At 43.2% G+C, this 144179-nt stretch overlaps 3 protein-coding genes across 6 annotated transcripts in view; 2 read left to right on the forward strand and 1 right to left on the reverse strand.

Annotated features, from left to right (window-relative positions):
* The window catches only part of EZH1 (enhancer of zeste 1 polycomb repressive complex 2 subunit), a 38785-nt gene extending 13072 nt beyond the window's left edge, over positions 1–25713 (forward strand). For 2 of the 3 annotated variants that reach the window (XM_069953958.1, XM_069953957.1), the window contains exons 6-24: positions 1117–1237; positions 2257–2367; positions 3974–4021; positions 6357–6521; positions 7558–7656; positions 10036–10138; positions 11198–11361; positions 12139–12230; positions 14171–14351; positions 14680–14876; positions 15359–15450; positions 16670–16710; positions 17475–17600; positions 18257–18435; positions 18898–18993; positions 19088–19169; positions 21164–21244; positions 22450–22534; positions 23489–25713. In XM_069953958.1, coding sequence (XP_069810059.1) covers positions 1117–1237; positions 2257–2367; positions 3974–4021; positions 6357–6521; positions 7558–7656; positions 10036–10138; positions 11198–11361; positions 12139–12230; positions 14171–14351; positions 14680–14876; positions 15359–15450; positions 16670–16710; positions 17475–17600; positions 18257–18435; positions 18898–18993; positions 19088–19169; positions 21164–21244; positions 22450–22534; positions 23489–23549 — 2124 coding nt within the window. In that variant the 3' untranslated portion in view covers positions 23550–25713. The remainder of the gene's footprint in view (positions 1–1116; positions 1238–2256; positions 2368–3973; positions 4022–6356; positions 6522–7557; positions 7657–10035; positions 10139–11197; positions 11362–12138; positions 12231–14170; positions 14352–14679; positions 14877–15358; positions 15451–16669; positions 16711–17474; positions 17601–18256; positions 18436–18897; positions 18994–19087; positions 19170–21163; positions 21245–22449; positions 22535–23488) is intronic. The other variant, XM_069953959.1, reaches the window with a different exon arrangement.
* An 11300-nt stretch (positions 25714–37013) lies between these two features.
* On the reverse strand, positions 37014–96338 carry CNTNAP1 (contactin associated protein 1). Of its 2 annotated transcripts, XM_069952468.1 has the most exons (24): positions 96272–96338; positions 77404–77505; positions 76566–76762; positions 70996–71143; positions 68716–68919; positions 68162–68346; positions 67482–67622; positions 63218–63479; positions 56176–56325; positions 53473–53644; positions 52604–52710; positions 51553–51672; positions 50563–50766; positions 49727–49883; positions 49280–49407; positions 47384–47557; positions 45519–45737; positions 45092–45331; positions 44296–44523; positions 43405–43535; positions 42716–42809; positions 41482–41712; positions 38564–38608; positions 37014–37503 (listed from the first exon to the last, which is right to left on the reverse strand). In XM_069952468.1, exons 1-24 carry the CDS (start codon positions 96333–96335, stop codon positions 37316–37318), a joined length of 3891 nt encoding a protein of 1296 aa, XP_069808569.1. In that variant the 5' UTR covers positions 96336–96338; the 3' UTR covers positions 37014–37315. The 2 variants fall into 2 exon arrangements, with proteins under 2 accessions (XP_069808569.1, XP_069808570.1); XM_069952469.1 differs by lacking the exon at positions 44296–44523.
* Positions 96339–113297: 16959 nt separating this feature from the next.
* CCR10 (C-C motif chemokine receptor 10) lies at positions 113298–128984 on the forward strand. Its single transcript, XM_069952470.1, has 2 exons — positions 113298–113379; positions 126698–128984. The coding sequence occupies exons 1-2, from the start codon at positions 113353–113355 to the stop codon at positions 127760–127762; spliced, it is 1092 nt and encodes a 363-aa protein (XP_069808571.1). The 5' UTR covers positions 113298–113352; the 3' UTR covers positions 127763–128984.
* The last annotated feature ends 15195 nt before the right edge of the window (positions 128985–144179 follow it).

The following is a 144179-nucleotide window of genomic DNA, read 5'->3' on the forward strand; positions in this document are numbered from 1 at the left end:
GATTAGAAAAGAGCACATCTACTTTCTTGCAAAAACAGCAGCAGCCCTGTCCTCAGGTTCTATGTGGTATTGCAATTCAGCACCGTTCACTTCAGTGGAACTGAGATGCAAAACCCACACCCAAACTGAGGACAGGGATGGTGCTGTTTCTGGAGGAAAGCGGCAATGTTTTTCAAAGCTTGGGCAATCCCTTCAAAAGAAAAGGAGAGTCTCTGCTCAATAGATGTTCCCTTTGACAGTGTGCCGATCATCAGAGGAAGTGGGTGGCAGGGGATCACTCATTTAGCCCTACTGGATCGCTGAAATATGAAGTGCACACTAAATGGAGCAGCCAGCTAATACATGAAAGAGTACCACCTGTGGACTAGATACTTACTTTAGCTTTGGACTTTTATATTTCCTAATAACTCGGTTTACCCAATGTCCTAAGGTCCCCCTGATATTTAGATCCCAATGTAGTGAGAAGGAATAGAGACAGCTTTGTCACCTATTGTCAATGGTCAGATCTGTATATCTGTATATCAACTGTATATCTTTATACTGTTGACGCCTTTCACTGTAATCCTGGCTATGATGATAAAGAGATTGCTGAAAAGAACGGAAAGTGTCAAAATAATGATGAACCAGCAAAAAAATCTTACCTTTTTACCGATTCCCTTTAAAGGGAGCAACATTTTTTTTTTTTCAAATTAACTGGTGTCAGAAAGTGCCAGAGATAAATTTTTTTTTGCTGGAGTTGCCCTTTAACTTAGCAATAAATGAAACGTTGACGTGAACATCCATCTTTTATCATCCCATTTATTTTAGAAGGATTTATAAATCCTTTAAGGTGAAAGCTTTGTTATTCTCATACAGAGCTACAGATTCTCCGCATATTTATTGAACACACATATATATACTCAAGCTGTATTAACAACATTTAGTGATATACTTTACTTTACATCTACTAGCCTTACACTTTTCCTGTACAGATCACTTTCCAGCAGTCTCCTTGGCACAGAGTATCAAATCTATTTAGATTAAAGCTCATGCCTTGGTAATATTAACGTTAAGTAAATGCATAAAATAGTTTTGTTTTTGTTTTTTTATAATATCACTTGCCTCCATAAATTTTAGGTGGAAGATGAGACTGTCTTGTGTAACATCCCCTACATGGGAGATGCGGTTAAAGAGGAGGATGAAATGTTCATTGAGGAACTGATCAATAACTATGATGGAAAGGTGCATGGAGAGGAAGGTGGGTTTTTGGGTTAGACTGTTCCCCCTTTTTATTCTCCTACCTCTTCTTTAGTGCAGAAATATTAGCCTTTTTGTTGATATAAAATGAGGCTGAGGGGGCTTAGCACAGCAGAAGACCCTCTTTACATAGTGGCTGTCAGCCAAATGGGAAAGGCAGATTCAGGCAGGTACTGAGGGGATGAATAAGGACATGGCCTGGACTAAAAGGAGAAGTCCGTGGCTGCAACTGAAGGGGCAATGGGTGGGAAACATAAGCACTACTACTCTCGCTTCCCCGTGCCTGTCTAGCCCTGGTTTGCCGTTTCGGGATCAGTTTAGCCGATGTCACGACCTGGCTGATTGACAGCCCGCTCAGCCAGTCAGTGACTGAGGTGGGATTTCGCTTCAGTCACTGATTGGCTGAGCAGGCTGTCCATCAGCCCTTGTTGGGCATTCCCCCCAACCCCCCGAGTCGTGACGTCATCAAAACTCGCGGAAAAATGGCTTCCGGTGGAGGCCCGGCAATTCGCTGGCACAGAGAGAGAGCTGTTCCTTTTAATTTTTCCCCCCTCCCCCTGTCGAATTCTAAAATAAAGAAAATCTCCGGACTTCTCCTTTAAGTGGGCTTCTATCATGCTAAGAAATGCCCTCTGGATCTTGAAGCCTTATTTACTTATAAAAAAAAAAAGGCTTAAAAATGACTATGGAGATAATGAAGGTAAGCCCAGAATCTAAATGCGCATGCTTCAGCTCAGCCCGCCCTCTACGTCTCCTGAGCTTAGAAAGAAAACATGATTTTATAACTTTGCAAGCAGCTATCAGCTAAGAAAAAGGTATCATTAGTTTTTTGTCCCTATCGGCTATCGGCCCATGTCTGCAGCTGTGAGCGTCATATAGAACTGACAGATTACTTTTAAATGAATCCAAGGTTTATCACAATTACAGATGCAGCATAATCCCTTATTGAGTAGCTCGCATAGTTAATAAATTGTAATTGTTGATTATTCTTAGTGCATTTTATTTGTCTTTCAACCCTAGAGGTGGATTTTTCATCTGCAGTGACCGCCAGTCCACGCTTACACGAGCGTGAGCGTCTCTTTATGTACGGTCACTCTTTCTCGGCTGGACGCAACAGCACATCAAAAACAGGTATGCCTCCCTATGTCACACATAAGCCGTAAGGATCCTGCCGCTAGTAACATTCTAAGGCTATCTGACTACATTATATTGTGTGGAAAACATACAAGTTGTTCTGTATGGAACGGTATCTCGTTTCTCATTTCATTGGTTGTCACCCTTAAAACTAGTAGTTTTATTCCACCCTGTTCTTGGTGAGTTTCTTATAGCCTTGCATGTATTCATTTGCATTTTACTCTTTCTAAATTATAACTCAGCAGTCAGCTGCTATAGTGCTGTCTGTGCTCACACATTTCACAATGAAAATTTTAAAGGGCCCTTAACAGGGGTCGATTATCGGCCAGGAGTGTTGCTAGAAACTCTTCTGTGGCCAATAATCTGCCCATGTTAAAGTGACACCGATCAGCCAAGGAGAAGGAAAATGCCCGATCCTCGGCTGATCATGTCTTATGAGCAGGTTTTAAAATTTATTATCGGCCGCACATCTTTCTGTGTAAACAGGCTTTTGTGTGGCCGACAACAGTAAAGAAATACTGACAGTACGCATATGTATCTATCTGTGCTATCAGTTTCCAGATCACAAGCAGCAGTGTATACTTACTACCCATGCTTCTTGTGATCCAGCATCCTGGTTTCCCATCCTCAGCCCCTGCTGTACCTTCATTTGGCTGGTCTCCATGAGATCAGCAATCTGTTTCTCTTATGGCTCTACTAGGCATTGCTCCCACCTAGCCAGAATCCTGCTCCACACTGATGAGGGGCAACACCCCGAAACAGTTGTCTGGATTGATACCTGGCCTTGGTTTTTCCCTTGTCATTACATTGACTTATAGGGCCACTTAATATGGTGGTCTTGGTGGTTTCCCTACAGGAGCCACCCCTTTGGCTGTGTCCTTCCCGGAGGCTCCACAGGCTCTTCTTTTGCATATTCATGTTTCCCAGGGGGCACTGCATTGAGCGCTTTTACTAGCAGCCGGCAGTGTTATCGTTTGGCTGGTCTCCCTGAGATCAGCGATCTGTTTCTCTTATGCTGTACCTTCAGGCGGGTCCTGAAGATACATCCGATGGCCGTGGGTGGGTGAACAGAATGCCGGATGGTAAGTATACACTGCTGTTTGGTGATCTGGACAGCACAGATATATACATATCCATAACCCAAGTATATACATATCCGTACTGTCAGTTTCCAGGGCTGCACGAACGATACAGGGATCTGTAGTCTTGCCGTGTAAAGTCACCGCAGACGAGTGCAGATCTTGCTGGTTGGTGCTCTTTGTGACTGACAGATCGCTAAATGTTAAAAAGCCCTAACTAATGGCATCCATTAAAATTAGTAAAATATGAAGTAGTTAGTTGGAGTCACTCGGAGGACCCTGAAAGGGAATGTGTGTAACACAAATAGGAATTTTATCATGCTAAATCCTCTAAGACAGTGGTCCCCAACCAGTGGCTCACAACCTACTACTGTGTGGCTGACCTAAATTCTGACCATATACCGTAGCATTGACCGATCCTAACAGGACAACAGTGCCAATCTTGATGGTATGAATCTAGTGTTAAATTTCACTCACTTTGCCTACAACTGCCTGATTTAATATGTCTCTCCTCCGTTTTTTAGTTGAATGTGTCTCCCGGCCGTCACGCAGAATTAAATGTGGCTCACAAGGTACAGAAGGTTGGGGAACTCCTCTGCTCGGGAGTGAGAGCTGGTCTTGTCAGCAGCTCTCCACACAAGCTAATAGAAGGCTTCCCCCAGTGCCCCCTGTCACTGATGGCCTAATGCCGATGTAGGGTATATACAGGTGCTGCTGCCACAAGCTATACTATAAATTCTGTTGCACATTAGCACATCAGGGTGAGAGGCACGGGGATACTGGAAACTCTCCCTCATCTCCTTTGGCTATTGATTTCTATCAGCCTGTCCTATACTGCAGGAAGAACAATGAGGCCACTTTGCAGGACTAATGTAATTGGTTTTACTCTTCAGTTTATTTGTGAATTATTACATGTGAAAAGTGTCATGGCTTGCATCTCATCTCCTATGTTTAAGGAGCTCCGTCTCCCCAAGCGAGTGCATTGTTACAGAAAGCGATGCATGCCATAGTAGAATACACACCTCTCCTCCTCATTGATTTGTATAGAATTAAAATGTCTAAGCTGAACGGACATATAAACTTTCCTCTAGGCATAGCTTCACCCCGTAGTAGTTTTTTTTTACCATTGGGAAAAGGTGCGATTGATGTTTTAAGTTGCATTGTGTGCAGAGCAATGGCAAGAAAAAAAAAATTGTAAGAAAGGGGGAAAATTATGTTGCTAAATCATAAAGTTTTACAACCTCTGTCTTTGCTTCAAAAGTGCATTTCGTTTTAGTGTTCGGCTAGGGTTATGTGCCAAGGGTCATCCTTAAAGGGGTATTCCACTCCAACATAACTTTTGATATGTTGCTGCCCATGGTGAGACTAGACTATATTATTCAGTCTCCTTCCCCCAGTTCCAAGCTGCTGCTTTCTGCTAAAAAGAAAATCTGTGTAAGCGTTTCTCTCTGTCTCCCCTTCCTCCCATCTCCCTTCTGAGATGGCTTAGGCCTTATCTGCAACACTGTAGCTTCTTTGTAATGCTGGGAGGGTTAATCACAGTGAGTTTATTAGCAACCTGGCCTCAAAATAACCCTCCCATTATTACAAAGAAGTTGCAATGCTGCAGATAAAGCCAGTCAGGGAGTTGTTTACATCAGCCGTCTCAGAAGGGAGGAGGGAGGAGGGGTAGACGGGGAGAAAGGATCACATACAGATTTTTGTGTCTTCAGCAGAAAGCAGCAGCTCAGAATTAGGCAAAGGAGACTGAATAGATAATAAGTATGGAAGGAATTTAGTCTCATCATGAGCAGCAACATATCAAAAATTTTGCTTGAGTGGAATACCTCTTTACAAGGGTCCTCCAGGATTGAAGAAAGCACATCTACCTTTTTTTTTTTTTTTTTTTTTTTAAGCAGAAACAGCACCACCCCTGTGCTCAGGTTATGTGTGGTATTACAATTCAGCTTCAGTAACTTCAGTGGAGCTACAAAACCCCACACCCAAACTGAGAACTGGGAGATAGCAGCCATGTTTTTCTAAGCCTGGATAAACCCTTTAAATGCACCTATCAGCAGCTATGAAGTTGTTAAACTAAGCCCATGGCCAGATGGGGTCAGTGATATATACTATTTTTGGTTGCATAGGTGGTTTTCATTTCTGTAAATTTGCAATTGAGGCTGACATGCCAATGGAGTGTTCCTCACTGTCCCTGGCCCACTTGTATCTGCCCCTCACCCACATTAATGATTGACAGCTGTTGTCTTTCCATTTCCTGATCCTCAGAGAAATCTCCCCAAGAAGTCTCCAGCTGCTGGTGATGCATGTACAATCATCTACTGTTCTCATTCCCGTCATCATTTGGCATTTACCACCCAATGGTCAGACAGCTCTTCCTCAGGGCTTTAATGGTGATAGGGGATAGTGGCTGTCATTCACAGGCCATGGGGGCATCTGGGACCATGAAGAACACCCCATGGGCACTTCAGCCTTCTTTGCAAAGATATGTCTTTGACCATGAGACTAAGCCCTACCTGGCCATAAGCTTAGTCTATCAACTTGATGACTGACTGGTCTTCCTTTACTTGCTTTATGCTGTATACATTACGTAAAATAATACTTCTACTAGAGATGAGCGAACCGGGTTCGGGTTCGAGTCGATCTGAACCCGAACGTTCGGTATTTGATTAGCGGGGGCTGCTGAACTTGGATAAAGCTCTAAGGTTGTCTGGAAAACATGGATACAGCCAATGACTATATCCATGTTTTCCACATAGCCTTAGGGCTTTATCCTAGTTCAGCAGCCACCGCTAATCACATGCTGAAAGTTCAGGTTCAGATGGACTCGAGCATGCTCCAGGTCGCTCATCTCTAACTTCTACCTTATATATGTAAAAGGAAAAAAAGGTCTGACTTGTCTCTGTGCAGCTGCTGGTGTTCTGGATGACACCAGTTTTCTGGAGCTGGTTGAGGCTCTTCTTCAGATCACAGAGGAAGGGGAGAGTGGGCACAGTGACGCTCCAGGACCCAAGAGTGAAGAGGTAAAAGGAGAAGGACCCATGACTCGAAAAAGAAAGAGAATAGCTGAGGAAGGTATGTAAGGAGTTGTGTAGGCTTGTGGTTTTTGGAGCACTACTTGTTACAAGTGTATCTTTGCTTTAGTTTTATTTTAAAGTGTCACTGTCGTTTTAAATAATTTTTTTTGCAGAAATCAATAGTACAGGCGATTTTTTAAGAAACTTTGTAATTGGGTTTATTAGCCGAAAAATGCATTTTTATAATGAAAAAGCAGTTTGAAGCTCTTCCCTGGCCTGTCTTCATGGTTCTCTTATGGAGAGGGGAGGGGTGGAGGGAGATGAAGCACCAAAACAGGACATCAAAGAGTCAATTTACAGCTACATCACCGGGCTATCTCCTCTGAAGTCAGCACTGACCTCTGACCTCTGAATACCGGCTTTCACACAGGTCCCGCTGTGTAATCCCTTGTTCTTTGCTCTTTGCTGGTGACTAATCTCCCTCTTCCCCCCCCCTCCCCTGTTCATAGGTTTCACAGGGCTCGACTGATGTAAAAGAGTTGAGATTTCCTGATAATGAGCAGTGAATGAGAGGGAGGGAGAGGGGGACCTGGGGAAAGTCTTTTTGAATGCAGATAATGGCATATTTGCCTAATAAACCCAATTACAACGTTTCTTAAAATTGCCTGTACTGTTGATTTCTGCAAAAAAATAAATAAAAAATACGACAGTGACACTCTAAAGTGTACCTGTTGTTTCAAAAAACTTTTGACATGTTGTAAAGACAAGTCAAAAGTTTTGATCAATCTGGTGCGAGTGTTCAGTCCCGTACTGATTCGGAGAACTAGCTGGGAGAAGACCATGCTGCACGTGTCTTCTCCCCGCTCTGTGTTAGTCAGGCCAGAAGTAGTGTACAGAATCTGCAGCACGACCAGCTATGGGTAAGAATTGCACAGACTCTACAACAGAATTGTAGGAAATATTTAATGTAGACTATTGGAGATATTGGATATATTGATTCCGATCTCTGAGCTATGTCTAGCACAAAACACAAGGCCACTATAGCTTCAGCTTTTTTCAGCAGATTTACCTTGATATTTCTTTACATTGTACAGGTGAGGTCCAGGTGAACCCAGGAAGTAATTCCGCCACAACAAAAGGCCAGACAGAAAGCAAAGCAGATGGAGAAGATAAAGCCCAGAGCAAAACAAGAGGTGATGAGCGGATTTATTAGGTCACTGGACTTGAATACCACGCACACAATATTGGTCTAGTTGCTTGTCTTCTCATGTCAGTGTAGTCTGCCTTGTGTTTGCCATTTGTATTGAAAGTCATTGATATGCCAATGACATTACATTAGTGATTGAAAGTAAGAGCCCTATTACACAGGAGGATTATCGTGCGCAAAATCGTTATATCGTTCAAATTTAAACGATAATAGTTCTGTGTAATGGCAGGCAATGATTGAAAAATCGTTCATATGTCGTTGATCGTTAATTTAGATCTGAACCTAAAATTATTGTTAATCGTTCGCTGTAATTCCACATTTGGTCACTAATCGTTCAGTGTAATTGCACTTTATCCATTGTTTTGCTGGGATCAGAAGGAGTAAACGATCGCAATAACGATCGTAGTAATGATCGTAACTAACGACCGTTGTTCTCTGTAATATGGTGAACGATTTCAGGTTAATGATAAACAATCTTGTTTGCTATTGTTAATCGTTAAAAATCGCTCCGTGTAAAGAGACGCTAAGAACCCTAATGAGAATGAAAATGCTCTTCTGACCCTTAAAAATAAAATTGCCAGGGGCTGATTGGGCTCCCCGCAGTCGACTTGTTGGGAATATGGCAGATGGGAATATTGCTTTAAGCGTAAAGGGAAAACCCCTTTAAAGAATTCAAAGTGTACAGATGGAAGTTCAGGAAAAGCAACAGTAGATTTAAAGGGGTAAACTGGTGAAAAGAAATAGTTTTCAGATCAACTGGTGTCAGAAAGTTAGACAGATTTGTAAATTCTATTTAAAAATCTCAAGTCTTCCAGTACTTATCAGCTGCTGTATGTCTGGCAGGAAGTGGTGTATTTTTCCAGTCTGACACAGTGCTCTCTGCTGCCACCTCTGTCCATGTCAGGAACTGTCCAGAGCAGGAGAGGTTTTCTATGGGGATTTGCTCTGGATACAGAGGTGGCCGCAGAGAGCACTGTGTCAGACTGGAGATAATACATGACTTCCTGCAGGGCATACAGCAGATATTAATTTACAATTCTGTGTAGCAGTTGACCGGAGTACTCCTTTAAAGACAAAGCCTTAGTAGACAATCACAGACTGCTCAATTATGAACAACAAAGGAGCCTGCTGCTTCCAGGAAAGACTGGCACTGAACAGCGACCAAGAAAAGAACTTCATCTTTAATGATGTGTTTATGAAAACAAGGATGAGACTAGCGTAGGCTACAGGATTTCTGTGACTCTTCATGATTATGGAAACTATGCTGTAAAAAAGAGGGACGACAGAAATTAGAGATGGCTTTGGTGCTGGCGAAGACTTCTGAGAATACTGTGGTTAGTGATGAGACGAGCCCTTTGCTTTTACATAAAGCCCACACAATGAAACTCCAACACTCCAGAACCAAACTCATTGAGAAAGTTATTTATTGCTGCAAGTTGTCAGAGGACGGAGAAGGACAACTGGCAACGAAATGGATGGGGACTATCCCTGAAATCATAAACATACTGAAGGATCCAAGCAAGAGTGAGGACATACTGACGAAAGCCTCTGCATATGGCTGCCAGATGTTGGTTTATTGATGACTAACCACATACTCAAGTTAACATGTTATTAAAACCGCACAATAAACAACATAAAAGAGGCAGAATGGCTTTTTGTTACCATTCCCTCCCCCCCTCCCCACCAATAAGTTTAATATATCCCAAATTGCTTCTATTATAAATATAATTTGCTATGCAAAAAATCCCTGCAAAGTGTACATATAAACCTATGAGAGATTTTATGAGATTGTTATGCTATTATTGCTGCAAAAGGGAAAACCAGCACGGGTCAGTACAGTAATGGTAACGTGGTGCCACAAAGTGAACGGTGTAAATTCAAAAGGTATTATGGTATTCCATTGTATAAAGCATTTCTTCTTTTAAGTGTATAGTAGTACAAAATATATTCACCGCTCTGTGCTTAGAGTTACGACTTGTAGTTCAGCTTCATCCTGCTGGTGGCACATGCTCAGTTGCAGCATTCGGAGTTGTAGGAGGGTGAACTGATTGTCTATTAGTAGTGTTGAGCAGACTTGGTTGAACTTGATGGACATGTGTCTTTTTTTTTCAACCGTATTAACTATGTAACTTGTTGAGCTGTCCAAACCCCGAACACTCTGCATTTAACTTCTGGCGTCTGAAGTTGGATGCGGTCTTAGGGCTGCCTGGAAAATATGGATACAGCATATGGCCTATGGCTGTTTTCATGTTTTCCCGGACTCCATAGGCAGCATCCAACTTCTTCTGCTGTTGTGAGTCAAATGCTATATATAATATATATGTGCTCTGAAAGTTTTTAGAATTCTTTTTTTGTTTACTTTTAGGCAACAAGAGAAACGCTAAAAGCCTGCTGCCAAGTGATCTCATCTTTAGTGCTATCTCTGCTGTCTTCCCAGAGAGAGGCTTTCCAGAAGAAGTCAAGAAAAGGCAAGTGGTCCAAAATGGTATTTATGCAAATTAGGCAGCTTGGTTCACCGGGGGCAGGACTATCCCTCAGTGCACCAATCGGCACCGCTGGCCTGCCCCTCATCACTCTAGAGGTGGCGCTCTACCGTGACATCACTGCCATCTGGATGTATATTTACGAGGGGGGGGGTTTAGGCCGACATGGTAAATTATACGCTATGGGTGGTAGCCCTGCCCCAAGTGCCCCGAAACGCCTAATTTGTGTATTGAATAAAGTGAAGATTTACTGATAACGGCACTGAATACAGAGGCAAAAAAATTGCCTTCGTTCTAAGTGTCCCCAGGTTAGAGTGTTCCAGCATGCTGTTAGTTTCTCTTTAAAAGTGTGAATTAAGCCAGATTCACATGTCCGTGTTCGTTCTGTGGTATATGGTCTGTAAGCTGACTGTACATCACGGCCTGAACTCTTCTACTCTTATGGCACTCTCTATAAAAACAGTTAAAGCTTCACGTTACTGTACTGACACACAGTTTAGTAGCGGAGAGCCTGAGCTTTTACAGAGCTCACTGCATCATAATAAATTATGAAACGCACATGGTCAGAGAAAACACTGAGCCGGCACTACAGCTGTAGCCGCCACATCAAAAAAAAAAAAACTGCTGCAAATCCTATTGTGAGTGTATTGCAGGGGATGCCAGTCTTATGTAAAGATGTGTCGTGATCTCCATGGTGCTCAATAATATACAATGGAGAAACTGGGTGAGCAAGAAAAAGTTATGCCCCCACCCCGATGCTGATCAGTTCTTTATTCCAACAACAATGGTATACATGGAGCAGGGAAGTAAGCAGCGGCTAGGCTGTGGGGGGGTGAGTTTTAATTTTACTTGCTCTCTTCCAGTTTGGAATGTATCATAATGAATTATGATGCAGTGAGTCCCGTAAGAGTTGAAGAGTTCAGTCCTTGATATCGGTCAGCTTACAGACCATATATCACAGACTGAACACCGACATGTGAATCTGCGGTAAGGCTAGAAATTGTGGTGCTACACTTTTCATATACTACTACTATTTTTTTCCAGGTATAAAGAGTTGACTGCAGCCGCAGACCCCAATACTCTTCCACCACAATGCACTCCCAATATAGATGGACCCCTGGCAAGATCGGTCCCACGAGAGCAGTCTTTGCACTCCTTTCATACTCTTTTCTGCCGACGATGTTTTAAATATGACTGTTTCTTGCACCGTAAGTCGTCCGACATTTTATAAAATATATCCTGCTTTTAAAGTGTCACTGTCGTTTAATTTTTTTTTTTGCAGAAATCAATAGTACAGGCGATAAGAAACTTTGTAATTAGGTTTATTAGCCGAAAAATGCATTTTTATCATGAAAAAGCAATTTGAAGCTCTCCCCCCTGTCTTCATGGTTCTCTATGGAGAGGGGAGGGGTGGAGGGAGATGAGGTACCAAAACAGGACAACAAAGAGTTAATTTACAGCTACATCACCGGGCTATCTCCTCTGAGGTCAGCGCTGACCTCTGAATACCGACTTTCACACAGATCCCACTGTGTAATCCTTTGTTCTCTGCTGGTGACTAATCTTCCTCCTCCCCCTCCCCTCTCCATAGAGCAGACAGGGCCCGACTGATGTAAAAGAGTTGAGATTTCCTGATAATGAGCAGTGAATGAGAGAGAGAGGGGGGGGGGGGGGTACCTGGGGAAAGTCTTTCTGAATGCAGATAATGCCTAATAATGCATATTTGCCTAATAAACCCAATTACAAAGTTTCTTAAAATCATCTGGACTATTGATTTCTGCAAAAAACTAAACACAAGACGGTGACACTTTAAAAAAATGCCATCATGTTCTGCTAGGCAAACTGGCCTATACGATTGGCTGAGGTGGCATGCATTAAATTCTGCGTCATCTCTTTGTGTATTTTTTGTATTTTTTGTTTTTTTAATATTATAGTATGTATTATAATACTGATATGTAAAGTCTATTATTTTTGTACTTTTTTAGCATTTCATGCAAGTCCAAATGTGTGTAGGAGAAGGAATCGAGAAATCAAGATTGAGACCGAGCCGTGTGGAAATCAGTGCTTCTTGTGGCTGGTAGGTTCTCATTCATCTCTTCATTCACCTTCTCATTGATGATGCTCATAAGGTGGCAATATTAATATTTACATTGTGTTACATAATGATTACAGATATAAACTCAAGGGGGAAGATTTATCAAACATGGTGTAAAGTAGAATTGTCTTAGCTGCCCCTAGCAACCAATCAGATTCCACCTTTCATTTTCCAAAGAGTATGTGAGGAGTGAAAGGTGGAATCTGATTGGTTGCTAGGGGCAATTGGGCCAGTTTCACTTTACTCCATGTTTGATAAATCTCTCCCTAAGTGTCACACTCATTAGAAAAAAAATCTTTTGATGTCATGGAGACCCCAACAGATCTTTAGAATGAGTGGAAAGAAATACACGTTTCCCCTCCCCCCGCTGCATCAGACAAGCTCCATAGACTTATAATGGTGCTCTCCTTGTGCAGCGGGACAGAAAAGGCAGCAGGCTGGTGAGGGAAGCACTTATCCGTGTGCTTCTCCCCGCTTGTGTGATTTATTTATTTTGTTTAGTTTTACACAACGCCCATTCAAATTAATGAATTACTTTTCAATTCATGGCCATGCTGATTCCTCGCGTAAATTCCGCCTTGTGAACAACAGAGGGGAAATCCCATTGACCACAATGGGACATTGCCCTGGACATATTTTACAGGCGGAATTCTAAGAGGAATACGCGTAAAATTAAGCGCTTAAAATTCCTCACCTATTCCTAATAGGTGAACATATCCTAATAGAATGGGTCCTAACTAGAGATGAGCGAACCTGGAGCATGCTCGAGTCGATCCGAACCCGAACTTTTGGCATTTGATTAGCGGTGGCTGCTGAACTTGGATAAAGCCCTAAGGCTATGTGGAAAACATGGATATAGTCATTGGCTGTATCCATGTTTTCCAGACAACCTTAGAGCTTTATCCAAGTTCAGCAGCCCCCGCTAATCAAATGCCGAACGTTCGGGTTCGGATCAACTAGAACCCGAACCCGGTTCGCTCATCTCTAGTCCTGACACATGAAATTGACAGGGATGGTCCCATGTAGTAATTAGCAATTAATATCACCAGGTATTTATTTTTTCCCCTAATGTTGTTAGGCTGTGTTTCCACACTTGCGGTTGAGAACTGCATTCAGACTGCATGCGTGTTTTTATATTGACACAAGCCAAAAAGACAGAAATGGCTGCACATCGCACCCATAGCTGACACGAAAGCTTATTCAGCTACATTTAAAACCAACATCAGAAGTTAGTATATAATTTGGCCAAACCATATTGCCTCATGTACCACGTGCAGGTCCCTAACCAAAAAATATCACTGTGCCGGTCAGCGACCACAATCCCCGCAAAACGTGCGCAAGCAGAGAAGGGGGCCACGGAATGGCCCTGCAACCCCATTGTCACAGGACCAAACCCTAAAAGCTGCTTATATTGAGCAGCAGCTGGCAAACATTGACTTAGCAGCGCTCTTTCTTTATCATAAACTATTTGACAAGCCTGGTTGGTTATGCTGATCACATTACAGAGCCCAGATAGACTGTTTAGGTTCTGATCATGTAATATATATATATATATATATATATATATATATATATATATATATATATATATATATATTTTTATATATATTTATTATATTATTTTATTATATTTATTATATATTTTTTTTTTATGCAAACGTGAAAACGCAGCCTTGGTGGGGGGCCTTTACATGCTTCGTGCACAATCAGTGATGATGCTGGGAGCTCCGAATTCTGTTCCATGGCACATTGTCCGTATTTACAGGCCGTGCGTGGAACGTGTGAATGGCCCCCTAAGTCTTCAGTTGCTTCCACTTGGTAGAGTTGCCTCCAGTTTGGTATTTCTCTTCTCCCTATAATAGTATTAGGTCATTGGTCACTCATAAGATGCTTCTTTTAGCCTTCAACTCTCAATCCTTCAGGATGGAGCGAAAGAGTACGCTATGATGAACAACCCCAGGTTCAAGTGCTTAGGGAGGCGTAGAAGGAAAACCCCGCCAACTGCTACTTCCAGTGCAAGTGCTTCCACCTCAACGGTGACTGAGGCCAAAGAAGGAGACAGCGATCGGGACACTGGGAATGACGGTGCGTCCAGCTCTTCAGGTACGTGCCTCTTTGGTTGCCTACAGCCTGTGTGGGACACTTACAAAGTTTGTTGCCTCTGAGACATGTGGGGAAGGAAAGAAGGACGATCTAACGATTTTTCGCACTATAATCTTTCCGTGTAAGTCTGTGTGTTGTCAAAAAGTGCTGAGTTTTAGGAGAATACAAAATAACTATAACTATTGTAGGTATTCTTAGCTAGGCATATGATATACCTCTAATATTAGTCATATTCTCTGTACAGTAACAGGATATGAGATTTGCACAGATAAAATGCCAGTGCATACTTAGGAAGGTGGACTATATTACTTGTGTCTTTTCAAAACAGAAGGAAATTCTCGTTGCCAAACCCCCACGCGGCAGAGACGGGGAAGCATGAGTGGAGACTTGCCAGAGGGGTCAGAAACAAGCGAACCAGTGGAATGGTCTGGAGCTGAGGAATCTCTCTTCAGAGTCTTTCATGGAACCTATTTCAACAACTTCTGCTCCATTGCGCGACTCATGGCCACCAAAACTTGCAAGCAGGTACAAAACATGGTGTCAGAACAAGCAAAGCAGGTCTGTGGATGTGAGCATGTGTACCAATGCATGCTCTGATTCCCGAGATCAGGGCTTTGAAGCCAAAGATTTGAAGCCAAAGCCAGGAATGGATTTGAAAAGAGGAGAAATCTCAGTCTTTCCTTTATGACCTGATCTCTGTTTATAGTCCACTCTGGCTTTGGCTTCAAATCTTTTTCAGATGATCTGTCAGATTATCTTTCTGTGTAAATGGACCCTTACCATCATCCTCTGCACCCCGTTCACAATAAGGACATAAGAGCAGGTTAGATTCTCCCTTTAAAATAACTACAAAATGAGTCAATAATGTTGCTAAACCAAAAATTGTTATAGCCAAGGAAAGGAGTGTGCGGCTTATAGTCACTTTTGTGAAATTATTTTGTTCTGTGAAAGGTACATTAGGCCGATGGGCATCATTCGTTGTCTCTTGATTTGTTTTTTTTGTTCAGGTTTTTCAGTTTGCTGTGAAAGATTCCCTTATTCTGAAAGTGCCGGCCAAGGAATTGATGAGTACTGCACAGAAGAAGAAAAGGAAGCACAGGTATAGCCTGTCAGCCTGAATGTGTCCGTTGTTATAGTGTCTTATGTTCTCTCAAACAGTAGTAGAAACCCCTCCAGATGTTGCAAAACTACAATTCCCATCATGCCTGGTCAGCCAAAGCTTTATCTTTGGCTGTCCAGGCATGATGGGAATTGTAGCTTTTCAACAGCATTTAAACAATAGGCCATTTTTTGATAACACATTCCCTTTACATGGGGTACTGGGGAGAAAACAATGTATTTTTAAACTGTACATTTTAAGACTTGTAATTTACTTTGCTATTAAAAAAAGAAGCTTTCTAGTACTTATCAGTAGCTGTCGCTCTTGAGGAAGTCATAAACCTCATCCACACATCAAGATTAGTGATGTCCTGGAGATTCTGCTGCTCTTGACAATTTTTGATTTAGACAGAGGTGGCAGAAGAGAGCACTGAGCCAGACTGGAAAGAATACACCACTTCCTGCAGGACATGCAGCAGCTGATAAGTAATGGAAGACTGAAAGTGTCACTGTTGTTTATTTTTTTTTTTGTTGCATAAATCAATAGTACAGGCGATTTTAAGAAACTTTGAAACTGGGTTTATTAGCCGATAAATGCATTTCTATCATGAAAAAGCAGGGGGGAGGGGAGGGGTGGAGGGACATGAGGCACCAAAACAGGACAACAAAGAGTTAATTTACAGCTACATCACCGGCTATTTCCTCTGACAGTCAGCACTGACCTCTCTGACCTCTAAATACTGGCTTTCACACAGCTCCCACTGCGTAATCCTTTGTTCTCTGATTCTGATGTCTACTAATCTCCCTCCTCCCCCCTCCCCTCTCCATAGGTTACACAGGGCATGTCTGATGTAAGAGTAGAGATTTCCTGATAATGAGCAGTGAATGAGACAGACGAGGGAGGGGGGGACCTGGGGGAAGGCTTTCTGAATGCAAATAATGCCATATTTGCCTAATAAACCCAATTACAAAGTTTCTTAAAATCGCCTGGACTATTGATTTCTGCTAAAAAATAAAACGACAGTGATTTACAAATCTGTATAGTTTTTCTGGCACTAGGTGATATGATTTTGTTTTCTGGAGTTGAAGCTGCTTGACGTTGTACAGTGCAGTATGTGCAGCTGTATTCCTTACTTTCCGCTCTCATAGGTCACGCATCTATGTTGCTGACATAAGTTGAGGTTCGGATAATGTTATTTCCTATTCTGTTTCTCTTGCAGACTGTGGGCTGCACACTGCAGGAAGATACAGCTTAAAAAGGGTGAGCAACATGTCTGTTGTTTGCACACTGTACTGTCAGTTCTCCCTAGCTGTCCCACCCCATCAGACACACTTCTGTATGTTTCTCATGCATTTTGTACCTTCATGCTCCTCCAGTTTCATACAAAGCATTTTAGTCCATATGCAGCAAACAGAAAATAGTAATTATATATCCATACCTTCCCTTTAAATTCCCTTGCATGTCTCTGTGGCCCCACAGTCCCTGGCACTTTCCTGTTTGTTACTGCAGTAATAATCTAATGGCCTCACGTCTTGTACATACATCAGTACTGCCGCAGCCAATGATTGGATTTAGTCATCACAACATTACAGTAAGTGATTGACGCAGCGAGGTAAACCAGCACGGGCAGGGGAACATCGGGCTGTATTTATTACATATACAGATAAAATAGTCATTTTCTGCTTTATTTCTGCTCCACTCCTGTGTGTCGTAGAAATACGTGTAATATTAGATCCTTTTACACAGCAAGCAGTCCCTTGAGGAAGACCTTCATTGCTGGTGGTGCAGTTGGCATACAGGACTATCATTTCATAAGGATCCTAATGTTCAGAATGTGGGTGCAATCTGCAATCTTTAGTATTCTTCAATCCTGGCCCCCACCCCTCCCCAACACACACTCACACACACATTCATTGTCTGTCTGCAAAAATAAACCTGAAGGTCTTAACTTTTAAAATGATGAATTGCAAGTCACCTTTAGTTCATACATTAACAAATTCTGTTGTTTTTTTCCCGGAAAACAGATAATTCTGCAAACCAAGTGTATAACTATCAGCCGTGCGACCACCCAGATCATCCGTGTGACAGCACCTGCCCCTGCATCATGACTCAGAACTTCTGTGAAAAATTCTGCCTTTGCAACCCTGATTGTAAGTAGTTACAACTGCACTTGTAATTGAACTATATGTTAAATTTATTGTCCAATTTCTAAATTCCAGTGTGTGTCGGATCTTCTGACATACTGATTAGGGTTTAGTAGACCATCCCAGCGAATTATGGTGCACATACACCTTTTATAGCTGTCAGCCCGACATTAGATCATCCAAGAGCTGTCTTTCTCCTAATCCTCTGCACATACACGTTCTGTAGCGGTCCGCCAAACACTAATTCATCTGACAGCTGTTCCTCCTGATCATCTCCATACATATGCACATTCTGCTGGATTGAGCATGCTTGTGTTTGCAGTGGAGAAAGAAGCCCCCATACATACATACTAGAGATAGGCACAACTAGAGCATGCTCAAGTCTGAATACCAGTGGCTGAAGAAGTTAGATGCAGCCCAAGGGAGTCTGGGAAACAAAGACATAGGCTGTATCCATATTTTCCAGGATACATTCAACAACTTTAGCCACCAGTACTCAAATACCGATACTCAAATATACATACAAAACTGGCAAGTTTGTCCAGCTTTTCTGTAATGTGTATTCGGGCCTTTATATCGTTATGCTAATTTTTGTGACATAATATTATAATTTATTGGATGCAACAATATGTTTCAGTAATCCTTTTTTCTTTCCCCCACAGGTCAGAACCGCTTCCCCGGTTGCAGGTGCAAGACCCAATGCAACACCAAGCAATGTCCCTGTTATCTGGCTGTCCGGGAATGTGATCCAGATCTCTGTCTCACATGTGGAGCTGCAGAGCACTGGGACTCTAAAGTTGTGTCCTGCAAAAACTGCAGCATCCAACGCGGCTTGAAAAAGGTAAAAGCTCTGCACACGGAGACTAGTGCAGCTGTCTAACCGTCAGATGTCGAACTTAAGATGTAGTACTGTGATTCCATTTCTGAATATTCACAATCATTTTGGCTTTGGTCTCAACTAAACTAAACACGGAGCGATAATCAGTCAAATCGGCCCTATCCGGCCGATTATCGCTCTGTGTAATCAAGACAACGCTCAGCTGATGACCACAATCATCGGCTGATACAGGTTTGGACCTATAATTGTCAGGTGCCGACTGCGCATCGCTACGTGTAATAGATCGGCGCTCGTTTACAGTTATTATGTCCCCCTTTGGCCCGTGTAATAGGACCCTTAAGCTGCTCTGCAGCAATCACTATACATCTGTAGTGTCCGATATCCCATAGGAAACTAAATAGGGGCAGATGTCAGGAAATGATTTCACAGTTAGTGAGTTTTATATATTGCGTTTTGCTTCTGTAGCATTTGCTCTTGGCTCCGTCGGACGTGGCTGGATGGGGAACCTTCATCAAGGAGTCTGTCCAGAAGAATGAGTTCATCTCTGAATATTGTGGAGAGGTGAGTAACCGAACTGTACATTAGGGGATTATACAGACATAAAACTGACTTCTGTGCCTGATTATAATTATAATGTACAATATTTTTTATTTAGCTAATTTCCCAGGATGAAGCTGATAGAAGAGGAAAAGTCTATGATAAATACATGTCAAGCTTCCTGTTCAACCTTAATAATGGTAAGTTATGTGTTTAGACAACAAGTTCAGTAAAAAGCTGAGGGCACTCACCGAGATATTGTGATGCTTCTTTATTTCAACATGTAATAAACCCTTCGGTGACACATCACTGTTCAGCAGACGCCAAACCACTTCACATATACAACATAGACATGACTGCCATCTCGCGCGCATGCGCGCTTCATCAGATGTGTTTAGACAGTTCTCTAATGGACAGTGCTGATCTGTCTGGCTATGTAGTGGCATACATATGTGCCTTCTGTCAGAGGTATATCTCGGAGAACACTCCTGAAATAAACCTCCGATGTAAGGCTCTAATGCAATGTGTAGCCTTTGCCTACATTGATAGCTGTCATACAAACATATCATTGGTGACTTCTGTAATTTTCCTTATAATACAGAGGTCATAAAGATATGCCCCCTCCCTAGCTTACTATACCACAAATGTAAATCCTTGTATCCCCCTTAACAGTCACAGTGTTGCCAGTTTAATTGATTGACACATTTTAGAGAAATTTTTGGCTACCAAAAGTATTTTTTGCATTTTTTTTTTCATAATTCATACGGCTGTTGTTTTAACCCCTTTCTGTAGATGGCTATAACTATACATCTGATCTGAGATTGTTGCAAATAGATGTACTATAGAGTTTATATCTAGTAGATGGTATGGGAACCATATGGCCTGTCCAGGCCATCAGCTGTGGGTGCCAGGTGCATTAAAAAAAAAGTTGATCTAAGAGTGGAAAAAACTCTGATCCTGGCTGCCATGGTCAGGAGCAATGGTGTCTAGGTGGTTACAGAGAGAAAGGGAGTGCTCTGATTTATCCCATTGGGCCCCCCAATGGGTCAATGAAGATAATTGGTTATCATAGAAGGGGGAGACCGAAAAAAGGAACCCTGCCATGACTGGATATCTATTAGGACGTGCCAAAAACATAAGCTGACAGGCGCTCTGAGGTTGTCACTGACAGGCAATAAAATGATTTAGTAGATGAAGTTAAAGGGGTTATCCACTCTTAGAAGAACATGGCTGCTTTCTTCCAGAAACTGCAAGACTCTTGTCTCCAGTTTGGGTGCAGGTTTTGCAACCCTGTTCCATTGGAGTTAATGGAGCTTAATTGCGAACCACATTTGAAGTGGTTTGAAGAGTCGTGTTGTTTCTGGAAGAAAGCGGCCATGTTTTACAAATTCTGGATAAACCCTTCAAATAAGTTATCGGTTGATCACATCGTAATGTTAATAGATTACTTGTACCCAAAGAAAGGGTAGCTTCACACGTAACGGATTCGCAGCGGATTTCATGCTGCGAGTTTGCAGCGAAATCCGTTGCAAATCTTGCTATTGTGATATGCAATGGGGTTGCATACCCGCAGCAGAATTTTTATTCTGTCGTGAGTGTGTAACGCTGGCTCCTTTAACCGCCCGCAGCATACATTACCTGCTCAGCGCCGCAGCTGCATGTGAGGCTCCGGCTCCCGTCGTTCCCGCTCAGCCAATCAGTGCACAGCCCTACCGCAGTCGCTGATTGGCTGAGCAGGACCGACGGGAGTCTGAGCCTCACATGCAGCCGCGGCGCTGAGCAGGTAATGTATGCTGCGGGGGGTTAAAGGGGCCGATGTTATATACTCGCAGCGGAATGAAAATTCTGCTGCAGATATGTAACGGATTTCGCTGCAAACTCCTTGTGAAATCCTCTGCAAATCCGTTACGTGTGAAGTTACTATAAATTGTCATTGAAAAAGGTGATTTGTCTCACAAACAATAAGTCCTCATACTGTTTCATTGATGGATTTAAAAAAAAGAAAACTTTTGGTTTATATGAAAACTTTATTTGTAGTGTAAAGTTCTTATTGCCAAAATGGGACAGCTGAAAGTATTGTGATTTCAGGGTTGTCAGGGTTAGTGTTGTCACAGAGACTTAGTATTTTATACTCTGCGAACCTATGGATAAGGGGAAAAAAGTTTAAAAAAAAAATGTTTGTTTTCCTGGACAGATTTTGTTGTGGACGCCACAAGGAAAGGAAATAAAATCCGATTTGCAAACCACTCAGTGAATCCTAATTGTTATGCTAAAGGTGAGAATTTTCCACTTTATAGTCTAGAAGTTCTTTTACATCTCTCAGCAGAAGAAAAATCAGAATGGACAGTCTGGTTAGAGATTTCCTTTAAGGGAAACTAGACTAATCCAACCTGCTTATATCTCCCTATAGTGCACAGGGCGCTTAGGATAAAAGAGATTTTCTTTGTTTATGTGCAGTTTGTAGTTTCATCCCTTGTCTAGTATGTTGGTTGGGTGCACTGGAGACTACCACCCCCAGTGCACCAATCCAGCCTGACCCCTATAATAAATATCAGCAGAGCAGGCCTTATTGGTGCCCCCAGTTCACCAAACCACATTACTAGCCTAAGAAATTATACTACAAACTGCACAGAAAACAGCCCCGAGGATGAAGATGGAAAAACTCGCCCTCATCCTCAGTGTCCCATGCGCTAAAGGGACATATTAACAGGTTAGATTTGTCTGATCTGCTGATAGTTTCCCTTTAAGGGTGTGTGTGCACTTGGGATTTAGCATTTTATATGCAATTATTGAATACAATTCTAGGAATGGATTAGAAAAGTGGGGAGGTCTCCTTGATTTAAGATACGTTCCTAGCTTTGTATTCAGTAATTGCAATTAAAAATTCAGGGGTTAATCTCTGCACAGTCTGTATATACAGACAATGTGCTACAGATCTAAATCACTGAACTCCCGGCATCGTGATTTATTATCCTGGGAGCTCAGAATAAGTTAAAAATTTCACGCTACTGTACTGACAGCCCCGGAGTTCTGTGATTCCAGTTCATAGCACATTGTATATATATGTGTGTGTATGTATGTATATGTGTGTGTGTGTGTGTGTGTGTGTGTGTGTGTGTGTGTGTGTGTGTATATATATATATATATGTGTATATAATATATATATATATATATATATATATATAAAATATATTATGGACTTTATTCACAGAATGTGTGTATGCCCCCTTATTCTAACATTTCACATACTTGTAACAGTAGTAATGATTCTGACCTAAGGGAGAGGCTGTGTACTAGTGGGACATGTCAGGAACTGTGAAACACTGAATTTCAATAATCGTGGGTAAGGAGTATGTAGTAACAATAATAATATTTATTTGTAGAGTGCCAACAGATTCCGCAGCGCTTTTATGTAGACATATGAAGTGTATATAACACAAAACATGTACTACTCTTGTGTATTGTTCACTTGTCTTGCAGTGGTTATGGTGAATGGAGACCACCGCATTGGAATATTTGCCAAACGAGCCATCCAGGCTGGAGAAGAGTTATTCTTTAACTATCGGTGAGAATTGCAATTTCAACTTTTTAGTATGTCCGTGGGTGCAAGGCCACTAAACAGATTTAGATGTAAGCCCCCTCCTTATTATCCTGAATGTGTATTTTGACCCTATTACACAGGTCCAATCTCTCCCTATTCAGGTAAACATCGCCCATATAACGGGTCCATCAGTCAGCCGATAAAACACCAAACGCTCTCTCGTTGGCCGTTCGGTCATTTTTGACCTGTCAAAAACAAATTTGCTGTCTGCTTCAAATCTGCTTGTGTAATACACGACCGGCAGCTCCTAGCACCTATCTAGGAGATTGTTGCCTGTTTACATGGCAGCTCAGGCTGTCTAATACGGCCTTTAGTGAATCCAGTGATATCCTCAAAGTTTTCGCGTTGGCACTCGATGTAATTTCCCCAAATTTTTCAATTTGTTTGGGAGCCACACAATAAAGGCCATCAAGCACTAAAGCTATGTTTACACTACGTAAGTTTTGTAATAATCATGGCCGTTGTTGCTGATTTGCAACAACGGCCGTGATTACTACAGAACTTACGTAGTGCTGCCGTCTATCGAATCCCAGCTGGAGTGTATACACATAGTATACACTCCATCCGGGATCACTAGCAGCGCCGCAAAAAACTGACATTTCAGTTTTCTGCGGCCGCTATTCACTGAGTAGCATCCGCAGTCTGTGCACACAATGAAGTGTACGGTTCTCCGGCCGCATGCTCCATTGTGTGCAGCGCACAGATGCACCCGCATCCCACTTCATCAGAAGTGAAGATCATCCGGCCGCTACTGCAGTACCGGCCGGGATGATCTTCTCTGACACGGCCATTCCGTGACCCGGACGGGTCACATCAGGACCAGTGTCTTACGCCCTGTGAACATGGCCTTAGTCTCTGAGCTGTATAGACAGTTCATTCCGAGAATACTTTCATGCTTGTCTCCTATCTCTCTTGCAGGTACAGCCTGGCAGATGCTCTGAAATACGTGGGCATAGAAAGAGAGACTGATATCATCTAATGCCATCGCCAGCTTTGTCATTGGAACAAAGAGAATAACCTGAACTCGTCTGCTTGTCCTGGTACTCCATTGTGAAATACGTCCCCTTTGTGAATGTATTGGTAAGATGGAAGGGTCCCACTACATCTGCATACGTGTTTTGCAGGTCTGGGTGATCCCTGTATATGTGACTTTACTTACAGGATAATCTGTATAATCGGTCACATACCTTCGCTGTTCCAGTTCATGGGCATTGCTGCTCGTGTCTGAACCTTTCTTAGATGCTCTTTTACTTACATGTTTAATAGCTTGTTGTAGGTCACTTACTATCTAAAGCACAAACTCCTTCATATGACCTGTGTTCCAGTTTGCTTAGTACATATGAAAGTGGATCTGTGAAAAGCACAAAGTGGAACCATCCAATCTGTACGAACCAGATATGAGTGAGGCTTTTATTATTAATGTTCATACAGTTCCTTGTAATTCCATGTGCTACATGCTTCTAAATAAGCAGATCACAAATTTGCTGATCTTTTGTGTGGAGGTCACAGGCCTGTTTTTAAGGGTAAACCCAATATTGAATGTAATGGCATTGCAGGTGGATGTTAAAGGGGCTTTACCACGGTGACATCTTTATCATCTATCTACAGATGATCAGTGGGCATGCCAGAGGCCGGACCCCCATCAACCACCAATGCACCCACTGTGTATAGGTGTAGCTGAGCTCTATACTTTTATCTGCAGCAGTCCCTTAAGGGCATTTTAACACTATCCTATTATCGGTAAGAATTATCAGCTGAAGGAAAAATGGCAGCATTAAGCTGAGGAGCGGGAAAACGCTGAGCAGGCAGAGCAGGCTTCAAAATGTATTATCGGCCGCACATCTTCCTGTGTAAAGAAGAGATGTGCGGCCGAAAGCAAAAGGGAAACAGCCATCTGGAAACTGTCAGCACAAATAATTACATATCTACATGTGCTGTCTAGCACACATGTAGTACATACTTACCATCAGCACTGCTGTGTGATCTGGCATCTCCACCTTCTTTCCGACAGATGTGCCCTGCTCCCGACATGTTCTCCAGCCTCTACTGTGTCTTCATGCTGCTTTCTGGCTGTCAATCACTCCTCAAGAGTGATTGACAGCCGGAATAGCTGGGGCAGGAGATACAGAGCAGGACACATCTAAGACACAGTCAGAAAGAAGGTGAAGATGCCAGATCACACAGCAGTGCTGATGGTATGTATATACCGCTAGTGTAATGTGATTGGAAGCTGGCAGCATGGATATCATATACATACCCATGCTGTCTGTTTCCCTTCTTTAAATGGCCACACAAACCATACAGGGATTGCTCAAATTAAACGTACTGAAACGGATGCAAAAATTCAGTGTGAACTTAGGCTTAGTAATAATTCATAGTGATAAAGCCCCTTTAACCCCTTATTATTAGACGGTGATGCACATTCTGTGCACTGCAGGCTAAGAACATAGACAGTGCATGGCTTCAGGTCACAGGTTCTAGACTCCTACTACTCTATATAGAACAGCGGTATGTACACTCCTTCATATAACATACAGTTTTAGGTGTATTAATGTCATCTGTACAGATATATTTATAGATGTATTCAGTGCTGTAAAATATTACCAGCCTAGTGCTATATGCTGTGGTATCGTGGTCATTGGCTGGTGATGACATTCTGTATATCACAGTGATTCATTCTAAATATCAATTACATTTTCTGCAGATATTATATACAGGATTTTATGTATCGGTCCTGTAGTATACTTACACTATACGAACACTTGCAGATGCACTTTAAAAATGAAGGGACAAGTATCGTCCGGCTTGTGGTATATTTTACCATTGAAATCCATTTTACAGTTTATAGATATTGAGTAAATACTTTGTTTTAGCGATCTTGTGCTCATCTAGTTCTGATGTTACTAAATGACTAGACACAGCCTGTATTCTGCAAGCTTCAGAGCTGTAATCGCTTGGCCTTCTTTCCTGGCTCATTGTCTGCACTGAGTTGACTCACACAACTTGTGGTTTAGGAGATCCTAATAATTCCAGATTATAGTGCAGCACATAGATGTGCAATATAAATGCTCAGCTTTATGGAGTAGAGATGAGCGACCCAGGTTCGGGTTTGAGTCGATCCGAACCCGAACGTTCAGTATTTGATTAGCTGGGGCTGCTAAACTTGGATAAAGCTCTAAGGTTGTCTGGAAAACATGGATACAGCCAATGACTATATCCATGTTTTCCACATAGCCTTAGGGCTTTATCCAAGTTCAGCAGCCACCGCTAATCAAATGCCGAACATTCGGGTTTGGATCGACTCGAGCATGCTCCAGGTTCGCTCATCTCTACTATGGAGCAATTGAGCCAGCAGGCGAGTCTCCAAGATTTTGAGTGCAGGATAGGTGGAGGCCATAATGGCAGGATCATTGGGGTATATGAAGGATTACTGAGGTATAATGCAGGATAGGTGGAGGCCATAATGCAGGATCATTGGGGTATATGAAGGATTACTGAGGTATAATGCAGGATAGGTGGGGTATGATGTAGAATCAGTCCATTTACGAATGTATTGAACATTTCCCAATATATGTAAACTGTAAAATGACGCTTGCGCTTTGACGTTATAAACTCCTCCAGTCGAGGCTAGTGCTGCAGCAAGTGGCGGCGTGAGTATTATAACCCTAGAGATCTAAGCTTTATTCTTTGCTATTCCTGTGACTGTACAGACAAGTGGGTTACATCCCTTTAATACAGATTTTACAGCAGCATAACCACTTTGGTACATATACTGTGTTACTATATAATTATAATGTTGTTGTGGTTTTGACAGGACAGGACTATCTATTTGTTGTCACTGCCACTATGTGCAACTAGTTTCCTATGGATTGTAATCTCTTTTCTGTTGAGAGAAGTGCCAGGGTCCAGTAGCTGTGCCATGTGTATCACCAGATGTGCCCAGTGTTGGGGCATATGGCAAACGCTACACAAGAATCCCACACTCGGCAAGGCAATGCATCAGTATGCCGGTGCTAAGGAATATGGCCTTGTATGCTTTACATAATGCAAGAGGATTCTTAGAAAGTGAAGAAACAAAGAAAATGTTGTTCTGTGTAAATTTCTCGGTTTAGTATACATCAGGCTTCTGAACGGTTACAAATGCCATGTGCACTCTTAGGCCTGGGTATGGAGCCTGTATACCATAGGTGTCAACGTAAGTTGTGAACCTAAAATTCCCACCATGCCTGGACAGTATTATTAAGCAAAGTTCCCCAGGACTGCATCCAGCTTTTCCAGCCATCCGGAGTGGAGTTGAAAGGCATCCGTCTGATAAGCTGACGTTCGAGCTTAGCAAAGCGCTTCAGTAATACTGTAAATTCGCTCGTCTCTACAGGACTCTAAAGCTTTGCCATCAGACATGATGGGAATTGTAGTTTAGCAACAGCTGGAGGTCGGTGGGTTTGACACCCCTGCCTTAGACCAACTAAATCTGCATTGTGACAGTATGCAGGGAAATTGGCATCATGCCTAGACAGGTTCTATACCATGCTGTTACTGCTTCTATTGCACTATTATTATGTGCCCTTTAACTCTCTTAATGTGTATTTGTGCCCTCTTATTTCTGCAAACTTTGATCATATTAGCTGTACTTTATTTATGAAACAAGTGTCTACCATGGTGGCGCCAAGACTGTTAACCAAGCAATGCGAATCTGTGTAACCCAGCACAAAAATCCCATGTTGTCTCATCCTGTTTTATGCAGCATCCAAGGACTTCCCTGATGTGTATGTCTGACGCCACTTTGTGGTAGCCATCGGTGGAATCCTATACATCCTGATCGGAGGCCAAAACGACACCCTTTTGTCTTCCGTATGGCCATATGGTTTATAGGCGTCTAGGGATTTGTTTAATGGGCAGGGACTTGCCACTTATGTTAAAGCGAATGTACCATTAGGGATGGCAATTTTACCTGGTCAGCGTCAGCACGGAGATGCCGGTGGCATGGACCTTTTTTCAAAACACCACCCAGTTCCCATGCTCATTGCTGTTTTGTTCTTGCACTGGGAGTGGGCCCGGTGCCCCCCAGTGTGACTATATCTCCTCTCCTCGGTGACGCTGCTTTGTTGATACGTCGCTGAGGGGATATAATCACACTTGGGGGCACCCGGACCCACCCCCAGTGCATACACCTGGGCCGGAGCATGGGAACTGGCGGTGTTTTGAAAAAAAGTCCGTGCCACCAGGATCACAGCGCCAACCAGGTAATGAAAGAAAAAAAATAATAAATTGCCATCCCTAATGGTACATTGGCTTTAAGCTAGGCCTTCCGTACACTGCTTTAGAACAGCGCGAAAAGAGCTTTATTGTTTGATGAAGCAATAATGACTGTAAAAGCTTATTTTATGTCGGCCATATGTATGACTATATGGTTCCTAATCTAAATTGATGTAGAATCCTAACACCCAGCATGTGAAGGTAGCACTAGAGCCTTCTGTGGCCACCTACCTCAGTCCATAGTGCACAGCCAATGCTGGAAGGGGTTACTGATGTTACTTCAGAGACATCACAGCCTGTTCACAAAGATGCAGATAGCTTTGACTTTATTTTTTTTATTTTTACGGCTTTTTTAAAATGACTGTTGAGGAGGTCCTCGGATGTGGTCATGGGATCAGACCAAAGGGTTTGCAATAGCTGGGGCAAGAAATGATGGCTTCCATTGTTCATGGGGAAATGCGTTACATTTTATTGTTAATTCATACAGCATCTTCAGATATGACGGGCCTCTTAATGTTGAAGTACTACTTTTTGACTTGTTCATGAATAGTGTTGAGTAAATCTACGGTAAGATTCACCAATCCTAAATATATTGAAACGGGCATCAGTTTAGCTGTATGAAGTTTCCTTCATTAGATTTGGGTTTGGCCAAACTTGCAGTAGATCAGTGATGGGTAACAGTCGGCCCTTCCTCTGTTGCAAAACTACAATTCCCATCATGCCTGGACAGCCAAAGCTAAAGCTTTGGCTGTCCTGGCATGATGGGAGTTGTAGTTTTGCAGCAGCTGAAGGGCCGAGGCTTCCCCATCCCTGGTATGGATACAACTCTGTTCATGTTTCTTGGATTTGTTAAATCTTAATATGTGTTTTGTAGGAAAAGATTCCCTATAAATCCATAATGAATATGCATGATTAGATGTCACGATCATTGTATGCAAAGTTGTATGTTATAGCTAACAATTTTATGAACATTCTAAGAAATTCTATCTACAGTAAAGAAGTATTGTGAAAAGTCTTTTATACTGTCTGTGTTGGGCGGACTGCACTGTTGTGTATATTTGTGGCAGCAATATATATATAAATATATATAAAAAAAATAAACCTAGTGCCTCTTTGCATGTACAGAACAACTTGCGTCCATGCTTTGTGTCTTACGTAGCTGTAAACCCAGGCCTAAGATTGTATTGAAGTTACAAGGTAAACGCTCACAAGGAACCAGTGATGGGTAAGATGCTGATAATTCCTGTTCTTTATAATCAGTCAGCAATGCTTTACAGACAGGAGAGTAAAGATTTCAAATGGTGGGCAAACCTGGCCATAGAAACTTACAATCTATAGGCAGTTGTTTTTTTTTACGTTTTCTTCTGTCAGCCCTTTTACATGAGCCAGTTATTAGTCACAAGCATTCCTACAAATGCCCATTTGGATCTTAGTTGGCTCATGTAAAAAAACAAAAAAATTACACAGGATCAGACTACACAGGGTTTGTTTGTAGTCTGTAACCATAGATACAAAGGCTGGTAAATGTCTGTATACACAGAACAAGGAGGAATTTCAAAGATTACCTGTCGCAAAGAAATTTCTGTGTATCGTTGCTGGTAGATACATCCCACGCAGGCCACGTTCTGTAACAGAGCCCTAATAATTACAATAGGGCTTGTGAACAGGACCTGGCCACCATGGGACACATCCATGGCAAGGCAAAGTTCCAGACCCGTGAATCTACACAGATTTTTTTTCCTGACAGGTAGCTGTAAGGCGGGGGTTGGGGGACTCCACGTCAGGCCTTCCACGGACGATACGTCCATGAAACAAGAACATGTGTATAGGGCCTGAACCAAGAAGGTATGCTTCAGGCCTCATTCACACGTTCAGTAGTTCATCCATAGTGCATCCGTAATCTGTATATTTTTGGGGATCTGGAAAAAGTGGAAAAATGCTAGTTTAAAATGTGAGAGTGGTCAAAATTATGTTGAAACAATAATTTTTGTAACATCTGCAAATTAGACACTCCCATAGACTTCTAGACTGACCCCTAAAACTACAGAAAGTGTGAACAGCGCAATATAAATCCGTGGGTGCTACATGTGTTAGTAATTGCGGATCCACCTTTACGGAGTGTGAATAAGGCCTTAAAAGGGGTATTCCACTCAAACATGACTTGAGATACGTTGCTGCCCATTGTGAGACTGACTAGATAACAAGTATGGAACTGTTGGTCTCCTTCCCCTTGTTTTAAGCTGCTGCTTGCTGCTGAAACCACAAAAATCTGTGTGTGAGCTTTTCTCTCAGTTTACATGGGAACAGAGGAAGGACACTTTGAAATAAGCGCACACACTAGGAGTAGCCATCATACATCTTTTATTCCGTTGGGTCTTGTTGAACAGAATGATGATTTGTAAAAATACATAGCTTTAGTCTTGTAACATACATGTAAATATATATGCATTTGTGTCACCATATGGCGTTCTATGGCGAGGGAATACGATTTTGACATTTAATTGGTTTTCAGGTAAAATAAGCACCAAGCAGAGACCGTTACAGAGCACAGGGGCGCATCTGGTTAACACTATTCCTTCCTTGCTATAATTTTATTTTTACATGGTTTCGTATATTTGCTAAAATTGTGTAATAAGGATATTTTAAAGGGTTATCCAAACTTGGAAAAACACAGCCACTTTCTTCCACAAACAAAACCTCTCCTGTCCTCCGTCTAAGGGTGGGTTTTCAGCTCAGTTTCTTTGAAGTGCATGGAGCTTGTAATACCACCTACAACCAGGACAGGGGTGGCGCTGTTTTAGAAAAAAACAGTGCTACTTTCTTACAAATTCTGGGTAACTGCTTTAAAGTGATGCAATTCAGGTTCCAAAGTGCTATGTACCAGTGTCAGCAGCTAGGTCAAGGAGACATATGGTACCTACATGTCTATTTGTGCTTCCATAACGTAGAAAAATGCTTTTATTCAGTGCAAAGAGTCCAAGAGGTGTACCTGTGCTCCTGAAGTGCAAGTGCTGAGGGCTGTAATGCCTCTCTGTCCCTGCTTGACTGATGATCAGCTGAAAGCTGAGCCATGACTAACAATCAAGCAGGTGTAAGGAAGGGAGGGGGAGCGAGGAGGCATTTTAGCTTTTGTAAATCAGTTGCTTGGGAATATGTCTTTAACTCTTTGCAGGAGAACAAAATCATTTTTCTAAGAGGTGTTCCAAAGCAACTGATTTGCAGCAAGCTTAAATGCCTCCTCGCTCCCCCTCCCATCCTTATACCTACTTGATTGTTAGTTGTGGCTCAGCTTCCAGCTGATTAACAGTCAAGCAGGGACGGGGCAGAGAGGCATTGCAGCCCTCAGCACTTTAGAAGCTCGGGGACACCTCTTTGACAAGTTATGAAAACGCAAGTCGATATGTGAAAGGAACCATGCAGATTATAGTGCTGTGAAAGAAAGGAACATGGCTGGCACAGTAAGACAACTACAGCAAGAGGCCTTTGCCACCTCAACATGTGAGTATTGTGCATAGATCTACAAACACATTGGGGAGATTTATCAAACCTGCTGTAAAGTGAAGCTGGCTCAGTTGCCCCTAGCAACCAATCAGATTCCACCTTTCATTTTCCAAAGAGTCTGTGAGGAATGAAAGGTGGAATCTGATTGGTTGCTAGGGGCAACAGTTGCACTTTACATCATGTTTTGTATATAACGCAATGGGGGAGATTTATCAAACATGGTGTAAAGTGAAACTGGCACAGTTGCCCCTAGCAACCAATCAGATTCCACTTTTCATTCCTCACAGACTCTTTAAAAGATGGAATCTGATTGTTTTTTAGGGGCAACTGAGCCAGTTTCACTTTACACCATGTTTGATAAATCTCCCCCATTGCGTTATATACAAAACACACCTGTATCTTCACTATGTATGTGTAGAGTTTGGGATGTTAAGGAAGTGTTCTTTAAATAACTAATAGAAAGACAATAGGTTTTACTAACAATAGGAGAAGTAAAGGAAAAATCTTACTATGATTATTGTAAGGGAACATGTTGTCTTGCTGTACAAACCAGAGGTCAATCATCAACTAATCCTGGTGGGTCCTGCTCCCGGGATCCCCTGTTATGTCAGGAAACGTCAGCACTCTCTTCAGTCTCTATGGCAGCTGCTGGAGATAGTAGAATACAGCACTCAGTTATTTCTAGCAGCTCCTATGAAGAATGAATGGACTGACTGTCACCTGTGCACCCTGACCTGTCCCGTGTGGATGATCGCAGTAGTCAGACCCCATCAGTTATATAACATCTAAGTGTGAGAATCTTTTTTTTTTTTTTTTGAGTCCAAAAACGGAACCATGTTGTTGCATGTTCACCATCCTAAAAGTACTGTGATAACATTGGATAGTGTCGGCCAGATGCCCCAGTATCGTGGCCTGCTGGTAAGACCTTAGCTCATTCAGCGTCTGCTTGGAGAACCTTATGATTTCAAAGCTGGGCACAATAATAATAAATAGGAAAACAACTAAAAGCATTAATAACTGCAAAAAAGGTGATAATTTACTGATATTTCAGGGCATTATTATCTCTCTTCCGGCAATCCATCATAATCAGGTGACAACTGAACGACATCTTTACATACAGCAGCTGATCGACAGGTCAGAAGCTAATACTCTGTTATACGTCTAAATATAAAGGTTGTTTTTTTTTTGCATACTTGTTTATAGTGTGAGATCTACAATACCACAGCATTTCCATTCTCCTGTACGTATAAAGCTATATTATTGTAATAGATAGGAGTCGACAAGTGTCATACTGACTGTATTGTCCTTGTTCTGGCAGTGTTGTTGTTGTAGGTGGTTTGATATCCGGCGTGGTCAGCAGCCATTGTGAAGTTCAGGGTGGTCCAGAGATGGAACTTTCTACGCCGTCCACTGCTAAATAACCTGCTTCCATTGTACAAACTATTTCCTGGAAAGCTGTGGAAAGACTATTACCAGCACAGTCCCAAAGTGAGAGCTAAATTGCTGTTAAAGGGGTTGTCCTAGATTACAAAAAGAAGTCCGCCTTCCCCCGATACAGCGCCATCTCTAATGCTGGAGCTTGGCTTTTTCTTGCAGGGAGATGAGCTGACGTATCGGACCCCCCTTTTTTTTTTTTCTTCATAATTCCAGACAGCCCTTTGTACAGTTCTCTGTATTTCCTCCCATGTGACTCCAAGGTCTGAAATGGGCAGTCATACAATCCGCAATGAGACCCTGGGCACATCTAGTATATGGCACTTACCAGTGAAATCATACTAGCTTAGGCCCCATGCAGAAGTGTAAAAACCCATTCATTTCTGTGCGCCATCGTTCACACACAACCGTCTTTGCATGGGTCTTTTATCCTAAACTAAGAACTGTAAAGGTTTTCTTTTTCCCTTATTTGGCTACGTCTGTTTATATCCCAAAAAAGATGACTTTATACAAAACTGTACTGTTGAGCGCTAAATATTCAGCTGGTTAAAAGAACTTGGAGTTAGAGTGAAAATGGGACCTAAAATAAAAGAACGGTTATTGCTTCAGGGGGCAATGTGATCTGTGCTGCAGCAATGACATGTCTATAGACAGCGGCATAGCTATAGGTACCTATATACCAGGGAGCCCAGAAGCACCCTTTCACCACAGTAAGTTTGGATGATTATATCCTGATAAAATTCAGCTGCAATGCTCAGTGGTATATGGAGGAGTACAGTATGCCGCAGCACTCACAGGTGCAGAGTAGAGATGAATGTATTTACAGTAATAAAGTAAAGTGCTTTATTATCTCTGCAATCCGCTCATCAGCTGGCCGCCTTTTAACTCAGTGTCTCTCCGTGCCGCTCCTCCCCGGGTGCTGGGAAAAGTTTTGCAGGACTTGATCCCACTTTCCCAAGCACCCAGGGAGGAGCGGCAGTCGGCTGATGAGTGGATTGCAGCGCTTCACTTCCTTATTACTGTAAATTCCCTCATCTCAGAGATGTTGCACATGTTAGGAGTAAAAAAATAAATAAATAAATAATAAAACGAGGCTGCACTGATAGGAGCAAAGAAGATGGCGTTAACTAGGGATGAGTGAATTTACAGTAATAGCGAAGCGTTTTGCTAGCCTAGGCTTGTAATCCTACTACTACTGCCCTAGAACTCCGGGTGCTGGGAAAAGCTTGATCCTATTCTGGAAAACTGGGAGAAGTTTCCCAAAACTGGATCCAGCTTTTCCAGGCACATGGATCAGCATAGCGTTCAAAGGCGGCTGGATTACAAGCTGGCCGCCCAGGCTAGCAAAACGCTTTGCTATTACTGTAAATTTGCTCATCAGTAGTGTTAACCATTTGCTCACAATTATGTGTGTAAAAAAAAAAAAAAAAACTAATACAGAATATATATATATATATATATATATATATATATATATATATATATATATATATGCATTGTAAATGAGGCCCAGTATATCTGTAAGACAGTAGATTTGGGTACTGCTGACAAGCTGAGTTTTTGCACCAGGGCCCAAGAACCTACTGTATCCAGCCATACATGACCAGTGCAGCCAGTGCCAGGCCTCAGCAGGCCTATGCATCTTTGGCCACATCATCACTGCAGCACAATAAACAAAGCCCAGCAGGAGATTTGTTGAATTAGTATTTGGGTCTTTAGTCCTCCCCACACACCTTAAAGTGTCACTGTCGTTGTTTTTTTTTTTGCAGAAACCAATAGTCCAGACGATTTCAAGAAACTTTGTAATTTGGTTTATTAGCCGAAAAATGCATTTTTATCATGAAAAAGCAGTTTGATGCTCTCCCCGCTGTCTTCATTGTTCTCCTATGGAGAGAGCTAAATAAAAGACCAAAACAGGACAACAAAGAGTTAATCTACAAATACCTCACCCTCTATCTCCTCTGACAGTCAGCACTGACCTCTCTGAGCTCAGATTACGACTGGTCACCCAGCTCTGTGCCTGTAATCCTCTGTTATCAGCTCTCTGCTGCCGGCTAACTCCCTCCTCCCACCTCCCCTCTCTATAGAACAGACAGGGTTGTGTCTGATGCAACAAGTCACAATTTCCTGATAATTTGCATTGAATGGAAAAGAGGAGGGAGGGGGGGACCTGGGAAAAGTCTTTTTAAATGCAGATAATGACATATTTGGCTAATAAACCCAATTACAAAGTTTCTTAAAATCGCCTGGACTATTGATTTCTGCGCAAAAAAAAAAAAAAAACGACAGTGACTTTTTAAGCCTTTTTTTTTGTTTTGTTTTGTGAGATTTTATATTGTATGATGATCTATCTCTGTGCGGTCAATGACATACATACAGCAGCATTTACATAAAAATCTACTTGCATCTTGCTGGGCATTCCTCAGAATAGTCATGCATGCCTTACACTCTTAGGTTCTCTAGATTACTTGAGGCACGTTTTATTTTTCCATTTTCAAAGAAACCAGATACTTGTGAATAATTGACAGTTCATTGTAGGTTCAACAATGTGTGATGACTACAAGCCAGGGAACCTGGTACAGGTAGGAGTCTTTATGCCACATTGCTTCACAGAAGTGGATTGATTTCCTAAAATCTCCAAATATTCTAAAGTTCATACTGCTCATTCATATTTCTTCCAGACATTTCTTAAAATTTGCAAAGCCAAGTATCCTCTGCTCATGTTATCACTCAAGCTGCCATCATTATATATGGTGCTGTGACTATGACTTCATGAAGCACATTATGAAGATAGTGATAGAACTGTGACACATAGAAAGCTGGCGTTTACCCCTAGGCTACATCAAATGTGGTACAAAGAGATGAGCACAACTGGAGCATGCTCGGGTCCGATCGTTCAGCATTTGATTACCGGTGGCTGAAGAAGTTGGATGCAGCCCTAGGGAGTCCTGGATACAGACTATGGAAAAGGATCAGAGCGGCACTCTGTGTATACAGGTGGTGCACGAGGAAAAGAACGTTGTCCCTGTGCAGTAATTCAGAAGAAAATCCCGGCACTCACTACTTTCATCATCATCATGCAAGTTGACGAAGGCAAATGGCCCACACGTGTTCTACTGTTCACACTGATGTGGTTTATGGAACGGAATAAAATTGCATGATGATGAAAGTGGTGAGTGCCGAGATTTTCTTCTGTATACAGACTATGACATATACTTTTATCCATGTTTTCCAGGACTCCCTAGGGCTATATCCAACTTCTTCAGCCACTGGTACTAAAATGCCAAACAGTTGGACCCGAGCATGATCCAGTTGTTCTCATCTTTAGTGGAAAATGATTATCTTCGGCCAGTTGGTCCTAGATGGAACATGCCTGTTCCCTATGCACCATCTGTAACAAAAAGTAACTATTATTGTGGCAATGAGCAGTGACAAACAAAACTACTGAGTAGAGATGAGCGAACCTGGAGCATGCTCGAGTCGATCCGAACCCGAACTTTCGGCATTTGATTAGCGGTGGTTGCTGAAGTTGGATAAAGCCCTAAGGCTATGTGGAAATCATGGATATAGTCATTAGCTGTATCCATGTTTTCCAGACAACCTTAGAGCTTTATCCAAGTTCAGCAGCCACCGCTAATCAAATGCCGAACGTTCGGGTTCGGATCGACTCGAACGCGAACTCGGTTCGCTCATCTCTACTACTGAACGAAACCGAGACTGAAGTATTTGTGTTTGATGTGTTCTGTCTAGAAAAACATCGTCACTCAACCGATGTTCTCTTCACACTTTATTGTAGTATAAAGTACATACAAATCCAGCCGAACAGGTGAGGGAGGACAAACAGAGGTGCACAAAGCTACAGCCGTTTTGTGCGCAGGCGCACTTCGTCACGGATAAAGAAGTTCCGCTTTGCCATTGCTTTTTCAAGTCCTCCGATTTCCTAGTTGGAGTGCCATCTTTTTCTTGACAAAAACACATTAGACATCAATACTTTGGTTTTGGATCCGTACTGTAGTACAGTTCAGCCCAGATTTACAACAGAAGGCCAACACTTTTTGTAGGGTTTTTTTTTTTTGTTTGTTTCCATGTGAAAAAACAGACAAAAACACTATGGGCAATTGTACACATAATAAATCTAGTCGGATGAGAGACCTAAACCCTGATGTGTAGTAAAAACCTGACAATCTTCGTAAATCTTAGGTACATTCCCCATTTATACTTAAAGAAAAAAAAACTTCAGTTCTCTAGAAATGGAAACTTTTTATATCTGGATAGATGTGGCATCAGCATTATTCTCAGGAAATACTGTAATCAAGGCAGGTAATGCAGATACTGGAAGATGGACGATATACTCACTCCTCAGAGAGCCTGACGTTCTTTGCTCTACCACATGATAATACTTGTAACATTGTCAGTCCATTGTCGATTTTTGCCGTGGTCCATCCTCACCCCCCAAAATCCCCATCCACAAAAGTAAATGGGACCAATAAGGTATTCCAGACTTCCCGTGAACAGATGGCTGCTGCTTCCTGGAGAATACTACCACAGTCAAGGCTACTCTACTCTAGCCTCCTCTTCCTCAATTTGTGGAAGGGGCTGCTCTTTTCTGGAAGACTTTGGACCGCTTGGAGCGTCTATAGCTTTTGGCTCATTGGTGAGGTAAGATCCTTTGTACCGGTGAAAATAATGATAAACCAAAAACAAACAGGCGACCGCAAGGAGGAAGAGGAAAATCACCACAACTGGTTAAAGAGAAGAAGAAAGAAAAAGTTCAGAATTTTTAATAATTTTGCAGCGTCCTCTCCTGTCTACTCCAGACTCCTGAATGGTAAGTCTGTTTTGTTAAAGGGGTTTGCCACTTTATGGTAAAATAGTTTTGTATGCAGTAGAGTGTATTCACAGCCCTTACTGACAGCAGCTCCATGTGTAACTTATAGAGCTAAAATCAGATTCCCCTTCTCCTGACTGTGCTGTCCTGCTCTGTGGTGAGTCTGTCCATAAGATGGCCGACATGGAGAGGCATGTGACCATGCCCCGCCTCCAGTGTCCTTTATAGGCATATACAGGCTCAGGGCTGGACACTTGGGGGGGGGGGGCATGGTCACATGCTCCTTCATGTCAGCCATCTTATGGACAGACTCACCACAGAGCAGGACAGCCTGGAGGAGGGGAGTCTGATTATAGCTCTATGAGGTACACAGGGAACGGCTGTCAGTAAGCTGTGTGAATACACTTACTAATGCTGTACATTGAACAATTTTACTATAAAGTGGCCAACCCCTTTAAACAGTGATGCATCCTTTGTGAAATGTATGGTCTATCCTTTGGATCAGCCATCAATAATAAATCGGTATTGGGTGCCACTTTTAATGCTAAAGCCTCTTCACTGTTTATCGGCAATGCTGTACTTTAAGTAATGACAGCGTAAGGAACTGCAGTGTTGTCCTGTTCACTTGAATGGGATAACGCTGCAGTACCGACTTCTAATGATCGGTCAGACCTCGACTGTTAAAAATGTTTGCTATGTCTATAGTCAGCTTAACAAATAATATGCTTGATGCACAGGATGTGTGTACGGACTTGTCTTCACCAAAGGGGCCAAACTGTTTAGGTCCTGCAATGTTCTCCAAACCCAAAAGCTCAGGATTTGACTCCCCGTGGCTGCTAAGGTTGGATGCCGCCCTAGGGAGTCCCGGAAAACATGGCTACCTAAATAGTTCAGTCTCTCCGCTCAACACTATTGACTACATTTTTTTTTTTTAATAAGAATATGAAGTCATTAAAGGGAGAAATTGTACTTACATGCGATGATTCCAGCAAGACCATCATTATGTACATGGGGAAATACTACAAGACAATATAAGAAAATTTTTTTTTTTTATAGTCATGGGGTCCAAAAACAGGCTACATTGTTAATGAACAAATTTATCAATTTGCGTACGTTTCTGACCAGTGCTGTAGTCTGACTATTTCAGGAGTGATTCGGAAAGGAATCTGTCACCTCTATAACATGCTCGTAGCTGACCAGTCAAAGAGGCGGTGCTGAGCCGCAGGATGCATGCCTCCTCCCTGCCTTGGAGGGGGGGAGGTGCTAGGAGGCATTTCATGACTTCTGCTCAGTAGCGTAATTTGGTGGGGGCAGAGGGGGCGGCCGCTCCCGGGCCCACACAGGCAGGGGGCCCACTGAAGATTTGGCCAGCTATTGCTTTTGCAGACAGACTTAACAAATGTCTATTGGCTGTAGGTTGCCCCTGGACAGCAACCAGTGCTTCTGGGGGGCCCACATGGCTACCAAATGTTGTGTCTGACAATTTAGCTGTATGCGCTTGTATGTGAGGAGAACATACAGTTGAAGGCTATGTTCACACTACGTATGAGACCGGCCGTTCTGTGACCCCGGCCGGGTCACGGAACGGCCGGTCTCTGGCCAGATCATCTCAGCCGGTACTTAAGTACCGCCTGGATGATCTTTCCGGCAGCAGAGCTCTGATGCGGCGCATCAGCGTGCGCCTGCATCAGAGCTCCCCATAGTACTCAGTGAAGCAAGTGGCCGGAGCCGCTCGCTTCACTGTGTGAACTGACAGGTCTTTCTGCGGCCGGAATTCACTGAATTCCGCCCGCAGAAAACTGACCTGTCAGTTATTTGCGGGGCCGCACAGATTCCGCCCGGAGCGTATACAATGTGTGTACGCTCCGGCCGGGATGCCATTGCTCAATAGGCTGTGTTGCACTGCACAAAAACTACGGCCGTTGTTGCCATCAGCAACAACGGCCGTAGTTTTACTTAGTGTGAACATAGCCGAATACTGCAGAGTGATTGAAAAGGCGAGGAGAGCATTGGCTCTCCACCCTGCCAATCACTGTTGTGGCCACAAGAGGCCGTTCCCTCCCTTAGAGCTGTGGGACATGAGTGATGTCACTCGTGCGCTCACAGAGCAGGAAGAGAGCTGACATGAGAAGACTACAGTACTGCAACCACACTGCAGGTAAGTATGGATATTTTCACTTAGTAATAGAGAGAAGACCTATGTGGGTGGGGCTAATTCCTGGGAAGGAGGTTATCTATGGGGGTTGGGGTATGGGATGTGCTGGATAACTGAAAAGGTAGTACCTAATTTAGAGGTACAGTCTACTCACAGTGGTGGTGGTGGGTCTAACCACCAGGGAGATTACTGCTGGGGAAGGGTGTGACTGCATGGGGAATACATACCAGGGGGAGGGATTATCTACATGAGATGGTGCTGGAGAGGATGCCTACATGGAGGATACAACCTTCTTTTTTTTTTTTTTTTTTTTTTTTTTTTTTTTTTTTTTTTGGGGGGGGGGGGGGGGGGGGGGGATTGCCTGCACAGAGGTTTAAATACTAGATAAAAGCACAGAGGAGGGTCAAACTTCTGTATAAAGGCACAGAGGGCCCTAACTACTACTACATGGAAACAGAGGGAAATAATAACTATGTTGGGGCACAGAAAACTGAATTTCAACATGAAGGTACAGAGGGGCGTGACTACTATATGGGGGTGCACAGGGAGGAACTAGGGGGGATAATCTACAATGTTAGCGTATAGATGGTGACCTTTTTACTATATGAGAGCATAGAAGGAACTTGTGAACTATATGATGGATAAAATTGGGTCTAAATACTACATGGAGGCATAAATTGGCTGCTCTCATATACCCTGTACACCAGGATTATCGGAGCTGATATTGTTTCAATGGATTAATAAAGTAATTATTCCTTTTAGTTATGTTGTAGTAGTCTGGCTCTTTTGTTTATAGGTTATTTAGTATACTTGCCTTGAACTGCATGTTATTACCCAACATTTGTACTATACATTTACTGTATTGGTACTGCGGGTATCCCCTTCGGGTGTTGCTAATTTGGTCACTGACCATCAGCTATGGTGTAGTCCTCATGCTGCCAAATAGATATTAGACAGATAGATAAGAGATAGAAGAATGGATGGATGGATGGATGGATGGCTAATTCAGCGCCATAGCTTCCTGTATGTTGTTTCTGGTATTACCACTACCACACACAAGCTTTGGAGGACAGGGACGCTGTTTCTGGAAAAAGGCAGCTATGCTTTTGCAAAGCTGGATAGCCCCTTTAATTTTTACATGGTTATATATGTGAAATGTAGAAAGTCTTTTCCACTGTTCTCAGTCCCTGTTCGCTATGAATAATGTAGTAGAAAATACCCTTTATTATTCAGAAAGCATTGTCACCTACTGAGGTTCCCTATGGGTAACAATCGGTTGGGGGCCCACTGAGACTCACTCGCCCCCCCCCAGGCTGAACCTCTAGCTACTAGTGAAACAGTTGTTTATCTCACAGCCATTGGCTTACATGTTTGCAACATAAGATACCAGCCTAAGGCACACAGAAGTGCAGGAAAGTTATATATTACAGATCGTCATCATAGAGATTACACATAGACATTAAAGATAAGAGCAGAATAGAGCATGCCCGAGTTGCGCTTATGGCATTTGATTACCGGTGGCTGAAGAAGTTGGATACAGCCCTAGGGAGTCTGGGAAAACCTGGATACAGCCTATGGCCTACGGCTCTATCCATGTCTTCCAGGACTCCCTAGGGCTGCATCCAACTTCTTCAGCCACCGGTAATCAACTGCTGAACCATCAGACTTGAGCATGCTCCAGTTGCACTTATCTTTAGTCGACATCTACAACTAGGGGTGTATAACATAATCCTTTACCTGCGCCCATATACCATGGGTCCAGCTCATAGGGTATGTGGTACACCTTCAGAGGCATAGCTCCACAGTTAGATTCCACCAGATTTCCCTTTACTGTGATCACTTCTGCCGCTCTAGGGGATCGGAAGATGTCTCGTATTGGGGTGATGTTGTTGAAGCGTACGTCTGCTAGGCATCCTATGAAGCCTGGCGTGTTGAACTTTTGTACGTCTGGATCTATGGTTCCAGTCTCTAACAACATAATAGAAATATCATCAATGGCAGGAGTGCTAAAAATAAGTAAATGCATGTGAAATTAAATTGCATGTTCCTCCTAGCTTACTAGTTTAGATATCGGTGGAGGCCTGAACAATCAGACCCTGGCCGATCAAATTGGGGAACTTCAAGTAGCCATGCACAAAAAAAAAGTATGCATTCAGGAAACAGATCCAAGTAGTCACTGATAGACTACTTTCAGTTCATTAAAGTCAATGGGAATAGTGTCTAGTTCTGTGCTGCTGCTAGGATTTTGCACTCCCCTAACAGTAGCAGCTTTCTAAAGAGCCTTGTACATGGGCAGATTATCTGCTGAATGAGTGTTTCTAGGAATGTTCATTCTCTAAAATTTTCCCATGTAAAAAGCCAGCAATCAAGAAAATCCACGTTCGTTGGCTATCCGCATCTTTTGTGCGGCCATTTTAATTATTGTTATCAGCCACACATCACCTAACATCTAAATGGGTGTTATATACCAGATAAAGACATAGAAGGGCCACACAAAAGATCCGGCGATCATTCATTGGCGACTGTCCTACAACTAAGACAAGTAAAGGCACTTGCTTGATACCCATTTAATTGTGAATGCAGAAACTCCCATAATTAGTAAGGATTTATTCTTATTTAGTCCTTTAGGACTAAATAAGGTTCAGGAGGGAAGTGTTTTTAGTTAAAAACTGAGCTCAAGAACAAGAAGGCACAGTGAGCGGTTATCTGGGGGAAAGATCAGAAGCAACGTGAGAAAATATTATTTTACTGAAAGAGTAATAGATACCTGGAATAAACTTCCAGCAGAGGTGGTTGGTAAATCTACAATAACAGAATTTAAACATACCTGGCATAAACATATATCTATCCTAAGATAATAAGAAAGAGAATACTAAATGGGCAGACTAGATGGACCCAGTGGTCTTTTTCTGACGACCATCTTCTATGTTTCTATGGATTTATTCTTGCAAACCAACGTGTCCTTACTCACCAACAACCCTTCCAAGATAAATAGCTTTTGGAGAATCAAACTTGGGATCTTCCCACAACAAGAACTGTTTCTGTACCACATCGTAATAGTCCACCTAGAAGAGCAGGATTAGTGTCAGAGCATTTCCTTATACTGAAATACTGAATTATGTCCCTTTGGATACTAAGGGTATGTGCACACTATGGAATCGCAATGGAAAGTCTTTTTTTTTTTCTGTTGGTACATGGTCAGGAGAGCCCCATATGGTACACTGACAGCCGAACCCACTGTTACTGGCATGACTTCTGGCCATTATTAAACCTGTGTATGGCTTTTCTTCTTACATTTCTGCTCTGCACACTTCATGTCTGATTTTCAGTGAGCGAGTACTAGGCTGGAGCCTAGCCTCTATGATGGCTCCCATACACTTCGCCAGCAGCGTGGAGGGCAGTTATAGTACAGTGCTAAACAGGCTAGGCTGTGTATAAAGCCCGGGGCTGGGAGCAACCATTCACTCCTCCGCCCATCTCCCTATTTACCTCTTACCCCTCCATAGACTTGTATGAGCAGCATGTAACTGGTCTCTCAGTGAGCTGCACCTTGTCTTGTACACAGAGGATGGAGCTGAGCACTTTTGGCTAATAAGATATATGACAACATTTCTTACTAGTGACTAGTTTGCTGACACAGCAGTGCCCAATTGACATTACCTGATAGTAAAGGGTTCTATAATCTCTGGTCACGTTAACCCTGTGAGGTCTGCCATCTGTCATGTTTTTCTTGCTCAGCTGGAAGACGTTTTGGCTATTACTCCGTAGTTGATAATTCAGTTGCAATGAACCTGTGATAATGATAACACAGGTACTATAATCGGCATCATAAACAAAACTTTATCCATTCACATCTGTACAATTATACACAATTTTATATGTTTAAGAGCTAAAGTCAGAAGCTTATTGGCGAATTTATCAACATGGGCAACCAATACCACCCCCATTCTCATGGTGTTTTACTGTTTGTTGCCCCACCTGTTCACCTCCTGTACCTGCCGGTTTCCCTTGTTCTCTGTTCACCAAGCCACTGCTGGCCAAGGAGGCACTGAGTGACTGATGACCCCACATGGTGTAAAATAGAGTCATAGCGCCATGGTAGGACAGACAATGGAGCCTGCAGTCATTTATATGCAGCCTGACATGGAGAGAGGGTGAGATGCCCTTCCTTACTTCAGGGACTGATCTATTTGGCTGTGCCACCTGGTGACCTATTAGGTCACTATGTATTGTCCTGTAGGATTGGAGGATAATGTAGAGCAACTTTATATTTCATAGGTTCTAGCATTATAGGCCCTATTGAATCCAGCTAAAATGTTATACATCATTGTAGTTGGCTTAGTACCCTCTTTCTCTATACCAGGTACAGGGAACCTTCGGCCCTCCAGCTGTTGCGAAACTACAATTCCCATCATGCCTGGAGAGCTGAAGCTTTAGCCTGCTCTATACTGTCCTGGTGCATGGCTCACCTGTTTTACACATTGCTGTCTTGTGCTTTATTTTTTATTTTTCTTAATACACTGAAAAATTCATACAAACCCCCACACTCACCGTCTGGCCTGAGTAAGAATGCTATGTAATCTGATGAGTACGAACTGATGTACATCAAAACAGCCGGAGCAGTGGTGGTCCTGAAACTAAATGAAATTTCTTCACGTGTGAGGTTACTAACGAACAGTGGGAGCGAAACAACTTTGGCAAATTCCTGGGCAGCCACCATCCCGATTGATAGGATATTGTGACGCAGCCAGACCCCAGCCTCGAAATATGCACCAATGTCTGTAAAAAGAAAGGGAGTAGACAGTGTATTCATAATGATCAGTCCTACATCCAGAATGATACCCTCTGATAGCTGATAGTATGACATTATAGCTTAGCTCACTCATAGGCCCTATTACACGGGGCGATTATCGTGCGAAAAATCGTTATATCATTTAAATCTAAACGATAATCTGTGTTTCTGTGTAATTGCAGCCAATGATTTAAAAATCGTTCATGTGTCGTTGATCGTTGATTTAGATCTGAACCTAAAATTATCGTTAATCGTTCGCTGTAATTCCACATTCGTTCGCTCAAGCTCCGCATTTGTTCACTAATCGTTTGGTGTAATTGCACATTGCCCATTGTTTTGCTGGGATCAGAAGGAATAAACGGTCATAGTAACGATCATAACTAACGACTATCGTTCTGTGTAATATGGTGAACGATTTCAGGTTAACGATAAACAATCTCGTTTATCGTTAGTCATTAATCGTTAAAAAATCGCTCCATATAGTAGGACCCTTAGACGTATAATTGTAGGCAATAGTAACTCTGCCAGAGAGCGGCACCATTATAACCTTATTACCTCTGGTGCAAAATGGTCCTTCATAGCCCGTTCCATTGCAGTCACAGATATAGTGGCTGTATCTCTCCACACAGCGGGCTCCATTCTGACACTCCATCAGGGGATATTCACAGTGGCCGGTGCAGTTGGTCCTCACTCCTATGCTTTCGTTGGCCTTGCCTTCTAGATCTAGTGTGACACCATTCATTCGGAGTCCTCGGAGACACCCAATGTAAGGTTTCATCCTGTAGTCTGCGGAACCTGTCAATTTGAATAAACACTTAAATGGATGAGACATCAGAAGACTTTTTTTTTTTATTGAAGCAAATCCGCCATTAAAAAAAAAAAAGTTTGACATGTCAGCAGCTGAGACCCCCACTAGAGTTTCCTTTAAACAGACACATTAAATTGCCTAATATTTTATAGTCTCATTTTAACCTCAACTCACCTACATAGAGTGGCCGATCATAAGACGTGTTCAGGTACGTCTGGAGGGGGAAGTTACGGATCACCCAGGGCATTTTGTCCACCTTCAAACGGGCAAGTTTGACGTTCATTTCCGCTTTTACTTCGTGCCATTCATTGTCATTTAGAGGAAAAGGGTGTTTCACAGTCACGTTTTCATGGCCATTCCCAATATCATAGATGAACACCAGGTCTCTTGTTGCTGTGATAGAAGAGAAAGCAGCCGAGCCGGTGAGCTGTGTCCAGTCTCACAATCTCACATAACATTTTTTATTTTTTTTTTAATTTATTTTAAAATTATTTATGTTTTTATGGAGAGAAGTTCAAGCTCTTCACCTTGTATGTAACTACTACTACCCGCATGCTTTGTCAGAGAAACATGCTAGGAATCAGTAAGGATGAAATGAAAGGGGTCAGTTATTAGGGTACTTGGGCTAGTCCATTGATATTAAGACGGGTTGAACTTCAGGCACCCCCGCAGACCAGCTAACTGAAGAGGCTGCAGCACTCATGGCTCTCTGTACTTATACCTGCAACACCATATTACCTTTAGTAGTACTGCTGGGCAGCGCTGTGTAGTCCCTTTTATGTGAATGGAACAGTGCTGCAGTCCTTCCAATGTACATAGTAATGATATCAGCACCTGTAACCATTAAGCATGTGTGGTGCTCGTCCAAGCACCGCAGCCCCTTTTAAAAAAGCTGACAGGAGTTCATCCCCCACTAAATATTGCTGGCCTATACTGAGGGTAGGCCTCTTACTAATGCTCTTACTCCATTTTATATATAGTTATGATATATATGATAAGATATTTTGGAGTGAATGTTAAAAGGGTATTCAGACGTCTATTCTTATTCTAAAAACCTGCTTGGGCTGATATGTAAATATACAGTGGTGCCTTGGATTACGAGCATAATTCGTTCCGGGACCGTGCTTGTAATCCAAATCCACTCTTATACCAAAGCAAATTTTCCCATAAGAAATCATTGAAATGTAGACAATTGGTTCCACACCCCAAAAATCATTTTATAATCATTATATCAGCAGTGTGTATAGCTGAGTGTGAGTGCAAGCACATTATAGCAGCAGTGTGTATGGCTGAGTGTGAGTGCAAGCACATTATAGCAGCAGTGTGTATAGCTGAGTGTGAGTGCAAGCACATTATAGCAGCAGTGTGTATAGCTGAGTGTGAGTGCAGGAACATTATAGCAGGAATGGAGAGGATGGGAAACACAAGGACTGACAGAGACTGCAGGGAGTATGAAGGAATGAGCAGGGCAGATATGGACACAGTATAGCAGCACTCTCTGTCCGGGGAGAGAGGGGTTACAGCTATAAAGAGATTACCCCCACAGTCCTGTCCCCTGATGCAAGCCCCAGCCTGAAGTGGATCTGCTATAAATTGGAAGGTGAGGGAGACTTCCTGGGTCAGAGTACTGTGCTGCAGACCCTGCTATGCAGGCCATGCCCCTCCCCCACTCACGCTCCCACCCAATACCAGGAGCTCTTAATCCAAAGAAATGCTCTTAAACCAAGTCACAATTTTGAAAAACTGTGAGCTCTTCTTGCAAAACGCTCTTAAACCAAGTTACTCTTAAACCAAGGTACCACTGTACTTGACTTCCTTGCTATCTCCACCATTCTCCCAGAGCTGATCACCTTCATCTGTTTGGGGTTGGCGTGTACACGTCACTGACCACACAAATACTGCTTTGAACCAGGGAATTGAGTGACATACTGAAGACTACTAAACATCAACTAACACTAAACTGCAAGCACCATAGCAGTGGCCGTGTAAGAGCACCCTTATACCTGGCCTTGGTCAGAGATACAGAGATCTGCACTCACTATTCAACTCAATCCTGATGAAGATCTTAAAGTCACTCGCCATATTTTCAAGAAATGTCCCAGACAAGGAAGTGGTCTTGAAGAAGAAGGAGACGTCCATACTCTGATTTGGGTGAAAAGTCGGGTAAATGAGGCTGGCGGGTTTCATAAACGTCACTGCGTTCCAGCTATTTCCTGTTATCAAATAAGGAGAGATGTCCGCTTATTATAAAAGAAACACCATTGGCACGGCTTAGTGATACAACTGAGATACACCGATATTTTAAACACTTAATTTCCACCATTTCATAAAAGAAAATGCAAAGTCAAATAAACAAAAAAAAAAAAAACTTTCTGGCAAGACTTTAATGCTACTACTAAAGTAACTTTTATATACTTTTGGTAATGGTTCATTAAGGAAGCCACTGCCCATCAATATAAGGGTACAGGATTTATCTTTGCATCTGTAGAATTTCCTATTCTTGATTTATTGCATTTTACAGTAGACCTGTGCCCTAATTCTAATGGTGTTTTTAATTTTTATTTGTACTGTTCACTGAATAGCCAGATCTTGCCCCCTTAGCCAAGCATTAAAGGGTATCTATCATTTAAACAAACTTCTGACATGTCATAGAGACATGTCAGAGGTTTGTATCAGTCAGGGTTTGGGTGCTGAGACCCCTGCCAATTGTTAGAATGAAGGGGCAGACATGCGCATTAGCGCATTCTCAGCCTCTTCATCTCCGTCTCACTGCTAAAGTTGCGGTGGACGGAATTATAATGGAGCTCCATGGAATTTTCACTAATCACTCAACCGTAAGTTCCATAGGGCTCCATTATAATTCCGGCCACTGTTACTTTAGCATTGAGACAGGAGATGAAGAGAAAGCGCGCGCACTACTGCACACGTCTGCCCCTTCATTCTAACAATTGTCGGGGTTCTCAGCAACTGGACCCCAACCAACACAAACCTCTGACATGCTGCTATTACATGTCATAAGTTTGTTTAAAAATAGGTACCCTAGGTAACTAGCATTAGAAAAACATGGCCACTTTCTTCCAGAAACAGCACCTCTCCTGTCCTCAGTTTGGGTGTGGGATTTTAAAGCTCAGATCTAGTGGAGTAAATGAGGCTGAACTGTAACACCACACACAACCTGAGGACGAGGGTGGTGACATTTTTTTTTTGCAAGAAAGTAGTTGTACTTTTTCTAATCCTGGATAACCCCTTTAACACGTCTTTTTGCCATAATCGGGTTGGGGTTGGAGCCCGCAGGTCCTGTTTAAAGGGAAAAGGCAGTAATAATTTTAGGGTTAAAGGAGAAGTTCGGCCAAAAGTATTTTTAATATGTTATTACTTATGGAGACAAATTCCTAATGTACATTATTTATGGGAAATGCACATATATTGCTATTTCCCTTAATTTAGTAGATCAGGGAGTCTTCAAATTCTCTCAAAAAACGTGACATCACGAATCAGTTGTAATTCCTATGGAGTGTCCAGCAGGGAACACACTATATATAGAAGCCAATGAGTACCATTAAGTAATAACATATTAAAAAATACGTTTTGTCCGGAGTTGTCCTTTAATATAATTGTAAAGCCGACAGAACAATCGTCATTTAATCCCATTTTAGCTGTGAATTTCTTAGCTGGCATGGCCTTGTTCGGTATAAATAAAGACTGTTATACTCAGAATAATAAATCTGTGTGTTTGCTGTCTCCATCGGCCGATGCATATCCGTGCACAGTTAGAAACCATAAAGTGAACTTGTAGGGCATGGAGACTTCCAGCTAAAGCCTATGCTCCAACTAACTATTATACAATTGGAGCCATTGATTAAACCCTGAAACGGCATTACATAATAACAATATACCCGGAAGCGTAAATCATTAGGACTTATTGTAATTCTTACTGTCTCCGTAACAGCGCAGAGGTCCTACAGAAAACCAAGCCTCGGAGCCGGTACGGTTAGTATCCCCCACAACAATCTGGGTCACGGGCAGATGGTCACGGAAAGTCAGTAAGCCTTTGTCATATCTCCTAGGGAAAATTCAGAATGATAAAATCATATAAAGTATATAACAACCTCAGATAGACCTAAAGATGGTCTTGGGGACAAAAGTATTTTGGTTGCAAAATACTGAGCATTTTATTTTAAGCATTCTGCTCCCATGTACATAGAAAAATAAACAATAACATTAAAAGTAAAAAAAAAAAAAAAAAAAACTTTTTTTATTTTTCTAGAATTCTCCTTCCAGAGAGACATGCAGTATTCAGTAGCTAAAGATTAATAGAAAAGTTGTCTCATGTGATAAATCATTGTGGTGGACTTTAATCCAATCCATAATCTTCTACATACCATTGACTATGATCAGCATCACAATTACAGAAATGCTTGGGATCAGCGCAGTTCTTCTCTATTCCACAGCCACATCTCGGAATCCCAGGGTTAGAGCCGCCCCAGTAAAAATGTCTTTCATTATTCCTTCCCATCCAGAAGCCGTATGGCAATCCCACTGTCGAAACAAAACACAGCAATGGAAACAATGTGGTATGTGCTTACAGAATAAGGCTATGTGCACACAATGCATAAAATGTACGTTGAACATCGCCTAAATGTGCTAGTCAACTTTTTGTGTCTGCGATGACCTAGAGTAGTGACCAGATGTAATCTGTAAGGAGGCCTAGTTTTAAGGGTTGCCATGATGTCAAACTCAGGCCCTCCGGCTGTTGCAAAACTACAATTCCCATCTTGCCTGGGCAGCCAAAGCTTTAGCTGTGGCTGTCTAGGCATTATGGGAATTGTAGTTTTGTAACAGCTGGAGGGCCTGAGTTTGACACGTGTGTGCATACACCTTCAATAACTGATGGCCGAACTATCCTGAGGGTACATCTGGCAAAGGTTAGTGGTGTATGGGGTCCTTCAGTGGTCACTTTTCCAGGAGCAGCACCACCACGAGGGAAAGTGAGGTATTACAGCCCCCACTTACATCAATGGGTTGTCTTTGTAATGCAGCCTCTCTACACTCTGGCCAAGACATAAGCATCTGAAACAGCAGGCCAATCTCTTAACTTTTCTAAATTAGAAAAGCCTATGTTGTTGAAGGCAAGACTTTGCACATACTGTGTTACTGTTCAAATAATAGTATTGTGACCTGTGTTTGCCACTAAGTGTATAACATGGTTCTTACTTACTTGGTGTATTGAGGAGCCTGGATTTGTAGCAGGAGTATTCTATCCTTTGCTCGCAGTATTCCGATCCATTAGCCAGTGAGGAAACTTCCCCCCAGGACGCGTTCCAATAATTTACCTCCCCTAGATACGGTTGGTCAGGACTGGAGCCGACGACTTTTGTCCGATAATACCGGTCATTTTGTACAATGGTCCAAGCTCTTTCCTCTGATAAGAAATGAAATGCATTAAAGGGGTATTCCATGTTTCTGTCCATGATGAAACTAATAGTTCCTTCCATACTTCCTATTATCCATTCAGTCTCCTCCCCCCAGTTCTGAGCTGCTGTTTTCTGCTGAAAACAAAAAATCTGTGTGTGATTTTTTTTCTCTCACCCTCCTCCCCCCTTCCTTCTGAGACGGCTGATGTAAACAAGTCCCTGACTGGCTTTATCTGCAACATTGTAGCTTCTTTGTAATGCTGCTAATGAACTCACTGTAATTATCCATCCCAGCATTACAAAGAAGCTACAATGTTGCAGATACAGTCTGCCAGTGACTTGTTTACATCAGCTGTCTCAGAAGGGAGGGGGAGACAGAAAGAAAAGCTCACACACAGATTTTTGTGTCTTCAGCAGAAAGCAGCAGCTCAGAATTGGGGGAAGGATAGTGAATAGACAACAACAAGTATGGAATGAATTGTTAGTCTCACCATGGGCAGCAACATAACAAAAGTTATGTTTGAGCGGAATACCTCTTTATTAAGAGCCACCAGTGATGGTTTTGCAAATACAGTGTTTTTCCCTAAGTGGTGATGCCCTTTAAATAAGTTTATCTCACTATTATCAATCAACAACTTGAAGATTTTATATCTATGACTTGAGGAACAAAAATTCATCTGGAGGAAGCGCTGATAGTGGTGCTTCATCTACATCATTATATCAAATCCCAGCATTAATGATGAAGACTGTTCCCCACTGTACACTGGTATGGCTGATAGCTGTGATTACGTTACCCGATATGTCACAGTAGACCGTAAATGGTTTTAAAGGGCCGCTGCCGTCAGGGTCCACAGTGTAGTTGCCGGAGTATTTCCCACTGATTCTGTAGGCATCACAGTTTTCTTTGTAGAGAGCTTTAAAGGGAACATGGATGGATTATTTGAAGGCCCAATGTCCTAAACATTTTATCACATTCTAAATACTGTATATTATAAACTAGAGCTATAATCTTAGTAGTTAAGAAAGTCTTAGTTCATGTGTCTGTGTCACCCGCCTACTCCTGAGCAACAAATGCCCACAGGGTGGGGCCAATCCTCTTAAGTGCCCAGCTTTTCCATCCCTTTTAACGCCTTGCCTCTTAACCCTGCTTTTCATTGACAGGCTTTTTGCTGTAGGGCAGGGGTAGGGAGCCTTGGCTCTCCAGCTGTGGCAAAACTACAACTCCCATCATGCCTGGACAGCCAAAGCTTTAGCTGATAGGAGTTGTAGTTCTGCTAAAGCTGGAGAGCCAAAGTTCCCTACCCCTGCTGTAGGAGATGGAGACACTGGGCACTTAAGGAGATCTGCCCCGCCCTATGGGCACTTGCTGTTCATTTGCATATTCTTACAAGAAGAAGTTAACAAATCTAAGGCCTAATTCACACAGGAGCATTTTGTACCTTTATTATAGCCAGAGGTCCTTGTCAGACATTGTGAGTCCAATATCCTGAATTGACAGTCAGATTATATCCACTTTCAGGGCAGATATAATTCAGATGTGAGCATGTGCCTGTATTATGGTTGTGTGAATATGGCACTTGTTTAGAGACATGAGTCGTCTGTGTTTAAGTGTTAAAGGTGTGAAAACTGTGTGTGTGTATATATATATATATATATATATATATATACATATATATATAAAAATATATAATTTCTGAAGATTTTATCCACCAGATTTAAAAGACAGTTATTTATATATGCCAACAGGGGTGAGCATCTATGACTAGTACACAAGGTAAGGACATAATGTTCACTTAGTACAGGGGGTGTGTGATTCCAGACATTACAGCCAGGAGGCGCACTCACGTTTATGGCAGGTTTCTCCCTTGTAGCCTGTCATGTCACAGATACAGAAAAAGTCGTCCCAGGACTGGTAGCAGCGACCCCCATGTTCGCATAGATTCGGCCTGCACCTGAAGTGAAATGGATGACACAATGAATATTCTTCTACTAGACAAATCAATGTTCTTTATGTGAAGGACAGAAACCGAAAATAACAGAAAATAGCAGGCAAAGTAGGATATTGGGAACATTGATTACAGCAGGGGCATTGTATCTAAATCTCTAGACAGATCAATGATCACCAGCAGTTGTGATGGGTCCCTTGGGTGCTTATCACGGTGGTCTGAGTAGAGATATGATCCATCCAGACTGTCGGTACCGCCACCCACAAAAGGGGAAATGACCCAAGGACGGTGTAGCTGGTGTGTAGGTGCTGCTGTAATGATTACTGAGTCCCAGGCTCCTGGCTAAGCTCAGCAGGGATGCCTGATCTGTGTGTCCTACTTCTCAGAGAACCAGAGAAGAACTGAACTACACTTCCTCTCCCCATGTGACTACTTCTTACAGGGTGTATGTAACAGCTTCTATGAGTGGTGGAGAAGAGAGTGTGAGAAGAAAGGATGATAGAGATATGCAAAAGGAAAGAGTCTCTCTCATTGGTGTACATAATCACAAAATACAACACAATAACCCTTACATGACTGCAGCTGTGCAATATACATACATAAATATACATAATACTGACATCTAGTGGCAAAACTTATACATGACTTCATCACCACTTTACTTTTGAAGTACCAGGCTTTTGCGTGGGGTGTTTTAAACAGAAACACCCGTTGTGGGACACCACATGTGCATCCTTAAAAATATTCGTAAGCAATTGAGGTAACTACCTGTCGGCAATGGCACAGACATTAAACATAACTTCGGAGAACCTCCCCAGCCATCCCAGTTGCATACGATGGAAGTCCACAGGTTGACCATCCACAGTGATCAGCTGCATGCAGCCATGAAATGCCGTCTGGTTGGAATAGCAGCCAGAGCCTGCTGCTGGTTTGGGGCAACCTGTGAGGTGATGAATAATAATAATAAGTAATCTCCAAGAGAGGAGGATGTCTTATTAAAGGGGTACTCCGGCAAAAAAAATCTTTAAAATTAACTGGTGTCAGAAAGTTATAAAGATTTGTAATTTACTTTTATTTAAAAATCTCAAGTATTCCAGTACTGCTGCTGTATGTCCTGCAGGAAGTGGTGTATTCTCCCCAGTCTGACACAGTGCTCTCTGCTGCCACCTCTGTCCATGTCAGGAACTACTGTGCAGTGAAGGAGTGTTATTTGGGGGGATTTGTTACTGCTTTCAACAGTTCCTGACATGGACAGAGATGGCAACAGAGAGCACTGTGTCAGACTACACATCCTGTAGGGCATACAGCAGATGATAAGTACTGGAAGACTGAAGATTTTTTAAATAGAAGTAAATTACAAATCTATATAACTTTCTGACACCAATTGATATGGAAAAAAAACATTCTGCGCTGGAGTAACCCTTTAAAGCAGAAATAAAAGCCGCCACACTGCCAGTGCCATAGGAGGACTGTGGGGCCCCAATCTGTCTCTCATTCCCGGCAACCATGAGAGCTCAAAATGACTTATTTGAGGGGTAATATACTAACACGACACATTGTGAGACCAAACACTGCATAATAACAAGATGTTTAGTAGTATGTGGTCCTGAGGATGAAATCAGACAGCAATTTTCACAACCTTCATGCAAATGCGAGAACCGTCTGGCACGATGATAGTGAAAGCTTGTGACCTGCGCGGCTTCTGACTCATAGGAGAGATGCAAGGTATTCAGGATTTAATTCATTTAAGTCTTTTTATAAAAGATATATGAAAAATTCCACAGCCGAAAATACCCTATCCGGTCCTCCCGGGACGCTAAGCTCTTCGTGCATGTATTACCATTGCTTCAACAGAAGGATAACTAGCCGCTCATGATAAAGCAGAAAACGCTTATTATCATACTGTGTGTATAGATCTAGGCCGGGGCTGCACGGCAACCTTGGCTGCCACACTTGCCTGCAGGTGCATTGCGGCTAATGGGAATGGGGTCTTATAGCCAGACACGACCCACCAATCGTACTAAATGTAAGCACTGATGTATTTCATAATTACATAATAGTCCTAGGTTTTACTATCCAGGACAAAGAAGCCTGATGTTTGCTTTCTTCTCTTCATCCCTTTTATTAAAGGGATTATGGAGAATTAGAAAATACACAACTATTTACTTGCAAAACAGCGCCACCCCTGTCCTCAGGTTGCATGTGGTATTACAATTCATCTCCATTCACTTCAATGGAACCGAGCTGCACTACCCCACTACCAAACTGAGGACTGGGGTAGTGCTGTTTCTGTGAAAAAACGTGGCCATGTTGATCTAAGCTTGGAAACCCCTTTAAAATGCAGCCTCTCTAAGGCTGGGTTCACACTGCATTTTTTTGCAACATATCCAGTTTTTAATGGTCACTTTAAGCGTATACAAAAACGCGGTCAAGCGCAAATTTGTGTTCGCTGCAAAAAGAAGAAAAAAGCGCATTAGTTTCGATCCGTTGTTGTTGTTTTTTTTATAATGGAATTTAATGGAAAAACGGATCCAAAGGTATGACACACAATTGCATACATTTCTTCATCTGTTTTTTTTTCCATAAAATTTATATGTTAAATGAACTGCTAAAAACGCAGTGTGAACCCAGCCTAAGGGGAGTCATTCTCAACACCCAATGATCACAGGGTGCTCAGCTACATGGTCTTTCCTTATGGTACATACATACACTTCCCAACTATATTTGAGAAAATCAAGATACCGGCATTGAGTAATTGTATTACGACCAGCTATATGGTTGTAGTAACCATTTATAAATATATATATATATATATATATATATATATATATATATATATATAGATATATATATGTTTCTTTCTAAGGTGATGGTTTAGGACTAAGCTCCAGCCACACCATGTTCCGAACTGTGGAGTTTACAGTATTTCCGGGTATGTTAGAGAATGAGGCAGTATCTGCATGCATATACTATATCTGTGTGTAGCACCCATAGCAGGCAATGTGCGTCTATCTAGGCTATGTTCACACCTTGTAAGAGACCGGCCTATCCGTGGCCCAGCCATGGAATGGCCAGTCTGAGAAAAGATCATTACGGCTGGTACTGCAGTACCGGCCGGATGATCTTTAGCACCGCTGCGTTCTGATGCGGGCACATCTGTGCACGCCTGCATCAGAACTCTCCACTGCACACAATGGAGCGAGTGGCCGGAGCCGCATGCTCCATTGTGTGCACTGACAGGGTTTTCTGCGGCCGCTATTCATTGAATAGCGGCCGCAGAAAACTGACATGTCAGTTTCTCGCGCCGCCGCTAGGAGTACCATGTGTATACACTCCGGCCCGGATTCCCTTAGCCTGCAGCACAACCTAAGTTCCATACTAATCCCGACCGTTGCAACAACAGCCGTGATTACTGCGGAACTTACGTTGTGTGAACATAGCCCTATAGAGTAAGTGCTCTCAGCTTTTTACCTCCGAAGTAATACGTATCCCCTGAGCGGAGCTGGAACTGGTAGTTAATCTTGAACTGTGCACCTTCATCCTCATCAATAATAACCACAGCAGAGTTCTCCCGGGCCACCAAGGAGACGGAGTGCCAGAAGCCATCATTCAGCCGATATCCTGGAGGGAAAAGGAAAGTCAGAGACTGATGTTTCCGCGGAGCTGTGTGATCACTCATTCCGCAATCTATTCCTAGAACAACCTGCGAATTGGGTGTCACACTACTCTTCTGAATGGGTTATGGATTGGGCCTCATTTATCAAAAGTGGCGTTATTGTAAATGTCAACCAGGCGGACTCAGCTTTACTTTCTTAAGTGTCTCTGGGGAATAAAAAAAAGACTAAAGCAAAGTAGCAAATACACAACGAATGTGAAACAAATAGAGATGAAAGCAACTGGAGCATGCTCAATCCAATCATTCAGCATTTGTATACTGGTGGCTGGAGAAGTTGGATGCAGCCCTAGGGTGTCCTGGAAAACATAGATATAGCTATGGCCTATGTTTGTATCAACCCCCAGAGGATCGTCTGTCCACTTGCTAGGTGGTGAAGTGTGGTGGTTGGACGAGATACAGCCGGACCTTAAGATGTTATGTTGTGACGCCAGTGCCGGTTGGGCACACAGGTGTGATGGCACGCCTGCTTTTAGTTAAGAAGGCCGGTTGTACCTTGTTCCCCTGTGGCCAGTGTCCTGCCAGGCTACTACAGGTCCCTTGGGTTAGTGTAGTCACGGATAGCTGGAGTGGTGTAGTGACCCTCCCGGACTATTGGTACTGCCACCCACAGAAAGGGGAAATATCCCAAGGTTGTGGTGTACACTGTGTCGGTGTGAGGCGAAGAATCACAGAGTCTTTTTATCATAAATAAGCTTGTTTTTACTGGAGAAGTACGTGTGCAGCAGGTTATACAGTTTTGCGTTGACAGTAAAAGTTTCTCTTGAGAAAGCCCTTGATAATACTTTTGGACGAACACTGGTTAATACAGCAACTAGATCTGTGATAGGAATACAGCGAAGAGTACAATTGTGCTGACTGAGTAGCGTGTTGAGAGATACAAAGAATCAGAGTAGCAGAGAGGAGGATGTCGTGAGAGTCTCAACCCAAGTAGTAGTGTGCTGTGATTTGTTCTATCTGGATCAGTTCCTAGCTTCTTTGGCTTTTTTGTGGATACTGTCCTGCACTGTCTGTGACTCTCCTAGTCCACGGCGTGGGTTGAGGTTGTCTCGGACTTGTCCTCTCCTGTAAGGGCCATAACACTGCATGGTGTTGTGTAGAGCAGTGCTTCTCAAACTGTGAGGCGGGCCTCACCAGTGCGGCGCCCCCTAGTTGTTGGTGAGGCCCTGCTGAGTCCTTTTGCTGTTTGCAGAAATCTCCATTTTCACAACATTATTAATTTATTTTGTACTTAATTTATTAGCATATAGAGCTTGGGAGACAGGTGAAAGGTAGCCCTAGCATTATTCTCAGCTTTTAAATGGACTTTCACCACAGATAGTGAGGCCCAGGCATCCTCTTGGTCAGTCTGGTGAGGCCCAGGCATTGCCATGGTCTGTTGGGTGAGGCTCCAGTAGAAAAAGTTTGAGAAGCACTGGTGTAGAGTAAACTGAGGAGAAACTGCTAGCTGTGTCTTGTCTTGCTCCATACCCATATGGGGACCTGACTAAGACTGAATTTCTCTTCCTGTGTCCCATGTGACTTCCTTCCTCAGCGTATCTAAAGTGCGCTGTGAGTGGGTAAAGAGTGCAATAGAAGAAGTAAAGAGAAAGGTGATAGGACAGAAGAAGAAAAGATTCCCATAGGTTCACAGATCCATGTGACACACAAAAAAAACAATAACCGTTTACATACTTCAACCGTGCAGCATTTGAGCACATATACCAAATACAGCGACATCTAGTGGCGAAACTTTATCACTACCTTCATCATCACTGACTAACAATAGGAAAAGGCTTTTACGAAGGGTGTAACCTATAGCAACACCCATGGTGGGACACCACAAATGTCTTCTCGGACTTCATAGGGCTACATCCAACTTTTTTAGCCACCATTATTGAAATGCCGAGCTTTCCGATTGCGCTCATCTAAAATGGTCACTAACAAATATATGTTTTAGTAAAGGGGAACAAAATGCAGCAAAAGCATTGCTGCCAGCAGCCCATCTCCTGTTTGGAGAAGAGAGAGGTGTAGACAAAAACAATGATTTTACCAACCAAAGATCAAATCAGTCAGGTGTTTGCTCGCTTGTCAGCAGATCGCTGGCATTTTACATGGGCCGATTATCAGGCGGATGAGTATTTCTAGGACTGCTCATTTAACATAATCGTCCCATAAAGGTAAAGGTAAAGGACCACATAGGATAAAAATTCTGCAGATTTTCTGCGGTTAAAGTGAATATACCATTAGGTATGTACATCGGTTTGTGTTTTTTACATGAACAGACTTAAGCCAGCGCGGGGATGCCAGTGCCGCGGACCTTTTTTTTGAACCACCGCATGGTTCCCACGCATGGAGCCAGTCTATTCCCTTGGACTGGCCCAGCATGAAACACTGGGGGTGGCCGCAACCCCCCCCCCCTCCCCCCTGGGTGACAAAGCTCTGCCCTCCCCTCTGTGACGCAGCCTGCCTCCAGTGCTTCATGCCGGGCTGGTGCGTGGGAATAGACTGGTCCTGTGCACAATATAAAACAAAGCGATGTACGGGTGCATTTGCTTTAAATCTACAGCAACAAATCTGCACCATATGCAGATCCATGCCATTCCCCCATTAAGGCTATGTTCATACATATTATTTCCCCCAGGCTTTTTCAAGCCAAAACCAGGAGTGGGTTAAAAAAACAGAAACTGTGCAAATGTTTCCATTATAATTTTGCTCTTTCAGCTCAACTCCTGATTTTGGTTAAAAAAAATACTGACCAAAAGACTGACAGAAATACTATGTGTGAACATAGCCTAAAACAGCAACTCTATTGCTGACTTTAACCCCTTAAGGTCCAAGCCAATTTTCGTTTTTGCGCTTTTGCTTTTTCCATTTTATGTTTAAAAGTCCATAGCGCTTGCATTTTTTCACCTAGAGACTTATATGAGTGCTTATTTTTTGCGAAACCAATTGTACTTTGCAATTACAGGCATAATTTTTCCATAAAATATGTTGTGAAACCGGAAAAAAATCATTTGCGCTGTCAAATTGAAAAAAAAACGAATTTGTTTTGATTTCGGTGAGTTTTGCATTTACGCCGTTCGCCCTATGGTAAAACTGACTTGTTATATATGTTCCTCAAGTCGTTACGATTACTATGATATATAACATGTATAACTTATATTGTATCTGATGGCCTGTAAAAAATTCAAACCATTGTTAACAAATATACGTTCCTTAAAATCGCTCCATTCCCAGGCTTATAGCGCTTTTATCCTTTGGTCTATGGGGCTGTGTGAGGTGTCATTTTTTGCGCCATGATGCGTTCTTTCTACCGGTACCTTGATTGCGCATATACGACTTTTTGATCGCTTTTTATTACATTTTTTCTGGATTTGATGCAACCAAAAATGCGCAATTTTGCACTTTGGGATTTTTTTGCGCTTACGCCGTTCCCGTGCGAGATCAGGAATGTGATTAATTAATAGTTCGGGCGATTACGTGTGCGGCGATACTAAATATGTTTATTTATTTATTTATTAATTTATATTTATAAAATGGGAAAAGGGGGGTGATTTGGACTTTTATTAGGGGAGGGGATTTTTTATTAATAAAAACACTTTTTTACTTTTTTTTTTTACATGGACTAGAAGCCCCCCTGGGGGGCTTGTATATACATAGCACTGATCTCTCATAGAGATCAATGCTGTGTATATACACAGCAAAGATCCATGAGATCAGTCATAGATTGCCATGGCCTGCTGCAGGCCACAGCAATCTACTGCCGAGCCGGGATCAGCGTCATTCCGACGCTGAGGCCCGGCACGGCCAGAAGAACGGATCTCCCCCCCGCGATCGCATCGCGGGGGGGAGATCCGTGCCACTAGACACCAGAGGCACTGCCCGGCTGCACGTGTCAGCCGGGATCAGCGCCGTTCAGAGCGGGGTCCCGGCGGGACCCCGCTCTGAACACCCCCCGCGGCGCCATGACGTATCAGATACGTCATGGGTCGCTAAGGGGTTAAAGTAAACAGTTACATAGTTAATACGGTTGAAAAAAGACACATGTCCATCAAGTTCAACCAAGGAGGGGGTGGATACAGGGAAGGGGGAGGGGTGATAGGTTCTATACATGTGCATTTATATTATTTTGGTCTAAGAACCTGTCTAGGCCTGTTTTGAAGCCCTCTCCTGTTGTTGCTGTGACCAGATCCTGTGGTGACTGTTCCACAGATTCACAGTTCTCATGGTAAAGAAGACTTGTCGCCTCCGGAGGTTGAACCTTTTTTTCTCCAGGCGGAGGCAGTGCCCTCTTGTCCTTTGAGGGGGTTTTACCTGGAACATCTTTTCCCCATATTTCTTGTAGGGGCCATTTATATATTTAAATAAGTTAATCATATCTCCCCTTATACGTCTCTTCTCCAGACTAAACACATGTAATTCTTTTAATCTCTGTTCATAACTATAACAGTGTATCGGTTATGCTGGGATTACACGGAACGATAATTCGCCCAATCGAACGATTAACGATTTTGAAGCAACGATTTGGTTTTTATAACGATCAGCGTTTAGATGGAGAAAAATCGTTAGAAGATTCGTAAGAAAAATTGTTATTGCGATCGTTTTTAAGATCGCTTAAGCCCATCTTTTACATAGAGTGAATCTTTGAAAGACTGTTTACACAAAGCGGTCTGCGAATTTTTAGCGAACGACGAACAACGATTTGAAAACATGTTGAAAGATCAAAGTGAACAATTTTTTGCTCATCGCTTGATCATTTGCTGCGTTTACACGGAACGATTATCGCTCAAATGCGATCGTTATTGCGAAAATTCAAGCAATAATCGTTCCGTGTAAACGCAGCATTACACAGATTAACATGTTGCAGTTTTAATATCTGCATGGCAGGTCAATTCCTGCACGGATTCCTGTGTGTGGATGAGATTCCTACTAATCTCATCCACTTTGTGACAGTAATATACTTTAGGCAAGGGCATAAGTATTGGTGTAGCAGCCATAGCAGCTGCTATGGGGCCCAGTGCATCTTGGGGCCTGGTGGTCCGGTAGAGTAATAGATTGGGCCCCCTTAGCTGGCATCACTGCAGCACCTGGTGGCCTCCTGGGTGCTGCAAATGTTTGCTTAACAGCAGACGCTCCTGATGAGTACTTACAGTTAAGCTAAATACAGCGCTGTGATTGCAGAGTGGGTAGCCATTGGTTCCCCATTGGGGGGGGGGGGGTGCAATAAAAAGTTTGCTTTAGGTCCAGCCATTTCTACTTATGTCACTGGCTGTGTGAACATCCAATGTGAACATACTCAAGGGTTAAAGCGTAACGGTCATTTCAGGGTAATTTTTCTGAAAACATTAAATATCAATAGTACAAGCGATTTTAAGAAACTCTGTAATAGGTTTTATGTACTAAAAGAGTTTCCTTCTGTACTAAAAAAGCAATCTTCCAGCCTCCCCCCTCACATCAAATGAAGCAGGATTTCTCTCTCCATTATGTGGCTATGGAGAGGGGAGGGGCTGTTAGGAGTGACTGAGCACGGAGCAGTCCTGCACAGCACAACACCCTGCAATCTTCTCTCAGTAAGTTCATAGATAAGCACTGACCTTTCTGACCCCAGAATCCTGCGATTAAGGTGCCCAGAGAGTCTACAAACAGCTGACCTTCATGTCACCTCTTCCTGCTCCCTCATCTCCCTCAGCCCCTCCCCCCTCCATAGGCTTACAATGGAGAGAGCAGAGCCCGTCTTCACTGGCTTCTCTGTAATGAAGACGTGTTTGCCTGATAATGCACAGATAAGAAGTCAGGGGGGGAGGCTGGGAAATTGCTTCTTGAGTACAGAAGGAGGCTTTTTTGTCTGATGAAACCTATTACAGAGTTTCTTAAAATCGCTTATACTACTGATTTCTGCAATAAAAAAAAACATGACAGTTACTCTTTAAGGCCTAGATTTACTAAAGGCCCTATTACAAGAAGTGATTATCGTCTGTATTCGGCCGATAAACACTTAAGGGGAGATTTATCAAACATGGTGTAAAGTGAAACTGGCTCAGTCGCCCCTAGCAACCAATCAGATTCCACCTTTCATTCCTCACAGACTCTTTGGAAAATGAAAGGTGGAATCTGATTGGTTGCTAGGGGCCAATGAGCCAGTTTCACTTTACACCATGTTTGATAAATCTCCCCCATAGTGTAATAGAAGATAACGATCAGCTGGCATGCATGATGTCTGCTAATCGTTGTCTTTGAACAAGTTGAAACATCAACGATCAGTATAGCAGCGATCTGCTTCCGTCGCTCCGTGTAAAAGAAGTGGTGGCAGCAGACCGCCGCTATCTTCTATTGGGTGCCCGGACGTTCTAGTGTCACCCTGGCAGCTCCCCAGCTCTTAACTCACTTGCTGTCAGCGCGTGTAATAGCGGGGAACAAGGAGCAAGTTCGCGCTGACCTGAGCGCTGGCGCTCGTTTGCTCCTCTGAATCGCCCCGTGTAACAGGGGCTTAAGGTTGTCACTTCTCCGATGTCTCTGGTAAAATGAAGCCTGGGCTGGGTGGTTGCTATGGGCAGGTAGACAGTTTTCTAGGCCATCCCTTGCATGCATTTGGCCAAGCATCAGTTCTAGTTAAATTACACAATTATTATAACCTAAATATTTTCCTCTGGGGAAAAGGATGTGTGACAATTCTTCACGACTTCACGATCATTACTAGTCCGTCCCCTTCCATGGAGAAATGAGAGATGGAGAAAGTTTGCGTGAAGGTGACAACAATATTTTAACACATTCAAAGCCATTGTTGACGCCAATCCTTAATGTAATTACACACTGAATAATAACCTAGCACATCAGACCAGACAATGCAGTCAGACTTACCGGCCGCAAACACCAGCTTCTTTCTCTGCGGCTGGGAAATGGTCACGTTGATCTGCCCTTCGCTTAGAGCCATTTCCAGTGATCCCCAAGATCCAGCGAAGTTGGTGAACATCAGCAGGCCAATGGTGTCCCATGTCCGAAATTTAAAGCTCACCATGATCTTTAAGTTGGCAGGAACTCCGGGCACCATGAGATAGTTGTTAATTCCAGCGAATGTGACAGGAACATACGGCATTTCTATACACGAAAAGCGAACCTTACCCTGCAAAGTGACCAAAAAAATATGTTGGTACAAAATTTACAAGTGGCAGTAGTAATGGGGAACGGGGGCTGAGTACAACAGTGATACCACTTTTAGTGATGAGCAGAGATGCCGCACTGCTCGAGTTGGGCAACGTTCTACGAACCCGAGCACTCGGCATTTGATTTCCTGTGGCTGCAGAAGTTGGATGCCGCTCTAGGGCTGCCAGAAAAATATGGATACAGCCTGCTTCGTCAACATTTTTTTTCCTTTCATATCAACTGGTTATAGAACCTTTTATAGATTTGTAATTTGCTTCTATTTAAAAATCTCAAGTCTTCCAGTACTTATCAGCTGCTGTATGTCCTGCAGCAAGTGATGTATTCTTTTCAGTCTGACACAGTGCTCTCTGCTGCCACCTCTGTCCATGTCAGGAACTGTCCAGAGCAGTAGTAAATCCCCATAAAAAACCTCTGCTGCCCTGGATAGTTCCTGACATGGACAGAGGTGGCAGCAGAGAGCACTGTATCAGACTGGAAAGAATTCATTACTTCCTGCAGGACATACAGCAGCTGATAAGTACTGGAAAACTGGAGATTTTTAAATAGAAGTAAATTACAAATCAATATAACTTTCCGACACCAGTTAATTCGAAAGGGAAAATTTTTTGTCAGAGTACCCCTGTAAAGCGACTCTGTACCCACAATCTGTGTCTCTTCCCCCCCCCCCCCAAAACCACTTGTACCTTCGGATAGCTGCCTTTAATCCAAGATCTGTCCTGGGGTCCATTCGGCAGGTGATGAAGTTATTGTCCTAAAAAACAACTTTTAAACTTGCAGCCCGTGCCAAACTTGCGTGGCCTAGAGTGTCTGTGCATTAGGCTGGCACAACCTCTCTGTCCCTCCTCCCCGCCCTCCTCATCATTAGGAATGCACAAGGCAGATTTTCTACTATTCCTCAGCTGTGAGAACACGGCACATGAGCTGGATTGTTAAGGCACCTGTGCGGTATTCCCTGCAGAGGAATAGGAAAAATCCTGCCAGTGGCACTCCTAATGATGAAGAGGGTAGGGAGGAGGGACGGAGGGGTTGTGCAAGGCACAGATACTCTAGGCCACGCCAATTTGACACAGGGCTGCAAGTTGTTTTTTAGGACAATAACTGCATCACCTGCCAAACGGACCCCAGGACAGATCTTGGATTAAAAGCAGCTATCTGATGGTACAAGTGGTTTGGGGGGTCAGATTGTGGGTACAGAGTCACTTTAACCTCTGCAGGCTCGGGGAGTCAAATAGCGAGCATTCAGGTTTGGAGAACATTGCCAAACAGTTTGTCATCTCTGCTCACACCACTTTAAATGAATCTAGGTTACATATAAGAGATGACATTTACATATTATACGGTAACAAAAAACATAAATGTGAACTCAAATACAGCGGACGCGCTAATGTTCAGAATATTCATGTTCTACAAAGGACAAAGGGCAGAAATGGAGAGAAATTATTGATTGGTCCCAGTGTGGAATTCATTAGCACTGTGGGATGTCAGTGAATAAGCAGCTTCAGGCGTCAGCAAACTCATTATCACCGCTCCTCTCATACAGGACACTGCGCCCTTATCCAGGATTATCCTCACCAATGTCTCTGTGTCTTCTACTACCGTATTACTGGTGCAATTTGGCTTTATTGTTGGGATAGATGTAATCACTGGTCAGGAGAACTTGTAGGCGACCTTATAGCTGTAAAATGTCTTCCTACTGTGCATATGCCCTTGTTGTCCCCCATCACATTCTGATGTCTCTTTCTGCTCAGCTAGTTTAATGTGACTATTACACCTATAGACGGACTAATCCCCGAAAATAGAGGGAAATTATCAGTCATTGCTAAGAAAAAGTGGAGCAGCTGTCCATAGCTATGTATACCATGCATATACTGTACCGTGCACATACTATACCGTACACATACTGTACCATGCATATACTGTACTGTGCGCACACTGTACCATGCATATATTGTACCGTGCATATATTGTACCATGTATATACTGTACCGTGCATATACTGTTCTGTGCACATACTATACCGTACACATACTGTACCATGCATATACTGTACTGTGCTCACACTGTACCGTGCATATATTGTACCATGTATATACTGTACCGTGCATATACTGTTCTGTGCACATACTATACCGTACACATACTGTACCATGCATATACTGTACTGTGCGCACACTGTACCATGCATCATCAGTGATGTCATCAACTCTGACCAGCTCCTACAGCCTACATCACCCTCTCCCTGTCATACAGTATATACACATATACTTCATTACTGCACACTGCCTTGTGCTGAACAATGCCACAAGCAGAAGAGCAGGCAGTAGATACAGCAGCATTTGGAATGCTGGAGGAGGGGAGTTAACAGGGTGATACGATAGAGTGTAAAGGCAAAGCAATGTATTTTTCAAATTGTGGTACTGTTCAGATAGGAACTGCAGTGATTATCTGACATAGGAAGAGACACTGCAAAAAAGGGGTTGGTGAAGCCTCAGCCACGAGTCACAAAACACAGGAATAGCCAGATATCCCTCCACACCGATGAGGGGAAATACCTCAAAACAGCTGTCTATGGATGGATGCCTGGCTTTGGTATTTCCCTTGTCATGTTGTAATACTTGCAATAGACTTAAAGGGAACCTGTCACCAAAATAATGCTAAATCTAATCTATCGCCATCATGTTATAGAGCAGATATAACTGAGCAGATTGATATATATCTTTGTGGGAAAAGATTCAGTATAACTTGTAACTTGTTTGAAATCCCTGCTCATTCTGTAATAAGGAGTCCAGTGGGCGGTGTCACTCTATGGACCGGACTCTTTAGCCTGGGAAGATCAGAGATTTCATTCAATAAATTATAAGTTATATGGAATCTTTTCCTATAAAGATATATATCAATCTGCTCAGCTCCTCCTGCTCTATAAAAGTATGTTAATAGCTTAGATTTAGATAGCTTTTTTTCATGGTGACAGGTTCCCTTTAAGGGGCCCCCCTTGTATTTCCTTATTTGTGTCCCAATACTCACATCCAAAAGGGCCCTTAAAGTTACGTATCAGGGTGGTTTGGTGATCTCTACACTGGGAGATGTTTTCCAGACAACCTTAGAGCTTTATCCAACTTCAGCAGCCCCAGCTAATCAAATGCCGAACGATCGGGTTCGGATGGACTCGAGGATCGCTCATCTCTAGGTCTGATATAAGTCTGAATTAAAGGGGTTAACCAGCATTAGAAAAACATGGCCACTTTCTTCCAGAGATAGCACCACTCTTGTCTCCAGTTCAAGTGTGGTTGCCATTAAGCTACGCTCATTTCAATGGAAGCAAGTTGCAAAACCTGCACCCAAACCGTAGATGAGTGGGGCCGTCTCTGAATGTCTATGAATGATTTTTGCGGTAATGTTGTTAGAATGTAGTTTTCCGTTCCTCTACGCCGGCCATATTAGGAGCTTAGACTATTGAGATGGCAGAGTGAGCTATACATCTATATACATGTGTTGATGCATGTGGATAGATAGCGTTTTGATAGAAGGTCAAGGACGTGTCTAAACTGATTATTATTATTATGTGAGGATTTTTTATGTATCCCGATGTTTTTTATTTATTCAATATTTTCTTGCATTTGTTTTTTATATAGTCTGTTATTATAGTCTGTTGATCTGATGGAGGGGTAATTTCCCGAAAAGACATTTATCTATTAAGTTATTCTCAGTGAACCTTGGAACGAATGTCTATTCTTCTGCTATGTTTTTATATCCGGCTCTTATAAGGAAAAAAAAATCTAGGTCACACATTCCCTTTAAACTGTGAAGTCAAAAGGACAGATGAGCGCAGCCGATGGGACCCAGAGAGATCATGTGGACAAATAGGACGATCAATAAATAAATCAGAAAGGGAATGTATAAAGTCACTTTAGATGTCTGTTCCTCTCCATGAATCCGAGTAATACCCCCTCTCCAGACTCACCACAAAGCGGATGGATGATTTTTTCCTCCTCGCCAGGTCAGCAATGTGTACTCTGTTATAGACGATGTTCTCAAGGCAGCCACGAAAGTTCTGCTTGTGAGTGATGGTTTTATCGTCATGTAAAAGGCCAGCAAAAAATATCTGCACATAAAAAGATAGAATCAATGGGAGACAGACTGGACACACACACATATATATAGGGTTTACAATTTATTACAGCTAGTCAGATGACAGTTACTATAGATCAATATGTTTAGCAATAATGTATTCCGACGACTATTTACAGTGCTTCCTCATTGGTCATGATAGAGGGGATGGATTATCTTGTCATAGAGAGTGGTCCCCCATGTGGGAACTACTCTCCTTCTGACCCTGGGAATGTATAACAGTAAGCTGGAGATGCATAAAGCATCCCTAGCTTACTGTATGGGCAGGTCTGAATGAATTAGAGGTTCTTGCCAATCCTAATTTGTTTCAAAGTTCAAACTGAATCAACACTGGTTAAGAATCACACCAAAGGAAAGATTTACCCTTCCCTTCCCCATTCTTTTGTGTCTAATCTCTAAAAAGTTTCAACCTGACTTACCACAACATAAGACATCCACCTTTGTTGCAATAAAATGCACAGTAAAGCATCAGCAATAATGAAAAAAAAAAGATAAAAAAGTCCCCATCACTACCTCTTTATCCAGATCTAGCTGGTCAAAATGCCCTTTGCATCGTATCCTCTGTATTTCTCCATCCAATGTAATGTTGAGATCACGCAAATTGCGCTGGATATGTACTGAGTGCCAGTGCTGGTCATCTAATAGGCTTCCCAGGGTGGCAACTGTATGGCTATCTACAGCATGGACAGGGCTGTTTCCTGTTGGGGGAACAATAACAAAGACATTAGTTCACATAACCATAATAAAATATCTTAGGGGATAACTGGTATGATACCAAACTATGGCTCACAAAGAAGCAATATGGTAAGTACTCTTTAGGCTATGTTTAAATAATGGAAGCCATGATGGTCATACAACAGTCCCAAAGGATACCCAATGTCAAGGGTCTCGCTGGATATTGGGTATCCATTGAGTCTGTTGTATGATCATCATGGCTTTCATTATGTGAACATAGCCTAAAGAGTTGGGAGTTGAGTCCCAGAAGTGTTGGGTGTTCTGTCCCAGAACCCGCAACGCAGACACTCATCTCCAGTGTGAACAGAGTCCTAAGTCAATGAAACACATACCCAGGCTGATTCGGAAGATCAACTGCGCCTTCTGAAGCTCCAACGTAATGTAGTCTCCTTGTGAGCCTTCCGCATGCATCAGCACCCCCTCCTTCTCCAAGGTCTTAAAATTGAAAGAAATATCATCCTGTAATGTCCGATTACTCTTTTTTCTGAACTGATAGGAAATGAGGTCATCGCCGTCGAAAGACAGGACATCATGGTCTGCGGATTTAAAAAAAAAAAATATTGATGTGTACACAGGGAAGAAGTGATATTTTTTTCTGTACAATCTGAAGTTCTTAACCTATGGGGATTATACATAATCCGTAAATCTAGTGGATAGAAGCAGTTCCCTGCCTATCTGTGCATTTAGTCATTTCTTTCTTGGCATCTGTTATTTCACGATCAAACTAGTGACATTTAAAAAGTAAGATTTTAATCAATATCTCACTGAACACAAGATCGGTATCCAAAGTTTGGACAAGACTGAGCTTCCTAGAACACTTTAACATGAAAGGAAGGTTAATAGTATAACTTAGATGACAAAATCTCCACTTTAATAGTTGATTTTCAATGACAGCATCAAATCTTATTGGCATGGAAGGAACAAGCCAGTGACATATTGCACATGCTGTATACAGACCCAAAAGAAGAAGGACTGCAGTTAATAACCTCATCTAGTCTCATCTACTTCTGTAGTCATGTATTGTAGAGACGTGTAAGGCATCACAACTGGTATAGCCATGCCAGTGTGGTAGAGGGATGAGTAAGGGTCCTATTCCACGGGCCAATCGGGGCCCGATCAATAATGTAAACTAGCAGATCGGCGCTCGTTTACTGGCCCTATTACACGGCCGGATAATCGTTTAGCGAGGGCTGCAGGGACATCATTACCAATGTCCTTGCAGCCCTGGTTAAACACCATACTTTACCTAAACATGTTCCAGGTCTTCTCCTGCGCTCCTTCTTCCTCCCGGTCCCGCGCGCAGCAGCAGCTTCGGTGCAGCCTGTCTGAGCTGACAGACCGCTCAGCCAATCACTGACCCACGGCAGTCCTGGCCAGAAATTGGCTGAGTGGTCTGTCAGCTAAGACAGGCCTCTCCGAAGCTGCTGCTGCACGCGGGACCGGGAGGAAGAAGGAGAGCAGGAGAAGCCCTGCAACATGCTTAGGTAATGTATGGTGCTTGAGGAATCGTCGGTCGCCCGCCGTGCATCGCTATTCCAAGCAGCCATGTGCGGTCTGTGCCCGATGATTTTAGGTTTGAACCTAAATAAACGATTAGCTGATAACACGATCATCAGCTGATCGTTGTCTCTATTCCACGGAGCGATAATCGGCCGAATGGGGCCGATTATCGCTCTGTGGAATAGGCCCCTAAGGGGACATGGGGAGGGGCTCAGAGAAAAGTTAAGAAGGAAGAAGTATGTTTTGCAGAGACTGGCTCTGAAGTTGTACGCAGCTGCAGGGAGCGTGGAGAAACAAGCAAGAAACTGGGGAGCAGGAAGATGTAATGTATGAACTTCACTATTAAAACAAGGGCTGCACGGACATCATTAATTCCCTTGCTGCATGATAATTGAGCCGTGTAATAGGCTCAGTAAACAAGCTCCGATCTAACGATTGACACTCGTTTACTAAAGTGATCCAGCCGTGTAATACGGCTCTAAGCTATATTTTGAAATGTGTTCTCCAACTCTATAATAAATTTGTGATTCATACTTCTGGCTCCAGCAACACTTCTGTTGACAGCAGCACCTAGCTACAAATATATGCATCGGTGGATCTGGATTTACATTTATTGCAAAGGAGGCTGAACCTCATATGGGAGTATGTTTTAAGCTATATTGTGTCTTAGGGTCCATTTACACAGAAAGGTTATCTGACAAGTTATCTTGTCATTAAGTTTATCAGTTGTACAAATTTCAGTGATCACAGTGGTTTCAGATGCCTTCCCCCCATGTGATATGTGATTTCTAACACATTTGTAAATAACTTAATTTACCAAAAATGTATTTTTCTTTTCAGAAATAAAGCTGTTGTGGTTACTACGTGTCTCGCTTTTCTACAATCTGCTGTTCACTGACTGTTTTTAAGCTCAGTCTGTCTCTAGTAACAGACAGACCAAGATGGAACACAGGAAGAAGGGACAGGGCTTAGTTGGTGATTTACTAGTGATTAGAGTGGAGAATAGTCATCCAATTCTTTGAAGCATATAATAGCTGATACAAAATGGAACACAGAAGACGTTTTAGAATCTTCCTAACAAAAAATACTAAAAAATTATGTTATCAACTTACTGCTTTCACAGCCATAAAGTGCAACCCGAAGCCCGATCTTTCCCCTTGGGTTCCAGGCTACAGGAATAAAACGAACATAGCGTGCCTTGATGGGGTAGTAGAGGCGGTGCTCAGTCACGCCTGATGCATTTACATTGCCAAAGAAAGTCTGTTTAAAAAAATCAAGAGATTAAAAATACCAATAAACAATACACATACCAATGTACTAATTTTAATTTAGCTTAAGATGCTTAAAAGGGAATGTGACCTATTGTTTAAATCCGTTTTTTTTTTCATGTTAACTATATTTTTCTAGATTTTTTTTTGTTCATTTTTATTCTAAAACTTTTCTCAACTTTTTTCTTTCTGCATTATTATCCACACAAAATGTTTTTAATATGCATTCAACCCTCCCCCCTGTCAGGATAGAGAAAAAACAAAACACTTCTCTCTCTAACGCTGATATTTTTATGTACTTTAAGGCCGTAGAAGGGTCCCGCCTCAGCCATTGACTGGCTCACGGCCTGACACGTCAGATCTCCCCACTCAGACCTAGGAGTGGCCGGAGACTGGAAACAGGAGCAGAGGACAGTGGACACCAGTGCTGGAGCCAGCGACATAAGTGCATGTTATTATGTTCAGCCACCTCCTCTGCGGCTATTTTGAGAAAAAAAAAAAAAAGTCCATGCCCGGACCTCTCCTTTAAATCTGATGGTTGTAAATCGATGATACCATACTAATGTTATTATGCCTATTAACTAAGGTGAAGTCAATAGCCACCATCTTTTACAGCTTTACTAAATTTTCTTTTCTGACCACTTTCCAAAATTTCTAGGATATTATTATAATGGCCCATCAAACCAAACTGGAGTGGCAACAAACAAATAATAAATTTGGAAAGATGACTGGTTTAACCCATCATTATGCTATCAGCGTTGACCCTCACCAAATCTATCCATACTTCTACCTTTTTCTTTAAAGCCAATGTACCACTATAACTACTGAATTAAGATTTCCATATCCCCTGATTGGTGCCGTCCATTCCTCCCATCGCTGCCTGGTTCCTGAGATCTCCTCCGATTTGAACTTATAAAAGTGTCCAGTTTGATTTTATACTGGTTTTCACCAATAAATCAGATCCTTCATTTCTTTTTTTATACCATACTTGTTGTGGAAGAATTTTTGGCAGCGCCAGGAAACCTAGCTACTTTTTCTTCACTTTGCTGCATTCATGTAGTTTGACTCTTGTGGATTCTTTAGTGGTCCAGATAAAGGAACCAAAATTGATTTTCACCAGTATATCGATAGGCCCGACAGAGAACCAAATCCTTCTATTACCCTCAATACATGTTCAATAGATTCTTCTACGTTTTTCAAAAAGAACAGCTTATTATTCGCATACATATTGCTCTTATCCTCTCTTTTATTTGCTCATTTTGCCTAATCAATATTGCCAGGGGTTCTATAGCCTATCTGCCCAGTTTTAGACTAGTTCAGCCCAGGAGGGGCCATTGCTAGTGTGAAAATTCTAGAGTCGGACCATGTCTCTGAGGACACCTTAATGTGGTGATATGGTACACTCTTTTTGATCAAGTAGTTTGCTAAGATCTGCATTTTTCAATATCTACAGAGCAGGTTTTTATTGTGTGTGCACTAAGGGGAGTATATACGGTAAGCACTTGCACCTGTAGGTCGCTGTTGCACTTTCTGTTGTTTTGTTTTTTTTTTCTGTACTTAAGCAGCGTGCAACCTGCAGTGTGAACAGAAGCATAGAGGTGCAGCCATTTTTTCTTTCTTTTTTTCCATAGCCAAAACAAACATTTTTCAAGATTTTTTGTTGATTTCTTATTTACTATTTTACTATCTATATTTTATTTTGCAGTCTTCATTCTCAAAGATCCAAGGGCCCTCTTATACTGCTCGATATTAAAGGGGTAGTGCGGCGCTAAGAAATTATTCACAGAATAACACACATTACAAAGTTATACAACTTTGTAATGTATATTATGTCTGTGAATCGCCCCCTTCCCTGTGTCCCACCACCCCCGAAAGTGCATTATACATACCTGATCCGTGTCGCGCATGTCCGCCAACTTGTGCCAAGACGTCATCTTCGGGAGGCCGGCTGGCCAAACCGCTCCGACCGTGCCTAGTGCCGGCCGCCTTCTGCAGCGTCATCAGCTGCTCAACCGCGATTGGCTGAGCATAACTGTTATGCTCGCAGCAGAGGGGGGCCGGCATCAGGGAAGGCGGCAGCGATTCGACCGGCCTCCCGCAGATGACGTCTTGGCACAAGATGGCGGACGGGCGCGACACGGATCAGGTATGTATAATGCACCACACTTCCGGGTACACGGGCGGGGGTGGGGGGACACGGGAAGGGGGCGATTCACAGACATAACATACATTACAAAGTTGTATAACTTTGTAATGTGTGTTATTCTGTGAATAATTGTTTACCGCCGCACTACCCCTTTAAGGAGCAAGCGAGCGCCCAAATGCTGAAATAATTACCCTAATTGGTAAAAAAAAAAAAATAGACATTACATCTTATTAAAAGTTCTGTGATGTAAAATTTAGATGTAGTAAAAGGTTTTATATATAAATAATTATTTTAGCTTTAGTGACCAGATTTATAAATGTAATTACACATTTTTGGCACACAGCATCCAGGCTTAAAGTGTCACTGTCGTGTTTTTTTTTCAGAAATCAATAGTAAAGAAACTTTGTAATTGGGTTTATTAGGCAAATATGCCATTATCTGCATTCAAAAAGACTTTCCTAGGCCCCCCCCTCTCTCATTCACTGTCTTTTATCAGAAAATCACATCTGGTTTACATCAGTCTGCCCTGTCTGTTCTATGGAGAGGGGAGAGGAGAGGAGGAAGAAGGGAGATTAGTCGCCAGCAGAGAACAAAGGATTACACAGCCGGACCTGTGTGAAAGCCAGTATTCAGAGGTCAGAGAGGTCAGTGCTGACTTCAGAGGAGATAGCCCAGTGATGTAGCTATAAATTAACTCTTTGTTGTCCTGTTTTGGTGCCTCATCTCCCTCCACCCCTCCCCTCTCCATAAGAGAAGCATGAAGAAAGGGTGGAGAGCTTCACACTGCTTTTTCATGATAAAAATCAATTTTTCGTCTAAAAAACCCAATTACAAAGTTTCTTAAAATCGACTGTACTATTGGTTTCTGCAAAAAAAAAAAAGGGAAACGACAGGTACACTTTAATGCCATATCTGTGAATCTGTTCTGGTGGAAAAGCACCACGCTTTAATTATAGGAGTGCTTTCACTAGCAGCCGGCAGTGTTATCGTTTGGCTGGTCTCCCAGAGATCAGTGATCTGTTTCTCTTATGGCTCTACTAGGCATTGCTCCCACCTAGCCAGAATCCTGCTCCACACTGATGAGGGGCAACACCCCGAAACAGCTGTCTGTGGATGGATACCTGGCTTTGGTTTTTACTTTGTCATTACATTGACTTATAGAGCCACTTAATACGGTGGTTTTGGTGGTTTCCTTACAGGAGCCCTAAGCCATGGACACCCTAGGTCCAGATTTTATAGATCCGGTCTACAGATGAATGAAGCGGATTTGTTAAAGTTCGTACAAAGCCTAACCATCGGCTTTTGAATCCTGCTATCTGGCCGCTCCACGAAAAAGGTGGATACATCCTGAGGGTGGCCTGGAAAAATGGATACAGCCTATGGCGTATGGCTGTACCCAAGCTTTCGAGGAGGTCCTCGGAATGTATCCACCTTCTCCATGGAGCAGGATTCAAAAGCCAATGGTTAGGCTTTGTACGAACCCTAACACAGTGATTTTTAACCTTTTTTGAGCCGCGGCACACTTTTTATACTTAAAAAATCCCGGGGCACACCACCAACCAAAATGGCACTAAAACAGTACATATTATACATATAGTTAATAATATAGATTCTAAATGTATTTATACTCACTCATTGTGAAACCTGGGCCTGTTTTCTTCTCCCCCCTGTGCTTCTCTCCACCAATACTTCTCCCCTGTGCTTCTCTCCACCAATACTTCTCCTCTCCATCAATACTTATCCCCTGTGCTTCCCTCCACCAATACTTCTCCTCTCCACCAATACTTCTCCTCTCCATCAATACTTATCCCCTGTGCTTCCCTCCACCAATACTTCTCCTCTCCACCAATACTTCTCCCCTCCACCAATACTTCTCCCCTGTGCTTCCCTCCACCAATACTTCTCCCCTCCACCAATACTTCTCCCCTCCACCAATACTTCTCCCCTCCACCAATACTTCTCCCCTCCACCAATACTTTTCCTCTCCACCAATACTTCTCCTCGCCACCAATACTTCTCCTCGCCACCAATACTTCTCCTCACCACCAATACTTCTCCTCACCACCAATACTTCTCCTCTCCACCAATACTTCTCCTCTCCACCATTTCTCTCCCCCATCCCCATGTTTCTCTCCCCCCTGCTTCTCTCCCCTGTTTCTCCCCCATCCCCAGGTTTCTCTCCCATTGTTTCCTCCTGTTTCACAGGGGCACCATAGTTTGGGGAACTTTCCCCACGGCACACCCGACCATGTGTCGCGGCACACTGGTTGAAAATCACTGCCCTAACAAATCCGTTTCACTCCTCTCTAATCTGGTCCTATTTTCATTTAGAATTCTGACACTCATGCCCCATAGAACCCTATGGTAGCATCTAGACTTCTGGACAGCTCCAGATGCACATCCAGAAACTGGATGGCATTCCAGATGCTCTGGTGTCAACAAGTGCCTCTGGGTGCTGCTTACAGGGGTTGCTGGTAGAATGACTCCCAGGGATGAAGGGGATCAGCTGATTGTCTGATCATCTCATGCAGCTTCGGGGACAATCACTTTAATAAGTGGAACTTAAAGGGAACCTATCACTTAAAAAACAGCTATAACGCTATGGGAATGTGCTGTAGCAGCACCCAGCACACTTCCCAAAAATGCTTCTACACCCCCTGTCCCTGGAATGTACAGCCCGAAAACTTACGTTATAAAGTCGGCATCCCAAGTAGTCACAGTGGGCGGTGAGCTGCGGCAAATAGTCACGGTCCCTGGGCTTTCCAGAGCAGTAATACCTCTAGCAATGAGTTCGAGGCTTTTTTGCACCTGCGCAGTACGGCGCGGACCGGACCCGCTGTATTGCGCATGAGCGGCACAGAAAGAACGTAGGTGTGCTGACGTTAAGGACAGCACGCGTTCCAGAGCAGTGATGCAGGCTAATCACTGCTCTGGAACGCCCAGGGACCGTGACTACTTTCCGCAGTTTACCGCCCACCGTGACTACTTGGGGGTAATTTACATACAGGGCGCCAACTTTATAAAGTAAGTTTTTGGGCTGTACATTCCAGGGACGGGGGGTGTAGAAGCAGGTTTGGGAAGTGTGCTGGGTGCTGCTACAGCACATTCCCATAGCGTTATAGCCGTTTTTTAAGTGATTGGTTCCCTTTAAGTACAGGTGTATTAAAATGCATTGTACATGTTCTAATAGTCCAGCCGAAGTTCATATAATGTAGCATAACTATATTCCATAACATACATATCTGCTAAGCATCCATGTGACACTTACCCAGTTAGTGCCTTGCTGGAAGAATGGCTTCCAAGTATCATATCGGTCACCATAAAGCAGGATGTACTTGGTGACCCAGTCATAATAAGTGTTGTGTGTTCCCTGAGTGGCAATCCCCATAATTTTATATTTTCTCTTCAGGTCTATTTGAAGCCATGGATTTTTATCACCGGGGGCAGGAGACCACCCACTGCTACCTGCAAATAGAGAGGTCATGGAAATAAGATTTCCAGAGTATCAACCAACGAAAAAGGTTAAACAATCAATCTTCATAGTAGGACAAGACAGGGATCAAGACTGAGGCCAAACTGTAGGGTATGTAGGGTGTCCAATATATGGTCTATGCATCTATGCAACATTCATCAGACTTTAAAGGGAATCTGCCACTAGGTTTATGCAACCTTAAACGAGGGCAGCATAAATTAGTGACAGAAATGCTGAGCAGATCGGTGTATTACTTTTATCATTCTGTTCAGCCGTTCTCCTAATATGCAGGAGAATAGGATTGTTGCCACACCCCTCCTCCGCCCTGCAACTGCTGATTGACAGTTAACTTACTATACACATAGCATGGATAGATAACTGTCAATTAGCAGCTGATGGTGGGAGTTTTCTGATTCTCATGAATATCCAGGACTACTGGGCTCATGCACATAATGAAGAGGACTACTAATTATATGTTATTCAGGAGGAAATCTCTGGATCAGACGCACAGAACAATGTAAGTGATACATCATTCTGTTCAGCTTCTCTGTCATTAGTTCATGCTATCCTTAGATAGGACGGCATAAAAACATTTTCTCTCAGCCTTCATGCAGCCCAAGATACCTTTACTTACCATACAGTCGTGCAAAGTTCGCTGCATAAAAAATATTGTATCTTGAAGAAGCCTCAAATGATGTGAAGTATAAGGGGGAAACCAAGTCATTGTAGCACCATTCTGGGGGGAAAAAACAAACACATTTTTTCTTTCACAAAGTTGTCAGAAAAAAGACAAATTACCGGGAAATTGGGGCTTGATAAGTACAGCGTTGTCCTCTATAAATAGTAACGCAACTGTGAAGATACATTGTAGATACCAAGATGAGTTACCTGAGTCATTAGTCCATAGAATAGAAAAGTAGAAGTTATAAAGTGCAGTCCTTCTAAGTAGTCATGCAGTCTTGGCTTTATTGAACTCCTACAGGCCAAAAAGTGTCCATAAAGGTCAACCTTGGATGCTGCCTGCGTTGGCTTGCGATAAGGCTGTTTGGAGCACTCACCCACCCCCTTCCCGGTTAATCATTAGAATGGGCGGGCCAGCCAGGGATGGATCAGCACTTTGGGGGGGAGGGCAATGCACCAAACGGCCTTACAGGACAGAGCACTACATTAAAACTGCTCAGGAACGGCACAGAGGATGAAGGTAAAAGACACAAAGAATAGAAGTATTTTTGGCCATTGGATAACTTGTATATGACATTTTCACCAGTTTTTCCCTCTGTGAGCTCCATCTCTAGTTTTCAGGTGGAGCCTAGCCTCTATGATGTTTCCCATACACTGCACGCACACAAAAAAAAAGTATAAAGTCTATAGAGTGTACTCTATAGTATACCCTAAGAAGCAGAAGCAGCATGGAGGACATTACAGGTCAGTACTAAACAGTGTAAGCTGTGAGTCAAACACTGGGTTGAGATACACTTACTATGCGTTTCTCTGCAGCTACTCCTCTCTTGTACAATCTCTATAGACTTATATGGGCAGCATAGAGGTCATTAGAGAGCAATTTTTTAAATCATTCTTCCCATATGTCTTTTCCTGAAGCTACTCGCTACCTCTCCTCTGGTATCATCGCTATAGACTTATATTGGTAGCATCGCTATAGACTTATATGGGTAGCATAGAAGTCTATAGACAGTAATTTTTATATCAGTATTTCCATGTGTGTCTCTCCCTGCAGCTATTACTTTTTTTTCTTGTACCATCTTCATCAACTTATACAGGCAGCACAGAAGTCTATAGAGTGATCTTCATCAGTCTTTCCATATTTCTCCCTGTAGCTACGCCTCTTTTATAATGCCATCTCCATAGACTTATACAGGCAGCATAGAAATCAATAAGGTGCAATTTTTTTTATCCATCTTTCTATGTGTTTCTCTCCTTGCAGCTACTCCACTGCTCTCCTCTAGTATCATCTCCATAAACTTATATGGGCAGCATAGAAGTCAATGAAGTTATTCCATGTGTCTCTTCCCGCAGCTATTCCTTTTTTCTAGAACCGTCTCCATACACTTATGCGCCCGGCATAGAAGTCCACTCCATACACTTATACAGGCATCATAGTAGTCAATGGAAAGCATTTTTTTATCCATCTTTCTACGTGTCTCTCCCTGCAGCTACTCTTCTCCATAGACTTATACGGGCAGCATAGAAGTCAATGGAAAACATTTTTATATCCATCTTTCTACGTGTCTCTCCCTGCAGCTACTCTTCTCAATAGACTTATACGGGCAGCATAGAAGTCAATGAAGTTATTCCATGTGTCTCTTCCCGCAGCTATTCCTTTTTTCTAGAACCGTCTCCATACACTTATGCGCCCGGCATAGAAGTCCACTCCATACACTTATACGGGCAGCATAGAAGTCAATGGAAAACATTTTTATATCCATCTTTCTACGTGTCTCTCCCTGCAGCTACTCTTCTCTATAGACTTATACGGGCATCATAGAAGTCAATGGAAAGCATTTTTTTTATCCATCTTTCTATGTGTCTCTCCCTGCAGCTACTCTTCTCCATAGACTTATACAGGCATCATAGAAGTCAATGGAAAGCATTTTTTTTATCCATCTTTCTATGTGTCTCTCCCTGCAGCTACTCTTCTCCATAGACTTATACAGGCAGCATAGAAGTCAATGGAAAGCATTTTTTTATCCATCTTTCTACGTGTCTCTCCCTGCAGCTACTCCACTCCACTCCATAGACTTATACGGGCAGCATAGAAGTTACTTTTAAAAGCCTTTCAGTTAGGGAGGAGAAAAGGAACCTGATAAATAGACATAATAGATTTACAAGTTCCTATATTCACTTAGTTTGTGGATGCAGTACCTATTTATAGGAGAATGTACATGCTTAGAAGTCCATCAATGACTATGATATAAGCCATGAATTGTTTAGCTGTTTATCATTTACCTTAGTTTGTGGCTTTGTCTAGCCCAGGGATGGGGAACCTTGGCTCTATAGCTGTTGCAAAACTACAACTCCCACTATGACTGGACATCCAAAGCTTTAGCTTTGGCTGTCCAGGCATGATGGGAGTTGTAGTTTTACAACAGCTGGAGGGCCAAGTTTCCCTACCCCTGGGCTAGCCAGACAATATCCTCACCTCTATCTGGACCATAAAAAGACACCAGGATGTGGGAGAGTGTACATTCACTGTGTGCAAAATGTATCAATAGAGAAACCCGTTCAGATGGTGCGGCCAGCAATAACAGATGTTTCGAAGCTGGTGGAATCACTCTAATAATTGCAGTTATACATTATCCGAGTAAATCCTTATCCAAGACATCCCCCACTGACATCTGTCCCGCTGCCTCCTCACTTTCTGTCGCCAGTCCTTTCTAGGCAGCAGATGGAGATGAATTATTCCACCGACAAATGCTTCGCTTTCCAGGTTTAAATACCACATCCGCACAATTCAAGACAGTCAGCCCACATCGGACCTGACAGGGAGGCAGCTAATTTGGAATCGTACCTGAGCTGTATCATGTTGTAGCCTTTGTTCTGGTTATATAACACTAGAGAAGCTGCAGCGGGTGGTGTCATCCACATTAGTCTTCATAGCCTTTATACTAATGCTAGGCGTCAGGTAAGGCTGGGTTCATACTACGTTTTTTTCATCTGTTTTTTTTTGCAAAAAAGAATTTTAAAAAATGGATTGCAAAAACCTAGTGTGAACCCAGCCTAAGGGTTCACATTGCGTTTTTGAAATTTGTTTAATGTATACTATTTATGAAAAAAACGGATGCAATTGTGTGTTATCCGTTTGGATCAGTTTTTCCATTGACTTCCATTATAAAAAAAACTGATTAAAACAGATGCTTTTTTTTAACGGACACAAAAGTAGTGTTGACTACATTTGGCTGGGTTCAAACTGCATTTTTGCAATCCGTTCAATGTATCCGTTTTGAACGTATTCAACACTACTTTTCTGTAATACATCTGTTCTCTTTTTATCATGGAAAATGGATCCAAACGGATGACACACAATTGCATCCTTTTTGCATCCGTTTTTTTAAAATAAAACATATATGTTATACGGATTGCAAAAACGCAGTGTGAACCCAGCCTTTTTCTGTTCGTTAAAAGTAACCAATTAAGGCTATGATCACACTACGTAAAATAACGGCCATTGTTTTCACCGACCGGACTTTTGCGGCCAAAACTACGGCCCTAGAATTACAATCGTATGGGCTAGTCGTGAAACTACGGCCGTTGTTTAATTTCGATTCCTAGCATGATTATAGGGAACCTCAAAACAACAGCAGTAGATTTACGGCGCGGACAACGGCCGTTATCTTACGTAGTGTGAACATAGCCTAAAAACGTATACATTGAATGAATTGCAAAAACGCAATGTGAACCCAGCTAACTGGCTGCTCAGGAGGGGGAAGATAAGCTCCTACCTAAAGGCCAGGTGCACATAGGATGCTAATGGAGATATTTTTGGAAGGGAGAAAAACAGCCAGATGTTACCTGGAGGAGGACAGGAAGTGCAGGATTTTAGTAGCATTCTGATCCATATTTATTAAATAAGGATCAAATTAAATTGATATGGATCATATCAAATATGATCCATTTAACCCAAAATGACAGGACTTTAACACTTCCATAAAAACCTGGGCAGTAGTGGTGGAGAGTGGACAGGCAGCAGCGGGCATTAGATCCAGTAATGTATAGGATGCTGGCTGAATGGTCTAGGTCAGGGATGTTGCAAAACTGTTGCAAAACTGCAATTCCCATCATGCCTGGACAGCCAAAGCTTTAGTTTTGGCTGTCTGGGCATGAAGGGAATTGTAATTTCTATGTATTGCACATCTGAAGCCAACAAATAGTTACTGTTTTTTATGTACCATGTGCTTCTCCCAACCTATGTGAGATGTTTTTCTTTCTAGCCTATTACTTTTCTTCTTTTTCTTACATACATTGCTTTCCACCACTCACAGGGTCCCTTACACAGCCCCTGTAGGAAGTTACTTGTTGGGAGGAGGTGTAGCGTCAGTCCTACTCAGATTCTCGTGGGAGAAGGACACTCAGAACAGACTTCCCTGCTGTATCTGGGACAAGTGCAGTTCAGTCTAGTCTGGTCTGTGTCTAAGACACGTGTATGCAGAACCAACCAGAGAAACTCAGTTCTTTCAGTCCATCTATTATATCTATTATGCAGTGCTAGACACTACCAAGGGAGAAGGCTCAGGGATCATCCTAGCCCACGTCTAAAAAGTGCAGGGCAGTATTCTGATATACAAGAGGAACTAGCCTGGATAGAACAAAGCTACCAGGAAGGTGGATAGAATAAAGCTACCAAGAAGTTCTATGTATTCTTTCTTGCAGTGCAAGTAACCGGGGAGACTCGGACACTTACCTTCATCCAGATAACCACAGCTGGGGCTTGTATCACCCTATTAGGACGGGAGCTCGACACTGTTGGGCAGAAGGTGGTTAGACTATAGTCTATACATGGATACAAGTAAACTTCTTACTCTCAAGTATCTCCTCAAGTTCCAGCAGAGCACAGTACTACACTGGGTTGGGACTCCCTTGACAAAACTGCTCTACTTTGTTTTCAACTCTTCAAGCACTGCTACAACTACCTCTACTGTATTTTGCTCCAAGTTTTCCCGCAGCACAAACGAGTTTAAGCACTAAAAGTCTGTACAAAGATCTATCTATTTGCTGCCAAAGTGTTTTGTATTTTCAAGAGACTGTGCAGTAAAGCTGTTCTATTTTTTCATCACTGGGACTCAGTCATCTTTTCCTCTGCACCAACACCTAGCCACACACCTTGGGTCATTTTTTCCCTTTCTAAGGGTGGTGTTACCGATAGTTCGGGTGGGTCAATTGCCACTAAGGACTACCGTGACAAGAGCCCAAGGGACCCATCACAACCCGGCAGGTCACCAACTCTTTGGGGAACACTACAAACCCGCCACACTAAAGCAGGTACCAACATCACACCTGTGTGCTGGACTGGCGTCACAACACTACCATCACTGGCCGAGTACTGCAGTGACATACCAGAAAAGCGCACACCATCACACCACAGATCCCTTGCCTGTTCTATGAGAATACATACTTGCAGCGCAAGTGACAGCCCTGTTAACCCCCACTGGCCACAGCATACTATACCTACTCCACGGTCCGGCTTGCTTCGGGGGTTCCCGGCATCTTGACGACCCGTTCAGCCAATCACTGTGCTGTGGCGGGGCAGCGCACTGATTGGCTGAGCTTAGCACAGCCTCTTTGACACGGAACAGCAGTGGCTTTAGCCATCTGTTCCTATATTCCATTCCCAGTTATGCACATTGTGATATCCGGAGAGCAGGAAAGGTACTATCTTTTCTGCTCTCCAGTTCTCCACTTCCTCCATCTGCCCTTCCGTGCTGATAACTTCCAAAGACGAGAGGGGTGGGAGCATGTTGCAGACATTGTCCAATGGCTGTCTGATGTCGTTGAAACATCAGTAACATCGGGCAGCAATTGATCACTGCTCACAACATGCTCCCACCCCCCTCTTGTCTTCGAAAGTTATTAGCACGAACATGCAAATGGAGGAAGCTGAGCGCTGGAGAGCAGAAAAGGTAGGATCTTTCCTGCTTTCCAAATATCCCTTTTAAAGGGAGAATAACCCCATAATCCAGTGCAATACAGACCACCAAACGGCAGAACACAAGCAGACATCAGATCAAACTTTCATTTGCAAGAATCCCGGGCTGACCCTCAGTTTTTATCCCAGATTTCACATTTGTAATATCATGGATCCATGTGAGGTTTAGATCCATCATCATTCATGCCAAATCATGGTGAAATAGTGGAAATAATTAATTTTTGCTACGAATTGTTTTCTGCGGTGGCAACAAAAATCCACAAGGAAATTTACTGGTGAACAGGTTTGAAGAAACCCCATTGACACACATGGGATCAAAACAGAGTTGGAAGACCATGTCAGATCCGACACATGAACAGGACCAATAGCTCCAAATATCTGCTTTCTGCATGGGGCTTTAGGTTGAGTTCAGTAGTACAGTATACCCTCAACATACAATATTAGGCTATGTTCTCACTACGTAAACTTACGGTCGTATTTACGACCGCAAAAATACGGACGTAAGTTTGAGGTTCACTGATATGAATGCAATGCAATGGAACTAAGGTCGGGAAGTGCACACTATGTACGAACTTATGGTTGGATTTTATACGGCCCCGTGAAAAATGAACAAGACCATTATATGCGGCCGGAAATGCTGCACCTACGGCCATGAGTTTCAATGCGGACACGAACGTACATCTGATATCTGCCAAAGTAAACTTGATTTTGATATAAAATATATTCTGAGTGGTTTCTCGGGCTGGGCGCTATATTTAAAGTAAACGACCTGTGTCAGCCCGCTTGAAATCATTCTAGGAATCCACATTAAACAACGTCCGTTTGTTCACGGCTAGCACTTATGGTCGGAAGTGTATGTGCGACTGTATGTGCGAACGCAAATCCTCGGCCGTGAAAAATTACGACCGTAAGTTTATGTAGTGTGAACATAGCCTTATTTGGTTCCAGGACGACCATTGTATGTTGAGACCAAAATTCTATGGAAAATTGGCCCAGGTAAAGAGCAGCACAGGACATGTAGTATCACACTATACTCTGGAGAATCACTACTAGACAGCCAACTAGTGCAGCTACTTCACTAATACTGGGGATTTACCAGCAAAATCGCCATTTTCATTGGTTGGTTATCTAGTTATTTACATGTGCCGCAGATCCTGACTGTCCATAGCATTGTATCTTGAGTGTGGTCTCAACTTACGATGGTCCAGAAAGGACCGTTGTTTGTTGAAAATATTGTATCTTGAGGCCATTGTAAGTTGAGGCGTCACTGTATTCTGGTCAATGTTTTTTTTTTAAATAAAACCATAAGTGGGTCAAAAACAGAAGAAAATTCAAATGTATCCATTTATAGTTTTTATCTGTTGGTTCATCATCATCATCATCATCATCAAAATAATAATAATAATCAGGTTAAGATTTCAGTGTGTGAGCACCAGCCTGATAAAAGTTGCAGACTAAGCATCACTGACCTGATGCAGGTCATCAGGTTATTGTTTCTATAGACCAGAATGACACTTTTTACTATTAGATGTTATCTGTGAAGCTCGGTATCTAGAACAGGTTTTAGCTAACTATGCAAGATTTGCAGCTTCCTCCTCGGCAGAGGAGCATAAAACAGTTCTGTGTGTGGCAGCATGGCAAAAAAGACATGATAACATAAAGATGTAAAAAAAAGGAGATAAACACTTGATATACCAACACGCAAATGAAAAAAAAAAAATAGCACTAAAGTAAAAAAAAAAAATCTGGTAACATGTTAGATGAAGACTTTGGATAAGTGACAGCGAGTGATGTCAGTACAAGGATCTGCATGCAGTATCCCATGGGGAGCCTTGCAGGTTGAGTGTTTTGCATTGCATGCCATAAGATAAATGTGCCTTTGTATAGTGTATTATATTGTTTGTACTGTTAAAAGCAATGTATTTTCTGCAACTGTAACTGTGAATTCATGTGTTGGGCAAAGCTTACATCTATGCGAGGAATAAACCATGTTTACCACTGTAAGATTTTGCTAGACTTTGGGTGAAGCTTGGCTAGATCAGTCATTCTTCGGTAGAAAATTAGTGTACAGTAGGGATGAGCGAATTTATAGTGCTAGAAAAGCCTGGAAAAGCTGGATCCAGTCCTGGGAAGCTGGGAGAAGTTTCCCAGGACTGAATACAGCTTTTCCAGACACCTGTAGTAAGTAAGGGGTTATATTTTGTTGTAATCTGCACACCAATGAGCTCCCTCTTTTCTCTTCACCTCTTTGTTCCTTTTTCTTCGCACTTTCTTCTCCACCACTCACAGGGGACATTACACCTCCAGTAGGAAGTTGGTTGTCACATGGAGAGAGGAAGTACACGCCCATACTCAGCGAGTCTTACCTAAGTCTTGGTGGAGAGAGGATGCAACATAAGACAATCCCTGCTGTAGCCCAGCTGGGCCCTGGCTTTGCCAAGTCCCCTCTCCAGTCCGTGTCCAGTCTAGTCTAGTTGGTGGTAGTGGATAGACGCATATGGGTGAACCAGACACCAGTTTCTTGAAAGCAGAACCTCTACTAACTATGCAATGTTAAGTCACTCAGGAGAGGAAAAGTCAGAGATCACCCCATCCCGTGCCGTGAACATTTCTAACAATGCAGGACAGTATCCTGACAAGAGGAACTGATCCAGATAGAGTACGTAGGCTTCTAGCAACTTTGCTCTATCTCACAGCGCGGGTGTAACCAGGAAATCCTGTCCACTCTGCTCAACTCAGGTACCAAGGTCTGGGGCTTGTGTCACCCATATAGGACGGGTCACCCGACACTGTAGGACAACAGGTGGTATAACGACAACAAAGGTCGAAACACGGGCACAAGTAGTCTTCTATTTTCAAGTCTTCAGCATTCTACTTCTTCTTCTTCTAAAGTTCCGGCAGAGCAAACTTCTACCCTGGGTTGGGACTCTCAGTACAGACTCCTCTCTACTACTCTGAACTTACAGTACAAACTTCTCTCCACTGTTCTGGACTCTCAGTACAAACTCCTCTCTACAACCCTCAGCTCTTCTACCCTAGAAGCTCTCAGCACAGATTCTGTTCTGTCACGTCTACAGTCTGCTATCAGATATTGTACAAAGTATTCTCACAGTAAAGGAAATTTATATATGGTAACTGGACTCAGTGATTATTGTTCCGGCACCTACACAGTAGATACCACATCCTTGGGTCATCTCCCCTTTCTTTGGGTGGTGGTACCGATAGTCCAGGTGGGTCACAGCTCCACTCCGGACCACCGTGACAAGTACCCAAGGGTCCCCCTCACAGCCCGGCAGGTCACCGACCACAGGGGAAAGGACATAGCTAGCCTCACTAGAACAAAAGCAGGTGTGCTCCCATACCTGTGCCTCCCACTGGCACTGGCGTCACAACAGTACAACTTCAGGCTGAGCTGTATTTCGACCAACCACCACAGTAGTGGCGTCACACATCACCATCACATCAAACACACACGCCACATAAGCAGCACCTGCCAAACCCTGGCAGACAGCAGACTTTCTCTAGAGAGGTCTGAGTGTTTAGTCCCGTACCAATTGGTAGAACGAGCAGGGTGAAGACCGTGCTGCAGCGTGTCCTCTCCCCGCTCTGTGCTAGAAAAAGAAAGGTCAGACTTATAATGGAGCTCTATGGAGCCTGACTCTTTTTTTCTTGCACAAAGCAGAGAGAGAATGCGCTCCAGCATGATCCTCTCCCTACTCATTATCCCGTCCAATAGGGGTCTGAAGGTTCTGCAGCCTATTTCTTATGACAGATACTGCTTCCCACAGTTACTGGTTGTCATACACTTAGGTCGGTCACTGTGTCTTACCACATTGCCGTCTAAGCAGTTCATGCCATGTGTTATATGTGCAGATGTAAGTGTTGTGAATCCAGTACTTTGCTGACATCTAGTGTCAGCTTTTTGTAGGAGCATGTGAGAAAATACTCAACGTAAAACAGTCACCACATTCACCTAACATGCAGGGCCGTATTACCAGCTGCTGCTGCCCCAGGCACTAAATCTGAAGACGCTTCATCTTCTCTAACCAATTGGCATCATGATTTTCTAGTTTCTGAACATCATATTGATATCTGATCAGTCTTAGGCCTCGTTCCCACATTTAGTGTACGTCACCACATGGAGCCCAGACCAGACCCTCATGCGGTAACCAATAGGCGTATGGCCAATAATCCTGGTAACAGCACATGACTACTGAGGAAGAAATGGGAGCCTGGTTTCGGCCACATATATTTCTCTACATATAGAAACATTGTCTGAATCGCGTTTTTTATGGTTTTTAACTGCTTAAAACATAAACAAATTTCCACATTGAATCAATGATTAGAGCCGTCTGCATATTGTCTGAAGGAATTCTCACCACAAGATTGGTAGATTGGTAGGTAATAACTCCAGGCGTCACATGTAAAACCGCCACACCAGACCTGACCAATACCACCATACTGTGACTGGATAACACCGCCACACCAGACCTGACCAATACCTCCATACTGTGACTGGATAACACCGCCACACCAGACATGACCAATACCGCCTTACTGTGAATGGATAACACTGCCACACCAGACCTGACCAATACCACCATACTGTGACTGGATAACACCGCCACACCAGACCTGACCAATACCTCCATACTGTGACTGGATAACACCGCCACACCAGACCCGACCAATACCGCCTTACAGTGAATGGATAACACCGCCATACCAGACCTGACCAATACTGCCATACTGTAACTGGATAACACCGCCACACCAGACCTGACCAATACCTCCATACTGTGACTGGATAACACCACTATACCAGACCTGACCAATACCACCATACTGTGACTGGATAACACCGCCATACCAGACCTGACCAATACCACCATACTGTGACTGGATAACACCGCTATACCAGACCTGACCAATACAGGTGCACTGTTTAGACAAGTGATGAATAGGAGAAAACCAGCCTGGGGGGGGTTCTTAATGACGAGGAGGGAGAGGAGGATGAAAGCACAGACCAGGCCACAGCAGTATGACACAGCACTGCAGATTAAAAGATAATTTTTTGCCCTAAGCAAGGCACTGGGCGAATTTTAAAAGACCTGACCGGTAATGATTTACTCTCATCAAACGGATGGTACTAGCGGTTTGGTGGGGTGGGTTAATGGATACAGAGTCGCTTTAATGCAATGAAACTCCAACATGCGTGAACATACCCTGATAACCTGCTCACATTAACTTAAATTACCGTCAATGAGGAACAACTTTAACCAAGCACATTACGCTGAAAAATCACTATGCTGTTTACTATGATTTTTCGGCACCTAACATAAAGCATGTCACCTTTTTAGGCATGGGAGCACAGATTCAGCTTCAGAAGTTGTTGCCACATTCATTTGTGTTCATTTTTTGGGCTAATCGTAAAGAAAGTTCGCCAGCTTTAAATATTGATATAAAATAGTTGCTGTGTCCTAAGTATAAATAGGAATATAGGGGAAGATTTATCAAACATGGAGTAAAGTGAAACTGGCTCAGTTGCCCCTAGCAACCAATCAGATTCCACTATTCATTCCTCACAGACCCTTTGGAAAATGAAAGGTGGAATCTGATTGGTTGCTAGGGGCAACTGAGCTAGTTTCACTTTACTCCATGTTTGATAAATACGTACATACATTTTAAAGTACTGCAGAACATACAATATATACACTGCTTTGAGAATACCAACGCTAGGACAAGCAAAAGAGAGTGGGGGTAACAGGAGGATATACGGTCAAAACTGCTGACAAATGCAGCAGCCATTGCAGTGACTTGGTGCTCAGTCAGCAGAGAAGATGCAGAAACCTCGCTGACATGACGCTTTCCTGCACTGCCCTTCCAGGAAGTAATGGTCCAGATTCCCCACAGTGAAATGCAATATCCAGAGTGCAGGCGGCTTTCTCGCTTACAAACCGTTGAGTAATGTACTCTCATCCCTTATAAATCTATGTTACTGTACAGGTGTCAGATAAAAATAACCATCTGTAATAATGCATCGCTGACGTAACGAGCAGTAAAAAGATCCCATTCAGAACTGCAGGGAAGGCAAGCCTGTGAGATGTTGTGGGCAACTGGAGCGTGCTCGGGTCCGATCGTTCGGCATTTGATTACCGGTGGCTAAAGAAGTTGGACACAGCCCTAGGGAGTCCTGGAAGACATGGATATAGCTATAGGCTGTTTTCCTGGACTCCATAGGGCTGCATCCAACTTCTTAAGCCATCGGTAATCAAATGCCGAACGATTGGACTCGAACATGCTCCTGTTCCATTCATCTCACATATATTGTTTTAGTGTTGAAAGTTAAAGGAGAAGTCCGGTGAAAATTTTTATTTGAGTATTGTTTTGCCCCCCAAAAGTTATACAAATCACCAATATACACTTATTACGGGAAATGCTTATAAAGTGCTTTTTTTCCTGCACTTACTACTGCATCAAGCCTTCACTTCCAGGATAACATGGTGATGTCACTTCCTGGATAACATGGTGATGTCACTTCCTGGATAACATGGTGATGTCACTTCCTGGATAACATGGTAATGTCACGACCCGACACCCAGAGCTGTGCGGCTGTGGCTGCTGGAGAGGATGATGGCAGGGGGACACTGAGGGACACAGGGCAGTGGAGGGACACTGAGCATCCCTCTGCCATCATCCTCTCCAGCAGCCGATGCACAGGAAGAAATCGGTGCTTATCCTACATTTGCCAATTTTGTCTGCCTCCAACCCATCAATGTCAAGAACTGACAATTCACTTGTCTCATATATTACACCCCTTGGCAAGAATTATTATGATGAAACAGTCAGTTACATCTATTAATCGTGTTAATGATATGGCCTATGGCCATGTTCACACTACGTAAGTTCCGTAGTAATCACGGCTGTTGTAGTGCTGCCTTCTAAGCAATCCCGGCCGGAGTGTATACACATAGTATACACTCTGGCCGGGATCCCTAGTAGTCCTGTCAGTTCACACAATGGTGCTCCGGCCGCTCGCTCCATTGTGAGCAGCGGGGAATTCGGATGCGGGCGCGTGCAGAGATGCGCCCACATCCGAATTCAGCGGTAGTGAAGATCATCCGGTCGGTACTGCAGTCTTACACTGTGAGAACATGGCCTATGAGTATATATATATATATATATATATATATATATATATATTCATTTACAGTTGTATACATAGCAACTACTATACATTAGCCTATGAGCCATTTCTCATGGCATCAATATATTATGTGTAACACGGTTAATGAATTATTCTAACCATTTAAAGGGGTTGTCCGGCGATAAAAAATTATTCACAGAATAACACACATTACAAAGTTATACAACTTTGTAATGTATGTTATGTCTGTGAATGGCCCCCTTCCCCGTGTTTCCCCCCACCCACGCTAGACCCGGAAGTGTGGTGCATTATACTCACCGCATCTCGTGTCGTCCACGGTCTCCGATCGTCAGCAGTGACGTCTTCTTCGGGAGGCCAGCGGATCTTCCAGAGTCCGGCCACCCTCTGCAGCGTCATCCGAAGCTCAGCCGCGATTGGCTAAGCATAACTGTGCTCAGCCAATCGCGGCTGAGCGGCTGATGACGCGGCCACGTCATCAGCTGCTCAGCCGCGATTGGCTGAGCACAGTTATGCTCAGCCAATCGCGGCTGAGCTTCGGATGACGCTGCAGAGGGCGGCCGGCACTCGGGAAGATCCGCTGGCCTCCCGAAGAAGACGTCACTGCTGAGGATCGGAGACCGTGGTCGGCACGTGACAGGTAATGTATAGCGCACCACACTTCCGGGTACACGGGTGGGGGTGGTGGGACACGGGGAAGGGGGCCATTCACAGACATAACATACATTACAAAGTTGTATAACTTTGTAATGTGTGTTATTCTGTGAATAATTTTTTATCGCCGGACAACCCCTTTAACCTTTTCAGGTCCTAGGATTTTTGAGAACATTAACAGGTATAAACTGTTGTCAATAGGCAAATCTTCCCACTTCCACCCTAATACAACCCTAATTCAATCATTACATCTAAGAGAAGGGCACTTAGAGGTCCTTTAAGGAGCATCTGCCACCGTTTTATTAAACTCCTTTGGGAACATCAGACTAAATGATGGATTTTATTTTTAGTGTCGTACGGCACCATTTTCCAGAAATGTTTAATTTAGTGCAAAAGACTTGCAAAAGAGTCTATAGGGTAGAGCTTATAGACCAGCTCAGTCGGAGCGTTATCGACCGCTATGTCCGTGGTGGGGTGGAAGCCCCACTGACTATTCACAAGGGGCCACAATATAAGTTATATACAGTTCACTTAAGCCTGCATAATATATTTAAAGGGGTAGTTCAGTAAAATGTTTTTCTTTCAAATCAACTGGTGTCAGAAAGTTATAGAAATTTGTAATTTATTTCTATTTAATAATCTCAAGTCTTAAGCTCCAGCACCTATCAGCTGCTGTATGTCCTGCAGGAAATGGTGTATTCTTTCTAGACTGACACAGTGCTCTCTGCTGCCATCTCTGTCCATGGCAGGAGAAGTTTTCTATGGGGATTTGCTACTGCTCTGGACAGTTCCTGCCATGGGAGCCTACTTAGTAGTGGCAGTGTAAGGTACTGCAGCACTGTTCCATTCAAATTAAAGTGGCAACACAGCAACATCTTGTGGCAATGGTGTCCATTGATTGATCAGGCATTAAAAAGTATTGGGTCCATCACGGAAGTATGCGTATGCCAAGTCATCCCATAACAGCCATAGCACTACATAGTATATTAATGGGAATACTCTCAGTAGCTGATCAATAATGTAACAAGAAATGATTAGATGGCTAAGTGGGCAAACGTTGTTGGTAGAATGTCGGAAGCAACGTAAGACGGGTTTAAGTTAAAAGGATAGATAGGAGTACTAAATGACCCAATTACTGCCGGTCAGAGGAGAATGGGAAAAAGACTATAGGACAACATGGCCAAGACAGGTAAGTAGTCACTGCAATAACTGGTGGATTCCTGGCAGATTATTTGCAGATTTTAGGGGCTGAATAAATAGGCAAAAGATACAGAGCAACACCTAAGAAAAGGTATATACATTATCCTTTAATGGTTTTCTTCTTTATCCACTTTTTGGCTAAAAAACAACTAGCCCAATAAAAAATTCTAGAAAGGAGCTATTTCTCCCAATAGGGTTATTAAAGCTGTGCATAGCCTTTCTATAATATAACTATGGAGGCAAAGAGGAAATAAACTCTGAATAGGTTTCCATACACTCTGTCTCACGAGAAGAGAGGGTTGGGTACATAAGCCTGGGTGGAGCCACATACAGTTCTCTAACTTTATAGACTTAATGTTAGCAGGTTAAACCATTGTTAGGTAACATCCACCTACTCCCATTAGGTTGGATTCACACTTTGCAGCCGCAGGAGGGTGGTGAGGTATGCCTGGGCTGTGGTAAAACATACAAATTACCAGGAATTGAATCTATGATTTTTTTTGGTAAGGAGAGGTAAAGCAGCTAAAACTATTGTAGGCGGCATGCAGTGGCTCACCACTAACCACGTGTGAATCAAGCCTTAGGCTACAAACCCACCTGGCGGGTCTGCAGCGAGTCCCCTCGCTGCGTATTTGCAGCGAGACTCGCTGCAGATCCCGGCCCTATACTTTTAATGGCAGACAAACACGCAGCAGGGATGTACATCCCTGCTGCGAGTTTGTCTGCAGCCCTCCCCATTAACCCCCCCGGCCGCCGGAGCTGATACTTCACCTGATCCCGGCTCCGGCGGTTCCCGATGTCTTCAGCAAGCCGGAGCGGGGACCAGGTGAAGTATATGCTCCAGCCAGCCGCCCGCAGCCCCAGCCGCCCGCAGCCCCGGCCGCCCGATCGCCCCCCCCCCCCCCCCCCCCGCAGCACCGATCGCACGCCCCCCACAGCACCGATCGCTTGCACGCCCCCCCCCCCCCAATCGCGCCCCCGCAGCTCGATCGCCCCCCGGCAGCCCCGGCCGCCCCCCCCCCGCAGCACCGATCGCACGCCCCCCCCAATCGCCCCCCCCCCCCGCAGCACCGATCGCTCACACGCCCCCCTGCAGCCCCGGCCGCCCGATCACCCCGATGGGGGGCTGCAGGGGGGCGATCGGTGCTGCCAGGGGCGATCGAGTGGCCGGGGCTGCGATTGGGGGCGGCGTGTAAGCGATAGGTGCTGCGGGGGGCGATCGGGCGGCTGGCTGGAGCATATACTTCACCTGGTCCCCGCTCCGGCTTGCTGAAAATATCGGGAACCGCCGGAGTCGGGATCAGGTGAAGTATCAGCTCCGGCGGGGTTAATGGGGTGGGCTGCAGACAAACTCGCAGCAGGGATGTACATCCCTGCTGTGTGTTTGTCTGCCATTAAAAGTATAGGGCCGGGATCTGCAGCGAGTCTCGCTGCAAATACGCAGCAAGGGGACTCGCTGCAGACCCGCCGAGTCGGTTTGTAGCCTTAAAGGGATAATGTCATTTCAACTTCCCTCCATACAATAGCCTATGTGATTTGTAACATATTTGGCAAATCGCTTTATCAAAAGGTGACTCCTTACTCCAGAAAAACAACTCTAAAATCTTGGCTACTAGGTATATTCCTTCTCTGCAATCTGCTGTTCACTGCCTGTTGTTAGGGGAAATCTGTCTTTAGCAACAGAGACAGCAAGATGGGACATAGGGGCGGGGCATGAAAGGGAGAGAGGGGGGGGGGGAGAGGGTCTGCATGGCCCACTAAAGGTAAATTGAAGCTTTAATCTCATCCCAACAGTAGTTCAGTGCTTAGTGGCTTAGTGTAACCCCTTTCTTTCTGTGCTGCTACTCCTTTCTAATGTGCCTACATAGTAACATGGACAGTGTTGTCAGTAACATCTTTAGTAGTGTAATGTATCCAGTGGATTTTCACCAGCACTATGTCATGGAATAGGAGAGATGAGTAAGTGCTGGGCTGTGATTGGTAAGACAAGTAAGGGAGGGAAGTAACTGTGTATGTACTACTAGCATACAACCCAGCTCTGGTCCCATCTCCCGAAATACAGAGAATAAGAAATAGCTGTGCACTATGGAGGGGTCTCAGGCCTGGCAGTGACAGCTCTAAATCACCTTATCACCATTCTACAGTTTTAATCTATCAAAATCATGCAGGTTGGTAAAAAAGAAAGCTTAAAACAAAATGTATTTTTCCTGCATATTCAAATTTTTGGATAAGAATTGATCATGTCAAAAATTGTGATTTATATTTTTTATGGCATATAAAACAATAAACCAAAAACTTCCTTATCCTAAGTCCTGGCAGAAGGCCGGACTGCTCAGCTCCACCCTAGAAGGTGAATATTTTTCCGTCTGTGCAGCTCAGGCAGCAAAACCAAGCGACACAACCACATCTCATAGAGTCATGTTTGGTGCATAACAAAATTCTCCCGAGGGGAACGTGACAATTGTATTCTTGGGAGGAGTCGGGCTGCAGATTATTGGGTTAGGGCACCAGTTTTAGGCCACTGACTTAATCTGACCCCTTAATCTAGGGAACAGGATAACAAACCTTAGGGGTAAAAAGTAGCTGGTTGGTTGGGAAATCCAATTTCCAGCTAAAATTAGGTGGACTTGACCTTGCCTGTGAGCCTAAAAAGAATTATTAGCTCGGACAAGTCACCCTGACCCCCTCCCCCCAACCCTTTAAGTACAGTATATGACTATGATATAAGTTAAAGAACATATATATATATATATGTATATATATATATTATTCTTTGTTTCCCATCTATACTTACTTTCCCAAGTCTCTACCAGTTAGATCACACAGGAACTATGTCCTTCACCCGGTGAAAGACAACCTGACTTCCTTGTGAACACACAGACAAGGTTACATCCAAAGGTAATGAATGCAGGTGAGGCTGGTAAGAGATAAACCCCCGACTGATCACCCAGGGACGAGGGTGTGCAGCGCAGGGTGGTGGCGGTGCTGCTGCAGTGAGGTCATATGGAATAAAGTTCTGCATTCTAGTCCATTAACCCCTTCTCTTTCTCCAGCAATGCCTTTTCGAAAAACATCTGAGTAAAAATGATTCAATTTAAAGGGTTAATCCCTCTAAATGTATATATACATATATAGAAAAAAAAATATGTAAATGATCCGCCTAAGTGTAACATTTATCACCGTTAAGATTAATTACTCGCACTGATAACTGCATCAGAACCGTTCCGGTTGCCTAGCAATGTATCTTTTTTCTTTTTTTTTCACCGACATCTTTAAATACATATTAAGAATTGTTATGTGATTTCTCCGATTCTTGGACAGGACCCAAGAAAGGGAAAGAGAAGAAAAAAAACACCCACAGATAAATCAGTGACTGCAGATCCGGCTGGAAACACTGCAGTAGGAATTCCCCCTCCGAAACCCATCAAATATTGTGCTTTAAAAAAAAAATTAAAAAAAAGTCACAAGAACTGACGCCTTTCGACTTCTCTATAATATGTTTTTTTATAGTGCATAAGTATGCAGACTTGAAAGAGTTAATATTCGGACAGATTGTGAGGGATGTGAATGACAGACGTGCGAAGAGGGAGGCTGGCAAGTCTGCAAGCTTTTCGGCTGCCCGTGTTTTAGAGGCATGACCGAGGAAGGCTGGTGCATGGGATAAGGAGGACTGCAATGCAGGGCAGAGTTTGGTGTGCCTGCATGTGCTCCCAGCACTGCATTGCAGATCGCAACTTTATGAAGCCATGGTGCCGGCTCGCTCCCTAAAACAGTCATCCTATTATATTTAAGTTTATAAGAAGTCATGGCTATATGCTTCCTTACCTGCCCGGGTTTGATGTCCTCCCTGAAGTGCAGCAGCCCATGCGAGTAATAATAAGGGATACATGGTTCTCTTCTCCTCTGGGAATTTAGAAGCTTGCGGCGTTAGGCATGAGCTGGTCCAGAGGTTTCTAAGGATGCATTAAGCTGGGACACGGGAGGGAGGATCAGCTTCCTCCGTACTGAAGCATAGTAGCAGCGCAGGAGCTAAGAGTGCTTAGTCTATCATTCCCACACTGTGACACAGAGCATCCTAGCAAGGCTGGGAGGAGGTCACATGACAACCCGTCCAATGAAGCCAAAAGAAGACATCTTTGTTATGGGCTACTTACTCAACTGTTAAAGGATTATTATTAAAATGGTACTTAGGGAAACAAGCAAGATTATTTTATTGAATTCTTCCCACTGATATCCTCATATACTGTATAAGCTGAAACAAAGGTTTTATATACATAAAGGTTAGGATACATTCTATTCATTCTATAACATTCTATTTACGTATGTTCTAAAGGTACAGTAACTAAAGGTCTCCATAGGCCTTAAAGGAGAAGTCTGGCGAAAATTTTTATTAAAGTATTGTATTGCCCCCCAAAAGTTATACAAATCACCAATATACATTTATTATGGGAAATGCTTATAAAGTGCTTTTTTCCCTGCACGTACTACTGCATCAAGGCTTCACTTCCTGGATAACATGGTGATGTCACTTCCTGAATAACATGGTGATGTCACTTCCTGGATAACATGGTGATGTCACTTCCTGGATAACATGGTGGTGTCACTTTCTGTATAAAATGGTGATGTCACTTCCTGGATAAAAAATGGTGATGTCACTTCCTGGATAAAAATGGTGATGTCACTTCCTGGATAAAAATGGTGATGTCACTTCCTGGATAAAATGGTGGTGTCACTTCCTGGATAACATGGTGATGTCACAACCCGACTCCCAGAGCTGTGTGGGCTGTGGCTGCTGGAGAGGATGATAGCAGAGGGATGATCAGTGTCACTCCAGTGCCCTGTGTCCCCCTGCCAACCTCCTCTCCAACAGCCACAGCCCGCACAGCTCTGGGAGTCGGATTGGGGCATCACCATTTTATCCAGGAGGTGACATCACCATTTTATCCAGGAAGTGACATCACCATTTTATCCAGGAAGTGACATTACCATGTTATCCAGGAAGTGACATCACCATGTTATCCAGAAAGTGACATCACCATGTTATCCAGGAAGTGACATCACCATGTTATCCAGGAAGTGACATCACCATGTTATCCAGAAAGTGACATCCCCATGATATCCAGAAAGTGACGTCCCCATGATATCCAGGAAGTGACATCACCATGTTATCCAGGAAGTGACATCACCATGTTATCCAGGAAGTGACATCACCATGTTATCCAGGAAGTGAAGCCTTGATGCAGTAGTAAGTGCAGGGGAAAAAAACACTTTATAAGCATTTCCCGTAATAAGTGTATATTGGGGATTTGTATAACTTTTGGGGGGCAATACAATACTTTAATAAAAAATTTTGCCGGACATCTCCTTTAAAGTCAAAGATGGATGATTTCAATCATAACAATTATTCGTTGGTAAAACGAAATGAATAGAGATGATGGTTCGGCATTTGATTAGCGGTGGCTGCTGAAGTTGGATAAAGCCCTAAGGCTATGTGGAAAACATGGATATAGTCATTGGCTGTATCCATGTTTTCCAGACAACCTTAGGGCTTTATCCAACTTCAGCAGCCCCAGCTAATCAAATGCCGAACGATCAAGTTCGGATGGACTCGAGCATGCGCGAGGTTCGCTCCTCTCTAGTAATGAACCATTGTTTTAGCTGACCAATGATAGCCTGAAAATGATGATAGCGATCGTCCATTCACAAAATTCTCAGAATGTTTCCATAATATTCCTAGAAAGAGTGGTTGCCTTCTTCCCTGTGTGATTAATCATGTGTGGCCAGTTTACATAGTCACATAGTTAGTAAGGTTGAAAGAAGACAAGAGTCCATCAAGTTCAACCTACAGAAACCCTACTGTGTTGATCCAGAGGAAGGCAGAACCCCTATGAGGCAGGTGACAATTTCTCCATCACAGGGAGAAAATTCCTTCCCGACTCCAATGGCGATCAGAATAATCTCCGGATCAATGTATCACCGGAAATCTAATGTCCATAACTTGTAATATATTTTTCAAGAAAAGCATCCAGACCTCCCTTGAACTTATTTAGTGAATCAGCCATGACAACATCATGTAGCAGAGAGTTCCACAGTCTCACTGCTCGTACAGTAAAGAATCTGCATCTGTTCTGATGGTGAAACCTTCTTTCCTCAAGTCTTTCGATATTTATCAGCTGCTGTATATCCTGCAGGAAGTGGTGTATTCTTTCCAGTCTGACACAGTGCTCTCTGCCGCCACCTCTGTCCATGTCAGGAACTGTTCGGAGCAGAAGAGGTTGTCTATGGGGATTTGCTACTGCTCTGGACAGTTCCTGACATGGACAGAGGTGGCAGCAGAAAGCACTGTGTCAGACTAAAAAGAAAACATTTCCTGCAAGACATACAGCAGCTGATAAGTATGGGTAGACTCACGATTTTTACATAAATTACAAATCTATATAACTTTCTGATATCAGTAGATCTGAAAGAAAAAGATTTTCGCTGGACAACCCCTTAACAAGTAATACAAGTCCTTTGAGTTAAAGTGAATCTGTTCTGAGCTGGAGGAATAGCGATGTTTCTGTCCAAACAATACGGACTTTTTTCAAGCCAGGGTGAACACACAGTGTATACACAAGGTATATAGGCACAGAATTAATTAGCACAGTGATTAAGTAATTAAATACAAAAACCATATACAAAGTGAACAACAATCGTGAATAGAATGTGAGGCAAACAAGGTTACGAGGGATATTTGATCCCATAAAACTAGTGAAAAAATATATAAAAAAAAAGTGTATGTACATAAGTGGAATAAAAATTATATTCTCAATTGGAATTAAGAGAAACATTAGCAACTGATGAGCGCCGGACGCCAACCAATGGACAGTAGGAACATAGTCATGTGATCGCGAAGGGCACACCTCCCTGGGAAGTCCTTCAGATGGAACGCAGATTGCCAAGATGGAGGCAACTGAGTGCGTGTCAGTAAATCTGCGCATGTGCGAGAGTATGCAAGTCTCGCAAGATGATGGGGAATGTCACATAACAGGATACATAATAAATGAATAAAAAAATTATAATAATGATAAATAAAGAATAATAACATTTGTGTCACAGCACCATGGTTGGGTATAAGGAAAAGCTTAATATCGCATGAATATGGCTGCATGTGACTGTGTGGTGCACACCAATTAACACAGGGAGTCCAAAGAGAGATACTGAGCCCGTACCCCCTGGTCACACGGCATGGCTCCAGTCACATTGGCCCAGATCACGAACCGGCGGACTGGAACTTAACCAACCCTGTGGGGGCGCCACTGCACAAACTGAGAAGGAGGTGTTGGACTAGGGCCGTAGCAGACCTATGCTATGCTATTTGAATTGACCACATGAATTTAAGGTAAATCTACTGCAAGAGAAAGTGACCACCACAGCTGCCTTGCCAGACCTTTCAAGATTCTAGAAGTAGATATCAATAGAAGGAACAGCAGTGGACATAAAAATAGTCTGCCTGAACTTGTGGTGTTCAAATACACAGCTTTGTTACTGTGCAGCTGCTATAGTTATCTCGGTCACATCTGGAGGTTACTTATCTCCAAGCAAGATCTAGTTTATTTCGAAAGAAAAAGAAATGCTTCTCTACTCATGACATCTATTCATGGTCTTAAAGGGGTATTCTACCCAAACATAACTTTTAATATGGTGAGACTAACAATTAATTCCTTGTTCATACTTGTTATTATCTATTCAGTCTCCTTCCCCCAGTTCTGAACTGCTGCTTTCTGCTGAAGACACAAAGATTTGTGTGTGAGCTTTCTCTCCGTCTCCCCCTCCATTCTGAAATGGCTGATGTTACCAAGTCCCTATCTGCAACTTTGTTTTGATGGGAGGGTTAATCAGGGTCCTATTAGAGAAATACATTTTTCATCTGTTTTTGATTAACAATAAATCGTTGCAAGCAGGCGCTTTTGGGAACTGCCTAAAATCACTCACAATAATACATGGAATGATGTGTACATGCACCAAAATATTTGCGGATGATTTTATACTTATTATCTTTTCAGTCTTCTTTCAGTCTCCCAGTTATAAGCTGCTGCTTTCTGCAAAAGACACAAAAATATGTGTGAGCCTTTCTCTCCATCTCCCCCTACTCCTGCTCCCTTCAGAGACAGCTGATGTAAACATGTCCCCATCTGCAACTTTGTAGCTTCTTTGTAATATTGGGAGGGATAATCACAGTGAGTTCATCAGCAACTAGAGATGATCGAACCTGCCGAGGTTCGGGTTCGTATGAACCTGAACTCTCGGCTTCTGATTCCCGCTGTCTGCCCGCTCCGTGGAGAGTGGGCAGAACGCGGGAATCAGAAGCTTAGAGTTCTGGTTCATATGAACCCGAACCTCGGCAGGTTCGCTCATCTCTATCAGCAACTTGGGGGAGGAAAAACTAAGTGCGTCCTATAAAGCGAAGACGGCTCACAAGCAGTGCCGAGTACCGCAAGGAAGCTGTCCCGCCCGCCCCCTGTATTGCCCCTCACTATGCATATGCATAGTGAGCGGCCCTGAGCGATCCCCTCCGCCCGCCCAGGCCATCCCTTCTATCCCCGCTCAGCTGAGCCGATCAGAAGCCCGGAAAAGTGCAATGAGCAGCACTTTCCTGGGCTCCTGATGGGCTAAGCGGCGATGGAGGGGGCCGGCTGGGCGGGCGGAGGGGATAGCTGTCCTACTCACCTGTCCGCCGGCCCCAGCAGCTCCTCTCCCGACACTCCGGTCTCCCGTCATCCTCCGGCCTCCCGTCATCCTCCGGGCACAGTCAGCGGGGTACAGAGAAGCTGCCTGTATTCCGGAAGTGTTCTGCAGCTGCAGTCTCTCTGTCCCCCGCTGCCTGTGCCGGAGGATGACGGGAGAGGAGCTGCTGGGGCCGGCGGACAGGTGAGTAGTCTGTTTGTTGTTTTTCTGGTCGCAGGGGGGATTGGCTACTATGGGGGGCATTGTATGGGGGCATTGGCTACTATATGGGGGCACTGGCTACTATATGGGGGCACTGTATGGGGGAATTCGCTACTATATGGGGGGCATTGTATGGGGGCATTGGCTACTATATGGGGGCACTGGCTACTATATGGGGGCACTGTATGGGGGCATTGGCTACTATATGGGGGCACTGTATGGGGGCATTGGCTACTATATGGGGGCACTGTATGGGGGCATTGGCTACTATATGGGGGCACTGTATGGGAGCATTGGCTACTATATGGGGGCACTGTATGGGGGCATTGGCTACTATATGGGGGCACTGGCTACTATATGGGGGCACTGTATGGGGGCATTGGCTACTATATGGGGGCACTGTATGGGGGCATTGGCTACTATGTAAGGGCACCATATGGGGGCACTGGCTACTATATGGGGCACTGTATGGGGGCATTGGCTACTATGTGGGGCACTATATGGGGCACCAATTGGCACCAATCACACTGCTGCTATCTCCAAACTGTGACAATGTGCAAAATATTTTTTTTTCTATTTCCTCCCCCCTAAAATCAGGGGTGCGTCTTATAAAAAGGCGCGTCCTATAAAGCAAAAAATACGGTATTGTGTTTTAAGAGCAACTTGTCTCTTCTTGTCATGCACAGGTCAATAGGTAGAGCATCTCAGGACAAGGCGCTTGCGACATCTACTTGTCTATACTTCCCCTTTATTTCAAAACCCATCCTACAGAAGAAACTTCAGGAAACCGTCATTCTGCTATTCTCACGATTCTGAATACTGGGGCTAATTTTAACATGAGCATCCTGTACGACGGTCCTTAACCGCAGTGCTGGTTGTAAGACCTTCCTTAACCGCAGTGCTGGCTGTAAGGACGGTCCTTTAACCGCAGTGCTGGCTGTAGAAAGGTCTGTAGTGTTGGATGGAAGACCATGACCACAAGTCACTCTTTTTCAACAGAAAACAATGCACCCCATGTTGTGGATTCAGCATATTTATACAGTGGTGCCTTGGATTACGAGCATAATTCGTTCTGGGAATGAACTTGTAATCCAAGTCCACTCTTAAACCAAAGCACAACTTCCTATAAGAAATCACTGATATGGTTCCCCACCCCAAAAATAATGATTTTTTATTCTGAATAACATGTAAAACAAATGACAAAGATTTAGAAAATGCTGGATATGTTATTTTATAAGTTATTGTACAGTATAGCTATTAGCATGTGGAGTATAATGTATAGTAAGTGCATAAACCTGAAAAAACAGCAGCTGTTTGTAGATATAGGATGGAGATGCAGATCCCCATAATGACTGAGTGTGAGTGCAGGCACATTATAGCGGCAGTGTGTATAGCTGAGTGTAAGTGCAGGCACATTATAGCAGCAGTGTGTATAGCTGAGTGTGAGTGCAGGTACATTATAGCAGCAATGTGTATAGCTGAGTGTAAGTGCAGACACATTATAGCAGGAATGGAGAGGATGGGAAACACAAGGGCGGACAGAGACTGCAGGGAATATGAAGCAATGAGCAAGACATATGTGGGCACAGTATAGCATCGCTCTCTGTCCGGGGAGAAAGGGGTTACAACTATGAAGAGATTACCCCCACAGTCCTGTCCCCTGATACAAGCCCCAGCCTGAAGTGGCATTAAATTCAATCACCATGCAGGGAGGCCGTATGGGACCCTGGGAGAACGCACGCAGCACAAAAACAGTGTCTACCCTCATTGGATGGCTGAACCACATGACCTTGAATCTTAAATACTTGGTTCCCGCCTCTCGACCGCAGATGAGCTTTCAACCTAGTCAGGGAGAGTTCCTCAAGCAGGGAGAGATAGGTTTTAGTAGCTTTTTGGTTAGGCAGGATTACTACAGAACCCAAAAGTGCTTATCAGGGCTAAGATCCAGTGAAAAAGTCATCTTTGAATCCAAAGCACTTCTCAGTGCTAAGAAATAGATGATATAACAGCATCAGCAGGTGTATTCATTCCAGTACCCTGTGTGTACAAGTGACTCATAGTGTCCCTGGTTTAGCCCACTAAGGGCACGTAAAAGGCAAGTGATACCTATTTTGCCAGTTGCCCAGTAAAAGGCAAGCGATACCTATTGTGCCAGTTGCCCAGTAAAAGGCGTAATGCGTGATACGCGCGAATAACATGCTCTACGGACACACATTGGAATCATTTATGTAACGCTGCACAAGAAATACGAAGGAAATGTGTGAACATTGCCGTAGACATTCGTAAAGCGTTCGCAAATATTTTTCATTTGCAACTGCGGAGTGGCGCATTATACTGCGATTTTGGGGTGTTGGGTGCACCCAGGCATGCTCCCCCTAATGTCACAGTGTAATTCCAGAGGTGTTGGCATCGTTTAGGGAAGCTTCAAGGGTGACCTCCAAGTGGTCGAATTTGGATTTCCAAGTGCCGAGAATTTTTTTCCCCATAGATTATAATGGGATTGAATATTCATTCGAATACTTGAATCTCGGTGCCTATTCAATTTGAATTCTCGAAAGTCGACTATTTAACTACTCGCTCATCTCTAACTATGTCCACATAGGAATTCAATTGATGCAAAGCCACACGCTCCCTAAACGATACGTTACGAGAAATACCACCAAGGCATTGCCCACTATTTACAGGTGTTGCGATTTGATTTTAAAGCAAATCTGGAAGCTATCAATATAATCCGCACGAGACTGCAGTGGATACAAATTGGGATTTTTGTCTTTGCATCCTGGGTTATTACAAAAGGTTAAACACGTAGGACATCCGTGCCACAATCTTCCTCCGAATTGCGGCACGGATCGAGTGAATAAGGCCTAATCTTGCTCTTTGTCCTATCTTGTCCCATCTGTGGTTTTTGTCAGTTTTCGCTTCACAGTTTTGTCTGGATTTCATTTCAGGTCTGTCCTTTATACAGTCATACTAAACATCCATACATGTTTTTTCACTTCTTTTCACTTTTTTTGCAGTGTACACGTGTGGTCTCCTTGGCATCCACAGGTCAAGTTGGAAACGGAAATTATTACCATAGCTCTGGTTCTTCTGAAATTCATCATATGATCCTGGATTCCTTTGGTGTTCTGGTTGGACTTGTTAGAATCCATCCTAGTCTCCTTCCACCCCTATATATGAACTCTTGAATCATATGAACTATGAAGTCCATATAAAGTTATTTCTTACCTTCAAATTTATACACTGCCAGGATAATTCATACACAATGATTTTGCATTATACAAACTACCAATCGACTGATCCTAGGATTTGTGAAACCTATCTGCTCCAAGTTTCAAACCTGGTGTCTATATGTAAATAATTCTTGTATATATTGTAAATAACGAGTATTTTCCTTTTTTTTGTGTTCTATTCTACTTGTTTATGGCTTCCAATTATAAATTACTAGTATATAAACAACCCCCGGGTTCTGATCTGCACCTCTGGAATATTCATTTCAATTAGGGTGGTATTACACAGGCCGAGCAGGGCCCGATAATACCTGTAAACGAGTGCCGATCTGCTAGATCGTCGCTCGTTTACTGGGCCTATTACATGGCCCAATAATCGTTTGACAAGAGCTGCAAGGACATCGTTACCGATGTCCTTGCAGCCCTTGCTAAACTGGCATACATTACCCATCCACGTTCCAGGGCTGCTCCTGCCATCCGCTTCTCCCGGGGTCCCGCGCGCGCTCTAGCTTCACAGCGGCCTGTCAGCTAATAGGCCGCTCAGCCAATCACAAGCCGGGACCGCCGCGGCCTGTGATTGGCTGAGCTCCCTATCAGCTGACAGGCCACTGTGAAGCTAGAGCGCGCGCGGGACCCCGGGAGAAGCGGACGGCAGGAGCAGCCCTGGAATGTGGATGGGTAATGTATATCGTTAGTCGCCGGCCACGCACCGCTATTACACGTAGCGGTGCGCGGTCAGCGCCCGACAAAAATAGGGTCTAACCTATATCAACGATCAGCCGATGATCGTTTGTCATCGTCTGATCGTTGCATTTATTACACGGAGCGATAATCGGCTGAATCGGCCCAATTCGGCCAATTATCGTTCAGTGTAATAGTACCCTTAGACTCTGTAGTGTGGTGGTGCATTGCGGGATGCATTGAGCACCATTCAATTGTAGTTGCCTCATGATATGACCGTCTATTACGTACTGTGCTCATACCACTAATACTAGATATGCGTCGAGGGTTAATTATTTATTTATTCTTATATGGAAATAGATGTATGGGATGCACATTAAACGCTAGGCGTGATGATCTTATGTATTATAAGTGTATTTGGCAGCAAGTGGCTCAGAGCGTAGTAGTACTACCAGAAGCTATGATTTATACGGGAATATACCATCTTATTATATTACGTGGTCTTATGATGTTATTTTGGTTTTCAAATTTTTGTGTGGTTATTGCACTTTATCTTCCTTTATTTATTTATTTATTATATTTTTTGTACGAGGGTATTACTCACTGATTTGGTGCTGGGTTTTGGTTATAGAGCTTTGTGGTTGATGTAGATATGTTAGTATACATTGGTGTTGACAGTGAGTGCTGGGTCACATAACAAATTCTATGTATAGGTAAAATTAAAGAATAAGATATTTAGCGGGTACACCTTAACGTGTATTGGTATTTACAATGTGCATTTATCATGAGTGTTGACGTCCATGTACATATGTGTGTATATTTGTTATGGGTCATGTAATTATTTATGGTAAATGGGGCCCTCAGGAGATGGGCCCATGTGGACACGCTCTGGAACATATATAATAACAATAAGAGTAATGACTAAAATAATAATAAATAAAATTAAATAATAATAATAAATATAAAATCTTATTTACCAAAAGAATTATTTGTTTCATCTGTACCCGTGTGGTTATGGGTTAATACATAGGAATATATGTGCGCCGTGTGGTGACAATGTTTGTATATAAGTTTGGCATAGCAAGAGATATACCGGGCTTATACAGTGTGTACAACTTGTTAAACTTCTATACACGGGGTCTATAGGCATGTCTATTTGGGGTCTTTGCACAATGGAACCTGATATTCAGACTCTCAATTGGAGGTGCCGACGGGGTTAAATCTGGCTGATTATAGCCAGAGACATCACGTGACCCGTATGCGTCATGCTAGGGCGGTACTCTGAGTATGGACATGCGCAACTGGGGCAGTGGAGACACCGCGGCCATATTTGAATGGGGCCGCGTCACATGACCCGGCGCGTCATGTTAGAGGCGGAGATTACACGGTGTAAATGCGCAGTTGACTGTTTGGGACGCCGTTACCAGAGGTGCAGTTCGGGATCCATGGGGGGAACAGAATTGATTAATTGATATAGGTATGGAAGCCAGTTTTGTTAATTGCAAGTGCTATATATACTTTATACTATCTTGCAACAGTACCCTTGAGAAAGTCTCGGGATAGAGACGGAACGCGTGGGATTTCCAGACCCCGATATGGGCTCCCTCCTATGGTGATATCTGCTCTTATGTTATATTATGTGCATTTTTTTCCATTTGCCTGAGTTATCCTAGGTTTTGTATCCATCTCAGATCTAGATTGAGATACAGTCGTGCACAATTATATTTATTTATTATTTTCTTTGTATTATTGCATATCATTTGTATCCATAGGAGGGGGATTACACTTGTACCAGTCGGGGTGCTTTGGTACCGTGGCCATTTTGCCCGGTCCAATGAAGTTTTCTCTGTTTTTAAATGTTTTTAGATGTTTATCTTGCACTTGTAGCTTTTTGATATACTAATAAAGATATATTGCATTTATTTATGAAAGATATAGTTATTTATCATCTTGGATGTGCCACCCATATTTATATGACATACTTTTCCTCTTTTCTTGATTTGGTTGCTTTTTTATGTCATTTTGGGTTGAGCACCCCTTACTTTATATTCCATTCTTTGAATTGATTTAAGTAGTAGTGCCCTGTCGTCTTTTTTGCACAGAGGAACTGGTGTCTGAGAACAATAGAGCAGTTTCTGAGTGCTTTCTCTGCCGCCTTTGGTCATTTTAAAGGGGTACTCCAAAATGGGGGGAAAGTTTTTTTTTTAATTAAACAATTTCAGGAAGTTATAGGTTTAAATTACTTCTATAAAAAAAAATCTTAAGTCTTCCAGTACTCATCAGCTGCTGTATGTCGTCCTGCAGGAATTGGTGTATCCTTTCCAGTCTGGCACAGTGCTCTCTGCTGCCACCTCAGTCCATGTCAGGAACTGTCCAGAGCAGTAGCAAATCCCCATAGAAAACCTCTCCTGCTCTGGACAGTTCCTGACATGGACAGAGGTGGCAGCAGAGAGCACTGTGTCAGACTGGAAAGAATACACAACTTCCTGCATACAGCAGCTGATAAGTACTGGAAGACTGGAAATTTTTAGATAGAAGTAATTTATAAATCTTTCGGATTTTAAACATTTTTTGTGGAGTACCCCTTTAAAAGCAAGGTGCACACTTTTTTAAGGTGTATGTTCCAATAACAGTTGGCTACAATCAAATAGTAACCAGGGAGCACAGCAGGTCCATTCACCCAACAAGAATCCTGAAATAAATATTAGCCAGCTCATCTAGCCATTTATTCCATTGCATGGATCCACTCTTGGCCCAATGTGTAGTAGTCATTCAAGTAAACAAATGCGCCTTCAGGAAACCACCGTTCTGCTATTGTCTTGTTTGTAAAGACCTTTCAGCTACAATGGGTGGGTAAGCGTCCTTCCTCAATTCTAGTATGAAGTTAACACAGTTTTAGCACAAGGACTGTAACCACAGTTCTATCCTGAATACCGTAACCACAGTTCTATCCTGAATACCGTAACCACAGTTCTATCCTGAATACCGTAACCACAGTTCTATCCTGAATACCGTAACCACAGTTCTATCCTGAATACCGTAACCACAGTTCTATCCTGAATACCGTAACCACAGTTCTATCCTGAATACCGTAACCACAGTTCTATCCTGAATACCGTAACCACAGTTCTATCCTGAATACCGTAACCACAGTTCTATCCTGAATACCGTAACCACAGTTCTATCCTGAATACCGTAACCACAGTTCTATCCTGAATACCGTAACCACAGTTCTATCCTGAATATCGTAACCACAGTTCTATCCTGAAGACCGTAACCACAAATTCCCTTTTTTAACAGAAAACAATCCACTACTTGTTTGTGGATTCAGCATAAATGTTTTTGCAAAACTAGGTGTGTGTATATATATAATATATATATATATATATGTACAGTGCTACTCATCATTATTGGCCCCCCTTTATTTTTCTCATAGACTGTACAAAATCTGCACAAGTAAATGGAAATGTACCAACGTTCTATCCTCAGGATGTTATAATCACTTATCCATAATAATACAACAAAAGGTTGATTTTCCAATTTTTCAAAGAAGAAAGAATACACAGCCCCTCCGTTAATCCTTGGTTTCACCCCCTATGGCATTGATGACGGCCTCCAAACGCTTCTTGTAGCCATCTAGAAGCTTCTTGACCTTCTCATTTGGTACTTTCTCCCACTCTTCCTTTGCAGTTTATTTGAACTCTTAAATGTTTGCAGGGTTCTTCTACCTAATAGCACAATTCAGTTCACCCCAAAGATTTGCAATGGGGTTGAGGTCAGGACATTGTAAAACAGTCCATTTTGCTTAATCAACCATTCCTGTGTACTTTTGTCTATGTGCTTTGGGTCATTGTCTTGCGGGAGGACCCATGATCTACGATTCAAACCCAGTTTCCAGACGCAGCAAAGCAGCCACACAGCATAATGGATCCTGCTCCATGCTCAGCTATTGGTAGGGAGGTCTCTTCATTATACGACTTATTGCGCTCCTTGTAAGGATTTTTGTTTCATCTGTCCACCCAAGATTTTCCGACAAGGATTGCGGATTGTCAAGGTACTCCTTGGCAAAGATCAGTGGTTCTTTTCTTCAGCAATGGTTTCTTCCTTGGCCTTTGCCCATAAAGCTCTGCTTGGTTTACTGTGCGGCATACGGTACTTGTTGAAACAATGACCCCAGACTGTTCCAGATTGGCCTTTAGGTCTTTGTTTTTGCACCATTCTCACCAACTTTCCAAGACATCTTTTGGCAATTTTCCTTATTCCCCCAAGTCCAGGGAAGTTCTTGATAGTTCTATGTTTGGCAAACTTCTTAATAACAAGTGCGCACTTTTGAAACTGGGACACCAATGTCTGGAGATAACCTTGTACCCTGTTGAAGTTTTGTGTTTTCTTATAATAGCAGTTCTGATGTCCTCAGATGGCCCCTTTGTCTTCACCATTGTGACACAGTCCTAAGCCAGGCGAGCTGCAGCGTGTGAGCCAGGATAGGTAAGTTTAGCCTCCTGGTTGGTAATTAACAACTATAAGGGGAACCATTGTGGGAGCTAGCTAATATGTGGTGCACTATTGGAAGGGTTGGCTACTATGTGGGACACTATTGGGAGGGCTAGCTACAATGTGGTGCACTATTGTTAGGTGTGACTATTATATGAAGCTCTATTGGGGGGTGGCCTACTGTATAGGACACTATTGGGCAGGCTGACTGATATATGGGGCACTATAGGGGGCTAACTACTATATAGGGCACTATTGGGCGGGCTGACTACTATATAGGGCACTTTTGGGGGCTAACTACTATATAGGGCACTATTGGGAGAGTTGACTGCTATGTGGGATACTATTGGGAGGGCCTCTGCTCCATTCATTGTCTATAGAAGATAGCCGAGCATTGTACTTGGCTTTATCCAATGGCTTCCATAGATAATGAAGAGTGGAGGCCTAGATGTCAGACTCTTTAACTCAGTTATTAACCTGATTTAATGAGACAGTCATTTTAAATTGGTTATCCAGGGCTAAAAAAACAAAACAAAAAATAAAACACTTTTTCACACCTCTTTTCCCAATTTATCTGAATACATACCCACCCTGAAATAGCCAAACTCACCTTGAATAGGGCAAAATGTGATGGTGGCCTGGCTTTTCATAAACCTATTTTTCTACTATTTTGCCACAAAGGTGACGAAGCTCAGAGATTTGAGAAGGGTAACCATAGTGGATCTACTCTCTACAACCAATCCTGTATCTGGTAGTAAGAAAATTGGTGCAGCAAAACACCTCCCTAATGACCTGTATACATCAAGAGACAAATAATGTTAAAGGGGTTATCCAGGGTTAGAAAAACACATCCACTCTCTTCCAAAAACAGCTTGAATCTTGTCTCCAGTTTGGATGGGGTATTATAATTAAGCTCAATTTACTTCAATGGAACTGAGTTGTAAAACCCCATACCGAAACGGAGGACGAGAGTGGTGTATCTGAAAGAAAGTGGCCATGTTTTTCTAAGCTTGGATAACACCATTGTTTTTCCCATTGTTAAATTCCACCCTTGAATATTTGAGATCAGGAGGAAGTTAACACCTTGGGGGAGATTTATCAAACATGGTGAATAGTAGGACTGTCTTAGTTGCCCCTAGCAACCAATCAGATTCCACCTTTTATTTTCCAAAGAGTCTGTGAGGAAAGAAAAGTGGAATCTGATTGGTTGCTAGGGGCAACTAAGACAGTCCTACTATATACTAGTTTGATAAATCTTCCCTTTGTGTTCTGTGCAGGAGTTGTACAGAAAAATTCAGAAAAATGACTAGTACACAGTATGGGCAAGTATTTCTGTCATCCGCCCACATAAAAAAAAAGTTGTATTGCATTGGGTTCCTACAATGGTAATTGTCTACATGACTGATGTTTAGAGCTGTGATTTATGTGGTTTCTTAAGTTAGGTTAGTGTGAACCGTACTGGTAGCACAGCTGAAAAACACCTGCTCGCCCTTCTTCTGCTTGTGTCACTTCTTGGTAACAAAACTGTTCTGGTTTCAAAGAATTTAATACTGTAAAAAAAAAAAAAAAAACTGACAATAATGCCTATGTTTGAGTCAATGTAGCTTTGGTAGTGAGGGTTGGCTCTGGATCAGGGCTCAGTCACTGTTTTACAGTTATTTATTTATATGCCATTAATTGATAATGCCAATACCCCTACATCACTATAGTGCCTAATGCGGTGTTTTCCAACCTTTTCCACCTCAGGGCCCCTCTTTGAAAAATGTTTTTACCTTGGGGCACCCCTACCAAATAATGTTCTACAAAGTACCAAAACCAGTGGAAAAAGCACAATGCACAATACCTATAGATCTCTGCTTGTTGTGTAGATCACAGTGCTGATATTCAGAGAGTCACAAGTGACGTCTTCTTTGATCACTTCCCATTTTCTTCTTCATCTGACACAGACCACCATGATGTTTTATTCCCGCTACGCACTTTTCCAGCAACCTCCTTTGTCTTTTCCTTTTTATAGAATTCTAAATGGCAGTAATTTAGATGATTGGTGTCAGTAAAGTGAGCAGGCATCTGCTTTGTCCCCTGTATGTAGGAGCCCCGGCTGTGCCCCCCATATAGTAGATTGCCCTCCATAAAGTGAAAATGCTCCCTGCTGTGCCCTCTATATAGTAATAATGCCCCCTGCTGTGCCCTATATATAGTAATAATGGCCCCTGCTGTGCCCCATATAGTAATTATACCCTCATCTGTGCCCACATAGGGTGATAATGTCCCCTGCTGTGCCCCCCATATAATAATAATGCCTCCTGCTGTGACCTTCATATAGTAATAATGCCTCCTGCTGTGCCCCATATAGTAATACTCCCTGCTGCACCCCTATATAGTAATAACAGCCCCTTCTGTGACCCCATAGGGTTATAATGCCCCCTGCTGTGCCCTCCATATTGTAATAATGCCCCCTGCTGTGCACTCCCACATAAAACTAATGCCCCCTGCAGTACACCCCATATATTTTTAATGACCCTTGCTGGTCCCAAGATAGAATAATAATAGCTGCTGCTGTGCAGCCCCTACATAGTAAAATACTCCTTGCTGTGCACCCCCATAGTAATAATGCCCTCTGTTGTCCACCCCCATATAGTAATAATGCCCCTGCTTTGCGCCTCCCCATAACTTCCTTCCATTTGCGCCCACCTTAAGGGTCCCAAACAGTAGTAATTCTGCTGTTCGGTTTCTGTAAAGGGAGTATGCAAGTGCTTTGCCCTATATATGTAGGGTCCTCTGCTGTGCTCCCTAATATAATAATATTGCCCCCTATGATAAGGTGCTTGGCTGAGCGGGCTGTCACTGCAGAGACAGGGTTTGTCTGCAGAAGTGTAGGCAGCGGCTGCAATCAATAGGGTACACATAGACATGGTCACATAGGACACGGGGTACACATAGGACACGGGGGAGCGTGGAGAGGTAAGTATAACACCTTACGAGTCACACGACTGATGGAGCTCTGTGAAGGGATTGTTCTTTAAATGTGTGCTGATCACAGAGATCATGGCTTCCAGACAGGCTTCCAGATGGGCTAATACAGTCCTTAGCTATAGAGCTGATAAAAACATCCAGCCCCCTTCAAGCACATCACCCATGCAAAGTCACTGTGCCCCCTCAAACAAGGGACAGGCACTGAGCCCCATTTAAAGGGACAACTAGAGCGTCCTTGGAAATTAATAGTCTAATAAATAAAGGGAACCTGAACCAGGTGAAACCGAGACTAGGTCCGTAGTTGCTAGAGAAGTGACTTTTTATATTGGTCTTAGTAAGCAAAATAAGTCAGTGGTCGGTGGTATAAAGTATATAAAGTTAATAATCCTAAGTAGAAGCTGCGGTAGTTTGTTTTCAATGGTTTGAAAACATCTACAAGTGTTTGTTTCCTAAAAATGTGGTGGTGGTGGTTTGGGGGAGGAGGGAGGTTTAGGACATATAAAATAAAGCAGAGCTGAACTAACCTGAGCACAGCTACCCAGCTTCTTGAAGGAGGAGAATCTGAAACTCTCAGTATCACTCAGTCAGTATCGCTCTGCAATGATGCCCGATGAGCTACATGAGGAGGTGAGAAGCACTGATTTATGTTAGGACTTATAATATATCTTACAAGAATAATTGAATGCTATTGCTTGTACTTTTTACAGTTTAAGGATATGTGCACACTACGGAATAGGAGAGGAATTTCAAGCGGAATCCGCAGATTCTGTAGTGTGCATATACCCTAAATGCAATAGTGGAAAGGTTTGCAGAATTCAAGCTGTGGGATCTCTCATACAACACAAGGACTCGCACAGACCCCGATGACCTTGTGAGAGCTGTCAGTTTCCACTTTACACAGATATGCTAGTTTTACCCCTATAATGTAGCAGAACCGATTTACCTTTTCCTTTGTATTCTAAGAACCATCCATCTTGTTATTTTTCAGTCCATGTACCCATTCTTGTATAACATGTTGCCTTAATTTAGTGGTACAATTACAGCAATACAAAATATATATACAGTGGTGCCTTGGATTCCAAGCATAATTCTTTCCGGGAATGAGCTTGTAATCCAAATCCACTCTTAAAGCAAAGCAATTTTTCCCATAAGAAATCACTGAAATGCAGACGATTGGTTCCACGCCCCCAAATAATGATTTTTTTATTCTGAATAACATGTAAAACTAATAAAACAAACAATGAGAAACAGCTGAATATGTGATATGATAAGTTACTGTACAGTATAGCAATCAGAATGTGGAGTATAATGTATGGTAACTGCATAAACCTGAAACAGCAGCAGCAGTTTGTAGATACAGGATGGAACTGCAGATGCCCCTAATGCAGTAGCGTAGTACAACAGGCTGTCAGAGGTCTGTGTGGTTCAGCATGGACCAGGATGTGAAAATCAGGGAGCTGTGCAGGAGGACAGTGACAGAAACTTTTCTATACAGCAGTGTGAGTGGTTGAGTGTGAGTGCAGGCACATTATAGCAGCAGTGTGTATAGCTGAGTGTGAGTGCAGGCACATTATAGCAGCAGAGTATATTGCTGAGTATAAGTGCAGGCACATTATAACAGTGGTGTGTATAGCTGAGTGTGAGTGCAGGCACATTATAGCAGCAGTGGGTATAGCTGAGTGTAAGTGCAGGCACATTATAGCAGCAGTATATATAGCTGAGTGTAAGTGCAGGCACATTATAACAGGAATGGAGAGGATGGGAAACACAAGAACTGACAGATTGCAGGGAGTATGAAGAAATGAGCAGGGCAGATGTGGGCACAGTATAGCAGTACTCTCGAGGAGAGAGGGGTTACAGCTATGAAGAAATTACCTCCACAGTCCTGTCCCCTGATGCAAGCCCCAGCCTGAAGTGGATCTGCTATGATTTGGAAGGTGAGGGAGACTTCCTGGGTCAGAGTACAGGGCTGTAGACCCCGCTATGCAGACCATGCCCCTCCCCCACTCCACCTTCGACACATTACAGGGAGCTCTTAAACCAAAGCAATGCTTTTAATCCAAGTTACATTTTTTGAAAAACTGTGAGCTCTTCTTGCAAAACGCTCTTAATCCAAGTTACTCTTAAACCAAGGTACCACTGTAAAACTTTTATTGTTATCTGTTAAAAGTTATTGGATTATAAATTCATCAAAGTTCATGTCATTCCTATTGCACGTACCCAATATGACCATTAGATGGTAATGTGCACCTTCCCTTTAATATTGCACTACTCTATAAACATAATATTCCTTGATTTGTAGTTTGTTTAGTGTAGATGTCTGTTCACATTGTTTTATGTGTTTTTTTACATCACACTCTTATGCGTTTTACGTACTACTTTTTCTTCCACAGTAATTAGACATTACACATGTCCCTTTTAGACAGTCCTTATATTGCACTGTATACATCAATATTTTATAAGGATGACGTACTTCCTGTTTATTTTGCAGTTTTTTTTAAGTCACTTGGAAGTCCCTTAAATGTGAGGAGTAGCAGGCCTACGCGTTTCACGTGCAGCAATCATCAGGGGCCAATCCGTATTGGTCAATAGTTGGGACTTTCTGGCATGAGGCTATATTTAAGCTTAAATATAGCCTCATAATATAGTATAAGCTTAAATATAGCCTCATGCCAGAAAATCCAAACTATTGACCAATATGGATTGGCCCCTGACGAATACCGCACGTGAAACGCGCAGGACCGCTAGTCACCGAATTTGAGGAAGTTCCAATTGGCTTTAAAGAAACTGTAAAATAAAGGGAAGTACGTCATCCTTATAAAATATTGATGTATACAGTGCAATATAAGGACTGTCTAAAAGGGACATGTGTAAAATCTAATTACCGTGAAAGAAAAAGTATTATGTAAAACGCATAAGAGTGTGATGTAAAAAACGCATGAAACAATGTGAACAGACACCTAATAAATAAACAATAAACCAAGGAATATTATGTATATAGAGTAGTGCAATATTAAAGGGAAGGTGCACAATACCAACTAATGGACATATTGGGTACGTGCAATAGAAATGACATGAACTTTGATGAACTTATAATCCAATAACTGAACTTTTTCCCAAAGGTGTCGAGGTGCTATCGGTGATGGCTGCATAAGGGTATATGTTATGACATAATTTTAACAGATAACAATAAAAGTTATATTTTAAACTCCTATAATTTTGTCAGTGAAGATATTATAGCTATAGTGTACATATTTATATATTGCCTATACATATATATGTCTATACATTACATTATAGCTATTTATACACCAGCCAGACCTGCTTTTAGAGAAGAGAAGTGGTCGGTAACCTACACATACAAGGTATGCAGGTTTAAAGAATTATGTATATATGTATATGTATATCTATACAGCAATACTATATTCAGTGGTCCCTTCGTTTAAGAGTAACTTGGATTAAGAGCGCTTTGCAAGAAGAGCTCACAGTTTTTCAAAATTGTAACTTGGTTTAAGAGCATTGCTTTGGTGTAAGAGCTCCCTGTACTGGGTGCGAGAAGGAGTGGGGGAGGGGCGTGGTCTGCATAGCGGGGTCTACAGCCCTGTACTCTGACCCAGGAAGTCTCCCTCACCTTCCACATCATAGCAGATCCATCAGGGGACAGGACTGAGGAGGTAATCTCTTCATAGCTGTAACCCCTCTCTCCCCAGACAGAGAACGCTACATTTATGTGCCCACATCTGCCCTGCTCATTCCTTCCTGCTTCCTGCAGTCTCTCTCAGGCCTTGTGATTCCCATCCTCTCCATTCTTGCTATAATGTGCCTGCACTCACACTCAGGTATACACACTGCTGCTATAATGTGGCTGCACTTACACTCAGCCATTCACACTGCTAAATAGAAAAGTTTCTGTCCTCCTGCACAGCTCTGATTCTCACTTCCTGATTGGCCCATGCTGAACACACACCCCTTCTCCATTGCTGTCATGTGACCTCACAGACCTCTGACAGCAGCCCTGCTTCTCTATTCTAGCCTGTTGTACTACACTACTGCATTATGGGGATCTGCAGTTCCATCCTGTATCTACAAACTGCTGCTGTGTTATCAGGTTTATGCACTTACTATACATTATACTCCACATGCTGATTGCTATACTGTACAGTAACTTATAATATCACATATTCTGCTGGTTCTAAATGTTTGTTTCATCTGTTTTACATGTTATTCAGAATTTAAAAAAAAAATGATTTTTGGGGTGTGGAACCAATTGTCTGCATTTCAATAATTTCTTATGGGAAAATGTGCTTTGGTTTAAGAGTGGATTTGGATTACAAGCGCGGTCCCGGAACGAATTATGCTCGGAATCCAAGGCACCACTGTACGGTATGTATATCTAGACAGCAATACTTAATGTGTATATCTATACATATTTATATGCATATTGTTTTACTTTTGCGCAATAAAACCTTTTGCGTCTTTGAATTCTAAGGTTTTTTTTATTGTTAATTTTGTAACTATACATAGTTATTATTGGGGTAGATGGAATCGACTTAGTATACCAACGCCTCATTGCTTGTTAGTGTAAGGGCTCGGCCACACTAGCGTTTTTCTTTGTTTCTAACGGATCCGTCTATATTAATTAAACGGATGAGCATAAACTGATGAGCAGACTGATGCAAACTGATTGCAAAATGTTCATCTTTTTTTAATGGTCCGTTTGTATTTTGGCTTAAAAAAACTGACTTTTGTACATCAGTTTGCATCCGTTTGCATTAGTCAGCATCTGTTTTTCTATCCATTTATTTTTCTTCTTTGGTTTCTTGCTGCTTCTGCGCCTGCTCAGTGCAAAAACGGATGAAAAAAACGTATGTGAACGGAAATACCTTCCATTTTAGATCCGTCCTCATTGACTACAATGTAAAAAAAAATGGAAGTGCACTTTCCGTTCATGATCCGTTTTTTTAAGCGGAAAGAAAAATACTGCAAACACTATTTTTTCTTCCGTTCAAAAAAACGGATCTTGAACGGATTGCCTGCAAACGGAGCACAATTAGGGCAAACGGAGCACACTAAAATAGCATGGGAATCTATGGGGATTTTAACGGATCCGACAGTTTCCGTTTTGCTTACTCTAAAACGGAAAAGGTAGACGGAATGGTGCCGGATGGTCAAACGCTAATGTGAACGTAGCCTAATTCTTACAGGCAATCTATGAAGCTGTGCTTCTATTTGGTCCTTAACAGTCACAGCTACCTGCGGTGACCCACATTCACAGCACCCCAAAAGGTGACAGAGGGAACATCTAAGGATCAGAGATAACTATGATTATAGACATTTAACCCCTCAGATGCCACAGTTCCATTAGCATCCAAGGAGTTCCAGGGTCCCTGTGCCTATGTTGTCTGAATCACATACATTTACTTGATGATATGGGAAACACCCTTGCAGATCACACACATGTATATCATGACATGCAACCACCACTAATACAGATACATACAACCACCACCAATCCAGATACATACAACCACCACCAATCCAGATAAAAAGAACCACCACCACCTATCCAGATACATACAACCACCACCAATACAGAATATACAGATACATACAACCACCACCAATACAGAATATACAGATACATACAACCACCACCAATACAGAGTATACAGATACATACAACCACCACCACCACCACCACCAATACAGAGTATACAGATACATACAACCACCACCACCAATACAGAGTATACAGATACATACAACCACCACCAATACAGAGTATACAGATACATACAACCACCAGCACCAATACAGAGTATACAGATACATACAACCACCACCAATACAGAGTATACAGATACATACAACCAGCACCAATACAGAGTATACAGATACATACAACCACCACCAATACTGAGTATACAGATACATACAACCACCACCACCAATACAGAGTATACAGATACATACAACCACCACCAATACAAAGTATACAGATACATACAACCACCACCAATACAGAGTATACAGATACATACAACCACCACCACCAATACAGAGTATACAGATACATACAACCATTACCACCAATACAGAGTATACAGATACATACAACACCCCCACCACCAATACAAAGTATACAGATACATACAACCACCACCACCACCACCACCAATACAGAGTATACAGATACATACAACCACCACCACCAAGGGCTCGTTCCCACTGAGCAAAAGCAGCTGAATTTCTGCGCTGAATCAGCGCTGAAATTTCAGCCGTTAAAATAGGTGCAGAGCTAATTTCCATTGTGTTGAATGGAAATTCTGCTCTGCAGTTCACACAGTGGAATTTCCGCACTGAACTAATCCGCTTTCCGCCAGAAGAATGAACATGTTCATTCTTCCGCTAGCGGAAGCCTATACAAACCAATGGGGCTCTGATTTTCTGTTTCAGCGCGGAATACGCGCGTATTCAGCGCGGAATACAAGCGTAATACAAGCGGAAATTACTCGCTGAATCAGCGCGGAAATGGGGAAAAGGGGGGGGGAGGAGGATTCTAGTATATGTTCTGGTATAGTCTAGTTTACTCACCAAATACTCGCTGAATTTCAGCGCTGAATGCATGCGGATTCAGCGCGGATTCCTCGAGTATTCCGCGCTGAATTTGTCATGAGCTGATTACGAGCTGAACACTTTCCTAGCAGAATACGCAGGGATTCTGCTTACATTCTGCTTATATTCTGCTCGGAATTCAGCGTCAGTTGATTTCAGGCGGAAATATTTCCTTGCATAATCCGCTCCTTTTGCTCTGTGTGAACGTAGCCCAATACTGATACATACAACCACCACCAATACAGAGTATACAGATACATACAACCACCACCACCAATACAGAGTATACAGATACATACAACCACCACCAATACAGAGTATACAGATACATACAACCACCAGCACCAATACAGAGTATACAGATACATACAACCACCACCAATACAGAGTATACAGATACATACAACCAGCACCAATACAGAGTATACAGATACATACAACCACCACCAATACTGAGTATACAGATACATACAACCACCACCACCAATACAGAGTATACAGATACATACAACCACCACCAATACAGAGTATACAGATACATACAACCACCACCAATACAGAGTATACAGATACATACAACCACCACCACCAATACAGAGTATACAGATACATACAACCATTACCACCAATACAGAGTATACAGATACATACAACACCCCCACCACCAATACAGAGTATACAGATACAACCACCACCAATACAGAGTATACAGATACATACAACCACCACCAATGCAGAGTATACAGATACATACAACCACCACCACCAATACAGAGTATACAGATACATACAACCACCACCACCACCAATACAGAGTATACAGATACATACAACCACCACCAATACATACAACCACCACCAATACAGAGTATACAGATACATACAACCACCACCACCAACAACACAGAGTATACAGATACATACAACCACCACCACCACCACCACCACCAATACAGAGTATACAGATACATACAACCACCACCAATACATACAACCACCACCAATACAGAGTATACAGATACATACAACCACCACCAACACAGAGTATACAGATACATACAACCACCACCACCAATACAGAGTATACAGATACATACAACCACCACTATGTGATGAAAATACAGCAGAAAATAATACTAGAAATACAGCTAGGCTTTTCTATCTATTTTCTGAAAGACTTTAACTCTTAATCACCAAGGACATAGGAAATACATCAAGACTTTTATCATGTGCCATAGTGAGAATATTAAAGGGATACTCCGGTGAAAATCTTTTTCTTTCAAATCAACTAGTTTCAGAAAGTTATATAGATTTGTAATTTGCTACTATTTAAAAATCTCAAGTCTTCCAGTACTTACAGCTGCTGTATGTCCTGCAGGACGTGGAGTTTTCTTTTCAGTCTGACACAGTGCTCTCTGCTGCCCACTCTATGTCAGGAACTGTCCAGAGTAGTAGAGGTTTTCTATAGGATTTTGCTACTGATCTGGACAGTTCCTGACATGGACAGAGGTGGCAGCAGGGAGCACTGTGTCAGACTGGAGAGAATACACTACTTCCTGCAGGACATACAGCAGCTCAAGTACTGTAAAATTTGAGATTTTTAAAAAGAAGTAAACTACAAATCTGTACAACTTTCTGAAACCAGTTCATTTGGAAGGAAAAGATTTTCTCCGGAGTACCCCTTTACTTGTTATTATAATAAGGCACATATTCTCTTTCTAATGACAGCAAACACAAAGCCATGAAAGCAATGCTTGGGGAAACCACTGGTTTGATGTTGAGGAGCAACATGAAAAGTAGTGGGTGTAGGAGGGGAAAGCTGCAAGTTACAGCAAAAAGAAAGATCAAAGCCTGTCAGGGTATCGTCCTTGCTTGGTGTTATTGCCGCTCTTTTCTAAAGTTGTGGTTTTGCAGCAGTGTTAGAAAACGGAGGCAAAAAAAAAAAAAAAAAAAGGAACGTTGTTGAACAGGAACGTTCCTTCATGTTTTAACTCCTTACCAATCGGAGAGGAAATAACCATATTTAAAAGGTGTTCTGTTTTCTGTTAAAAGGGGTAGTCCTGTCCTAATATAGTTATACTTGTATAATATAGTTATATGCAGGGGCGGATTAACTTCACTATAGGCCCCGGCCTGTTGACCAGGCCTGGGCTTCCCCCACCCCACTGTAACTATGGCAACATTAGCGTGGTGTTCATAGTACAGGATAGATAATGTCATGATTCCCTGATTTGTGCAAAACTGTGATAAAAAAGCAGCGATTTTTGCAAATCATGGCAGAACTGTAGTCAGGAGACAGTACACCCCTGAAAGTATAAGTCTTTTGGGGTGGCCATGGGCCCCCAGGAGCTCGGGGCCCCGGGCTCCCGCCCGAAAAGGTCCTATTATAATCCGCTACTGGTTATACAACTCATCAAATACATTCACTTAGCAAACTTACCTCCTTCTCCTGATATGCTGCTCTTTTCCGCCCATTGTTGACAGCTTGTTGTCTAAGGTACCGACCACCACTCTGCTCTAAAAGCAGTTGTCAGACTGGGCCAGCCGTGCACCTCTAAGTACATCCAGCCGTGAAAAAGAGGGCAGGGCTTTATTAAAGACTCGTATGCAGGTCTTCATAAATGTCCCCCTATATCTCTATACATTGTAACTAAATATACACCAGCCAGACCACTGCTTTTAGAGGACAGTGGTGGTCTGTAACCTAGACGATGAACTGTGAACAATGGGAGGGAAAGGCTGGGCGTATGAAGAGGAGGCAGTAAATTTGCTAAATGCAATTGCAAAAATATTTAACTTAACAAGCTCTATATAACTATGCTAGTTGAGATAACAATACCCCTTTAAGGGTATAAACCCACACACCGTATATGCAGCAGATACGCAACAAATATGCAGCAGATTTGTTGGTACAGATTTCATGCTGTGTTCAGTTATTTAGATCTAATCTGCTGCGAGTTTGCTGCGAGTTTGCTGCGTATCGCAGCAGTAAATACGCTGCATATACAGTGTGTGGGTTTATACCCTAAGGGTCAGTAGCCATACCCCCAACATTTGAAACATTTGAAAATTAAAAATGTGAACATTTAACAGATTGTATCTGGTACTACAGCTCAGCTCCATTGAAGTGAATGGGAGTTAACTGAACATGCCATAAATATGGGATAGATGGGACCGTATCTCAGGGACCTGAACCTAACTGCAGAACAGATATGCAGATTTAGCATATCTTGTAACTTAATTGAAATCCCTGCTCATTCTGTGGTAAGGAGTCCAGTGGGCGGTGTCACTCTATGGACTGGACTCTTTAGCATTGAAACATCAGAGATTTCACTCAATAAATCACAAATTATACTGAATCTTTTCCCATAAACATATATATCAATGTGCTCAGCTCCTCCTGCTCTATAACATGATGGTGATAACTTAGGTAACATTTTCATGGTGACGGGTTCCCGTTAAGTTTGTCTATGAAGGAGATCTGGTCCTTTAGATACGAAAACAGAGCTTATACCCAATAAATATTTTGTATAAACAAAACAAAAAATAGGGGGTGGTCACTTTAACTACTACATATAAATATTTTTTGTCTCTCACTAGTTTTCTCACGATTGAGATAACTAGTTTCGGAATAGGTCATAGATCGCGTGTTAAAAACCCACTGAAATACTCAGATTACTCTGTTTTATTAGATACCAACTAATCTCAGGAGTGAATTCTGCCTGCCTGTCAGTCCTGCCAACCCATCTCCTCAATACAGCCGCCGTCTTTCAACAAACTAAAAAATAATGCACTTCATGTGTGAAATTTCATATATGAGCAGTATAGGGTTACAATGAATATAAAGAATTTGCTCCAGTTCATTTTAGAACTTGGGATTCAAGTTAAATCCACTTATTACAATTTCTCAGATAAAATTTTCCTGATAAAACTGAATATATAAAGGGAGAGGCAACTGTGGGTTTAGTTTAGTTAGTTGTCCAGGGAAAAACTTTTTCTTTCGAATCAACTGGCGTCAGAAAGTTATATAGATTTGTAATTTACTTCTATTAAAAAATCTCAAGTCTTCCCATACTTATCAGCTGCTGTATGTCATGCAGGAAGTGTTGTTTTATTTTCAGTCTGACACAGTGCTCTCTGCTGACATCTCTGGCCGAGACAGGAACTTTGTCTCTGTTTTCTATGAATACCCATAGGAAACCTCTCCTGCTCTGGACAGTTCCTGTCTCGGCCAGAGATGTCAGCAGAGAGCACTGTGTCAGACTGAAAATAAAACAACATTTCCTGCAGGACATACAGTAGCTAATAAGTATGGGAAGACATGAGATTTTTTTAATAGAAGTAAATTACAAATCTATATAACTTTCTGATACCAGTTGATTTCAAAGAGTTTTTCGCTGGACACCTCCTTTAAAGGGGTTATCCGGCTTTGGAAAAACATGGCTGCTTTCTTCCAGAAACAGCACCACTCTTGTCTCCAGGTCAGGTGTGGTTTGCAATGAAGCTCCATTCAATTCAATGTAACCGAGTTGCAAAACCTGCACCCAAACTGGAGGCAAGAGTGATGCTGTCTCTGGAAGAAAGTGGCCATGTTTTTCTAACTCTAGATAACCCTTTTAAAATGGTTAATGTAATAACTTTTTAATAGTGATAAGTAGAAAAAGTACCAAGACAAGGAAATCTAGATAGTATCAAATCCTTCACTAAAGCAGGCTATGGTTGCAGCTTCTACTGGCACCAGGAAAACAGCTCTGGAGGACAGCCTACTGCTTTAAAGTGTTACTGTCACTTTATAGAACATTTTGAATGGTCAGGGTTTAGGTCTTTAGACCCTATCTGGTCGCTAAATAGGTCCTAGATGGAGTCTTCAGAAGTATGTGGTACTGCACTTTTGAAGCACTCAGCCACATGCTTCTCCCAGTCCTATCTAGTGATCAGAGCAAAGCACAACACAGTGCTAGATCTGTTGCACAATGGACAACAGCATTGTCAGAAAATTTTCCCAACATAACCCAAAATTGATAGAGTATATTCTATAGGGATAAACGACTACAAACTACGCACAGTAAGACATAGAGGCTTACCATGTTACTGCACCAGGAATCTCCAGCCAAATAGAATGATAAAGTACTTAACGGTAGATTTTAAAGAGAACAACCCCCCACCCTCACCCGGCAACTTAAAACTAACTGGTACTATTAATACAAGAAAGCAAAAAAAAATATGAGTCAGCAATAGGTTGACGATGAGAAACATATACCATCCAGCACTGATATTAGCTGGCACCCAACCCCAGCAGATGAATGGAACCTGTGTCCTTGCTAGGCTAGAAGAAACCAATGCGATTGTAGGAGGAAGCTCTGACTACAGTGCACATATAAATCACCATTAGGGTACAAACACACACAGCATATACGCTGCGTATTTACTGCTGCGATACACAGCAGATTAGATCTAAATAACTGAACACAGCATCAAATCTGCACCACCAAATCTGCTGCGTATCTGCTGCATATACGGTGTGTGTGTTTGTACCCTAAGGCATCATTCACACATGCATCCCTAGAACAATGCATTGAAAATAGTAATCCATGCCATGATCGTGGGTTTGCACTAGTACCTATCCTTTTTTTTTCGGCACAGATCATGTCCCTGTACACACAGGTGGATGTGTGAACGGGGACATTGAAATGCATCGGTCCTATGTTCTGTCCACAATTGTGGACAGAACCACGAATGGAGCTAATAATCTGGATGATCATCAGCAAAGTCTAGGTTAGTGTTTTTCAACTTAAAGGAGTTATCCAGTGTCATAAAAACATGGCCACTTTTGCCCCACTCTTGTCTCCAGGTCAGGTGTGGTTTGCAATTAAGCTCCATTTACTTCAATGGAACTGAGTTTTAAACCCCACCCAATCTGGAGACAAGAGTGGTGCAAAAGTGGCCATGTTTTTGTAGCACCAGTTAACCCCTTTTAGTTGAGTAGCCATAGGTGTGTTCAGTCATCTTACCATGTACCAAGAAACATCTACCCAGTTGCTAGCTAGAGATGAGGGCAACTCGAGCATTCTCGGGTCCGTAAAACCCAAGCGTTCAGCATTTGATTAGCAATGACTACAGAAGTTGGTTGCAGCCTTAAGGGGGCATTCACACGTCCCGTTACTATGGACTGTGCATGGAAGATGTGCTACGGACCAGATTCATGGACCTTCCGGCATCATGTATCATTATGAACATTTAAAGAGACTTAATAAGCACATTTGTACTCATTGGGGCTCCAGGAACAGCTACACAGACCTCGCAGCTGGGTCTCCTATAGCGCCAAGGCTTTCGGACTTTTTAATCCTGCATTCAAAGCAGGTGGAGAGCCGTGAACTAGTCATGTGGGCTGTGACTAGTCACGGCTCTCCGCCCTGTCAGCGTGTTCTGCAGAGTGATTGACAGGCAAGAAGGCCCAAAAAGCATTTTGCCGGACATAAAGCCTATGGTGCCCGGAACCACCACCACCATAGGAAACCCACCTTGAGGTTTGTTCAGCCGTTCTGGGAGCCTAATCAGCACAAATGTGCTGATTGGTTCCCTTTAAAGGGGTACTCCGGGCTGCAGAGCTTTTTTGCATATGGCCGGGGAGGAGGTGGATGAGGGCAATGACGTCCACGGACCGGAGCGGTGCGATCCGGGACATGGCACTGGAACCGGGGAGGTAAGGGGACTTCATTGCCCTCATCCACCTCCTCCTCGGCCATACGCAAAAAAGCCCCCCAGCCCGGAGTACCCCTTTAAACTGTTTCATAATGATACGTGAATCTGGTCCGTAGCCCATATTCATAAAACATGTGAATGCCCCCTCACACTGCCTGGAAAACATTGATATGCTACGTACAGCCATGGGGTGTACGTATGTTTTCCAGGACTTCCTAGGGCTGCATCAAACGTCTGCAGCTAACGAATATAAATTGCTACACATTTGGGTTCAGACAGACCCGAACATGCTTCAGTTGTGCTCATCTCTACTGCTAGAGTCAAAAATAAGCTAAAGTTTTTTCCAGCTAACCCCCATGGTGCCCTGGCCACGCCTCTATGACACTTTAGAGCATTTTTTAGGTAAATGTAGCCTCGTACAACTACAATAAAGGTACGGATAGTCACACTACTTGCATAGCTATGTAGCCAGGTAAGCACTTTGGGACATCTTTTCTAAGTAGCCATTAAAAAAAAAAGCCAATACATTGAAACAGCTTTTCTTTTCCTATGTTGAAATAGAAAACAGAATTCACAATATATCCTGTGTGTTATCCAACAAATAATGCCATTTTCTTCTTTCCCACAGACTTCACCAAACAGTCCCTACACAACATATCTCTATGTGTCTGCCGATTACGACCCTCATATTCCGGAGCCCTGTGATGGGAACGTCATACAGGCGTTCAGCAAAATCTTTCAACCCTGTGTACAGTGCCTTGTGTTTCTGATTGGTATATCTGGCAACACGTTGGTTCTTCTAACATATGGATTTGCCAAGAGAATAAAATCCATGACCGATATCTATTTGATAAACCTGGCCATGGCCGACCTTCTGCTGCTCTTGACCCTTCCCTTCTTGTCCATCAGCGCAGTTAAGGGCTGGGTGTTTGGAAGTGAAATATGCAAGGTGGTACAGGGCGTATATGCCATCAATTTCTTCAGCGGCTTCTTGTTCCTGACTTGTATAAGCGTGGACAGATACATTGAAATTGTCCGAGCAGTGAAGGCCCTTACTATACGTCAAACAACCATCTACTACAGCAAGCTGATCACCATAATTCTCTGGTCCCTGTCGATTCTACTCAGTCTTCCGGAATTCATTTACAGTGAATCCAGACTGCATGATGGATTGTACATATGTATGATGATATTCCCAGAAAACATCACCAGTACGGTCAAGAGCATAAGCAACTTTACGCAGATATTTTTTGGTTTCGTTGTCCCCTTTTTGGTCATGGTCGTATGCTACTCCATTATTATTAGAACCTTACTAACCAGTAGAAGCTTTAGAAAGCACAAAGCCCTCAAAGTTATCGTTTCTATAGTCGTGGTCTTCCTGGTATTTCAGCTCCCATATACGCTGGTCATGTTCATGGAAACCGCAGACTTTCTAGAAAGCCGTCAGATGTCCTGCGATGTAAGTAATAGTAAAAAGATTGCCATCATCATTACCGGCAACCTGGCGTTCACAAGATGCTGTCTTAATCCCATCATCTATGCGTTTGTTGGGGTGAATTTCAGGAAGGACATCTTTCTTCTGATGAAGAATTTTGGTTGCATCTCGAGACTCACCTACGCTCGGCACTGTGGATCATACAGAGATTCCCGCACTTCCATGATGGCGGCGGACACTAGCAGCTTTACATTCTAAATACAATGGATCTGCAAAATTTATGACATTCAGACAAAGGGAAAATCCAAGAATTGGAATCCATGTGAAATATTCCATTTGTAATAATCCATTTTTCACCCATCAGCCACTTCAGTCTGGAAGCCATCCCAATAGAATTGGTGGATAAGGCAAGACATAAATCTTACTCTATAAAACCTATAATCAAAAGAAGAGGCAGAATTGCTTAAACCCACCCAAGGCAAGAGACATTTTAGGCCAAAACTAGTGTCAAACAAACCTGTGCTGCCCCAGGACTCCCTAGGGTGGCACTCAACTTCAGCTGGGAACCAAAAGCCAAGTTTTTGAGTTTGGATAACTTTGCCGAACCTCAACTTTTTGACAAGTTCACTCAACAGTTGCTAAAACTCATTAGAAATCTTTATTCTAGCTTTGCATGTTCTCAAACGTCTTGCTACTAGTCGCTGTATATTTTGGAAAGGGCTAGAGATTGCTTTACTACTCGTACTTATATCTTTTGCCATGTCATCAGCCAAGTCACAGGGTGTCTCGCTCTGATCAGGAGATATAACCGGGGAGAGGACACAGCAGCATCATCCACTTCCCGGCCGGCTGCCAATTCCACCAATGTAACTCTATGAGACTACCTTGATAGAATTAGCAGCCAGACGGGGAGTTGATCAGGCTGCCACATCCTCTCCCCGGCTCTATCTCCAGATCAGAGTGGGTCTCAGCAGTGAGATCCACTGTGATAACTTTTGACATGCTTGCTGACATGTCAAAAGTTATTTGCAGTGACAGTGCCCACAGTTTTTTTATGTTTGAATGCGGTTTGTTCTTCCTTATTACTGGGTCACTGTTATGGTGGAATACATTGACAAGTGCTATTAAAAAGCTGGAAACCAACCATAAGGAGCCAAGGCTGTATGTGTGGTAAATGTATATGTTACAGTCAAAGTATGAAATGAAGGCACTGTGTAGAATGCTAGGGAATCTATAGAAGATCTGCCAATTTGAGGCAAAGCATTAAATGTATTGTATTTACTTACGATATACAGTGGTATATCGGTGTTCAAACAATTGGTTCGGCCAAACCGATTGTTCAGCTAACAGTTATGAAAGGTGTTCGGGTACCACTATTTAGAGGAGGGAATCCCTTCATTATGAAGCGATTCCCCACAGAAAACTTCTGCTTCGGAGGGAGCCCTGTCTGTACTTTAAGTTGTGATGCTGAGCACAAAAATCACCTCTTATCCCCCTAGGAGGAGCACAACACCAAATGATGGGTGTTGTACTCCTCTTTGGAAAGGATTCACTTACTCTTCCTGGCTCCTGTCTATGTATTCATGTGTACAGCAGCCTCTAGTGATGGTCACATGATGGTTACTAGAGGCTGCTGTGCACATGAATACATAGACAGGAGCCAGGAAGGGTAAGTGAATCCTTTCCAAAGAGGAGCAATACACCCATCATTTTGGTGTTCTGCTCCTCCTAGGGGGTTAAAGGAGAAGTTCAGCCAAAATTAATTTTTGATATGTTGTTACTTATGAAAAGTTATACAAATTTCTAACGTACATTAATTATGGGAAATGCACATATAGGGCTATTTCCCTTAAAGGGGTATTCCCCCCAAGAGCTAAAAAAATGTAATGCTCCCAAACCTAGCTGGCCTTACTTACCATGTCCCCCTGAGTATTTTGAGATGTCTCCCATCTTTCTAGCTGCTACCGTTCCTGAGTTACAAGTTTTTCTAAAAGTCATTCTATATCCAAGATAGGAAACTACATTTCCCATCATGCAATGCTTCTGCCTGATGATGGCGATGTAGCAGAGATGAGACAATGAAGGAGATGATGACAGTGTAGCAGAGCTGAGATGACGGTGTCGGTGTAGCAGAGCTGAGATGGCGGTGTCGGCGTAGCAGAGCTGAGTTGGCGGTGATGGCGTAGCAGAGCTGAGTTGGCGGTGACGGCGTAGCAGAGCTGAGTTGACGGTGACGGCGTAGCAGGGCTGCGTTGGCGGTGACGGCGTAGCAGAGCTGCGTTGGCAGTGACGGCGTAGCAGAGCTGAGTTGGCGGTGAAGGTGTAGCAGAGCTGAGTTGGTGGTGACGGCGTAGCAGAGCTGAGTTGGCGGTGACGGCGTAGCACAGCTGCGTTGGCGGTGACGGCGTAGCAGAGCTGCGGTGACGGTGTAGCAGAGCTGAGTTGGCGGTGACGGTGTAGCAGAGCTGAGTTGGCGGTGACGGCGTAGCAGAGCTGAGTTTGGCGGTGACGGCGTAGCAGAGCTGAGTTGGCGGTGACGGCGTAGCAGAGCTGAGTTGGCGGTGACGGCGTAGTAGAGCTGAGTTGGCGGTGACGCGGCGATTGCGGGGGCGGAGCTTGCCGCAGGCGATTGCCGCAGGCGGAACTTGCCGCGGGCGATTGCTGGGGGCGGAGCTTGCCGCGGGCGATTGCGGGCTGGCGGAACTTGCCATGGGCGATTGCGGGGGCGGAGCTTGCAGTGGGCGATTGCGGGGGCGGAGCTTGCCGCGGGCGAATGCGGGGGGGGCGGAGATTGCCGTGGGCGATTGCGGGGGGCGGAGCGGAGGGAGGGAGTGCGGAGGCTATGCTGCGGGTGAGTGAGGGATGCCACGCGTGATTGGGGGGGGGGGGGGCTGTGTGCTGCGGGTGAGTGCTGCCGGGAGGTTCTGGACACGGGGTGAGCTCTGGGCTGGGGGTGACCGGGTGGCTGCTGTTAGAGAGGGATGCAGTCACAGCTCCCTAACCCTAACCCTAACAGCAGCCACCCCATCAGTGCAATGTGCTGGGACTGAGGACACGTGATGCCGTCTCGGAGGGTGGGGGCCAGGAGCAGGGAGCGTGTCGGAGTGGACTGAGGTCTGATGATTCACTGCAATCCCTGGGGGTGAATGCAGCTGGATAACAGCAAAACTGTGCAGAATCCATAATAACTTTATATTGGAAAGATGGAAAGCGACGGGTGGGCAGCGTATTAATGCAAAAATAATTTTAGGGGGAATACCCCTTTAACCCTTTAAGGACGTGGCCCATTTTCGTTTTTACGTTTTCGGTTTTTCCTCCTTGTGTTTAAAAGGTCATAGCACTTGCATTTTTCCACCTAGAAACCCACATGACCCCTTATTTTTTGCGTCACTAATTGTACTTTGCAATTACAGGCTGAATTTTTGCATAAAGTACACTGCGAAAGCAGAAAAAAATTCAAAGTGTGGTGAAATTGAAAAAAGAAAACGCATTTCTTTTATTTGGGGGAAATGTGTTTTTACGCCATTCGCCCTGGGGTAAAACTGACTTGTTATATATGTTCCTCAAGTCGTTACGATTAAAACGATATATAACATATATAACTTATATTGTATCTGATGGCCTGTAAAAAATTCAAACCGTTGTTAACCAATATAGGTTCCTTAAAATCGCTCCATTCCCAGGCTTATAGCGCTTTTATCCTTTGGTCTATGGGGCTGTGCGAGGTGTAATTTTTTGCGCCATGATGTGATCTTTCTATCGGTACCTTGATTGCCCATATACGTCTTTTTGATCGCTTTTTGTTAAATTTTTTCTGGATTTGATGCGACCAAAAATGCGCAATTTTGCACTTTGGGATTTTTTTGCGCTGACGCCGTTTACCGTACGAGATCAGGAATTTGATTAATTAATAGTTTGGGCGATTACGCACGCGGTGATAGCAAAAATGTTTATTTATTTATTTATTTGTTTACTTTTATTTAAAACCTGGGAAAAGGGGGGTGATTCAGACTTTTATTAGGGGAGGGGGCTTTTTACTATTAACAACACTTTATTTTTTTTTTTTACACATATACTAGAAGCCCCCCTGGGGGACTTCTAGTATATACACTGTGATCTCTCATTGAGATCTCTGCAGCATAGATATGCTGCAGAGATCCATGAGATCGGCACTCGTTTGCTTTCGGCTGCTGCAGCCGAAAACTAACGAGTGCCGAGCCGAGGACGGCGCCATCTTGGACGCGTCCCCGGCCGGCATCAGTAACGGAGATCGCTCCCACACTGAACCCCAGGGAAACGTTGCCTCCGGTAATCGGAGGCAGCTGTCAACTTTGACAGCTGCCTCCGATTAGCTAATTAGCGGGCACGGCGATCAGACCGTGCCCGCTAATAGCAGCGGTCCCGGGCTACTCGCGGCACCCGGGATCGCGGCACTTCAAAGCGGGGCCGCCGCGCGGCCCCGCTTTGAAGTGCAAGTGAGGACATATGACGTAGGGGTACGTCATATGTCCTTAAGAGGTTAATTTAGTAGATCATGAAGTGTTAGAATTCTCTCAAATACAGTGACGTCACGACGAAAGGTGTAATTCCTATGGAGTGTCCAGCAGGGGGCGCTCTATATGTAGAAGTCTATGGGACTTTATTGTTTCTATAGATGTCTATGTAAAGTAATGTAATGTAGTGTACAGTATGCTTTATTGAATGAATACATCTATGGGATACTTTGGGGAGCAAGTGTCATTCAGTACATTAGGATATCACAGTAAGCCCGCCGATCCGCCGCATTCCCGTCGCCCGCCGATCCGGACTATATACACTGAACCACAGCTCCCATCATCTGCTCATAGTATGAGCAGGTGATGGGAGCTGTAGCTGGGTTATGGCTATGACTTGCCTGCCGCCGCTGATGCCAGAGGGAGAGCAGAGGCCAGGCGGGGAGTCAGCCCTGGGATAGGGGGGAGGTTCCCAGGATCCCGGAGGAGGAGGAGGGGGGAGCGCTCCTGTGTACTGAGCGGCTCCCCCCTGAGCCCGGTGCCATAACCAGTGGCATCAGCGGCGGCAGGCAAGTCATAGCCATAACCCAGCTACAGCTCCCATCACCTGCTCATACTATGAGCAGATGATGGGAGCTGTGGTTCAGTGTATATAGTCCGGATCGGCGGGCGACGGGAATGCGGCGGATCGGCGGGCTTACTGTGTTATCCTAAAGTACTGAATGAATACATTTATGCAATACTTTGGGGAGCAAGGACACTTGCTCCCCAAAGTATTCCATATATGTATTCATTCAATAAAGCATACTGTACACTACATTACATTACTTTACATAGACATATATAGAAACAATAAAGTCCCATAAACTTCTACATATAGAGCGCCCCCTGCTGGACACTCCATAGGAATTACACCTTTCGTCGTGACGTCACTGTATCTGAGAGAATTCTAACACTTCCTGATCTACTAAATTAAGAGAAATAGCCCTATATGTGCATTTCCCATAATTAATGTACATTAGAAATTTGTATAACTTTTCATAAGTAACAACATATTAAAACATTATTTTGGCCGGACTTCTCCTTTAAGAGGCGATTCTGTGCACAGCATCACAACCCAACCCCTGCCTGGCTGACAAACTAAGCCAGTTTAGCAGCAGCAGTACAGATAGGGCTCCCCTCCTAAGCAGAAGTTTTCTGCTCTAAACTGGGAGATCCTGTTTGGGGCTTGGATTTCCCACTCGTGCAGTAAGGAGCAGTGTGCAATTCACTGCTACCTATTGTAAGTACAGAGGAGGTAAACAGTGAAGCTATTGCATCATTACTTAAAGAGGTATTCCAGGAAAAAAAATCAACTTTTCCCTTATCCGGAGGATAGGGGAATAGTAGGCAAATGCGGGAGTCTGACCTCTGTACCCCCCGACGATCACTTTTTTCAGATTCGCCCTGTAGCCAAAATGGCCTAGAAACTGCCCTGTGCCCGACATGCTGCCAATATGCCCTTTGACTTTTTTTTATTAACTCATTTTATTGAAACAGACAATGTGTAAGATACATATAAAAAGGTACATGTAAATAAACATAATATCTCGTCTATTACCATTATACATGTTCATAAACAAAGATGTACTTGTCTGACATTGTTTGACATTTATAGGCTATGTTCACACAACATATTTTTTCGTATTTCTACGGCAGATGTTGCCGATTACAACAACGGCCGTAGTTAATACGAAAAATTACATTGTCTATTTGTCTATGGAATCCCGGCTGGAACGTATACACATACTATACGCTCCGGCCGGGACCCCTAGCGGCGCCGCAAACAACTGACAAGTCAGTTTTTTGCAGCCTCTATTCAATGCAGCCGCAAGCTTGATAGTGTGCTGTGGTGAGCTCTGATGCGGGCGCGCGCTGATGGGCCCACATCAGAACTCTGTGGGCCAAAAGATTATCCGGCCGTTACTGCAGTAGCGGCCAGGATGATCTTTTCAGAGACCGGGTCACGCAACGGCCGGTCTCTTACGCCATGTGAACATGGATTACATAGTTGCAATATAAATAAAATCATTATTTCTAACATACAGGCGTACAGAGTGGTGTCCCATTTGTGTGTCTGGACTCTCATTACCCAAAGATCAAATATTCTTATATTTCCATTTCCTGGCAACTTCATTCATTCTGGAAAACCTATTGGGTTGGTAGTTGGTCAAGAGGAAATTACACCACCAGTCCCATACCTTATTAAATTTGCCAGGGCAGCCTCTATGTTCATAAACAATGGGGGAGATTTATCAAACATGGTGTAAAGTGATTCTGGCTCAGTTGCCCCTAGCAACCAATCAGATTCCACCTTTTATTTTCCAAAGAGTCTGTGAGGAATGAAAGGTGGAATCTGATTGGTTGCTAGGGGCAACTGAGCGAATTCTACTTTACATCATGTTTGATAACTCTTCCCCAATATATTCAAAGAGTAGTATGGAGTTGATCAATTTTTTCCATTTGCCCAGAGTAGGGGGTCTGACGCCCATCCACCGCATCGCCACCGCCTTGAGTGCCATAAATAAAGATTCCTTTAGAAAGATCCTGTGGTAATGGGCCCAGCTTTCTTCATTGAGAAGATTTAACAGACGGGGCAAGCCCATATCATGTGCCAGAATCTGCGGGGGTCCCGATTGGTAAGTGACAGGAGCTGCTCCTGTCACTTACACTGAAACGCGTGTTTAAGGGGTTAACTACAGGCTGCAGCACAATCGGTGCAGCCTGTCATTAACGGTGAGGGCCGGGCTGCTGATTGCCCCCACCTGCTATGAAGCTTTATAGCACCTTAGAGACCCATGACGTACAGTTATGTCAAGGGTCGTCTGGTGACAGACATCCATGATGTAACTGTACATCATGGGTAGTCTAAGGGTTAAACACCCCTAAAAGGGGATAGTTAGAAAAGGGTAAATTCGGTCCTGGAAATTGTGCCTGGAATGCATGACGAAGTTGGAGGTACCTGTCCAGCGAGATAATATAGGTAAATGTCCGGAAGTGACATTCCCCCTATCCCACTGCTGACTCCCCGCCTCCCCGGTGGCCAGGCGGCGAGTCAGCAGTGGGATAGGGGGAAGTTTACTGGACCCCGGAAGAAGGAGGAGGGGGGAGCGCAGGGAGGGAGGGCATGATCGCTCCTGTGTGATGAGCGTCTCCCCCTGCGCCATCAGGCATGTGATAGCGATAATCCAGCTACGGCTCCCATCACCTGCGCATATTATGAGCAGATGATGGGAGCAGTAGTTCAGTGTATATAGTCCAGTCCAGTGCGGCGGCGGCGGATCGACGGGCGGGCAGCGGATCGGCGATGAAGGATCGGCAATGATGAAGATCGGCCCTGGTACTATTACCATCACTTCGCAGAGCCCCGAAGGACACCGGCAGATAATTCTCCCTCTGTAAAGGGAGAATTCTCTGTCAGGAGCCCTATAGATGCTGTGGTCGTGCTGACCGCAGTATCTGTAGGGTTAACTCTCAGCACCTGCGCCTGTGTGATCCTGCAGCGTAAATTAACGTTGCTGCAGCATCAGGCATAGGCTGTAGCGACGTTAATTTACTGCCCAGCGGTGGGAGAGGGCTAATAATAATACATGTTGCATTAAAGCCTTTAAAGGGGTATTTTAGCCTCATTTTTTCTTCTTTCAAATGAACTGGTGCCAGAAAGAGCCATAGATTTGTAATTTAATTCTATTAAAAAATCTCAAATCTTCTAGTACTTATCAGCTGCTGTATGTCCTGCAGGAAGTGATGTATTCTCTCCAGTCTGGATAGCAGGAAAGATTTTCTATGAGGATTTGCTATTGTTCTGTACAGTTCTTGACACGGACGGAGGTGGCAACAGAGAACACTGTGTCAGACTGAAAATAATACACCACTTCCTGCAGGACATAAAACGGCTGATAAATACTGGACGACTTTAGATTTTTTAATAGAAGTAAATTACAAATCTCTGGCACTTCCTGGCACCAGTTGATTTAAAAGAGAACTTTTTTTGTATCTTGCTTAGAGGAATTAACCAACCATACCTGCAGATGGCTGTTTGCAAAGCTTAAAATTAGTGTTTTCCTTCTATGCTGCAGTCATAGGGGCTTGGCTGAGCTGCAGCATGCATACCTCCTGCCATCCCTCCCTACCCTGCATGATTGATGTACAAAGCTCAGTGCTGAAATCCAAGTAGCTAGGGGTAAGCGAGGGTGGGGGCATGCATAATTCAGCTCAGCACCATCTTTATGACATGGTTTTATAACAGCGATCAGGGAGACAGGTATCATTTATGTTATCTCCCTATAAGCTACCTGCTGCCTGGGCATCATACAGAGACAGAAAAGAAAGGAATGGAAATAGATCTATGGTACAGAATTTTTCCATCACTAGGTGGCAGCATCTCTACTGAAATCCAGTAAAGGAGAAATCACTAAGGAAGTAGGAGAGATAGGGAATCTAAATGCATAGATGGGAGGCAAAACAAGTGCTTCACAGCACATTATATTTATAGCACTTTATTATTGGTTTACATAGTGCATTGTATCTGCTCTCCTTTCTATCTACAGTCCGAGTTGTCCTCAGGGATTATCAGTGCAAAGGTGTTCATAGGTATCACAGAGGCGTATCACAATTTATGATTTTTACTTTTATTAGTCATCTGGTTGAAAGCATAAAAAAAAAAAAGCACGCCACAATTCACACAAAGAGAACACACCAATCGCCACCGATAATGGCAAGTGTAATTGGAAAGACACTATCATCAATTCCACTACATCTATTAACCCTTGATAAGAGTTATATAATTTAGATCCCAAGATTCGAACACAGATTAGTGCATCTTCAAGGGATTGTCCAGGATAAAACACTTCACAGCCTATCTTCAGGGCCCTATTACATGGAGTGATAATCAGGCCGATTGAACAGATTATCGCTCTGTGTAATGAAGACAAAGATCAGCCGATGACAACAATCTTTGACTGATCGTTGTCTTTTAACATGTTTAAAAATCATCACCCGCCAGCCGTGCACTACTACAAGTAATCTGATGGCTGAGAAACGTTTAAAATAATAATTAAAGTAAAACAAACTTTATACTTACCTCTCCATACTGCCTGGTGCTCTTGTAGCTTCTCACCGCAGCCGCTACTGGTCTAAAACCATCTGTGCAGTAAGTGTGGGACTGACCTCTCTCGGCCGGTGATTGGCTGAGCAGGCTGTCACTTCAGTGACGGCTTCAGCAGTGCCAGCAGGGGCTGCGGTAAGCAAGGAGAAGCTAGAAGGACACCGGGGAGCATGGAGAGGTAAGTAATAACTTTATTATTTCCTATATATAGGAAGTACTAATATATATATATATATATATATATATATATATATATATATATATATATCGATCATCAAGCTGTGTAATAGACTTCATAAACGAGTGGTCAATTGTTGGTCGTGTACATTAAATCTCGGGAAGTGTGCTACGGGCAGTATAACTCCCTGCAACATTAAAGGTGTAGTTCATCCCAAAAAAATTCTTTTAAATCAACTGGTGCCAGGAAGTGACAGAGATTCCAGTACTTATCAGCTGCTGAATGTCCTGCAGGACGTGGTGTATTCTTTCCAGCCTGGAGAGCAGGAGAGGTTTAATTTGGGGATTTGCTACTGCTTTGGACAGTTCCTGACATGGACAGAGGTGGCAGCAGAGAGCACTGTATCAGACTGGAAAGAATACACCACTTCCTGCAGGACATACAGCAGCTGATAAGTACTGGAAGACTTGCCATTTTTTAATAGAAGTTAATTACAAATCTCTGCCACTTTCCGGCACCAGCTGATTTGAAAGAATTTTTTTTTTTTGTGAACTACCCCTTTAAGCGTGAGTTATCTAACTTCAAATGGACAGTTAGCTCTGTAGCTGTAAAACTGTCCACTAGATGGAGCACTAAGAGTACTGTAGTAATCCAAGTGTAAAACATGGATGTTTCTCTCCTATTAAAAAATTAATTTATTATCCATTATTTATGTGATGCTGACATATTTCACACACAGGTACAGACAAACTATTCATTCTCACCAGCCCATGCCACTAGGGTGCTAACAACCTCCTATTCCTGCAACTTGCAGACGCATAGCTTTTATCTGGCTGTGTTTTGTATGATAGATGACATGCCTGACAGATGTGATTATTCCGTAAGTGTATTCTAAGCTATTGCCTCATATAAAGTCATTACTGGAATTGTTCCTTTTACAAGCAGAATCTATTCTTCAAAACTAAAGCTCAAAGACTTTTGGTTGCCTGCAGGTAGAGGTTAACTTAAAGGGATACTCTGACATGTATTAACCCAGAGGAGCTGGGTGTTGTTAGCAGGGGAAGGTGTAGTGTATCGCCTAGGCACCTGTCATAGTGGCCTGGAGTGGTATGTGCCCCCATCTGGATATAACGACACAGAACGGGTAAAGGTTACCTAGTGGGTAAAGCTGGCCATCTGTCAGGGATACCCCTAAGGAAACCTAGCATGTTGCAGCAGAGTTCTCAGCTTTAGTTACTCTTATCTAACTGCTGTCTTGACTCCTGTCTAGTTATCAGAGAACAAAGAGGACTTCTGTGGTGGTTGGTCGGTGTAGGTGTACGGCTCAGCCAGTGATGGTAATGTCGTGATGCCAGTGCCAGTCCAGCACACAGGTGTGGTGGTATACCTGCTTTTATGTTATGGCTGGCTATACTGTTCCCCAATGGTCGGTAACCTGCCGGGCTATGATGGGTCCCTTGGGCTCTTATCACGGTAGTCCTGAGTGGCAATCAACCCACCGAAACTATTGGTACCGCCACTCACAGAAAGGGGAAAATGACCCAAGGTGTGTAGCAAATGTGTACAGGTGCTGGTGCTCATGCAAGGAAGACTAAGTCCCAGTAGAATAAATAAAACAGCTTTACTGTACAGTCTCTGAACAATATAAACGCTTAGGGTATAAACCCACACACCGTATATGCAGCAGATACGCAACAAATACGCAGCAGATTTGTTGGTACAGATTTCATGCTGTGTTCAGTTATTTAGATCTAATCTGCTGCGAGTTTTCTGCGAGTTTGCTGCGAGTTTGCTGCGTATCGCAGCAGTAAATACGCTGCATATACGGTGTGTGGGTTTATACCCTTAAGCAGTAAACCCCTTTTCATGATACTGACATAAGTGCTTCACTGAATCTGTGCTGAGAGATACTTGCAAGTGCTGAAGATAAGTGAGGTAGTTGTAGCGTTGCTTGTATAACCTAGAGTTGAGCAGTGGAGAGGAGAGGAGTTTGTCAAGGGAGTCCCAACCCAATGAAGTACTGTACTCTGTCAGAACTTTAGAGAGAAGAATACTTGAGAGATACTTGAAAGTGAGAAGTTAACTTGTGCCTGTGTTTAGATTGTTGTCTGATCACCTTCTGCCCTACAGTGTCGAGTTACCTGTCCTAATAGGGTGACACAAGCCCCAGTCATGGTTATCTGGGTGAAGCTAAGTGCTTGAGCGTGTCCCAGTGTCCCTTGCACTGCGAGATAAAATAGGTAGACCTTCATTACGGTAGCTTTGTTCTATCCAGGCTAGTTCCAGGCTAGTGTTGTAGGATACTGCCCTGCACGTTGTAGTGTGGTTCTCGGCGTGCGTTTTTCCCCGACTTGTCCTCCAAGTTGTGTCTAGCACTGCATGGTGGAAGTAGATAGACTGAAGAAACTAAGTGTCTCTGACTGCTTCATACACGTGGGTGTCGCTGACCACAACCACAACTGGACTGTCCCAGACAGGGGTTCTGGCAGAGACAGGACCTGGCTAAGCTTCAGCAGGGACATCTGCTCTGTATGTCTTCCTCCTATGTGAATCTGAGTAAGACTACTGCTAAACTTCCTCCCACTAAATGACTATTTCCTACAGAGTATGTAAGAGACCCTGTGAGTGGTGAACAGGAATGTGTGCAAGAAGAGAAGGAAAGTGATAGGTTAGAAAACAGAAGTATCTCTATTGGTCAATAAAAGTACATAGTATATAAAAAACAGTAACCCTTTGTTCACTACAGCTGAGGCTCCACAGGCTCCTTTTTGCATAATTATGTTTCCCAGGGAGCAATGCATCTAGGATTTCACTGCATTGAGCGCTATAACCAGCAGCCGACAGTGGTATCTTTGTCTGGTTTCCCTGAGATCAGTGATCTGTTTCTCTTATGGCTCTACTGGGCATTGCTCCCACCTAGGCAGAATCCTGCTCCACACTGATAAGGGGCAACACCCCGAAACAGCTCTCTTTGGATGGATACCTCGCCTTGGTTTTTCCCTTGTCATTACATTGACTTAAAGGCCACATAATATGGTGGTTTTGGTGGTTTCCCTACAGGAACAACCCCTTGGCTGGGTCCTTCCTGGAGGGATATCTGGCTAGTCCTGTGTTTCAAGACTCTTAAATGAGGCTCCACGGGCTCTTTTTTGCATAAGTGTAATAATGTGTATAGTGACACCAAGTGGTGGGAGAGCAAAGTACTACCTTCCATTCCAGAGAATAGACATAAAGTAGAACCGACCTACACATGCTATGTACAGCAGTGGAACATCTGCTTTGTGGCACTGCTTGTAGCATTGCTTACCTGACTGCTTCAGTTCTGAAACCACCAATAACTTGTTACTTTTTTGGGGGAGGAGGTAATGGGGTGTTCTGTACTTTGTGCTTGTACTTTCTGGTCGCTCAATACTACAGTACTTCCTGTTGATCAGTTCTACAAGTACAGTAAATCAAGAAGCACAGAAAAGCCGCTGAAGCCAGTACTGTTAGTGATAACACTAGATTAGTAAATTAAATATCTTGGGAGGTGATTGTATTTAAATAAAACTATTTTCTCAGGAGCAAGTGCAGATCTTTTACGGCGGGTGCAGGTCAGACCAATTTCACTAAGAGGCATGCACCTCTCAGTGAATCTGGTGGGGCAAATGGGAACGTGACCTAATTTGAGACCAGTATACAAGTACGTAGGCCTTTATAAATGTCCCTCTTTGTGTCATCTAGCCATCACACTTTGGCCCACAAATCAACGTAATTCACTGCAGGGGGTTTAAAGGGCAACTATACACTAACACCCCCCCCCCCCCCCCCCCCCATTGCACCTAGCCGACACACTCCTTCTAAAGATAATCAATGGAGCAGGCGGCTGACTTGCCGCTATGGGGGTGAGGCAGTGCTCCTAACGGTGCTCCGGGCCGTGGATTCAGGAATGGTGCCAAGGAAGAAGTTAAGAGACATACCGTCCTCCTCTGCACCCTGTGCGCATTAGGGGGCTATCAGCAGGTTAGATTCGTATAACCTGCTGATAGTTCCCCTACAATGTTATGACTGTGTTGTCAGTGTATTTAGGTCACATAAAAAAAATAAAAATCAGTGCACTGTAAACACATAGCACAAGACGTCGTGCATTAAGTAATTTCACATTTCTGCTGCTAACAATTTGTTCTGTACAAAATGCCCACAAAAGAATCTGAGGTTTAGCACAAGCTTAGCAAAAGTGGCATGACCAAAGCATGTGTGGGCATGTCACAGCCACAGGACAGAATGCCTCCAGCAAGCTTCAGCCTTGGCAGAACGTCCTGCATTCCCAAGGCAAGCATGGGTGTTGTTGGTATTGAGACGGACACAAGCCAAATATGCTCATGAAAGGGCAGGAATTGGGATTGTCCTATATTTCTAGATTTTATTGACCAGGGTCACAGAAGTCATTTGACTAGTATAACAGATATGTACTGTTGCATGTGCACTAGGACTGAACTAGGACTCATTGATCTCTGCCCAGATATGTTCATACCTATAACCTGCCTTCCTAGCTGTCCTTGTCCCAGTACTTTTTTATTTAAGACTTTCAAAAAACATACGGAGATGTCACTCGGCTTGTTGAGACCAGTAAGTAGGAAGTTCTGGCTTCTGTGTTTCCCTCTGAGATCCCACATGTCTCCAGGGCTTGTGGATTGTCCCTGGAAGTGTGTGATCCAAATGGAAGAGCTAGTTCAGCTCTGCAGCGATCAGCTCTGTGTCCTGTCCTCGCCTAGTTGAGGAGATGGAGAAACCTATCATTGGATCCCACCAGTAGAAGTTGGTCTGGCCCCACCAGTGATCCACAAAGGCACAGACAGCTAAGGGCCCCTCGAAATTGCAATCCCATCAGACCTGAAGAAGAAACTGGTAGATGATTGCCCTCAGGGCAAAGCTTGTATGCAGGATGTATTTAGTAAGTCCACGTGGTAGCCAGTCCAGGTTACACACAGTCCAGGTAGTCTTTGGCAACTAAGCTTAGGATTCCATGCTGACAGCAACTCTACTTTAAACTTGAGACGCAAGCGCTTAGAGAGGTTGTCTACTTTAGGGCCCATTCGTACTACGGAAACGGCTTGGAACCCTCGCCCACGGAATCCACACCAAATCCCGCCTGCTATCTCTTTCAATGGGAGGCTTCGCGCCTCCCCGCTCAAACAATTGACATGTCAATTTTTTGAGCAAAGAGGCACGGAGAGCAGCAGATGAAATTATAAGACTTTCCTCAAGCACACAGAGAGTATATAGCAAATAGACATGGTCCAATGGTCCTGAGGAAGGCTTTTGTGTTACTCAGACAGTCACTAGCCACGACAGTCTCTTACCTCAGACAGTAATTGGCTGTAAGAAGTCTAAGTGCCGTATTACATGGCCGAACCCAAACTATAAGTATGCACTGATCTCAGCGCTCACTTAGAAAGCCTATACACAGCTCAATAATCATGCGGCAGGGCTACTTGGACATCATTAGCGATGTCTGTGCAGCCCTTGCTTTGGTGTAAAATAATAACGAGATGTACTTACCTGTCTGGGCCTCCCTAATGTCCTCCAGTCTTGTCGCTGTGTTCCTCACCGCAGCCGCCTTGGGGACTTCTAATCCCATTTCTGAAGTGACAAGCCACTGAGCCAATCACTATCCGAGACAGGACAGCGATGTGGTGATTGGCTGAGTTGGCCAGTCACTTCAGAGACAGGTTCAGAAGTGCTGGAGGCAGCTGTGGTGAGCAAAATGACACAGGAACCAAGGCAGCAGGACACTGAGGGAGCCTGGACAGATAATATAATCTTTATTTTTTCTTTACCCTAGCATCAGCTGTGTAATAGCAATGCGCGGTCAGTGCCCGATGACTTTTAAACATGACGATTGTTTCTCTGGCTGATCGTTGTCTTTATGACACATAAAGATATCTGTCAGAATCTGCAGATTATTGTTCAGTGTAATAGGGTTTTACAGATTTTTAGCCTCTGAATGATTTTTTTTTTCTCAAAAAGAAATTAGAAAACAAAACATAGGGATTTTCCTGGAATTTATGCAATAGCCCAGAGGAAGATTAAATAAGCTGGTGGAAATGATGAGGGATGTAGTCTACTTATTATTACAGTCTAGGTCGTGGGGTCTCCGTGGCTGGGTAGCTTCCACCAGACCTCCCACACTCCTTAGACTGGCACAGTGTTGCACATCTGGTAAAGCTACTAAAAAGAATAACAAAATGGATGCAGCTGATCCACAGGATCAGGTACAGCTAAAGTTATGGATGTGTCACTGTCTCTTAGTGAAGTTTTGCTGAATGTAGGGGGTCTCATTATGTAAGTTTCCATCCCACACAATGTAACGTGAAATGTTAATATAGCAACAGTAGAGTTAATAAAGTTGCGATGGTCCCAACAGCTAGGAACGATTAGGCCGGTGTTAATGAGCAGCGTAATTATCCCTGGGAAGTGTCTTGGATCTAGTCATGTGTGACACACCTCTCCCCATACGTACAGTCACCCCATATTGCCAGCCTGTTATTATCTCCTCTGGAGCCGCAATCTTCACAGCTGAATCACACACCGGATGTGGCCCTTCATTTACACTTCAGTCTCTGAAATCTTTACCCCACGGCACTGCTAGAAAGGTCACCAGGGTGACTGGATAATTCCTCCCAATCTTCAGGCACAGAACTTCTTTTCAAAGCCAATATCATGTACCTTCATATAACTTCAAAGAGATTGGGAAATAGAATCTTATATAACAGGTACTGATCTCGCTTTGGTGTATTTATAGGCCACTTAAGATTACAAAGAAGAAAAAGAAACTCTGAATATTATTTTATGAAGAGCACAAGGCCAAGAAAAATA

Source organism: Dendropsophus ebraccatus, chromosome 14 (genome assembly GCF_027789765.1).
Source record: "Dendropsophus ebraccatus isolate aDenEbr1 chromosome 14, aDenEbr1.pat, whole genome shotgun sequence".
NCBI lineage: Eukaryota > Metazoa > Chordata > Amphibia > Anura > Hylidae > Dendropsophus > Dendropsophus ebraccatus.

Coding starts and splice junctions, on each gene's coding strand:
- CNTNAP1 (XM_069952468.1), bottom strand. CDS start 96,335: ATGTATCCCTTATTATTACTCGCATGGGCTGCTGCACTTCAGGGAGGA. Junction 53,645..56,175: donor GGATACGTATTACTTCGGAG/GTAAAAAGCTGA, acceptor ATCACCTCACAG/GTTGCCCCAAACCAGCAGCA. Junction 47,558..49,279: donor TCTGCGCTGTTACGGAGACA/GTAAGAATTACA, acceptor ATTTGATAACAG/GAAATAGCTGGAACGCAGTG.
- CCR10 (XM_069952470.1), top strand. CDS start 113,353: ATGATGCCCGATGAGCTACATGAGGAG. Junction 113,380..126,697: donor CCGATGAGCTACATGAGGAG/GTGAGAAGCACT, acceptor TCTTTCCCACAG/ACTTCACCAAACAGTCCCTA.